General features: G+C 42.6%; 2 protein-coding genes and 1 long non-coding RNA gene across 7 annotated transcripts in view; 2 read left to right on the top strand and 1 right to left on the bottom strand.

Moving 5' to 3' along the window:
- LOC103681073 overlaps positions 1-963 on the top strand; it is an 11,453-nt gene extending 10,490 nt beyond the window's left edge. For both annotated transcript variants that reach the window (XR_005831691.1, XR_005831690.1), the window contains one exon: positions 1-963. This exon is cut by the window's left edge. This is a non-coding gene — a long non-coding RNA (uncharacterized LOC103681073).
- Positions 964-48,258: 47,295 nt separating this feature from the next.
- Positions 48,259-85,843, top strand: LOC103681074 (solute carrier family 5 member 4). The gene is made up of 15 exons (XM_008710581.2): positions 48,259-48,393; positions 49,003-49,074; positions 49,646-49,750; positions 51,810-51,869; positions 53,390-53,494; positions 57,736-57,841; positions 66,160-66,240; positions 68,313-68,533; positions 71,579-71,714; positions 72,956-73,063; positions 75,351-75,501; positions 77,631-77,799; positions 78,944-79,159; positions 82,058-82,160; positions 85,629-85,843. Exons 1-15 carry the CDS (start codon positions 48,259-48,261, stop codon positions 85,841-85,843), a joined length of 1,983 nt encoding a protein of 660 aa, XP_008708803.2.
- A 10,371-nt stretch (positions 85,844-96,214) lies between these two features.
- On the bottom strand, positions 96,215-130,046 carry SLC5A1 (solute carrier family 5 member 1). Of its 4 annotated transcripts, XM_008710584.2 has the most exons (12): positions 129,906-130,046; positions 119,732-119,837; positions 118,525-118,605; positions 117,071-117,291; positions 116,681-116,816; positions 115,177-115,284; positions 109,433-109,583; positions 106,559-106,727; positions 102,937-103,152; positions 100,897-101,002; positions 98,916-98,921; positions 96,215-96,432 (listed from the first exon to the last, which is right to left on the bottom strand). In XM_008710584.2, the coding sequence occupies exons 1-12, from the start codon at positions 130,014-130,016 to the stop codon at positions 96,215-96,217; spliced, it is 1,629 nt and encodes a 542-aa protein (XP_008708806.2). In that variant the 5' UTR covers positions 130,017-130,046. The 4 variants fall into 4 exon arrangements, with proteins under 4 accessions (XP_008708806.2, XP_040475707.1, XP_040475708.1 ...); XM_040619773.1 differs by lacking the exon at positions 98,916-98,921 and having other exon boundaries at positions 129,906-130,010; XM_040619774.1 differs by lacking the exon at positions 98,916-98,921 and having other exon boundaries at positions 96,215-96,429; positions 129,906-130,010.
- Between the last annotated feature and the right edge of the window lie 14,133 nt (positions 130,047-144,179).

Genomic DNA, 144,179 nt, shown 5'->3' with positions numbered 1-144,179 from the left:
GAGAGCACAGGAGACTGTGTCCCGCGTCCCCATGGGCCTTGAGCTCCAGGGGAGCAGCACTGAGCCTGGGGTCCTACATGCTCCATGGGGAAGGATTTATTTAGGCGGTGAGGACGGATTTGAGAGCAGACCTTTTCACAGTTCCCTGAATCAGAAGTCCAGGTCTTGTCGAGTGACAGAAACAAGACGGACAATATGAAGAGTTTCGTGCACCTCTATTTTCTGGTTATCTTCCTCCCCAGAGGCTGGAAACTACAGCGCGATCATTTCCAGTTTTCTCTGAAATCCTACTGCGGAGATGAGTTCAGACCTGAAGAGCCAGAGGGAGAGGCTGAAGCCTGAGGGATGCTGGAGCAGAGTGGAGAAGAGGAGGGTGTCGGGGGGTGTCAGGGAGAGTCTAGGATCTGGTCCAAGTGCATGTGTAGCTGGTTCAGAGAGAGGGGAGTGTGTCTGTGACCAGGGTTATTGTCAATATCGGGCTCCCTGCTCAGCGGGGAGCTGCTTCTCCCTCTGCCTGCTGCTCCCCCGCTTTTGAGCTCGCTCTCTCTATTTACAAATAAGTAAATAAAATCTTTAAAAACAATCAGAAAGGCTTTGGACCCCTCAAGAATAGCACTGGAGGTTAGAAGGCAATGAACCCGAACCAATGAATCTTCCTTCCTTCCTTCCGTCCTTCCGTCCTTCTTCTTTCCTTCCTTCCTTCCCTCCATCCTTTATCTTTCTATCCTATTTCCTTCCTTCCTTCCTCCTTCCTTTTTTCTGTCCTTCTCCTGAGAGAACTGGGCAATGCCTGGCCTCTTGAACATTTCGTTGTTTTTAATGAGAATTTCATTCTCCACTCTCATGGGTAGATCTCTGACCCTAATGTATGGTAATTCCCCCAATGAGTCTTCATGCTTTTTTTTTTTTTTCATTTTTTATTCTTTTATTTTTTTAAATAGTATTTTTTATTGGGGCGCCTGGGTGGCGCAGTCGTTAAGCGTCTGCCTTCAGCTCAGGGTGTGATCCCGGCGTTATGGGATCGAGCCCCACATCAGGCTCCTCTGCTGGGAGCCTGCTCTTCCTCTCCCACTCCCCCTGCTTGTGTTCCCTCTCTCGCTGGCTGTCTCTCTCTCTGTCAAATAAATAAATATTTTAAAAAATAATAATATTTTTTATTATGTCAGTCATACAGTACATCCCTAGTTTTTGATGTAAAGTTCCATGATTCATTAGTTGCGTATAACACCCAGTGCACCGTGCAATACGTGCCCTCCTTACTACCCATCACCAGCCTATCCCATCCCCCCCACCACTGAAGCCCTCAGATTGTTTCCTGGAGTCCATAGTCTCTCTTTTCATTTCCCCTTCTGCTTACCCCCACTTTCTTCTCCTACCGATCTTCCTACTTATGTTCCATACATGAGTGAAACCATGTGATAATTGTCTTTCTCTGCTTATTTCGCTTAGCATAATCTCCTCCAGTCCCATCCATGTTGCAGCAAATATTGAGAAATCGTTCTTTTTGATAGCTGAGTAATATTCCACTGTATATATGGACCACATCTTTTTTTTTTAATGATTTTTTATTATATTAAGTTAGTCACCATACAGTGCATCCCTGGTTTCTGATGTAAAGTTTGATGATTCATTAGTTGCGTATAACACCCAGTGCACCATGCAATACGTGCCCTCCTTACTACCCATCACCGGTCTATCCCATTCCCCCATCCCCCTCCCCTCTGAAGCCCTCAGTTTGTTTCTCAGAGTCCATAGTCTCTCATGCTTCATTCCCCTTCTGATTACCCCCCCTTTCTTTATCCCTTTCTTCCCCTACCGATCACCTAGTTCTTATGTTCCATAGATGAGAGAAACCATATGATAATTGTCTTTCTCTGCTTGACTTATTTCACTTAGCATTATCTCCTCCAGTGCCGTCCATGTTGCAGCAAATGTTGAGAACTCGTTCTTTCTGATAGCTGAGTAATATTCCATTGTATATATGGACCACAACTTCTTAATCCAGTCATCTGTTGAAGGGCATCTCGGCTCCTTCCACGATTTAGCTATTGTGGACAATGCTGCTATGAACATTGGGGTGCATATGGCCCTCCTCTTCACTACGTCTGTATCTTTGGGGTAAACACCCAGTAGTGCAATGGCTGGATCATAGGGTAGCTCAATTTTTAACTTTTTAAGGGACCTCCACACTGTTTTCCAGAGTGGCTGTACCAACTTGCATTCCCACCAACAATGTAGGAGGGATCCCCTTTCTCCACATCCTCTCCAGCAATTGTTGTTTCTTGCCTTGTCCATTTTTGCCATTCTAACTGGCGTAAGGTGGTATCTCAGTGTGGTTTTGATTTGAATTTCCCTGATGGCTAGTGATTTTGAACGTTTTTTCATGTGTTAGCCAACCAAATGCTGCTTCTTGACACCAGTCCACACCAGGTCTCCATGCCCCGCACTCTCGGCTCTGAGCTTCTGGTGACACCAGCACTTGGGGACACACGGCTGCTACTGCTGTGAGCGCGCACGGGGGCCTCTCTGGCGGCTGATGCGCCCCAGACCCAGGATTCTAAGGGGAGAGGAGGGATGAGGCTGTTTGCTGTTCTTGGAACTCAAAGCCTTAACATCGATGGTTGAGGAGAAAAGGAGTCTGGCCATTTCCTGGACAACCCCAGGCCGGTACAGTGTTGTCCCTGCTGGTGGCAGTCAAAGTGGGGGAAATGGCCCCGGGCACCGTGTTAATGACTTGCTTGCAGGAATTGGAAAGTGGCTCCTCCTGACAGCCCGTCTGCTTTGCTCTAGAACCCGCGAGACTTCCATCGAGAGCAAATGCCCTTCCCGTCGCTGCAGGGTAACTCGTGCCCTCCCCGGGGCCAAGTATCCAGTCACCAGAGGGAACGGGGCAGGGGAAGCTCTCCAGTGACTGTCACACGAAATAAAAATGCTGCACTGAACAGGGCCCGACACCCTCTTTGGGCTTCGCCCACTCTCCTTGGGAGGAGGCAGGAGGCAGGAAGGTCTGGGTGCATCTTCTAAACTGTCGCAAAATACTGAGAAAGAGCCTGACGGAAATGCCAGCCCTGGTAACACCACGTGACAGATTGTGAGACGTGGTCTTCCGGTGCCGCCCTGACAGTGGGCGATGTGAGGATTTTCATCTCTGCCAATTAGATGTTTAACGTATGGGTTTTTTTTTTAAGATTTTATTTATTTGACAGAGAGAGACAGCCAGCGAGAGAGGGAACACAGCAGGGGGAGTGGGAGAGGAAGAAGCAGGCTCATAGCAGAGGAGCCTGATGTGGGGCTTGATCCCAGAACGCCGGGATCACGCCCTGAGCCAAAGGCAGACGCTTAACCGCTGCACCATCCAGGCGTCCCAACATATGCTTTTATATTCACTTTCTCTAATCGTCAGTGGCATGTACATCTCTTCATAGTTTGATTAGATTTTTGGATTTTTTAAAACCGTCTCTTCTCGACATTTTACTAGTATGATGTTGATGAATCCCTAACTAGTTACTAACACATCCATCCAAAGATACTACTTTCCATCCTTGAGTGCAAAGATTTGGTCATTTGCCTTTCATCTTTATGTATGGTGTTTAATCATTAAGAAAAGTACCACTGAAATAGTTTCATCATAAAGCATTAATATTGGTCCCTTCCTAAATAAGTGGACAGTTTTCTATGGAAAGGCTGAAAATGTCGGCACAAAGTTTCCCCTGTAGTGCCTTTAGGAACCCGTTGCTTGAGCTCTGGGCAGGTCAATACACGCTGGGATCAACCATCAGAAATTCTTGTGGGTCCTGCTTCTCAGCACCCCAGTGATCCCAGTCCCCAAACTGGAGGCTGCTCACAGCTGAAAGCGGCCCCTGTGCAGGGAGGCAGGCAGAACAGGGGGATCCTGGCAGTCCTGCCACCAGATGACAGAGGGGTGGCTCTCAGCATCCCGCTTGGGTGCACTCAGCTTCAGGGCACAAGAGATTAATAATGCATCAGTCTGCATTTTCCTCAGCAATGAGATTCAAGCTGGAACTAGATTTGCTTCAAGGCCTGTGGCACCCAGTAGGTCAGCAGTTGCTCTCCCTTCTGACCTCGAACAAAGAAATCACAAGGGGATGGGATGCCACAAAGCAGCTGCTATGCTCTGTGCCTTTGGAGTCGCCAAGCCATGTATACAAACATTCCTTTTCTTTTTTCTTTTTTTTTTTAAGATTTTATTTATTTATTTGACAGAGAGAGAGACAGCCAGCGAGAGAGGGAACACAGCAGGGGGAGTGGGAGAGGAAGAAGCAGGCTCCCAGCGGAGGAGCCCGATGTGGGACTTGATCCCGAAACGCCGGGATCACGCCCTGAGCCGAAGGCAGACGCTTAACGACTAAGCCACCCAGGTGCCCCACAAACATTCCTTTTCAACCGCAAAGGACTCACTGCCATTGACAAGAAACCTGGAAAAGTCAAAGCCATTTGTGATATGTGCTCCAACTTCTTAAGGTCTGCAGTGGTGAGATACAAGGGAGCACAAGGAAGCAGAAGACTCCAGTGTTTGCTAACTCCTTCCCATGGCAAGTCTCTCACTCGACATGACCATCTCAGGAGGCGGGGATGTGACAAAGGGAACATGTCATCTGTTCTCGGTGGAGAGCCAGACTGACTGTCCTTTAGCTGAGCCCAGGAACCCTAGTGGCATAGTCCCAGAGGGGGACGGCCTCTCAGGGTTGCAAGCCAAGCCCCGAAGGCAAGGGAGAGGCTTGGTTCCATCATTCACATCATGGACTTATTATGTCAGCAGCTAGACTTCCCCAGCATGGTCTGTACACAGTTTACGATAGACCAGCCAGTGTTTTGGGGCTTGAGTGTGTCCTCCTCAAAGGGCAAATAGAACATCATCTCACAGAATGACTCAACTGCTTCTTCTCCAGTGTGGTCAATACACTTTCCAAGAAGTACAGCAGGAGCTGGGCAAGGGCAGGACCGTGTCTGAGAGGTGGCCGACTCCACATTTTCACGTGGGAGAATGGCATTGTACCAGAGGCTTTGGTACAAAATCCTAATCTCTTCCAGGCAACCGCCCCTACAAAAGCATAGATTGGTAGGGAAGCGAAGAGGCAGGTGGACAGAATGTAAATGATTTGGTAGAGAAAAAAGGAAATGCCGCAGGAAAGTGGTCAGCCAGTTCCAACTATGTTTGCATTTGCCAGGCTCTTCCCTGAATAATTTCACAGCCCTGGCCAAAGGAGCCGCTGTCCCTGTGAACCAGGACAGGCGTGGAAAGCCCTTGGTGGGGCCACCTTGCTGTGAGCTCTTCCCCAAGGCCCAGCAGTGATGAAGCCACTGGATCCTTCTGCCCGTCCCCCCGTGGCTGGCAGGAGGACACCTTGGTAAGATTTGGGTGACAGCTACTTTCCATCCTAGAGGTTCATATTGTGACTGAAGCTCAGGAAGAAATGCTTTCAAGACTTAAAAGCTCGTGTCCTTAATGATGTCATAGGAGGAAGCAGGAGGAGGTCTTTTCAGCACCTCTCAAATCCTTGTGCAAAATAGCCTCCTGTCCAGAGCAAATCCTGGGCGTCTCTATTGTACACAGTGGGGTCCATCCCAGTTGGCCTGGAGGAGAGGGGGCTGGCAGCATCGTCAGCGGAACGTGGCCCTGCGTGGACCCTGTGTGCTCGGACATGAGTAACAGAACATAAAGCAGATAAATGTTCTGAGAGGGAAAATTTTACGGATCAGAAGATAAACTTCATCATCTTTTCAGCAAGATAACTCCTGTTCAACGTGGCAGATAATTGGCGTTCCTATGCTTAGGTAAAGCGTGTTTGATTGTAGAAACTAGCAATTATACTTTACACCCTTAATTCCCACTTTTTAACTACCCTGTGTTATTGTCATCATTCCCCCATTATTTGAAACAATTCGATTAGCATAAATTTAAGTCAAGGACATGTCATAATGTATCTCACCATTTACCCATGGGACACTCAGGTTAACGTCATGTAAATGTCCATGTATGTTTGCGTGTACTTCATGAACACCGACCTGCCTCATGAGATGCTGGGGACAACGGCTCCACGCACACTTCCCCTTGTAGTCCAGAGGGGCGGCGTGGGGAGGAAATTTCAGGTCAGGGACTGAAACATAGAGGCAGGAGGCGGAGGTAGGATTGAGATTGTTCTCATGGCACAGACCTGCTCCCACGGGCACCCACTCTCACCCGAAGAAACACGGGTACGGGTACAGTTGAGAAAGTGGGGAAAGCTCTTGGTTCAGGGTTTCAGCACATTTTCTCAGGGTCATGGGCAGGTCCCAGGTGCTCAGGATCTCTTCCCCTCAGGGAACCAACTACATTCATCTGCCGGATCCGTCACTCACCAGCGTGGCCCCTCTGGACACTCACTTCCAACTCCCTATATTTCAACGCCCTCCACTGTAAATTATGGGTCACAGCCCCTGCTTCCCCTCCCAACAGTGCTGCTGTGGGGATGACAGGAGTAGATGACACATATACTCTGTGAGCTCTAAGGCATCGTTCCCATGTGAAGGATAAAGAGTGAGCTTCCTTCCCCCCATGCAGTGCAGTCATCCCAGTCCCATGTCTGGATTCACCCACTACCGGGTGTCTAGCTCATTCTGGAGGCATTCAGAACCTGAACACCTACAGAGCAATGGTGAAGGATCAGTCCTTTACTACGTCCGAGGCTTTATTTGAGGTCAATCACATTTCCCATCCTCACAGCACGCTAATGAATAGGAGGTATGACTATGTCCACATTTCAGACCAGGAAACTAAGTCACAGAGGGCTCTCAAGAACTCTCTCAGGTATGTGTGGCTGCTAAATGGAATGTGAATCCAGGCCATCAGGTGTGGTCTCTGTGCGTAGCTGCATTTCTCTAATATCTCTGCTAAACAACAGTGGTTGCCCAGAAAACCTGTCAGTTGGGGGATTTCAGTGCACACCACACTGCAACATCGTCCTAGGTCCCACTTTGAGGGAGGACTGTCTGCTAGGCAGCTGGTGAGTAGGGGGAGCCGAAGGTTGAACTGGGAGTAAATTATGACTTGTTTTCCTATGGTCTTCTGACAACAAGATGCCAACACTGCTCTCTCTTTCTATGCATTTCCCAGGACCTCGTGTCGAGGACGAGCCTGAATTGGGAGAGCCCCCCACAGCCACGTCGGCCCCTGTCCAGAGACAGGAAGGAGTCCGCTTCTCTCCGCACAGCCAGCTGTACCCGATCGGGGACACTGAAGAAGACCCTGTGGATATTTACTCATTACTTCGAGAATAATCACTATAGTTTCTTCAGTGTTGTTTACTTAAGAGAAAACGAAAAAGACTCTGCCTCGCGTTTTTCCATTTCGTGCGAGAAAATTTAAATTTATTACGGGCATCCCTAGTATGACTGCAGAAGTCAAGACCCATTTCTAACTCAACATCAGAAGACAACTCACGGAGGAAGCTGTGGGTCGGGGCTCCGGGGACCGTGGGGTGGGCCCTACTGCTCTGGACACCGACACACGTGGATCAGAAATCCCAACGCACGTGGAAATACGTGCAGAACTCGGGTTTTCCCCGTCACGTTACTTAATGCTGTAATATTAAGAGGGGCTGGATTCATGAGCTTTTTGCTGTGTTGAGTCACCTCTTCCTGCTTTCTATTTAAAAATGACCCGTCCCCAGAAACCTGCACTTCCCTCCCTCTGCCACAAATGTCCAAGTTTGCTTTGTTTGGTGGGGACCTCCCTGGAATCATGCAGACGCGGTGGAGTATCTTTCTTGCCATTGACCTACGGTGGACGTGACTTGGGGCCACAACGTCCCTCTCCCGCACATGAGAATCGGGACACAATGTTCTGGTGCGAACCAGGAGGTGGAAGAGAGGTGAACGCTCCCCTTCATAACTTCCAGGACTTTGTACCAAATCGTTATGGTTCTATCCTGTGTGCTGGTCCTTCAAGGTGACTCCCAGAGCTGGAGAAGTTAATGAATTTTGCCTCCGGGGTCACTACATTGCCCCCATGCCCCTTAGCTCATGCCAGCCTCCACACCTAGCCGAGTCTGAGGTGTGAACGTGTTTCCATGGGAGAGAGGCCCCCGTGCAGCTGCCCTGGAGACCCTCCGAGGCCACAGGGGACTTAGAGGTCTGTGTGAAGGCGCTGCTGGACCTGCTTCACACACACACACACACACACACACACACACACACACACATGTGCTCTCAGTACCCCTCCCGCTGTCACCAGGCATCAACTAGGCCTGGGACAGAGCTTCTTGGCAGCAGGGCCTGGGGTCACTGCTCCTCTCAGAAGCCACTTCTCCAGCCTCACCGCCCTCGTCCTGCTCCCCCAACCCTGGTCATGCCTGCCCTGTGACCTTCCTTCCCTCCGACCTGCCCAAGGCCGTCCTTCCAGGTTCTTCCAAGGCTCGGGGCAAACCCTGGCAGACACTGGGTGTTAATGTGGCCACGCGTGCCATAGAACCCGTGTTCCCTCACTTAGCAGCTCGTGCGGATGGAGTGTCTCTAGGTAACTAAGCTGAGTTCAGGCACAGGACACAGGGTGTGTGGAAGGGTCAGAAGGGACAGAGGGTCGCCATTGTCTCCCAGGGGCTCACTGAAACCCAGGGCCTACGACAGGTTCCCCCTGGGCTTGGAAGATAAGTGAATAGACCAAGTGATAGACTAGGGAGGGTGGCGGTACGCCCATGACCCGTCCCCCAGTGCTCCCCTGTGAAAGAACAATATGGCCGGGGGAGGTCCACAAGGAGAAGGGAAATGAACACTGATCAGGAGAGAGATGGGGAAGGGGGTCGTGAGGACCGAGGAAGTCCGGTATCATGCACAGAAGGTCAGGGAGACAGGGACTGCCTTCTTGGCAGGACCCCGTGACACAGGCGGTCACTCCTGCCCACATGTAGGAATCTGAGGGCCGCAAAAATTAGGTTGGAGATGAGATGCATGCACCCCCTCCCTGCAGAGGTGAAAGGTCTGAGGCCCAGGGGAGACTGCAGGGATGAAGAGAATCACCCTGAGGTCAGCCTCTATCCTGCCAGGGGCAGTGAGGCCCCGTTCTGACTGTCCCGTTTGTTTCCCAGACCCACTCGTGCCCCCCGCAATTGTCCATTCATGGGATTACTCTGCAGAGTGTGAAGGCTCAGGCACTGGGAGCAACATTGTGCCTGTCATGCATTTCGTCTCCCCAGCTCTTGCACTTCCTCTCTCTGCTGCCCGTGAACACCTCTTCCTAGTTCTTCCCATCCCCTCCTTTTCGGATGCCCACCCCGAAGGCCCTGGTCTCCTGCAGGCACTGAGGCCTTGTATCTGCAATGTCCGTGAGACTCCTCTGCGGCCCTCCTCAGCCCCTTTCTGGCAGGCCTCGCCCTGCTCCTGGCCCTGGGGCCGCACCACTGAGTCTGGGGAGCAGCCCTGAACAGCCCAGCGGGGAGCCGGGACAGGAGTCAGCAGGGCTGAGCCCACCCTGCTGGAGGAGGGGCTCCGGGAATTGAGGGTCTGCCTGGGTGCCCCTCCTTGGCTGTTTCCTGCCTGGGTGACTCTGGCCATGCTCCAGGCTGCTCTTGCTCTCAGCTCTCAAGAAGCTTCCCTTCCACTGACTTGATAGAAGAAGTAGAGGAAGAAGTCTGGGAGTCAGACCAAAAGGAGGAAATACGCATGTGGTGAGCTTGGCTTGAGAAGGGGAAGACGGCCATGTGCCCGTGCTCTCCATCTCTTCCCTAATGTACCTGTTATCACTTCAGGAAAACTTTCCAAAAATGTGGGGTGGCTGCTATTGTGTGTGACCACAGAGTGGAGACAAGGGGGTGGTCATGAGTAGACTGTCGGGAGCTCAATCCGACATGTAAAGATGCTGGGGAAGAGGGACACAGATTGGCCTCCCTGCCCTTCGAGGCATTTTCTTTCAGGAAAATGTCGTGGCTTTTGATTCAGGCAGGAATTGACACGTAGGGGTAGAGGCTGGATCGGCAAGTGCCCTTTTCTGGGTGGGAAATTTGGGGAAAGAGGGAGGGGATCCCTGAGTTCAGAAGTCAAGCACGTGACCTAGATGACTCAGGGGGTTCAGGGATCTCTGTCCCCAGAAATCCAACTACTTTGCTATCCCCGACCCACCTGTCATTGCACTGTGACTCTGAGCAAACCATTTAACATCTCTACATTTCAGCGCCACGAACCACGAAGCAGGGGTCATCGCACCTGTCCACTGCCTCCCACAGGGAAGATGGTGGATGACGGAGATGATGACAGATAATCTCCATGAGCGGTAAAGCATCATGCCCGTGTGAAGGCTAAAAGGCCACCTTCCACCCCGCCCCTGCCCTGTAGCCGTCCACTTTTCCTCTCTGGGGGCAGTCGCCCCTTTCTTTCTTGCTGCTTCTTGCAGACATGTCCTATTGGAACATTCATGCAGCACTTACGAGGGACTGCTCATTGTCTTCTGGGGCTCTCTGGATTTTCTTATATGAAGCTTCATACCAATACCAGGAAGGAGGCCCCATGCGCAGATCAGGGAACCCAGGACAGAAAGGTCAAGTCACTTTCCCAGTTGTGTGTGGCTTCTGGTGGGATTTGATACCAGCCCCGACCGACCCCAGCCTCTGCTCTCCGCTCCCTGTGGGCGCTGCATTTTGAGATTCTCTCATCTAAATGGTCACATCCCCACCCGTCCATGGGCTGCCAGGGGCACGCCACATCCAACATCCCTCTCTAAGCCCAGCTCAGACGCAGTCGGCTTCCCAGGCCCCCGTGAACATGAATGAGACGGTGCCCAGGGAATGAATGAGGTGTTCCAGGGTCTTCCCCAGCTGCACCTCAACGGTTCTAGTTTGGGTGTATTTTCCAGGTTTGTGGCTCAGGTTAGAAGAAGGAAAAGAAAAAAAGAGGAAAAGATCATAAGGGGCTCAGACACAGGAGTCAGAGCAAAATCAGCTGCAGCCAAGAAATTCTCCCGCGTGTCCCTATCCGTGGTTCAGCAGCACCCACATGAGCATCTGGCCAGACACCCGGGGAGAGTCACGGAAATCACTTCCACCGACGACAACACCGAAGGTACTGTGCGTGTAAGTCAGTACATAGATCTGAGAGAAGGAGCTGCAGTTCGCGCAGCAGAGATGGATGCTGGGAGGAAGGGGAGCGGGCAAGGGGCGCACTCAGAGCCCGTGCAGCGGCTGCGCGCTCTTGAGGCTTCAGGCATTAAGCCACGGAAGGGCCAGCCTGACCTGCCCTTTCCTAGTTCCTTAACTGTTCCACAACCAGGTGTGGTCAGTTGAAGACGAAGCTGTTTCTCTGAGCAACTGTCATGTGTGCAGTTGGTTTGGAATGTTCTGGGTTCTGAGCCAGTTGGGAGTTAAGAAGACTACTGGTCATTCAGGGTGCTCACAGGAACCCTGGGAATTCTCACGGCAAGGGCAGTTGATAGAGTCAAATTTGGGGCATACAAGTGAGGGGGAGATGGAGACATGTTTGGATCCCCCCAATCCATCAGGGGGGTCTTCGTTTGGGACAAAGACATTGTACTTGTGTCAGGGACTGAAATGTAGAGCCAGGAGACTGCTCAGGATTTGAGCCACTCTCTTGGACCAGCACCTCCTTTGGGCACCAGCGGAGTCCTTGTAAGAGTGTTGGGCAGGAGGACGTGGACAAGGTACTGAGGACAGAGCTTGGTTCCGTGTGCAGGGCATGACCTCGTATCTGGGTGACCAGGGAATCATCTGTCCCCTGCCTCAGAACCTTCCCTCATCAGAGCTGAGACCCTGACCAAATCACTTACGCTCTCCAAACTTCCAAGCCCGGCACATAAAGTACGGCCCCAGTCGCTCCCCAGCCCATCCCATGGTGCCAATGTGCCAAGAGATAACAGTCTATGCACGGCTGGAAGTTGAGTATCGAAGCCTCCAACCATTACTGTTGAGGGTCTGTACCTCTCCCCAGTCCTCTCCTTCTGTGTCGTGGATGTCGAAGCCCTCCCGTTAAGTGTGAAGATCACAGTCACCTCCTTGAGGAGTGGCCACTTTTGTTCCCGTCACTTGTCCTTCCTTGTGTAAAAAATGTCATCACCTTTGTCTTAGATTAACACACCTGGCCTGGTGTTTTGTTAGATTCATTTCTGCTCGGTGCCTCTTCTCCCATCATTTAACCCTCAACCTCTCTGTGTCCTGGACGTAAAGGGTGACCCTTGTAGACGGCAGAGAGAGCACAGATTTTTATCCCTTCTGCCAGTCCCTGCCTCTTAATGGAGGGTGTAATCCATGTCAATTTAACTTAATGACTTTTCAGGTGGCATTGCAATCTGTCATTTTTCCACGTGTGTTCTATGTGTTACAGCATTTGTTCTCACCTGCCTCCGTTACTGCTTTCCTTGGTGTTATGTTCCAGAGTATTAACTAAATTCCCACGCTGTTGCTGTTCCCGTGTATGCTGGCCTATATTCTTAGTTGCTTTCCTGGGCATTACCATTAGCATCTTTATAATATTCTAACTGGATTCATATCAGATTAATTTCCAGGGCATACAGAAACTTTAGTGGATCAATGGCCCCTCCTTTGGCTGTTCTTTTTTTTTAAAATGATTTTTTATTATATTATGTTAGTCACCATACAGTACATCCCCGGTTTCCGATGTAAGGCTCGATGATTCATTAGTTGCGTATAACACCCAGTGCACCATGCAATACGTGCCCTCCTTACTACCCATCACCAGCCTATCCCATTCCCCCACCCCCCTCCCCTCTGAGTCCCTCAGCCTGTTGTTTTATTTTTAATACATTTTTAATAATACTAAATTTTTAATACATTAAAAAATATTCAGTTTCTTACTAAAGAAGATATATATTAAACATCTGTGATTTTTTTATGTATCAATTATACTTCAAAGAAGCTAAAAAATGACAACACATTTGTTCATGAAGCTATGTGAATAAATTTCAAAAGTTTAAAACCATACAAAATGTTTTTTGACAAGTGGAATTAAACTAAAAAAATCAATGATGATAGTAGAACCAGAAATTATTCCATGTCTGGAAATTCAGAAATATAAATTCTAGATAACTAATGGTGACGAGACAATATGTTGAACTCACAGATTCAACGCAGCTTATCCAACTTTCTGATATGTAGCTACGTCCATGCTTAAAGGGAATTCTTTTAATTTGTTTGTTTTTTTATTATTTTATTTTTATTCTTTTAGAGAGAGAGAGCAGGGAGGGAAAGGGGGAGAGGGAGAGAGAGAATCTTAAGCAGGTCTATGCTCAGCCTGGAGCCCTATGTAGGACTTGATCCCAAGACCTTGAGATCATGACCTGAACTGAAATCAAGAGTCAAACACTCAACTGACTGAGCCCCCCTGGGCGTCCCTAAGGGGAATTTTTAGACTTAGACGCACATATAAGAAAATAAGGACGGAATATAAATTGCTTAAGCATCTACATTAAGAAGTTAGAAGTATAATGTAATATTATGATTTATAATAAGAAATATATATTTGGACTTTATCCCCATTTCTGGCATGGAGCTCTTAAAACACTCGAGTTTCCTAAGTGTTAAGAGTAATTGTTAGGCTAATGAAGTGACTTTTAGATTGCACCTAAGGATGGGGGCTGGTTGCCAGGAGCCAATCCTATGATTGGAGGGTTGGAACTTTCAGTCCCACTGCCCCAGACCCTAGGAGAGGGGAGAGAGGCTAGAAGTTTAATCAATTGCCAGTGGCCAATGATTTTCCATTTGGAGTTTATTTTTGTGTATGGTGTGAGATAGTGGTCAAGTTTCATTCTTTTGCATGTAGCTGTCCAATTTTCCCAGCACCGTTTATTGAAGAGACTGTCTTTTTCCCACCGGATGTTTTTTCCTGCTTTATCAAAGATTAGTTGCCTAAAGAGCCGAGGGTCCATTTCTGGGTTCTCTATTCTGTTCCACCGGTCTATGTGTCTGTTTTTGTGTCCTTTGGCCATTCTTGTCCTACATAGCACATTTCTACATTTCTACGTTGCGAGCCGATCAACACCAATTCATATTGACTTCACGTAGTGTCTGTAAGTCCGAAGAAGGAATGTATTTTATACGTTCGTCCCCTATTCATTTATGCACTTACACGTTTATACTTGCTTGTGGATTTATCTCTGTGTTTCTCCCTGGAGAAGGGAGTTACTTTGTTGTCTTTTCCTTTCAGTTTCAAGGCCTCCCCCTAATATTTCTTGCAGGGCTGGACAGCAGGGGTTCTCCCAGGTGTTGTCGATCGGGGAAGGTCTCCGTGTGTCCCTCATGACTGACGGACGTCTGTGCGAGATGCACGGTGGTTGCCTGACAGATTCTCTCGCAGCTTCCACGTGTCAGCCTGCTGCCTCTGGCCTCTGTGGTTCCTGAGAAAATGAGCCATGCACTTGACTGAGGAGCCTCTGTGCACGACGAGGCCCCTGCCGCTCCCGTGATTCTGCTTTTGTCTTGGCCTTGAACCGTTTTCCAGTGAGGAGGATTTACCCCCCTCCGTCTTTGTGGAACTTCGTAAATGTTGAGATGAATGTCTTGCATGAAATGCGATGAGACTTGGGCTGCTATTCCTTCCTGTAGCCTCACCATCCCTTTCTGTCTTTTATTTTTCGGGGGACTGTCTGGGTGACTGTGTTGGGCTGCTTGGAGGCAGTACGCAGGTCCCGGGAACTCCGCTCATTTTCCTCCCCTGCTCTTACTTTTTTAAATTTGCTGTTCACAAGACTGCATGTCAAGTGACCTAGCTTCAAATTTGCCAGTTCTGTCTTCCTCCTGCTCAAATCTGCTGTTCAACCCTGTTGTGGATGTAAATGGTCACCCCAAATTATACGTGAGAGCCATAGGCACAGGACTGGTGAACGGGTCCTTATTTGGAAATAAGGTCTTTGCAGATAGGATCTAGTTGAGACACGGTGACACTGGACCAGGGCAGGCCCTAACCGAATCGCTGTTCTCCTTCCAGGAGCAGGTAGGTTTGGACACGCAGACACGGGAGGGAAGGCCACGGAATGGCAGAGCTGCAAGCCGAGGGAAGCCCCGAGTTTCCCGAAAATACCAAAAGCTAGAAAAAGGCAAAGACAGATTATGCCATAGCTCTTTCCTAGGGAGCAGAGCCCTCCTACAGCTGGACTTAGCTGATGGCCAGTCTAGCAGGCGGGCCTGTGTAAGGAAAGCAGTCTCAGTCCTGCTATGCCAGCACTTTCCTGCACAGAGCCCGACTTCCTTTGTCCCTTGTAGATCTCTTATTGTCATTATTGTTCCAGGGGCAGGGGAGGACAGACCGGGCTTAAAATCATAGAAAAGGACGACTCCGGGAATCCGATTCCTATGCTTCCCCAGGATTTGTTGTTTCTGCTGCTTTTGGTCATCGCTCTTTTCTTGCGAGTGACCCTTCTGAACTAATTCTTCAAGCCGGTCATCTTGCTCCCGCGTGACCCCTGTAGGCCCTGCTCGGCTGCTGGGAGGTCCCCGGCGCTGGCTGGAGGATCCATTCGCAGCCTTGCATGGAGGAGCGGCTCAGGCTGGGCGGAGGGCTCTGTGGGCACGCGGAGCCCTGTCTTCCCCGCGGAGCCCAGGACTCTGCTGTAAGCCCCCCTTCCTGCTCGTGCTCAGCGTCCGGGTCGGCCAGAGGGCTGGCTGCGGCCTTGTCAGCTCTCTCCTGAGCGCGCACGCAGCCCTCCACTGGTGCGCATTCTAGATTCCTGAGAAGTCGGAGCTTCTCAAAGCCCCTGCGGAGACCTCTCTCCTCTGCTCCTCTTTTAAGGTTTCTGTTAGGCTGTTGTTTGCTCCCATTGGTATCCCTCACATGAGACAACCACAAGTGGAACAACTGCCTCTATACTTTTTTATTTTATGTCATTTTTGACAATTATGCCAGGGAAAGGCTTTTTATTCTGGGCAAGTTCCAAGTCAGGTTGAATACAGACAGTTGAACAGAGATCCATCAGGTGGGCCCATTAGCGATCCTTCTCTAGGAGGGAGGGGCTGTGGGGGCTCCAGCCCGGCTCTGCTCCCTCCAGTGGCTGCCACATTGTTGACTGTCACTGCGAATGTGGCTCTTAGTTTTCTGAACTGCCGTGGACCCGCAGGGCAGGGAATGGGACCAGGGCAAGTTACAAGAGCAGAAATCTCATGCGTGTGACTGTGATGCAGCTGTTTGTTGGTTTTTGTGTCCTGGAGTCGACATTCCCTCTACTCCTGCAAGTTCTGCTTAATTGCCAGGGTTCTGAAATTATGGATGGGGGCGATTGTTGTCGGTTTCCTCCATTGCTCTTTTGGAAGAGAGAATTTCTGGAGGTCTCTAAATGCCATTGTCACCTTAGTCAATGACCAAATCCTCTTCTTTTGAATATTCTCAGGCTACGACCGTGAACGATGATCCCTCGGGTCAACAGAACTTGAGTCTCGGCTGAAACTCTTCATGCAGTCATGGGACACTGTTGGGTCGCATACATGACATTCAATGTAAAAATGGAGGTGTCTTTTTTAAGTAGGCTCCATGCCCAACATGGGGCTTGAACTCACAACCTTGAGTTCAAGAGTCCCATGCTCTATCGACTGAGCCAGCCAGGGGCCCCAGGAGGTGTCTTTTTTAAAAGAAGCTGTCTTCAAAAATCCTGTACTGACTCTTATGACCGAAGGCCTCTGGCTGATATTGACAACATCGTACCACTGAAAGTACGTTGTTAGACAGAGTTTGTTGTGTTGTTATTCCTCCCCCAACTTAAAAACATTTTTAACTTATTGTAGATAGAGTTTTAGAGGGGTGGAGTTTGAGGTTTTGTTTATGTATGATTTCTTGCATTTAAAGACATTTAATTCATTCTCACAGTCACAGAGCTGTTTTGGAATACATTTGAATAACTATTTTTGGCCATGGATGTTTCATCAAATACTATGTTGATAAGGCTTGCACTTTATGGAAAAGAAACAAGAACACATGCAGGGATTCTAAGATACATGTAAAGCTTCGTGTCATTGTAAATCCACATTGTATCTTTAAAATACACGCAAAATTATCCCCAATCACCCAAAGGCTCTCTCCAGCTGTCAAGAGGATGTGGCTGATGTTTGACCTCCTGTTTTCCTGGAGACCACTGTAAACATCAGCATCATTCAGACGTGTGCGTGGCACGTGGTTGGGGAGGACGTGAATTCTCACTGAACCCCACGTCATGGAAGTCTGAGCCTCAAGACAGCATTCCTGTGGATTTGGACCGACTCCGCGCCCCGGGTTCTGTCCAAGCAGTGTGCACATCCTGCACTTTTCTTGTTTGGTGTTAAGCTGTCAGTTGATGGAGAAAAAGTTCTGGTCTTATCGGCCTCCTCCTCCAACTTTCCTCGTCACCTCCCGATTCCATCCGTACGCTGTTTCCTCTGCAAGAGACGTCCGCTCCTTTACTGACTGCCCCAGTCATGGCCGCAGGCTGTACCCCAGTTCCCCTGAATGTGTTCCCCAGATGCGGGCTCAGTTAGCCCCCTCCTGGACAGCCCCCCAAGACCCCCCTGAGCAGAATTGCGCCCAGGTGATCTGTTTCAGGGACTCCCGGTGCATTAGTTTCTTTATTGTGTGGTTGTGTTATGTGTATCAACCCCAGAATAATTAGGATGAGTCCCTAACACCCCAAATTGAAGTTTCAGATATTTTACAGCTCCTACTTCTTGATTGACAGGAATGATGTCCAAATGCAGAGCCCACCTGCGGCTGTTTCTACATCATCAGGTTACGGCAAATATCAGAGGAAATATTAAAATGCCAAAGTGCACCTCAAGTTATATTCGGATTCCTGACACTGATTTGTTTACATTTATTTTTTTCCATTTTATTTATTTCATTTTTGATTGACTGGCTTTGTCCTTTTGCATGAAAATTGATACGTTCTAAAATTATAGTACAAGCCTTTTGTATTTCTTTAAAAATCGATTCTTCTGTTAGGAGTCTGAGATTGCCAATGGATGTCATTGTCTTTCTACAGTGCTGTAGCATAATTTTTTTTTGCCTTTATTTTTATTTTTTTTTTAAATAATTTTTATTTTGTTATATTGGTCGCCATACAGTACATCCCCAGTTTTTGATGCAATGTTCCGTGATTCATTACTTGCATTTGTTTACATTTAAATCTTTTTGGAAAATTTGTTTCAAAAGAATCAGGTAAGATATAGTAGGTGTGGGGCGCCTGGGTGGCGCAGTCGTTAAGCGTCTGCCTTCGGCTCAGGGTGTGATCCCGGCGTTCTGGGATCCAGCCCCACATCAGGCTCCTCCGCTGGGAGCCTGCTTCTTCCTCTCCCACTCCCCCTGCTTGTGTTCCCTCTCTCGCTGGCTGTCTCTCTCTGTCTAATAAATAAATCTTTAAAAAAATTAAAAAAATAAAAAAATTAAAAAATAAAACAAAAAGATATAGTAGGTGTAGGTGTATAAATAAGATTTTTATTTTGACATCACCCCAGAAATCCATCCAATATCATCCATCACAGCCTATAAGGTACTCTTAATAGCTATATTTGTATTCACATCAACGACAACAACAAAAATCCTCTCAAAGACATAACCTAAGAATTGTTGTTATCTGACATTTGCCAAAATGACAGAGATTACTTGATATTATTCAAAAATTAACTTCTTAAAAGTATCCATTTTATGACACAATAAAGTTTTATAAAACATCACCAGAAAAATGGTTTATTTAGATATCATTTGGGAAAAAATGGTATGCCTGCGTTACCTAAAGAAGCAAAAAAATTGTAATGTGTGAATTTATGCAGTTATTCATATTTTTTCTAATCCTGTTACATTTCATAAGTCATACAATATTTAAAAGAAAAACACTTTTATCTTTCCTGCCCAGAACTGCCTATTACCTCCAGCTTTCTGCCCCCGGGGTTCTGCATTTTCATTTTGCAAGGGACCACACAGAGCATGGTGCTGGTCCGGCAGATGGTTACAATGTATGTGGCCCCCCTGCATGAAAGCTCTAGGAGCAGATGGACAAGGGGTGAGACCAGCAGAGAGGCTTTGAGTCCAAACACTGAGTGTACAGCCTGACCTCAGCAGCCAGAGGGTCCTGCCCAGCTGGGACCTGCCTCATCTCATGAGTCCATGTAAGGACACCCACTGCAAGAGTAACTGGCCCCATGACCTGCACACATGCCACGGGAGGCCCCATCCAGTGGTGGGGAGGACCCGCTGTCCGCACAGAACTACCCTCGTTACAGAATGGAAATTCAGGATGGAGGGCAGGAGAGAGGGAGGTCAATGCACTAAAGACCTTTATAATCTGAAAGGCAGGAGAAATCCAGTGTTTCCAAGAATGTTTTTCTGTCCCTTGCAGAAAAGGAAACTTGGAATCCAGATTAATGAAATTTATCGGGATAGTTTGTCCTGTGTCTACTCTCCTGGGAACCTTGTCCCCGTGTGTCCCCAGCATCCAGCACAGACCTTGCACAGAGTAAGGCCTCAGTATGGAATAAACGAACTGCTCTTGGTTATATAAGCACTTATATCAGAAGACCTTTTGTGGTCCGTCCCAGGGAAAGTGGGGGACAGAGGGTGTCCTGTGGCCTCACGTTTGTCCCATCCGGGCATCTGTTTGGGTCTTCATCTCTGGGTCTGCTGGCTCAAGCACACTGGGCCATCCCAGAGGTCCCCTCCAGCCCCGGAGTCCTGCTGTCTGGAAGACGGTGGTTTAAGATGATCTTTCCCGTGCTACACGCGGCTTCATTTTCTCCATGTTCCTCGGTTTCTTCGGAGCCTTCCACACTGTGGAGAATATGGTGAGTTCTCTAGATGCTTTCCCCTGAAAAACTCATTTAAACCTTATATTTTGCATCCAGTGTCAGAAGCTTCCTAGACCCTAAGTTAAGAGTCTCAGTGGCAGAGGATTCTTAAAAGCCACAGATGTTCCAAACCGACAGAATCACCTCTCAAACGGCGCCAATTATTCAATCAGCAAATTCTTACACATTCGCAGCCTGTGCTATGCATCCTGCCGGCTCCTGGGGACCGAGCCCCGGGCACAGCTGCAGCATTCAGCCGGGTCAGGAAGCAGCTCGCGGGAAGCAGAGGCCCAGTCAGCGGCCTCTGGGCTCTCAGGCCACACTGCAGCGTGGGCTCCGGTGGCTTCTCTAGATTCTCACCTCTCTGGGGTGCCTGGACTTTCCTTGCTCCTGGCCTCTCTCATTAGAGTCTTCTAGAACAGGCTTATCCAAGATAAGCATGGGTGATTCTGAATCTTCTGTGATGGGTAGCCGTGTTCCTTAGTGCTTCTGCTCCAGAGTATAATCCCACAGGTGTGCAAACCCAGCTGCTCTTCGTTACAAGTTCAAAGCCACCCTCGCCCTAACTTCCTCAACAAAATGTCAGAAACCTCTTCCTCTCCTTTTTGCTGCTAGTAGTAATAATGACAACAGCCAATAATAACAAAAGATTTAGCCATCGGGCACATATGTATGGAGCACTTTGGGGGCACCTGGGAATGTGGGGTGAGCTAGATGGCGTCTTTGGCCAGGGCGTGGGGGCGGGGCCAGGATGAGCTGATGCCTGCGAGTGCCAAGCCCTGTTTCACAGGGTCTGAAACTTCCCCGATTTTCTGGACTGCTTTAAGGAAAAAATAAAAACTGCAAAAACAAATTTTGGTTCAAAAGTGACAACCTGCACAGATGCCTGGGTGGCTCAGTCGTTAAGTATCTGCCTCCGGCCCAGGGCGTGATCCCAGGGCCCTGAGATCGAGCCCTGCATCGGGCTCCCTGCTCTGCTGGGAGCCTGCTTCTTCTTCTCTCACTCCCCCTGCCTGTGTTCCCTCTCTCGCTGGCTGTCTCTCTCTCTCTGTCAAATAAATAAATAAAATCTTAAAAACAAAAACAAAAAACAAAAGTGACAACCTGCAGAGTTAAGAAAACTTCAAAATATTGATGGCATCACAAACGCCAGAAAATAATGTTTTCGTGTATTGCCTGCCATCCGTTACTACCTGCTCCTCATTTATTAACTTATTTTGCTGGAACGATCTTTGATCGCTTCTCCATAGGACAATGCTTTTTCTTTTCTTTTCTTTTTTTATTTATTTGAGAGAGAGCGAGCATGCAGGGGGAGGAGAAGAGGGGGAGGGAGAGGGACAAACAGACTCCCTGCTGAATGGGGAGCCTGATGGGGGGTGGGGGAAGCTGGATGGCACAACCCTGAGATCATGAACTGAGCCAAAATCAAGAGTCGGGCGCTTAACCTACTTCACCGCCCAGACACCCCGGGAGAGCGCTGTTTCTAGTATGTTCCGTAGAACAGGTGAAACACATTTCAGCCTTCCCTCTGGCGTGGAAGATAGAAATTTGTCCTTTCTTAGCGATAGTTTAGAAAATGATGTGTCACGTGTCGTCAGGTGTGACACCATCTAAATTTTTGAGATTGCTGTCAAATGTGGGAAAGACTTTACGGAGCTTCTATCAGCATGTGATAATGTCCATAATCTGGGCATTTTGAGTTTTGTTTGTGAACTGATTAAATTTTAATACTCTTTGAAGTAAGGACACTCATGAATTTGTCGCCAATGTTAATTCATAAGGAGTTTTCTATTATCTTGATTTCTTGTGAAACCAGTCAGAAACGTTTTCCACTCTTCAGGATGTTAAGATTTACTCCTCTTTCTTAATTTGGTCATCAGATAATCCGAGAACCCAGTCTTTGATTCTACTGGCAGTTTATCTCTTCCTCTTCAGGAATGATTCCTTCGACACGACACAAGAACTTTGTTATAATTCTCATTGTTTGGTGCCTTTGTGACTCTATGTGTTGCATTCCTGAGCGTAGTCTAGTAGGAATGGATTACCAGTCTAATTCTCTCGGGGCCGCATGAACCTGAATGTCCTAACTGAGCGCTCCAGCTTGTTCATTGCGGGAAATGGTCCTCAATCTTGCCTATTTGGCGCCTGAAAATCTGGGGGGGAGGCATTGGACAGGAAATGTGCTCTTCTGGTGATTAAGGACACCCACACCCCCACAAAAAACTACTACATATCCATTTTCTCCATCATTTCCTAAAAGGAAGACCGTCTTAATTCATATAATTCTCATTGTTTGGTGCCTTTGTGACTCTATGTGTTGCATTCCTGAGCGTAGTCTAGTAGGAATGGATTACCAGTCTAATTCTCTCGGGGCCGCATGAACCTGAATGTCCTAACTGAGCGCTCCAGCTTGTTCATTGCGGGAAATGGTCCTCAATCTTGCCTATTTGGTGCCTGAAAATCTGGGGGGGGGGGCGGCATTGGACAGGAAATGTGCTCTTCTGGTGATTAAGGACACCCACACCCCCACACAAAACCACTACATATCCATTTTCTCCATCATTTCCTAAAAGGAAGACCGTCTTAATTCAGAAAGAGTAGGAGGGATGTAACTTTAGAAAAAAATAATCATAGCCCTTCCCAGGCAGGGACAGTTGGCAACTTTTACCACTGGTTTATGGATTTGAGCCTTAGTCCATTGCCTCTTGACTGTGTGACCTTGGGCTGTGTGACCACCTGGCCTCTCTGCACCTCCCTGCCTCCTTCCAAGGGTGGTTGGGAGGATTGAGCGATCTAACCCACAGACAGTTCTCACTCAGCCTACTCCATGAGTTCCAGCAACTGGCAGTGCTCATCGTCATTATTGACGAGGCAACAGCGCCACCCAGTGGCTTTTCATCCTCACTGCAGACAAGCGGCCTCTGCGCAGCAATAATGAGGCTCAGCTGTGGGCAGTGGGTGGGCACCTTGTGCCAGGGGCCACGGCTGAGGCAGCAGCAGGGAGAAATGCCATAAATATTCATGGCATCATGAATGAAGTTGGGTCCTCACCTGATACTATATGCAAAAGTTAATTCAAAATCGGTCAAATACCAAAACATAAGACAAAACCCATAGAACTCTTAGAAGAAAACAGGGCAAAAGTTTCATGACACTGGATTTGGCAATGATTTCTTGGATAGGACAAGAAAAGCACAGGCAACAGAATAAAAACAGATAAACAGACTCCATCAAAATGTAAAATGTATGTCCATCACAGGACACAATCTACAGAGTGAAAAAGGCAGCCTATAGAATGGGAGAGAATACTTGCAAATCATTGATAAGGGGTTAAGATCCAGGATATGTAAAGAACTCTTACAACTCAAGAACAAAACATAAATGACAAAATTCAAAAATGGGCAAAAGACTTGAATAGACATCCCTCTAAAAAACACACAAATGGCCAACAGACACATGAAAAGATGCTCAACATTATTTTACTATTTTTTTAAAGACATACATCTTTTAAAAGACTTTATTTATTTGAGAGAGTCCAAGAGAGAGCAGGAGTGGCTGGGGGGGGTGGTGGAGAGGGAGAAGCAGGCTCCTGGCTGAGCAGGGAACCCCACACGGGGCTCAATCCCAGGATCCTGGGATCAAGACCTGAGCTGAAGGCAGACGCTTAACCGCTTAACCGACTGAGCCACCGAGGGGCCCCAAAGATGCTCAACATTGTTAATCATTAGAGAAATGCAAATCAAAACACAGTGGATGCCACTTTACATGCATCAGGATGGTTACCATCAAAGAAACAAAAACCAAATATTGGTGAGAACGTGGAGGAAGTAGGGCCTTCCTGCACTGTTGGTGGGAGTGTGAAATGCTGCAGCTTCTATGGAAAACAGCGGGGTGGTTACTAGAATGAAAAATAGAATTGCCACATAATCCAGGAACTCTGCTTCTGGGTATATACCCAAAAGAATTGAAAGAAGGGTCTCAAAGAGATATGTGTACACCCGTATTCATAGCACTATTATTCACTGTTAGCCAATATGTGGAAGCCGTCCAAAAGTCCATCAACAGGTGAATAATGGATAAAGAAAATGTGGTCTGCACGTACAATGGAATAATATTCAGCCATCAAATGGAAAGACGTCCTGTCACATGTTACAACCTGGATAAACCTTGCGGACGTTGTGTGAGTGAAAACAAGCCAGTCACAAAAGGACAAATATTCTATGAGTCCACTTATATGAGGCACCTAGGATAGCCAAATTCACAGGGAGAGAAAATAGAACGACGGTTGCCAGAGGCAGTTTTGCAAGATGAAGGGAGTTTTGGAGACTGGACCCACAATGATGTGAATGTATTTAACACCACTGAACTGTACAGTTAAAAAGGATGAAGATGGTAAATTTTATGTTATGTGTATTTTAGCACAATTTTAAAAAATGAAAGTGTCAGTACCACAAAAGACAAGACAAAGCTAAAAGACACAGCCTTTAAGAAAAAACATTTGCAACTCATATGCAAATAAGCATACAGACGACATAAAGAATATTTTTCTATAAATAGAAAATGGTGGGGCACCTGGGTGACTCACTCAGTGGTTTCAACATCTGACTCTTGATTTTGGCTCAGGTCATGATTTCAGGGTCATGAGATCCAGTGCCATGTCGAACCCCACATTGGGCTCCATGCTCAGCAGGGAGGCTGCCTGGGATTCTCTGGCTCCCTCTTCTTCTACCCCCTCCCCCTCAAATAAATAAATAAGTAAATACGTAAATAAATAAATACATACATACATAAATAGAAAATGGTAAAAGATCGAGAAAGGGACAGAAGAATAAAACAAACGGCTAATAAATCTATGCAAGTATATGTGATCTCACTAATCATTTGAGAAAAAGGAATGAAAAAGAAAAACTATTTCTCAATCACCCATTTGACTAATTATGATTAATAATATTCTCTGTAATTAACGATGCAGGTACATAGGAACCTCATATACTGACAGCGATGATATGAATCAATGACTTCTTTTTTGGAACACGAATCTTTCATTTGTACCAAAATATTAAATATCCGTACTATTCCCCTAGTATTCTGTTTCTAGGACCAATCGTTAAAGAGAGAAATCTAGCTCGTGTAACAACTAATGAATATACAGGCATGTCCGTTTAGTATTATCGATAATAGCAAATAATCGATACCAACGCGAATTCTCCTCAGTGGGTACGGTGAGACGTACCATCCTATGGAATAATGGGACGACTGTTTATAAAAATGACCCATATGTTTTGTGTAAAGTCCACCTATGAGACAATACACAAAACCAGGTTGCGTACGGAAATATATGTGTATGTTCATTTATAATTGGGATTTCTAGTGTGCACATCCTCACCTATTAGAAATATTTTTATTTTCCAAAGCTTTGAAATCAAAGAAGATCACTGTCTTATAGATGAGGTGGTTACTAGGTGAGGCAGAGCTGAGAGAGCCAATTCCTTCGAAATGGAAATCTCTGGAAACTGCGGAAAACAAGTGCAAAGTAGGGAAACCTTCATGGAAAACAGGGAATCAAACAAAGAATTTAGACCAAAGAGCTTTGCACACCGACTTGACTCCATTCCCCTGACTTTCTAAATTGTACACTCTTTCTTTATTGACACAGAGAAACACAGGCAAAAATTCTAGTCTATGGTCACCTCATTAGACAAAATGGACAGCTGCTCATGTCCCTGTTTCAATACGAAAACAAAACAAGCCAACAAACAACAACAATAACAAAAGACCCCAAAACCCAACAACAACAAAAGAAACTATGAAAGCAAAAATCTGTAAAATTCTGTTTCATTCAATAAATATTCTCAGAATCTCAGCTAAGAGATTAGGCCAAACAGACATGGATGAAGGCCGGCACTGCCAGGAGGAAGATGGCCCTGGTGTTCACTGTGGTCCCCACACAAGGGCTTCTCAGACCGTCCATCAGCTTCCTCTTGGGCTGCTTCCTCCTCTTTGCTCAGTGCGGGTCTTTCTTTTGCAAACTGCAGAATAAGTCATAAGCCCCCTTGAGACAATCCAAGCTCCTCAGGCTTATGCAAAGCAAAGGAATATAAATACATTATCCTAAAACATGGGAAAGAGAATTCCTATTTCAACTGACAGCTGGCTGATCCTTGTTGATGCAGGAAAGATCACTATAAAGAGTGACTGTAACCACTTGTAAGTGTCGGAAGAACCCCTGAGAACATACAGATGAATTTGATTATAGAAAAATAGAAAGACTGTGCATGGCATAACTTTCAAAAAGCCAAGTAAAAAAGATAGAGTACAAAAGGGGAAAAATTTGTATCTTATATCACAAGGTTATGTTATAAATAAATTCCTAAATATAAGAAAGAAAAGACCACCAACAGTTCCAGCAGAACATGCTAGAAACAGGAATAAACAGTTCAGAGAAAAAGAAGACAAATGACTCTTAACCTTGTTCAAAAAAGACAAATTCAAATGCAAATTACCCCGAGATACCACTTCTCTTCTAACGCAAGTTGAGAAGTTTCCTAATACACTATGTTAGCGCAGCTGTGCTGAAATAGGGTCTCCCGCATTATTGCTCAGCAAGCGTCATTCAGCCCCAAAGGGAGGGGAATTGGCAATACCTAGTAAGACTGCACAGGATGAACCCTTCGATTCAAGAATCTTCTCAAAGTGTATCCCACAGACACACTGGCAAAAGTACAAACAGCTCTGGAGGCATGATCATCTGTTGCGGTGTGGGGAAATTTAAAACATACTTCTAAACTCCAATGTCTACAAAAACAATAACATCAGACAAAGCTCGGTAACACATATTAAGGAAAATTCCAGAGATTAAAAGCCGTGAGATACACCAAAGGCATTACTTTGAGCCAAATTTACAGCATTAATTATTCGTATTAGAAAATCCAACTTAAGTTAGAAACCGTCATGAGCACGCTATGAATGGGCATCCACGAGTCGTGTCTTTCCCCGATGCCAACCTTCTTCAATTATAAAACAAGCTTACCGTAATTGCAAAGCGGGTTCGGGATTCCAAACTCGAGGACATTTCACTCCACATGTAACTTGGCTTCGTACAGATCACACAAAGCAGAGCACAATACAAAGTCACGACAAACAAGATAGAACAAGGGGTAAGAAGCTGACGAACCAAACACAAAGTTATTCCTGAGCGTGCCGTTGTGATGAGGACTGGGTCTGGTCTGGGTCAGTGCTGGGCGTTTCCTGCTCGTTCTGTTCAAGCCACGGAGGGTCTCTGCTATATTCAGGGATCAATCAGGGAGAGCCCTTGGTGGCATTTGTCTTTCAAATGTAGTCAGACATGGAAGGGTCAGCATCTGGAGGGTCTGACGGTTTGCTGCAAAAGTCTTCCTATTTTAAGGGAGTTTAATCAGGGCTGGGTCTTTGCTGACCACGTCTGGTTCTAGTGATTATCAGCGCTAGGCCCTTCCAGGTCCTCTTGGCTTTGCTACTTATCCGTTCTGAGTGCCGCCAGCCTGCGCTGGTTTCAGTGATGTCTGGTCCTACCTGCAGGGCCTTTGGCGGCTTGCGTAACGGCTTGACATGAATGACTCCATCTTGCTCTCTGCAGAAACAATGACAGAATAAACTCATATAGTGACAGTAGAAGGTACACAAATGAGAACAGAATGTAATGAAATAGAAAATAGGGATGATAGTAGAAATAAAGCTAAAAATTGGCTTTTTGAGGAAAGTAAATATAGATTAAGTCTTTAATGAGATTTACCAAGGAAAAAAGAAAGCATAAAAAGTTATATCAGGAATTAAAAAGAAACATAAGTATGGATACAGCAGGGACAGAGAAGATAACAAATGGATCTTACGAACACATTTATGCCAATACATTTGAAAAATGTGTACTAAATGTACAGAGTCCTAGAAAAACATAACTTTCCAAAGCTGATTTGTGGAGAAATGTGAACTCTAAATAGTTTTATAGCCATTGAATAAATTTAGTCATAGTTTAGAAGCTTCTCTCTCTCTCTGTCCATCTGTCCATCTATCTGTCTCTCTCTCTCTCTCTCACAGACACACACACACACTTTTAAAGATTTTATTTATTTATTTATTTGCAAGAGAGAGAGCACACAGAGGGAGAGTGAGAAGGAGAAGCGGACTCTCCACTGAATGGAGAGCCCGATGTGGGGCTCGATCCCAGGACCCTGAGATCATGACCTGAGCGGAAAGCAGACGCTTAACCGACTGAGCCACCCAGGAGCCCCAGAAATAAGCCTTTAAAAGCAATCTTTTTTTCTGTCCACGAGGAGGTAGAAATATGGTATTGCATATGTGGGGAGCTTGGTATATGTGGGTAAAAGTGAAGAAATCTGCCTGCCTGGAACAGAAGATATATTGGGGGAAAATAGAAATAAGATAGGGGGAGAAGGTAGGATTGCTTAGTCACAATCACTCAAGATTGATTTGTTGAGCACAGTCGTGGCTAAGGAAGGAGCGTTTGGAACTCTCACCTCAGCACTAACACACAGATGCATGGGTGGGTGATGGATGGACAGACAGACAGACACACAGATGAAGGGATGGATTTCATAGGTAACAACTTGCCCAGGCTGTTGGGAAGGTAAAAGTTTATAAAGTTTCAGTTAGCCATAAATCTAACAGATTTGTCAGAACCTAGATTTAATGACATCGAAAGACACAAACCCACGCCAGCCACATGGACTCCCTACATGAAAACCACATGGGAACCAAATATTATTTCCTTCAAGACCATCACCAGCTTCTTCCTGTCTTTTCCCTTCTGCTTCTAAATTGATCTGTTCCTCTGAACTGTCCTAAAGAACCCACCCAGCACAGGCAATACAGCTACCCAGAGACCACATCGAGCCCATGGGTGATGGGCCAATTTTCCCATTTCTACCATGTAACCTTTTAAAAGTCAATCTGAAATTTCCCGATGAGTGCTAGTGAAGTAATATGTGTGATAAAAACCCTCCCATTCCCTTCCCCCCAAAAGAAGTGGTCCTGGCCTGCAATGATCTTTTCTCTTGCCCCACCCTCCTCCTTATTAAAACCTGCCATTTTGTACAACTCCTTGGAACATCTCTCTACTTGCTAGGTAGGCTGCTGCCCGATTTGTGGACCACTTCATATGGCCACTTAGATCTTCAAATTCACTCGATTGAATTTTGCTTTATTAATGTTTGAAATCGAAGTATAGTCAACGTACAATGTTGTATTAGTTTCAGGTGTATAACATAGTAATTCAACGCTTCCCTACATTACACAACGTTCACCGTGAATTTTGTCTTTGGACATCACCAATCAAGTTGCCTGAAGAGCCAGGGTCTGTGGTCACATGACCTCACAGGGAGGAGGCTCAGGAGACATGTCTTCTCCCAGCATGAGACAGAATTGGATTCTGATGCCGTGGGAGGTCAATGCCATGAGGAGGGTGGGCCTAGACAAATACGTTGCAACTTGATTCTGTTCCATGAGCCATGGCGAAACTTCTGCAGCCACATCCTGAAAGCCAGAATTCAAATGCGAAGAATAGAACGCTAGCAAAGCGTCACAGAACTGGAAGAAGAGAAACTGGAATTATGACTTCTCATTCTATCTTCCATTCAATCAACAGATGTTACTGGGTCTCTAGAACATTGTTGGTACGGAGAATGCCCCAACGAGTGAGTCCCGAACATGGGAACTGCATAATGTCATGTTTTGAAGACTGTCGTAAATCCGTTGGGATCAATATTATCTGATTCCCACTGGCCTGAGACTGGTGCCTGGGTCCTTCCCTTTGGGGCCAGCACGCCTATCCTCAGGCTTTTACTTCAAAGAGCAGAAGTCCAGGGGTCATGGAGCCTGAGTCCTGAGAATCACCATGAAGTGCTGTTAAGTTGACTCACTGGTTGTCGAGGCCTCTGACCCAGCCCCACACACAGCCCTGCTGGTAGAGCCAAAGAAGATATACAAACAGTCAGTAGCATATGAAAAGATGCCCAACATCTCCAACAATTAGGGGAAATTGCAAATCAAATCCACATTGAAATACTCACAACCATCAGCCTGGGTACATTGTATGTATATACTCCATTGTTTTATCCATTCATCTGTTGATAGACATGTACTTTGCTTCCAGCTGTTGACTATTGGAATAATAATGCTGCAATGAACATGGGTGTGCAGATACCTCCTCTTTGAGATCCTGGTTTCAATTCTTTTGCATGTATACCCGGAAGGAGGATTGCTGGATCCTATGGTAATTCTATTTTCAAACTCTTGCGCACCCTCCATACTGTTTTCCACAGCTGCTGCACCATCTCAGATCCCCATCAGGAGGGCACAAGGGTTCTCATTTCTCCACATCCTGAGCCAATACTTATGGTTCCAAGGGTAGACCCCTTCCTCCGTAGAGATCTTATGACTTGGACCCCACTCTGCCCGTTCATCTCACTTACCCAAGTGGCCACCTCCAAGGGCTGAGGAAAGGCACACACTTGGGCGTCCCAGCCTTAGGCAGGTAGATCGTTCTGGTGGGCAGTTACGTGGCCCACATTCATTGTGTTTCAGAAGTCTCGTGGGGCTTCCCAATGTAATTCCCAACACTACACCAGCTTGTTTGACCATATGGTATGGTCATTACTTATGAGTGAGGAATCTTTCAATACCCAAATGTTACCCTTTGGGGGAGAACCATGCTCTTCCTGTACTGTCATATGTATTGCTCTTCCCCTATCCCATTGCAAAGACTTATTTCTGGGGCGCCTGGGTGGCACAGCGGTTAAGCGTCTGCCTTCGGCTCAGGGCGTGATCCCGGCGTTATGGGATCGAGCCCCACATCAGGCTCCTCTGCTATGAGCCTGCTTCTTCCTCTCCCACTCCCCCTGCTTGTGTTCCGTTTCTCGCTGGCTGTCTCTATCTCTGTCGAATAAATAAATAAAATCTTAAAAAAAAAAAAAAAGACTTATTTCTGCGTTCATCAACTAGTCCCACCATCCACAGAGCAAACAGCAGTGAACTTTGACACTGATGAGGGAACGGAAGGCAAGCTGAGAACAAAGCAGAAACTGACGCCCTGCAAACCTGCCCCCCCCCCAGGGGATGTATGTGACATCCTCAGGCACGCCTGGCTGCCCAAAAGCTAAGGAAAGGAAAAAACAAATGATTAACTGACAGAGAGCACAATCCTGGGAGGCCTGAGTCTCCCTCAGTTTACACGTCCTAGTGATTTACAAGGAAGAAGCTTTCTTATCAATAGCCTAACTTCCAGAGACCCATTATTCAGTTTCCTGAAGCCCTAACATTTCAATCCCCTCCATAAAATTGAGGGAAACTAAGGCAGAAGGAAATGTAAATAAAACGGAATTTCTTTCTGGACCTGCAGTCCATAGGTAAGGACACGTGATAGGAGGAAAGTAACATTCTCCAGGAAAGCTCCCCACTATTTTACTAGTAACACCTCCTAGAGGGCTCAAGGACCTTAACTTGACAATAGCAAGGCCTCCAGTGTCCTGGGAGTCTTCTTTAACATAGGAAAGTACTTTCTCAACCTCCCTTTTTCCTCACCTCCCCCAAGCCTTGTTCTTCATTCTCAGGAATGTTTTGGCTGTCTGTGTTCCTTGGCGGTGCCATAGATATTTTAGCAGTTTTTCTATTTTTATACCATGACATTGTCATCTTGGTAGCTGCTGCATTGAATCCGTGCATTTATTCCAGGAACTGGGTGTTCCCCTTGGTCTCTTAGTGTCGACAGGCCTCCAGTAGTGCCTGGCAGGTGTGGGTTAGCCCAGGAACTACCTCCATGTAAGTGGTCGAATCAGGCCAGCAATTCATAGGAGAGAAGCAAGCAGGGGAGCGGGGGTTTTATCTAGCTCATCGTTGGATTCTAGTGCTGTGCTATCCCTGAAGGAGTCTGTCTGCAATCCATTTCACACAATTATTCATTAACTCAATGAACTACACTCAAATCATAAAATAAAACCTCCAATTGCTCCCTCACACCAGCCACATGCCAAGCAGCCCATAGCTGTTGGAATTTCAGATTCTGACATTTGGAGGGGAGAGCTAGAAGGGGCGTGTAGACCTGACACTCTGAGGATATTCCTACAGCATCTTGGTCTCACCAGAAGGTTTGCAACTGGGATCCTAGTCTCGTTGAAGGGCTCTGTCTCCAGCAGCCCCGTGAACATCTGACAATGTACGAGAAAGGTCAGGTAGTGCTGCATGACCCGTAGACCTCTCAGCTAAAGTGGGATGAACGGGTGAGCCTTTCTTTCTAATAACAGGATTTCTCCTGTTTCTGTTCCTACAGATTTGGAAGTGGAAAGTGTACACGACTCCAGCAGTGAGGAAGAGGAAGACTTTTCAGGTAGGGAACAGCACTGACGTAGAGAACAGTGGGGGAGAGGGCTCTGGGAACATGGGGTTGCACCTGCCACTCGGGAGAATGAAGAAGGTGGGTAAGAAATCAGAAAGGAAAAGGGAAACATTGGAGACAGGTATGATTTGTTCATTTCATATTTTCTAACTGAAAAGAGCAGAAATTGTGTCCATGGGTCTTTGGTGTGCTCTGCTCTGTCATCAGCACTCCTTGGTTTGCTATTTTCATGATCTTTCCCATAACACCTGCACTTCCTCCCTCTGCCTCTGCCAGATGTCGAAGCCTGGTTTCTCTGGTCAGTGCCTCTCGGGAATTGTGCACGAGACATTCTATGTCGTTCTTGCCATTGACCTACAATGGCATGACTTGTGGGCCACAACAACCCTCTCCCACACACGAGAACCTGGACGCTAAGTTCTGCTGTGAGCCAGGAGGTGGAAGAGAGTAAACCCTCTCCCTCATAACTGCCAGGACTTGGACCAAACCTTTGTGGTTCTGTCCTGTTTGCTGCACCTTCAAGAGGACTCCCAGAGCTGGGGGGGCTAAAGAATATTTCCTCCGGCATCACTACCTAGGCTCCCATGTCCCTTAGCTTATGGCAGCCTTCACACCCCACCCGAGTCTGACCCCTGAATGTGCTTCCAGGGGAGAGAGGCCCCTGTGCAGCTACCACCCCGGAGACCCTCTGGGGCGGGCCGGAGTTCTAGAGGCCTGTGCGAACGTGCAGCTGGGCCTGTTCCACACACTTGCTGTCACAGCCCCACTGACCTGTCACCAGGGGTCGTCTAGGCATAGGACAGAGCCTCTTGGCAGCAGGGCCAGGGAGTCACTACTCATCTCACAACCGCCAGTCCGGGCTCACAGCACTGGCCATGCTCCCCACTCTCCAGTGATGCCCACCCTGGGAACTTTCCTCAGGCCTGCCCAGGGCTCTGCCCGCCCTGCCGAGGTCCTTGCCCTGTAAGGCTCAGCGGAGCACCGGCAGGCACCATGTGTTTCAGTGGACACACTGTAGCCATTTTCCAGTGCGGCACTCAAACATTCAGGGGAAATGGACAAGTTACTGTGCTCTCCTTTGCATTCAACCTCTGTACCACTTGTGCAAACAGGTGACATTGTTTCAGCCTGAAGCATTTCCCTGGGAAGGTCATCTCAGTCACTGAGACACTGGATATGTGGAGGCGGTTGGCACTCTCTCCCTCGAGTTCCCCAGCAATCCCAGACCCAGGACAGCTGCTCCCGACACAGAGGGATCAGGGAATTGATTCTGTGGGAGCCAGCATATCTCCTCTCCTTCCTTGGTTGTCCCCTATTTGAGAACAATATGATTGGTAGAGCTTGGCAGGGGGAAGGGAATGGGGCATCATGAGGAGAGGAGGAGGAAGGGGAGCAGGGAGGAGAGGAGCAAGGCAGGAGGAAGGCAAAGTCCTGCATAGACAGTCATGGGGACAGTGATGGCTTACGGGGGGACAGGATGAAACAGACTTCATTCCTGGTCAAGGAGAGAAGCCGAGGTGGGAAAAGCAAGTGAGAGACCAGAGACCCACTTCCACCCTATGGAGATAAAGGGACCAAGGCCAGGGAGGACTCAGAGCTGAGGACCCATCAAACTGAGGCCAGAGCCCATCATGCTAAGAGCAGGAGCCAGAGGTTCTCACCTCCTGTCCTCTGTCCTCTCCCAAGGACACACAGCATCCTCGATCCACTGTGCACTGACAGATAACTTCAAGGATGAAGAGGATTCCCAGGGAAGGAACAACATTGTGCCTATAATTCAATTCCTCCTCCATCTCTTGCACTTCCTCTCACTGCTGTCTGTCCATAAGCACCTCTTCCTAGCTCTTCCTTGTTCCCTGGTTTCACGAGGGCCCACCCTGGTGGACCTGGTCTCCTGCAGGCACTGAGGCTTTGCGTCTGCATTGTTCATGAAATCACTCTGCAGCCGTCCCCACCCCTTTCTTCGCATCAGCCTGACCCCTCACCACTGAGCCTGGGGAGCAGCCCTGACAGCAGCAGGGCAGAGCTCACCCTGCTGAAGGGCCTCAGGAAGGGAGGGAGTCTGGGAGTGTGTGGACATGCCTGATTCTTTTCTTCCTTTCAGCTCTCGAGAATCTCTCCTTCCACAGACTTGAGAGCTAAAACAAGAGAAGCAGTCTGTCCTTCAGAAGAGAAGGACTTAGGAAAGTGATGATTTGGGCAGGAAAGGGGGAAGGCAAACTTGCACATATGTTCTCCGTCGCTTCCCTGACTTACTTGTTAGCACCTCAGGAAGGCACACAAAACCTGGGGTGCTGCCCCGGTGCCTGAGCACAAACAGGAGACGAGAGGAAGGTCAGACTAGTCCCTGCAGGCACTTGGGTGCCCCGAGCACATCCCACGAGGAACCTCCGCCTGAGCCGTACAACTCCCCGTGGTGGTCGGGCTGTGTCCTCCAGCAGCTGCTGAACTGGGACGGAGGGCAGTGGGTACCTCTAGGGACTGGACCCCAGAAGGTGAGTGCACTGGGCTCTTCTGGAAAAGGGCCCCAGGAGCTGTTGACCCCTCACTTTGCAGGACCCAGTCCTGCCCTCCCAACCTGCAGAAGTCAGCAGAGAGCTTCGTCCAGAACATCGCTAGTAGGCATGAGATATTGATGGAGTGGCCTTATCTCTCCCCTCAGGGAGCTGAGAAAGGAGCGAACAGGACAGTCCCCTGGTCTCGTGCAAGCAACATAGCTCCCCTCGCCCAGCGGTGGACCCCTGTGGACACTAGTAGGTCCAGGTATCAAGCTGAGATATGGATGATTGCCAGTCAGTTGGGAGCTGCCCAACTCCTTGGGTCCCCTGAACCTCCAAAAAGCCTTGTAGGAGGTAGGGGGTCACCTCATGGCCCCATTTCTCCATGTGAGTTTGAGGTTCTATCAATTCTGCTCAGTCTATGGGCAAGAGCAGGGCGGGAAGGCCACCCTGTCTGCTCCCAACTCGCTCATGCCCCACCCACAGTGTGGACTGTGCAAAGTCACTTCCCCTCCTGTCTCCACAGGAACACATAGTCTCTGCCATGCCACCTGCAACACTCACGAGTGCAAAGGCTCCTCCACAGAGAAGGGCATGCTGAGGGCTCTCAGAGAGGCTGGGAATGGGACAGGCAAGCAGGACGGGGACCCAGCAGTCCCAGAGGAGGACAGTCAGGGGAGGGGCTGTCTGACCCTCAGAATGTAGCCTTCACTCTGCCCCAGGGGGTCTGTGGGGAGCTTCACATTCTTCAGGACACACATGGGTCCTGCAGGGAAATCACCTCAAGACCTCAGAAGACACGCCCAACACTAACCTGTAGACCTCTTGTAAGAGCTGCCCCAAACCCCACGCCCCTCGTGAGCTCATTCATCTCCCCCTGCTGTTCCTCAGCCGCACAGCCGGACAGCCTGAGCAGGACCCAGACTCTGCAGATTCTCCAAGGTGCTGAGAAAGTGAGTCAGCAGGACGCTGGGGGTCTTTATGCAGCTTCGATAGTGGCCCTGAGGACGAGCCAGCGTGAAATTAGTGCACATGGAACAATGGAGAAGAATCTCGCCTGGAGGTAATGCTCTCCCCAGCTTCACCTTTGCGGACCCAGAAAGGAAAGACGTTTGTATATCCCGCCAGAAGACGGCACTGGGACCCCTGGGGACGAGCCCGGGGGACCCTCGGAGTCGGCTACCGCCCGCAGAGCCGGGTTACCCGGTCACCGCGGATGACTGGCACTCTGAGGAGGTGGCAACGCTCTGGGCCGTCCACAGGGCACTGTCTGGTCGGACGAGCCCACCTGGGACTGTGGGGCTCAGCAGCCTTCCCGGTCCTTCCCCCTCTCAGCCACAGGGGCTGCTCCTCCGCCCGCTGGCCGTCCAGTCCCCGGCAAGAATGCAGAGCCTGAGGGATGCAGGAAGGAGCGGGACTGCCAGGGCCCCGAGGCCACCCTGGAGTCTGCTGGATGGGCACCGGCCACCCCAGCTGTCTTCCCCCGTGGCGCAGTCCCCGAATTACCCCTGTTGCTTCCATGCACGGGACCGTGACCAACGCTGGGCCCGATGTGGGCAGTGGCACCCCAAAACAGGCCCACCGCAGCCTGTGTGTTTCTGCAGCCACAGCAGGTTTCTGATGGAGAGGCTGCCCCAGATCTGAGCGCTACATTTGGAGCCCTCAGACCCCACAGCAGAGGAAAGTGGGGCCACGATCATCACGCTGCAGCTTGGGGAAAACCGGGCCTGAATATCTGGGATGCTACTCGCCACAGCACCCCCATCGTGACATGGGATCCAGCACTAGAATGACCCTGAGCTGGGAGGCCCAACTGCACTTAAAGTCACGTGCCACCCGAGGCCTGCCCCTTCAGGGCCTCGGGCCTTGCAGCTGAGCACCCAGCAGCACCGCCTGCCAGGCCGACTTGAGGAGCCCGTCGTTCCTACCACTACTCCAAGCAGCTCTGCCTCCGTGGTGGACACAGCGAGCGGCCGACTCGCCGTGAGGACCCAACCAGTGTCCACCTTCCTCACAGACTGGACCACGTGTGGGCCTCGTGTAGTTGGGAAACACACGTCTATGTCATGACCTCTGTGATCTTGGAGCAAGAAGGGGGCCCACACATGCAGCATTTCATTCCCACCCCCTACCCAGCAGTTTACCCCAAAGGTGGGGGGTTGAGACTGTGGTCCCTCCCCATTGTCACAATCATCTGGAAACTCATGCTCCTTGTCCTAATGTCCTGGAACTGGCGGGACTCCTTCAGCTGACACTTGACTCCTCTCCTCTGCTTGTGCTCTTGCCAGAACCCTCGTGTCTTCTCCATAAATTCTCATCAAGCCGGGTCCTTGTTCATCCGCATAAGTCTGTGTCTGTGCTCTGTAGGTCAAGTGTGGCCAAGCGCTGGCTTGGATGAGGGGTGACGTGGGAGCCAAACGTGTTTCCACTGTCCTGTGGCTCAACTAATGGGGCAGAGAAAGTAGGAGGATTTGAGAGGTTGGAGGACGGGCAGCTGAATATTAACGGTGTGTTCTGACCCAAACCGTGCAGCTCGGGGGTAAAGTGCACCCATGACAGGGATAAACAGGGGACTCAACCTCGCCTATGGAAACTGCTGAGTCTCAAACACCCGTCTGACCTGGAGTGGGCTGCTCCCTCCCTGTGAACACCCAGAGCCCACTCCACACGTCTCATCTCATTGATTTAGCAGTTTCTGTTTTTACTTCATTGCTTTAACGTCCAAGGCGAAGAAGGTACATAAAGATCACCCTTGCAAAACATGGGCCTGGTTGTAAGGCTTCCAGGCTATAGAAGTAACAGTAGGATGGCTATTATTCTAGGATGGGACCCAGCCCTGAGCACCCTGTGGCATCCTGCTTTAAATATCAAGGGATTCACCCCATACACCTCCTCCTTCTGCCGACCCTAGGGCTGAAAGGAACCCTCTGCAGAGAAAACAAGATTGAACGATGAAGCTTTACTAGAAAGATGAGAAGACTTCCACCGCGTGGTCTCGTAGTTCTGGAGCTTAGACAGCCTCCCGCCTGTCTTGGCAACAAGAGAAAAGCTGATCAACCTGAAAGGCAGTTCTTTGTCAATCTGCGAGAGAACTGAGCTCACAGGCAATGTGTCCCCACACACACTGGAGAGCCCTGGGAGAGTGAGAAGAGGCCCAGCCGAGGGAGCAGAGGCCTCTGCGGGAGCCAGGCCCTGGGCTGCAGCGCTTCCCCGTGACTGCCGAGGCGCTGGAGGCTCCGGGTGCCCTGGCTGGAAAGGGAAGCTCTCCAGGGGCACCGTGTGTGAGGCCACCACACTTCCGTGCCTCCCCTCCTGGGGCCCCACCACCTTCTAGGGTGAAGGTCAAAGAAAAGTTCCTCCACTTCCAGCAGCGGGAAAAGAGAAGCATCCATTCGGAAACACACCCGGGGCGCCCTGTTCTCCTCATGGGAGACTTCCCTCCAGGAAAAGTGTTTCAGGAGAGCAGCCCCTTGGGTGAGACAGGAACATGAGGGGCCGGGAAAAGGGAATCCCCAAATCTAGTCCCATCCAGCTCTCCATGGGGAGGAGGGGACCCAAACACACCTCCCCCTAACATCTCCTCAAAAGGTGGGGGCAATCAATCTGGGAAAGAAAACTCTGCAATGGAAATCTGACCCTTTAATGGACACACCCCAGGGACACAGGTGCCCTGAAACCCTGAGCTCTGATCACAGGACAGCAGGATAGTTCCCCTTCCCTACAGCATTCCGCCACCTTCCCAGGACTCCTAGATCCACATGCGATACCCTCTCAAGAACGGCGCATCTCACATCTTCTGGAAGAGAAGTCTCAGGGAAACCCAAAACAAACTGGCGAGACAAAACACACAGTCCTGAAAGAAAACACCCATCAATCTAGAATTCTGTGTCCACCCAATTTCTCCTGTAACAGTGCAGGTGAAATAGAGCCTTTTTCAGATAAATAACCACCGAATTTGTCCTCACTGGATCTACCTTGGAAGACATGTTTTCTTCTGTTTAAATGTTTTATGTAGGAAGAAAAAAGATGGCGGAGGAGTAGGGGACCTCTTTTCAGCTGGTCCCCTGAATTGAGCTGGGTATCTACCAGATCATTCTGAGCATCTGATGGGGGAACAGAAGGCTAGCTGAGGACAAAGCAGAAGTTGACACCCTGCAAACCCCCCCCCCATGTATGCAACATTCCTCAGGCACCCCTGGCTGCCCTAAAACTAAGGAAAGGAAAAACAAATGATTAACTGACAGAGAGCACAATCCTGCGAGACCTGAGTCTCCCTCAGTTTACACATGTCCTAGTGATTTACAAGGAAGAAGCTTTCTTATCAATAGCCTAACTTCCAGAGACCCATAATTCAGTTTCCTGGAGCCCTAACATTACCATCCCCTCCATAAAATTGATGAAACTGAGGCAGAAGGAAATGTAAATAAAACGGAACTTCTTTTGGACCTGCAGCTCATTTTTTTTTTATAATTTTTATTTTGTTATGTCAGTCACCACACACTACATCCCTAGTTTTTGATGCAATGTTCCATGATTCATTACTTGCGTATAACACCCAGTGCACCATGCAATATGTGCCCTCCTTAATACCCATCACCGGCCTATCCCAATTCCGCACCCCTCTCCCCTCTGAAGCCCTCAGTTTGTTTCCCAGAGTCCACAGTCTCTCATGGTTCATTCCCCCTTCTGTTTACCCCCCTTCATTCTCCCCTTCCTCTCCTACCGATCTTCCTATTTCTTATGTTCCATAAATAAGTGAAACCATATGATAATTGTCTTTCTCTGTGTGACTTATTTCACTTAGCATAATCTCCTCCAGTGCCGTCCATGTTGCTGCAAATGTTGAGAACTCGTTTTTTCTGATGGCTGAGTAATATTCCATTGTATAAATGGACGACATCTTCTTAATCTAGTCATCTGTTGAAGGGCATCTCGGTTCCTTCCACAATTTAGCTATTGTGGACAATGCTGCTATGAACATTGGGGTGCATATGGCCCTTCTCTTCACTATGTCTGTATCTTTGGGATAAATACCCAGTAGTGCAATTGCTGGATCATAGGGTAGCTCAATTTTTAACTTTTTAAGGGACCTCCACACTGTTTTCCACAGTGGCTGTACCAACTTGCATTCCCACCAACAGTGTAAGAGGGATCCCCTTTCTCCATATCCTCTCCAACATTTGTTGTTTCCTGCCTTTTCAATTTTTGCTATTCTAACTGGCGTAAGGTGGTATCTCAATGTGGTTTTGATTAGAATTTCCCTGATGGCTAATGATTTCTGTTCATATCTTCTGCCCATTTTTTGATTTGATAATTTGTTTCTCGTGTATTGAGTTTGAGAAGTTCTTTGTAGATATTGGATACTAGTCTTTTATCTGTAGTGTTGTTTGCAAATATCTTCTCCCATTCTGTCTGCAGCTCATTGATAAGGACACAGTGATAGTGTAAACAGCCTTGGCTTGACAATAGCAAGGCCTCCAAATTCCTAGAGTCTTCTTTAACATATGAAAGTACTTCTCAACCTCCCTTTGTCCTTACCTCCCCCAACCCCATGGTATACAATAGCCACCCCTCACAACCCGGGGCAGCAGCTCCTTCTGCCCATGGGTCCTGTCCCCGTGCTTTAATAAACCACCAATTTTGCACCAAAGACGCCTCAAAAATTCTTTCTTGGTCAGTTCCGGACTCCACCCCACTGAACCTCACCTATATTCCACAACCTCATCACACACTGCCTGGGTCCTGGCCAATAATTGGGGATCTGTACATCCCCACAACCTCTCCTCATCAGTATGACAAGGAGGAGGAATCCCCCCGAACAAAGAAAAGATACAGAGACTGTGGCCTCTGCCACAGAACTAATGGATATGGACATAACCAAATTGTCAGAAATGGAGTTCAGAGTAACAATGGTCAAGATGATGTGTAGGCTTGAAAAAAATATTAATGAAAATATTAACGAGAATATGGAATCTCTAAGGGCAGAAATGAGAGCGAATCTGGCAGAAAATAAAAATGCTATGAATCAAATGCAGTCTAAACTGGATGCTCTGAGGGCCAGGGTGAATGAGGCAGAAGAACGAATTAGTGAATTGCAAGATGAGATGATAGAAAAGAAGGAAAAAAAAGAAACTTGGCTCAAAAAAATCCAATCTCAAGAATGTAGATTACAGGAGATTACTGACTCAATGAAACGTTCCAATCTCAGAATCATCGGCATACCCGAGGGGGTGGAGAAAGAAAGAGGTCTAAAAGAGATATTTGAACAAATTGTAGCTGAGAACTTCCCTAATCTGGCAAAGGAAACAAGCATTCGTATCCAAGAGGCAGAGAGGACCCCTCCCAAGATCAATAAGAACAGATATACACCACATCACATAATAGTACAACTTGCAAATATTAGATCCAAGGATACAATCTTGAAAGCATCCAGGGGGAAGAGAATCCTCACGAACAGAGGGAGGAACATCAGACTAAGGTCAGACCTGTCTACAGAGACCTCGCAAGCCAGAAAAAGCTGGCAAGACATAGAGCACTAAGTGAGAAGAACATGCAGCCAAGGATCCTTTATCCAGCAAGGCTGTCACTCAGAATGGATGGAGAGACAAGGGGCTTCCAAGACTGGCAGAAACTGAAAGTATATGTGACCACCAAGGCAGCCCTACAAGAAATATTAAGGTGGGTTCTATAAGAGTAAAAAGACCCAAGAGTGATACAGAACAGAAATTTACAATCTATAGAAAAAAGGACTTCACAGGCAACATGACATCATTAAAATCATATCTCTCAATAATTACTCTCAATGTGAATGGCAAAAATGCTCCCATAAAACGCCACAGGGTTGCAGATTGGATAAAAAGACATGACCCATCCATATGCTATCTACAAGAGACTCATTTTGAACCTAAAGATACATCCAGACTGAAAGTGAAGGGATGGAGAACCATTTTTCATGCCAATGGACCTCAAAAGAAAGCTGGGGTAGCAATTCTCATATCAGACAGATTAGATTTTAAACTAAAGACTATAGTTAGAGGTACAGAAGGACACTATATTATCCTCTTTTTTAAATAATAATTTTTATTATGTTATGTTAGTCACCATATGACACTATATTATTCTTAAAGAATGTATCTAACAAGCGGATATGACAATTATAAATATCTATGCCCTCAACAGGGGAGCAGCAAGATACACAAACCAACTCTTAACCAGAATAAAGAGACATATAGATAATAATACGTTAATAGTAGAGGACCTCAACACTCCGCTCTCAGCAATAGACAGATCACCTAAACAGAAAATCAACAAAGAAACAAGAGCTTTGAATGACATACTGGACCAGATGGACCTCATAGATATATACAGAACACTATATCCCAGAACAACAGAATACTCATTCTTTTTGAATGTTCATGGAACTTTCTCCAGAATAGAGCATATACGGGGTCACAAAACAGGTCTCACTGATACCAAAAGACTGAGATTATTCCCTGTATATTCTCAGACCACAATGCTTTGAAATTGGAACTCAATCACAAGGAAAAATTTGGAAGAAACTCAAACACTTGGAAACTAAGAACCATCTTGCTTAAGAATGATTGGGTAAACCAGGGAATAAGGATGAGCTTAAGCAATTTATGGAAACCAATGAGAATGAAAACACATCAGTCCAAAACCTATGGGATACTGCAAAGGCAGTCCTAAGGGGAAAATACATAGCCATCCAAGCTTCACTCAAAAGAATAGAAAAATCTAAAATGCAGTTTTTATATTCTCACCTCAAGAAGCTGGAGCTGGAACAGAAGAACAGGCCTAACCCACACACAAGAAGGCAGTTGATCAAGATTAGAGTGGAGATCAATGAATTAGAAACCAGGAGCACAGTAGAGCAGATCAACAGAACTAGAAGCTGGTTCTTTGAAAGAATAAATAAGTTCGATAAGCAACTGGCCAGAATTATTCAAAAGAATAGAGAAAGGACCCAAATTAATAATATTATGAAGGAACGGGGAGAGATCACGACCAGCACCAATGAAATAGGAAGGATCATTAGAAACTTTTATCAACAACTTTATGCCAATAAACTAAACAACCTGGAAGAAATGGATGCCTTCCTGGAAACCTATAAACTACCAAGACTGAAACAGGAAGAAATTGATTATCTAAACAGACCGATTAATAGTGAAGAGATTGAATTAGTGATCAAAAACCTCCCAAAAAACAAGAGTCCAGGGCCTGATGGATTCCCTGGCCAATTCTACCAAATATTCAAAGAAGAAATAATACCTATTCTCCTGAAGCTGTTTCAAAAAATAGAAACAGAAGGAAAACTACCAAACTCATTCTATGCGGCCAGTATTACCTTGGTCCCCAAACCAGGCAAAGACCCCATCAAAACAGAGAATTACAGACCAATATCCCTGATGAATATGGACGCCAAAATTCTCAACAAGATCCTAGCTAATAGGATCCAACAGCACATTAAAAGGATTATCCATCATGACCAAGTGGGATTCATCCCTGGGATGCAAGGGTGGTTCAACATTCGCAAATCTATCAGTGTGATAGATCATATCAACAAGAAAAGAGTCAAGACCCTTATGGTCCTCTCAATTGATGCAGAAAAAGCATTTGACAAAATACAGCATCCTTTCCTGATTAAAACCCTTCAGAGTGTACGGATAGAGGGTACATTCCTCAATCTCATAAAAATCATCTATGAAAAGCCTACAGCAAATATCATTCTCAATGGGGAAAAGCTGGAAGCCCTTCCCTTAAGATCAGGAACACGACAAGGATGCCCACTCTCGCCATTCTTATTCAACACAGTACTAGAAGTCCTTGCAACAGCAATCAGACAACAAAAAGGGATAAAATGTATCCAAATCAGCAGAGAAGAAGTCAAAATGTCTCTCTTCACAGATGACATGATACTCTATATGGAAAACCCAAAAGACTCCACCCCCAAATTACTAGAACTTATAGAACAATTCAGTAATGTGGCGGGATACAAAATCAATGCTCAGAAGTTGCATCAAAAACTAAGGATGTATTGTATGCTGACTAACATTGCATAATAAAAAAATAATAAGTAAAATAATAAATAAATAAATAAATAAATAAATAAATATTTATGTCTTCATTTATGAGAGAGACACAGAGAGATAACAAGATCAGGAGAGGAATAGAGGGAGAGGGACAAGCAGACTCTCTGCTGTGCTCAGAGCCAGACCTGGAGCCTGATCCCAGGACCCTGAGATTATGACCTGAGCAGATATCAAACTTGGATTCTCAATCCATTTAGCTACTCAGGTGCCCATCGCAAGACATGCTTAAGTGTTTTAGAGAAGGAAAAGGAGGTAGAATAGAAACTTCCCTTTCCCAAAAGGTAGTTAGGGTTACTATTCCTGGGGGAAGAATGAGTAAAGGGCAGGCAGGGTTTGGTGGGGAGAGATAGATAGGGGGCTATGTGCTCAGGCTCACAGAAATCCCCAAAATGTGGAGGTGTGGGGAAACCAGAGATAAGGGAACAAACCAGACCACCCTTCCCTAGGCATGTGGTGTCTTTTTTAGGATAATCACCTCTGACCAACAAAGAATAACCAGACCCTGAAAAGGAAGTAAGCCATTGAAGGTATTATCACTGGTCCTTCTCAATGGTGATAATAATAGAGATGTTAAAAGGACTTAAATTCCCTGGTTAGCTTTCTACAACAGACCAACCCTAAAGGCCCTCAGTGGCAACCCTGTCAGGACCCCTTTCACTCTTGAGAGCTTTTTCTGTATCTTCACTTAATAAACTTCTGTCTCTTTACTCACTCAAAACACACAAAGAAACAACAAGCACCTGTATGTATTCCACAAGAAAACCACTCTGATCATAAGGACACAGATGCAGTTAAAAGGAAAGGTAAAGAAAATGTGAAGTCATGCTAACACAGATCCAAAGGAGTCTAGAGTAGCTAAATTCATTTCACACAAAGCCGATTCCCAGATCAAGGGAAACCAGCAGGGATTAAAAGAATCATTCCATAATGCTCTGGGGTCATTTTTCAAAACAGACAGAACAATCCTTCACAGACATGCCTCTAACAACACAACATCAAAATGTGCGATGCAAAAACTCATTCAACGGAAAGATCAACGGACAAATCCACTCTCTTAGTGGACCTACATTTAAATAGACAAATGCACGCTTCTGGCACTAAACACCACTCTTTCAGAGATCGTTACATGCGTCCAGCATAAAATCAGTAAGCATGAACTGAACAGGACCACCCCTCAACTGGATCGACATGACACTGATGAGATAGTGCACCCACCATCAGCAGAACACAGTTCATTCAAGCTCACATGGAACATCATCAGACTGATCACGTTTGGTGTGAAAAAACCCACACCTCAACCACCTTAATACAGTAGATATCCTAGAAAGAATGTCCCCGCACCAGAAGAACTTTAAAAACTCAAACAAGGGTCCTGTGACAGATCAGATGGCTTATGTATTGTAATGAACCTTTTTCTTTTGAAATAGATGGTTTGAGATATTTTGTAGACCCATGCAGTTGTAAGAATTAATACAAAGAGATCCCATGGACCTTAACCAACTTGCCCCCAATGAAACATCCTGCAAAACTCTAGTTTTGCAATATCCCAACTTAGATAGTGGCATGGACTCAGTCAAGATGGAGAACACATCCATGACCCCTGGGACCCTGCGTGTTATCCCATTCCTTGCCACCCCTTTCCCTTCTCCACGCAGCCCCTCCTTACACCCTGGAATCCACTGCTTTCTCCAACTCTAGAGCTCGTCATTTCAAGAGGTCATATTCATGGACTCCTGCGAGCCTTCTGAGGTTGCCTCTGTTCACTCACAGAATTCACTGAAGATTCATCTGGGAAGCTGGGAATGTCAACAGTTTGTGCCTTTCTGATTACTATTCCATAGGATGGACGTGCTACGGTGACGTAACTGCTCACCTGCTGAAGGGCTGCTGACTGGTTTCCCAGCCTGTAGTTATTAGGAATAACACTGCTGCAGACATTCACGGACCAGGGTTCAGTGGGATCACGTCTTCACGTGTGTGGGGAAAATGGACCGATGTGCAACAGCTGGGGCAGACTGTGGTGGCACGTTTCCTGTGCCAGTGACAAACTGCCAAAGTGTTTCCAGGGTTGCTGTACCAGTTAACATTCCACCAGCAGTCCGTTCTGAAGTATCCACCTCCTCCCCACCCCCACCGATGTCTGCAGGTGTCAGGAGGGTTTATTTTAACCATTCTGTCCCAGGTAGTGTGGTATCTCATTGAGGTCCAGTTACTGGGGATGTTTTGACAATAAAGTTCAATCCACTACAAAAACAAATGATGCAGGATACAAAATCAATGCACACAAATCAGCTGCTTTCCTACACACTAACAATGTCACTGTAGAAAGAGAAATTAGGGAATCAATTCCATTTACGATACCACCAAAAACCATAACATATCTTGGAATAAACCTAACCAAAGAGGTTAAGGATCTATACTCTAGAAACTACAGAACGCTGATGAAATACAATGAAGAAGACACAAAAAGATGGAAAAACATTCCATGCTCAAGGATTGGAAAAATAAACAGTGTTAAAATGTCTATGCTACCCAGAGCAATCTATACTTTCAATGCTATCCCAATCAAAATACAAATGACATTTTTCAAAGTGCTGGAACAAACAATCCTAAAATTCATGTGGAACCAGAAAAGACCCCGAAACCCCAAGGAAATGTTGAAAAAGAAACAAAGCTGGGGGCATCACGTTGCCTGATTTCAAGGTATACTACAAAGCTGTGATCACCAAGACAACATGGTAATGGCACAAACACAGGTACATAGATCAGTGGAATAGAATAGAGACTCCAGAAATGGACCCTTGGCTCTATGGTCAACTAATCTTCGACGAAGCAGGAAAAAACATCCAATGGGGAAAAAAAAAGTCTCTTCAATAAATGGTGCTGGGAAAATTGGACAGCTATACACTGAAGAAAAAACCCGACCATTCTCTCACACCATACACAAAGGCAAAGTCTAAGTGGATGAAAGACCTTGATGTGAGATGGGAATCCATCAAAATCCTAGAGGAGAACATAGGCAGTAACCTCTATGACATCGGCCACAGCAACTTCTTTCAGGATACGTCTCCAAAGGCAAGGGAAACTAAAGCAATAATGAACTTTGGGGACTTCCTCTTCCTTCCTTCCTTCCTTCCTTCCTTCCTTCCTTCCTTCCTTCCTTCCTTCCAAGGAGTTATCGTTTATTGGGTAGAGAACTTCTGTTAGGGATGATAACAAAGTTCTGAAAATAGATCATGGTAACAGTTGCACAATATTGAAAATGTACTTAAGCCCACTGAATTATACACTTTAAAAATGACAACAGTGAGGGTGCCTAGTGGCTCAGTCAGTGGAGCATGTGATCTTGATCTTGGGGTTGTAAGTTCGAGCCCACGTTGGGTGTAGAGCTTACTTTAAAAAATGCCAACCTAGAGGTGCCTGGGTGGCTCAGGTGTTAAGCGTCTGCCTTTGGCTCAGGGCGTGATCCCGGAGTCCCGGGATCGAGCCCCGCATCGGGCTTCCTGCTCTGCTGGGAGCCTGCTTCTTCCTCTCCCACTCCCCCTGCTTGTGTTCCCTCTCTCACTGGCTGTCTCTCTCTCTCTCTCTGTCAAATAAATAAATAAAATCTTTTTTAAAAAATGCCAACAATGGTGAATTTAATGTTTTGTATATTTTACCACATTATTTTAACAAAAAATATGGAGGGAAGAAAAACATTGAGGCCTTACTTTTAACTTTAGTCAGTTGATAAGGTACTGGGCCCCCAGATAAACAAAATGTGTTCTATACATGCAATGATATATTATTATTCAGCTTTGAAAAGGAATGCATTAGAAGTATAAATAAAAAAATCACTATTACGTGTTCTTTAGCTGATTCACTCATTGTCAAAACCTCTGGTTCGGCCCCACAACAACCCTGCTTGTAGAGCCACTTCTCTTTCCTGTATGGGCCACCATGGTCCTAATGTGTCATATAAAGCCCACTTAGATTACCTATTCCAGAGACATATGAGACTTTGGAACCCGTGAAATGCACAATTAACTTCACTTTCAAGGGATATAATTCCTTGGTGAAGAATCTTATCTGTTCCATGAAGGACCCTCACCCACTGTCCCTCTTGGCTCTTTTCTTGCCCCTTCACTCTGTCTTCCTTCCTCCCTTCCTTCCTTCCTTCCTCCCTCCCTCCCTTCCTTCCTTCCTTCCTTCCTTCCTTGTTCCCTTCGTTTCTTCCTAATCTTCATTCAACCTGGTCAAATCTTAAAAACCCATCTTTCCACTTAGTGAACCCCCACTCTTTACCTGCAATTCTTATTCCGTTTCTTATTTTCACTGCTCATTCCCACCATCCACTTAAGTCAACATTGACTGCTGAAGAACCAGGGTCTCAGAGCTTCAGAGAGGTTTAAAGGTCCCCATATTCAGGAGCTGGCTGTGATAGCATGCCCTACCTACTCAAGGCTGATTATTAACCCTGAGCTTATATAAGGAAAGGCCCTTCCTGGGAAGAAAAAGCACCACCTGCAGCCATGGCCAGCACGTTAAACCCCGGCACCGTGACTGGGACCCTGGGTCCTCCTGAGATGTCAGAGCGCATCCAAAATGCTGCTGACATCTCTGTCATTGTCATCTATTTCATGGTGGTGATGGCTGTCGGGCTGTGGGTACGTAGGAATCCAAAGGGGTACTCATGGTGGGCACAAACTTAGGGTTAAAATGTCTGAGGGAGGGAGGGTTGTGGTGTGACAAGGTGACAAAGCTAAGAGAACATTAACAGCTGTCTGATTTCATTATGCTTCTCTCAGAATCATTGTCTGTGTATGATGCAAATAATGCTTATTCAGTTCATTTATTCTCCTACCAACCCCATCATTGGAACAGAGCCAGCAGTGAGAACTTCAGAGTTAGTCTGTTCAGCATTGCCAACCCCTAGCATAACGAATAAAGATGCTACTATATGATTTCTTAAAGTCCTCCCATTTTTATGAAATTATGATTTTGAAAACTTTTATTTATTTTTTATAATAATTTTTATTGTGTTGTGTTAGTCACCATACAGTACATCCCTAGTTTTTGATGTAGCGTTCCATGATTCATTACTTGCGTGTAACACCCAGTGCACCATGCAATAGGTGCATGGTAAATTTGATGCTATATCACGGTTTCTAGGAAAATGTTTCTGTTTAAGAGTGTTGAGAGCGTGACTACTATGAACGCTCTGGCTGGGTTCTCCTGTGGTGGTTCGACCCTCACATGTCTTCCCTTCTGCTTAGGCGATGCTGAAGACCAACCGGGGCACCATTGGAGGTTTCTTCTTGGCTGGTCGAGATATAGCCTGGTGGCCGGTGAGTGGGCAGAATTTCCCACAGATAAATTTCCTGTGTGCGTGTTTTAGAGTGAGTAAAGAAAACACGGGAATGCTTAGTTTCTGATGTGCATTGGTTGCCTACTTGCTGGTGTGTTTTCCTAAATCCCTGACCCCAAGGTTCTGCCCTGTCATTCCAGTAAATGACAGTGTGTCACCCATTATGAGAGCAAGTGTAATGTGGCATTTGAGAAGATTCAGTTCGGCTCTGTGTCATATTTTTCCCCTCGTCCTCAACAAAAATCTTCTGCCTTGACTCCTTACCATCACCAGCACATTCCTTCTTCGATCCCAATCCTTTTTTTTTTTTTTAAGATTTTATTTATTTATTTGACAGAGAGAGAGAGACAGCCAGTGAGAGAGGGAACACAGGCAGGGGGAGTGGGAGAGGAAGAAGCAGGCTCCCAGGGGATGAGCCCGACGTGGGGCTCGATCCCCGAACACGGGAATCACGCCCTGAGCCAAAGGCAGACGCTCAATGACTGAGCCACCCAGGCGCCCCTGATTTGGGTCTCTTAACTCTGATACTAGTCTGTTCTCTCGGATTCCAGATGGGCGCCTCTCTCTTCGCTAGTAACATCGGCAGTGGCCACTTTGTGGGGCTGGCTGGGACAGGAGCGGCTTCAGGAATTGCCACTGCAGCATTTGAATGGAATGTAAGTGACATCATAGGCTTTTTCCTTTTTTTTTTTTTTTTTTTGGAGATAATGGTTATGTTTATTACCTTAATTATGGTAATGGTTTCATGGATGTACACATATGTCCAAGCTCATCAAATTGTATACATTAAATAAGCACAATTTTTTGTATATCAGCCATACCTCGATAAAGGTTTAAGAAAATTAAAACAAATAAACTGGACCTCCCATTTGGCCTCAGCTCAGATGGTCCACTCTCTTGGCTTTTTCCTTTAAATCCAAACTCTCTCCAGGTATGTTTTTCTGGGAGTCTGTATAGGATAAACTCCTCTTTGATTTGATTTCTATTTTTCATTATAACCTACTCATTGTTTGAAACTCAGGGCCTTCCCTGCGTGGCCCCATTCTGCCTGCCTGAGCCAGTCCAGTCCCATTATTCCCCACCTCTGAGATTTCGCTCAAGCAGTATTCCCACCAGGAATGTCATTTCTAAATGGTTCATTCCCCACTTTCACTTGACCTCCTTGATCTTTTTAGCTCCCTTTTTTTTCTCTCCTCCCCGAGCTATTACACTATGTGTCCAGCTCTGAACTAGATGCAGAGAATAGAAAAATATAAAAAGCAATAGTCCCTTCTTTTGAGAAGCTTACATCACAGCGGGAGAGACAAATGCATGTTCACTCTGGAGTAGAAAGCACAAGCTGAGAAGCAGCATGGAGTGTTGAGAGAGCTCACACAGGAGGGGCATCCATCCCAGATGATGGGTCAGACTTGACACATGTCAAAGAAGCTTTGTGGAGCTGGTACCAGATAGATGAACAGAAACTGACCAAGCGGGACCTGGATAAGGAAGTGACAGCAGAGTAAGGAGTGAATAATTTAGAGATAGTAGATAGAATCTACAAGGCTTTTTTTTTTTTTAAGACTTTGTGATTGAGTTCCTAATTGCTCTATTGCCATTTCACCAGTAGAAGCTGTGCCCTCTTAATTAGACACTAAGTCCTTTAAGGAAGGGACCATCTCCTCTTGTGTCATTCATATCACCCCACCATCTAGCACTTGGCTGGCCACGTGCATTAGTATTTCTTGAGTTGCTTGAGCTTTTTCTGTTCTTGTATCCTTTCTGGTGTTTGCATGTACATGTGCATGCATTTCGGTCAGAAGGAGATGCTTATGTGGAAAAAAGTCAGATCACAGTGAAAGTGTAAACAGATCGTGCATGGATGAACTTAGGAAATGAACTTGAGTTATCAAAAATGCCTGTACCCCTCCCTTGCTGAAGATTTTGCCCCTAGCTTTGCTTTAGTAGTATCAGGGACTCCAGAATGGACCAAGTCTCCAGACATGACCTACGGTCCAAGTTTGGTTTTGATAGTGCCATAAACTCCAGGATGGAGCCAGCTTCCAGGGATGTGAACAACATGCCCTATGGCCCCAGTGTGTGTGATTATCAGGTTGCCAAGAGCATGGCTCTTTTAGCCTGTGACCTTGAACTTCCTTAATCTCTGTGAGGTTCAGGTTCCCCTTCCATAAAACAGGAATAACTGCTTATCGTATCTGTCCCACCTGATTGTTGTGAAGGCAGCATGAGTGATATATGTGAAGGTTCTTTGTAAATAGTTGTTAATATAAGATCATCCTATTATCATTATTCTATATGGCAAGACTTGAGGGACAGTGGGAATATTCTTCTATCACCAAATTGTTTTCTCATTGCTTTGTCACTGTGTATATAATTCCTTCCATTCAAGAATTATTCCCTTTAGCAAAAATTGTATGACCTTCCAGGGGTCCAGCTGGGCTTGGATCTTTTATCTTCTATCCATTTTATATCACACATCTTTTGTCCCACCTTAAGCCCCAGGAAAGTGTGGTGTCTGAGTCATGGAAACAGAGGAAAGGAATCCACAGCTGTCTTGGGTTCATAATTGGTTGAGTGGGACAGGATCCATGCAAACTTATCTTATTTTCAGACTCAGAGGTAATGAAGTGATAAATCGCACAAGCCAAGCCTCTCGAACTTCATACTCTTTTCTGTTTTTGTTTGTTTGTTTGTTTGTTTTGTTTTGTTTTGCAGGCTTCGCTGCTGTTGCTGGTTCTAGCTTGGGTCTTTGTCCCCATATACATCAAGGCAGACGTGAGTATCTCCAAATGTTCTCATGCATCTGTCAGGCATTCATTTAATCGCTCATTCTTCCTGCTCAGTCATGAAACCTGGGTAATATCACTTGTCCCAGGACCTCTGGGCTTACACTTACATAAATCCACTAAATGCTATCAAATTGCTCTTGAAATTGGCTACAGTCCGCTGTCTTCTTGCTGATCACTATTGTGAGGGTTCCCGTTTCCCCACATCCTCACCAACACATGGTATTTTTCTTCATTCCAATTTTTGCCATTCTGAGATTTGTAAAGTAATTTCTTTTTTTAATTAAGGGTGATATACCACAGCTACACCAGCTCCCCTTCAACCCAGGTGTTTTCAACCACTTCTGTGCCTCTGAGCCTAGCTCCCACATTTATTCTTCTGCTGCTGGTGCTAAGGCCATGAGGTGTTATATCCTGGAATAATTCTCGGGATGAGGGTGCTCAGCGGATGAGCCTTCTGGCTTGTACCTCTGCAGGTCACCATACATTCTCTCTTTGCTCATCTTGGGTCCTTTCTAGTACCAGGCTTGAACAACTTCTGTTGAAGGATGCTTTTGTTGGGACAAAGACCAATGCCACAGTATTCACGCATGTATTTTTAGTTGTGGTTTGCCATGTTTGAGGGGGTTCCACACAGTTTCTGAGCCACCAAGTGTTCCTTTTTTTGCTTTTGATATTATATAAATATGTATTCTTTTATACTGGGGGAGATTAACTCATGAGCTTAATCTGCTATGAAGAAACCGGAAAGCTGCTCCTTGTACTACTTATATATCACATAGTTAATCTCATATTTCACTAAGGATAACCTCAGACTTTTCTCTCAGTAGGGATTTAATGTAATTCTCTTCTTTTCAATAAAAATAATCACATAGGTGGGTATTAAGGAGGGCACATGTTGTGATGAGCACTCGTGTTATGCGCAACTGATGAATCATTGAACACTACATCAGAAACCAATGATGTACTGTATGTTGGCTAACTGAACATATTAATAATTTTAAAAAGATAATCACAGAAATATAGACCCAAGTATATATTAGCAATTTGTTTAATTATTCATTTATTATGCAACCGTTCATTGTGGTTATTTATAAATAACATTGTTTTTACTAGACAGCCACATTATTGGTGAAAATAATAAAAATTATTTGTTAAGCATCTACCATGCATTTGGTATTGCTGTGGGTCTTTTATAACTAATTTCATATTAAACTCCCACTTTACAGATGAGAAAATGGAGGTTCAGAGAGGTTGTCGATTGCCAAAGGTCACACTTCTAGTAAATGTCCTAAGATCTGGATCTGGATCATAAGATATCTGATTCCAATGCCTGTGTTTATTCCAGGCTCACTGCTGTCCCAAGGGACTGTGTGTTTCTCAACTTTGTATTCCTAAGGTACCACGCAGAGTTACACATGGACAGGTGCACAGGAGCTTAGTAATTGTTGAATCATCTGGAGGTGCTGGGCTCTGAAGGTGAATCCCTGTTGATGTCTGTTTCTGCAGGTGATGACTATGCCAGAATATCTGAGGAAGAGGTTTGGTGGAAAGCGACTCCAGATCTACCTCTCTGTCCTCTCCCTCTTCATCTGTGTGGCTTTGAGAATCTCCGTGAGTTCAATGCTCCTGGCATTTTCGATTCTTAAGATTACTTTGGGGGAGCTATAATCAGAGAAATGGGTGTGTAGACTATCGACAGCCTTTACGTGTCTGGCCATAGGGATGTCTTAAACTACCTAGGATCTTTCGACTGAGTTTTTATGAAAAAAGAAAAGGAGCTTTAGAAATCCTGCATTCATAGAGTAAAATAACTACAAGTCATGAGAAGCTCCAGAGTGTAAACCCACTTATTCATTAAGTATATGAAAAAACCCCAGATGTACAGGAGGAAGAAAATATCTCATTCAGGTAACACAGTTACTTAGTAGTAGAAAGGAGGAGGATTCTCTAGTCCCCTGCCTTTCCACTGCAAAATAGCCTCTTTATTCTCTTTGTCAGAACCAGTGTGGGTTTATATTTTCATCTTCAGCTTGCTTATCTGGCACATGAACCAGAAGGAAAATGCTTCATATTATTAAACTGACTTCTTAAATTTATTATATTTTATCCTCTAAGACTGCCCCTATTGTACAGATGTCACAAATAAGTCTTAGAAGAATTCTAAGGTTTTCCGAAAGCTAAATTCCCTGGAGATAATCATTGAGGAGAAAGAAAGGAATTTGAAGATTCGGCAACACGTGTAGAAAACAGAGAGTAGCATTTGCTCCTCATGTCTGGTGACTAATGAAATAATTTCCTCCAAATTTCTGGTCTTGGAAGTTCATGAGAGAAGCTGACCTCATATTTGCTCTTCTGTTGAACCATAAGTAAACCAGCTGCTCAGATTAGATGGTATGAGCTTCCTAATGCAATGTGAGCATTTTCTAGCACTCACTATACTGCTGAGTATCTGTGCTAGAGATAATAAAGATTCCTGTGCACTAGAGTTCACTGTATGATTAAGGATATAAGAATTATACACATGAAATCGTTAGCACTTTATGACAATATATGAAAATATATCAAGATGTGAGCAGGAATAGATTTTGTGGACAAGTATAGGAGACATGCTACAGACACCCAGGAAAAGGGGTGGTCCCAGGTGGGTAGAATTGGATGTCATCCTCTCATGGTGGAGGCAGGGGGTGCTTAAACAAGTCCTCAGGATGGGAAATTTAGGAGCGGCTAAGAGAAGCAGAGGAGCCTGTATGTTTCACAAGTAGGTGGGATTCAATGATTTCCCACTTCTCCTCTGGCTCTAACATCTAGATTTCATGGTCTTAAAGAACATGAACAAGGTGCTGGAGCAAAATGACAGTGACCAAATGTGCCTCTGAAAGTGCAAGGTTCCTGGTGGTGGAGAGGGCATGGATTCTTAGGGAGCTAGATGGAGGAGCAGGAAAGGCCAAGAGCATGGGTATAACTGTGCAAGGTCTGCGGTTGGCTGGAAAGACACAGTGGGCAAGGGTCCATTCTTACCCACAAGGTTATGTTTAAAATGATATTAATAGTGATTAATCTCACACACGACCTTTTGTGTATTATTACACTCTGATAACAGAGTCTATTCTAGTTATTCATTAAACAGATCACTATGAAGAGTTAGGACAGGGCAGCTTTCAGTCACCCTGTCCCAGGTTTGAAAGACATCATCTTATTCACTGGTTCTCAACCTCCAATAATACCTATATTGAGGGTCAGTGCAGACGGGATGCACCTTGAGTCCTAAATATTTCAGCTGGGTGATGGGTATTAAGGAGGGCACATGTTGTGATGAGCACTGGGTGTTATACAAAACTAATGAAGCATTGAACACTACATCAAAAACTGATGATGTACTATACAGTGACTAACTGAACATAATAAAAATGAATAAAAAATAAATAAGTAAGTAAATAAATAAATAAATAAATTTTCAGCCTGTATGCCTTAAACACACTGATATTCTTTTTAGAAAACGTGCTGCAAATTTTAAAATCAGAAACTTAATCTTTTTTTCTAATAATTTTTTATTATGTTATGTCAGTCACCATACAGTACATCATTAATTTTTGATGTAGTGTTCCATGATTCATTATTTGTGTGTAACACCCAGTGCTCCATGCAATATGCGCCCTCCTGAGTACCCATCACCGGCCTATCAAAATTTAATCTTGATAGGGGCACCTGGGTGGCACAGCGGTTAAGCGTCTGCCTTCGGCTCAGGGCGTGATCCCCGCGATCTGGGATCGAGCCCCACATCAGGCTCTTCTGCTGTGAGCCTGCTTCTTCCTCTCCCACTCCCCCTGCTTGTGTTCCCTCTCTCGCTGGCTGTCTCTATCCTGTCGAATAAATAAAAAATCTTAAAAAAAAAACTTAATCTTGATAAACTAATACATAACCTACAGACCTCATTCAGCTATGACAGTTGTCCTAATAATATCTTTTAACAGCAAAAGAAAATCCTGTATCATGAGCTGTTCCTTTTTTCATAAGAAATACTTTAAAATCATTGTAAATTTAATTAATCCCATTGAATTGTACATGCTAAAATGACAAGTTTTATGTTATCTATTTTACCACAATAAAAAAAAATCACTGGTAATAGAGGCTTATATATAATTTCAAAACTATCAACTTAATGGTTTAATTATAATATGTAAGAGAAATTAAAGTCAAGAAATTCATAATATGATAATGTGTGTTTTAATACATAAGTTATTCAGCATGAATATACAAGGCCTAATGCTGTGGTTAAATAACTACCCCCACTATGTGAATCAGTATGAATGTGACAGCTATAAATGCACACAGATGCGGGTATGTTTTATGGCAGCTCAAATACAATGGGTGGCATCTCAGTAGGTGATATATTTTTTGAAATGGTAAATAATTTTTTTGCAAACATCCTATTTTGCAAAAAGTTAAATCTTGCCTCAATTTACACAGCAGTTGAATTCCTTGAAAACCCAGTGATAAAGTTGCAGAAAGTAATTTGTGTTTGTAACTCAGAGTCAGGTTCTAGGCTCAAATAATCAAGAACAGACTTTTCACCCACAGAAATGTCTAGTGGGATGATAAAACATCGGGTTTTATTTCAAATATTAGGGGGGAAAGTTAACCATATCCGGTGACACCCCTTCCAAATTCAAGTTCTACAAAGAAACCTACCTCCAATTCTTCCAATTCTGAATCCTGACATCTTATCCTTTCCCTCGCCTCACTCATGCTTTCCTTTTTCTTAGATTCCATGATCCATCCTTATAATCACTCTTCTGCACATAGCCTCAATTTCTTTGTCAATATCTTTCCTTTCATTGAACTCCCCAAGAAAAACTCCAAACCTGGTTGAATCCAGCTTCCTGGTTACTCTGTGGATGCACTCAGGGATTTTACTTCTGTGCTTCTAACTAACATGCTTATGTGATGTGTCTAGGGTTTTGGTTTGGTTTTGGGTTTTGATATGGAACCTGGGAGGATCAGAGTTGATGGGGTGGATCCAAGTGGGGCCAGCACAAGTTTGTGTTGAAGAAAGATCCAAGAGGCTGGGGAGCACACTTAGCAGGCACAGGCATATAGGTAGTACAGGGTGGACACGATCTCTGCGGGACCCCCTCCTGGCCTCTAAACCTCAACTGATAATCCTTTTATCTGTGTTTCTTTATGATTTTTCTCTGGTCCTCTCAATAACTATTCTAAATGATCCACAACTTTTTTTTTTTTATCTGCTAGACCTCTGCCTCTTATCAGAAAGGCTCATCTCCCACTTTATCTAGAAAATTTAAGAATGAACCACTCATCTCCCACTTAAACAATCTACATTTGCCTCATTCTTTCCTTCTTTCCACCAGTCTGAAGATGAAGTCTTCTTTTTTCAAAGGCCAACCCCTCAACCTGTGCCTACTCTTCATCCCAACTCTTCTCAATGTTTCTAGAATTTGCTTCATAATTACCCTTCTATAATATTTTCTTCTTATTTTCTACTACCCCAAATGTGCTCAAGTATCCTCCTCCTTAACAAAAACCATTGCTTTACTGTGTCTTTTATATCTACTATTGTAGTTTTTATCATTGTTTCTCTGCAGACAACCATGAAACAGTGGTCCATGCAAGCTATAGTGTAGACGTTTCTCACTTTCTGTTCACTCACTCATTGTTCCTCTTTATGGTCAGTCCAATAATTAATCCTCTGAGGATGAGATCTGGCTTCCAAGGATTCCTAATTGAATTACAGAGATGCCATGTATAGATACAGCAAATATTAGTGGGAAGTCATCAAAGAGCTAAGTGATGCAGTGCATGTTTCTTTCCCATCCTGACTGTTCCCTTTTTAGTCCGATATATTTTCTGGAGCCATATTCATCAAGCTGGCCTTGGGATTGGACCTTTACTTGGCGATCTTCATCCTCTTGGCTGTTACTGCTATTTATACAATCACTGGTGAGTTTGTTGCCTGTTTAGCTCAGTTATGCTAACTTCTGCTGACCTCACACCAATCTGCAATTAGCAACTTCAGTATTAGCTTTGACCACTAAGCTTATGGCTATCCTTTTATTCCCACTATGAGAGTCAGGCACAGGCCTAGGAACACAACTAGAGCAAAACAAACAGAATCCTCAGTATTATAGGATGACAGAGTGACTAAAAAACCAAGACTCATCTATATGCTGCCTGCAAGAGACTCATTTCAGACCTTAAGTCACTTGCAGGTTGAAAGTGAGGAGATGAAGAAACATTTATCACGCAAATGTTTTCAAATGAAACCCAGAGTAGCAATACTTATATTGGACAAAATAAACTTTAAAACAGACTGTAAAAAGAAACAAAAAAGGACATTATATAATAATAAAGGGCACAATCCAACAAGAAGATATAATAATTGTAAATATTTATGCACCCAACATGGAAGCACCAAACACCAGAACAGTTGATAACAAACATAAAGGAACTAACTAATCAATTGTAATAGTAGGGGACTTTAACACCCCACTTACATTGGTGGACAGATCATTCAAACAGAAAAACAACAAAGAAACAGTGGACCAGATGGACTTAATAGATATATTCAGAACTAAAACATCCTAAAACAGCAGAATACACATTCTTTTCAAGTGCAAATGGAACATTCCACAGAGCAGATCACATATTGGGCTACAAAATAAGCCTCGATGAATTAAAAAAGATCAAAGTCATACCATGCATCTTTTCTGACCACAATGCTAAGAAACTAGAAATCAACCATAAGAAAAAACCTGGAAAGACCACAAATACATGGAGGTTAAATAACATGCTACTAAACAATAAATGGGGCAACCAAGAAATCAAAGAAGAAACCGAAAAGTACATGGAAAGAAACAAAATGAGAACACAATGATCTAAAACCTTTGGGAGGCAGCAAAAGTTGTTCTAAGAGGAAAATTTATAGCAATATAGGCCTATCTCAAGAAGCAAGAAAAATCTCAGATAAACAACTTAACCTTATATCTACATGAGCTAGAAAAATAACAACAAGCAAAACCCAAAACCAACAGAAGGAAGGAAATATTAAAGATTACAGCAGAAATAAATGATATAAAATCTAAAAAAACAAACAAAACAATAGAATACATCAATGAAACTAAGACCTGGTTCTTTGAAAAGATCAACAAAATTGATAAACGTCTAGCTAGACTCATCAAAAGAGAGAGAGAGCACGCATTCGAATGAACAAAGTCACAAAAAAAAGAGGAGAAATAACAACCAACACTACAGAAATACAAACATTGTAGGAGAACATTATGAAGTACTATATGCTGACAAATTAAGTAACCTAGAAGAAATGGATAAATTCCTGGAAACACATAAACTACCAAAACTGAAGCAGGAAGAATTGGAACAGACTGATTACCAGAAATGAAATGGAATCAGTAATCAAAAAACTTCCAATAAATAAAAGTCTGGGACCAGTGCCTTCACAAGCAAATTCTACCAAACATTTAAAGAAAAGGTAATAACTGATCTTTTCAAACTATTCCAAAAAAAGAAAAAAAAGAGAAGGAAAACTTTCAAATTCACACTGAGACAAGTATCACCTTGATACCAAAACCAGATAAAGATACTACCAAAAAGAAAGAAAGAAAGAAGAAAGAAAGAAAGAAAGAGTTATAAGTCAATATCTCTGATGAACACAAATGCAAAAATCCTTAACAAAATACGAGCAAACTGATTCCAATAATACATTAAAAAAAAAATCATTCACAAAGGTCAAGCGGGATTTATTGCTGGGTTGCAAGTATGGCTCAATATTCACAGATCAATCAACATGATACATCACATCATTAAGACAAAGGATAAAAATCATATGATGATTTCAGTAGAAGCAGAAAAAGTATTTGATAAAGTACAACATCCATTCATGATAAAAACCCTCAACAAAGTACATTTAGAGGGAACATACCTCAACATAATAAAGGCCATATATGGAAAAAACCCACAGAAGGCATCACACTCAATGAAAAAAACTGAGAGCTTTCCCCCTAAGAACAGGAACAAGACAAGATGTCCACTCTTATCATTTGTATTCAACATAATACTGGAAGTCCTAGCCATAGCAATCAGACAGTGAAAAGATATAAAAGGCATCTAAATTAGTAAGGAAGAAGTAAAACTTTCACTATTTGCAGATGACATGATACTATACATAGAAAACCCTAAAGACTCCATCAAAATACTACTAGAACTGATAAGTAAATTCAGTAAAGTCACAGGATACAAAATCAATGTGCAGAAATCTGTTGTATTTCTATACACTAATAATGAAGCAGCAGAAAGAGAAATTAAGGAAGGAATCACATTTACATTGCACCAAAAATAATAAGATACCTAGGAATCAATCTAGTTAAAAAGGTGAAAGACTTATATTCTGAAAACTATAAAACATTGATGAAAGGAATGGAAGGCAACACAAAGAAATGGAAAGACATCCATATATCCATGTTCGTGGACTGGAAGAATGAATATTATTAAGAATGAAGGGAGGGTAAACAGAAGGGGGAATGAACCATGAGAGACTGTGGACTCTGGGAAACAAACTGAGGGCTTCAGAGGGGAGGGAGGTGGGGGATTGGGATAGGCTGGTGATGGGTATTAAGGAGGGCACATATTGCATGGTGCACTGGGTGTTATATGCAAATAATGAATCATGGAACATTGCATCAAAAACTGGGGATATACTGTATGGTGACTAATATAACAAAATAAAAATTATAAAATAAAAAAAAAGAAAAAAATTTTGTATTACTCAAAGCAATCTACACATTTAATGTAATTTTTATCAAAATACCAAAAGCATTTTTCACAGAACTAGAATGAACAATCCTAAAACTTATGTGGAATCAAAAAAGACCCTGAATAGACAAAGCAATTTTTAAAAAGAAAAGCAAAGCTGGATGCATCATTATTCCAGACTTCAAGTTATATTACAAAGCTGTATTATCAAAACAGTATGATACTTGTACAAAAATAGGCACATAGATCAATAGAACAGAATAGAAAACCCTGAAATAAACCCACAATTATATGGTCAATTAATGTTTGCCAAAGCAGGAAAGAATATCCAATGGGAAAAAGACAGTCACTTCAAATGGTGTTGGTAAAACTGGTCAGATACATGCAAAAGAATGAGACTGAACCACTTTCACACACCATATACAAAAATACTCTCAAAATGAATTAAAGACCAGCAAGGCTGTCATTCAGAATAGAAGGAGAAATAAAGAGTTTCCCAAACAAAAACTAAAGGAGTTTGTGACCACTAAACCAGTCCTGCAGGAAATTTTAAGGGGACTCTTTGAGTGGAGGAAAAAAGACCAAAAGCAACAGAGAATAGAAAGGACTAGAGAACATGACCAGAAGCACCAACTCTACAGGTAACACAATGGCACTAAATTAATATGTTTCAATAATCACTCTGAATGTAAGTGGACTAAATGCTGCAATAAAAAAACATAGGGTATCACAATGGATTAAAAAGAAACAAGATCCATCTATACGCTGCCTACAAGACACTTAATTTAAAGGAGGACATATCATAATTAAGAGGTCTATCCATCAAGAAGATCTAACAATTTAAAATATTTATGCCAACTTAGGAGCACACAAATATATAAATCGATTAATAATAAACATAAAGAAACTCATCAATAATAATACGATAATAGTAGGGGACTTTAACACCCCACTGACAGCAATGGACAGATCATCTATGTAGAAAATCAACAAGGAAAATGGCTTTGAATGACACACTGGACCAGATGGACTTAACAGATATATTCAGAACATGTCATCCTAAAGCAGCAGAATACACATTCTTTTCGAGTACATATGGGACATTCTCCACAATAGATCACATAATGGGTCAAAATCAGCCCTCAACAAGTACAAAAAGATTGAGATTATACCATGCATATTTTCAGACCACAGTGCTATGAAATGAAGTAATCATAAGAAAAAATTTGGAAAGACCTCAAGTACATGGAGGTTAAAGAACATCGCTAAAGAATGAATGCATTAACCAGTAAATTAAAGAAGAAATTTTAAAAATACATGAAGGGAAACGAAAATGAAAACATGACTTTCCAAAACCTTTGGAAGGCAGCAAAAGCAGTCCTAACTCGGAAACATATTGCAATACAGGCCTACATCAAGAAGCAAGAAAAGTCTCACATATACAACCTAACCTTAATCCTAAAGGAGCTAGAAAAGGAACAGCAAATAAAGCCTAAAGCCAGCAGAAGGGAACGAATAAACAAACAAACAAGAAAAACCCAAAACAAAACAAAACAGTAGAACAGATAGATGAAACTAAGAGCTGGTTCTTCAAAAGAATTAATAAAATTGATAAACCCCTAACCAGACTTATCAAAAAGAAAAGAGAAAGGACCCAAACAGATAAAATCATGAATGAAAGAGGAGAGCTCACAACCAGCACCAAGGAAATACAAGCAATTAAAAAGAATACTATGAAAATTTTTTTGCCAACACACTGGGCAACCAGGAAGAAATGGACAAATTCCTAGAAACATACAAACTATCCAAACTGAAAGAGGAAGAAATAGAAAATTTGAACAGACCCATAACCAGCAAAGAAACTGAATCAGTAATCAAAAATCTCCTAATAAACAAAAGTCCAGGGCCAGATGGCTTCCCAGGGGAATTCTACCAGACATTTAAAGAGGAGTTAATACCTATTCTTCTCAAATTGTTCCCAAAAAATAGAAATGGAAGGAAAAGTTCCAAACTCATTCTACAAGGCCAGCATTACCTTGATTCCAAAACCAGACACAGACCCCACTAAAAGGGAGAATTACAGGCCAATATCCCTGGTGAACATGGACACAAAAATTCTCAACAAGATACTAGCAAATCAAATTCAACAGCACACTAAAAGAATTATTCACCATGATCAAGTGGGATTTATTCCTGGGCTGCAGAAGTGGTTCAATATTTGCAAATCAATCAACCTGATCGACCACGTTAATAAAGGAAAGGCTTAAAAACATATGACCCTCTCAATAGATGCAGAAAAAGCATTTGACAAAATACAGCATCCTTTCTTGATAAAAACCCTCCACAATGTAGGGATAGAGGGAACATACCTCGACATCATAAAGGCCATATATGAAAGACCCACAGCGAATATCATCCTCAATGGGGAAAAACTGAAATCTTTTCCCCTCAGGTCAGGAACACCACAGGGTTGTCCACTTTCACCACTGTTGTTCAACATAGTACTGGGAGTCTTAGCCTCAGCAATAAGACAACAAACAAAATAAAAGGCATCCAAACTGGCAAATGAGAAGTCAAACGTGAGCTCTTTGCAGGTGACATGATACTCTATGTAGAAAACCCAAATGTCTCCAACAAAAATTGCTAGCACTGATGCAGGAATTCAGCCAAGTCTCAGGATATAAAAATCAATACACAGAAGTTGTATAGAACACACAGAACACTTAGGAAAGAAATTGAGGAAGACACAAAGAAATGGAAAACTTTCATGCTGATGGATTAGGAGAACAAATATTGTTAAAATGTCTATGCTAGCCAAAGCACTCTACATATTCAATGCAATCCCTATCAAAATACCACCAGCATTTTTCACAGAACTGGAACAAACAATTCCAAAATTTGTATGAAACCATAAAAAAAAAAACCCAATAGGCAAAATGATGTTGAAAAAGAAAACCAAAGTTGGAGGCATCACAATTCCAGGTTTCAAGCTGTATTACAAAGCTGTAATCATCAAGACAGCATGGTACTAGCACAAAAACAGACACATAGATCAATGGAACAGAATAGAGAACCCAGAAATAGACCCTCAATTCTATGGTCAACTAATCTTCGACAAAGCAGGAAAGAATATCCAATGGAAAAAAGACAGTATTTTCAACAAATGGTGTTGGGAAAACTGAACAGCCACATGCAGAAGAATAAAACTGGACCACTTTCTTACACCATACACAAAAATAAATTCAAAATGAATGAAAGACCTAAATGTGAGACAGGAAACCATCAAAATCCTAGAGGAGAACACAGGCAGCAACCTCTTTGTCCTAGGCCACAGCAACCTCATGCTAGACACATTTCCAGAAGAAAGGGAAACAACAAGTCCCGATGTTGGGACTTCATCAGGATAAAATCTTTTTCACAGCAAAGGAAACAGTATGGAGGTTCCTCAAAAAGTTAAAAATAGAACTACCCTATGATCCAGTAATCATTCTACTGGGTATTTACCCAAAAAATACAAAACACAAATTCAGAGGGCTATATGAACCCCTATGTTTATAGCACCTCTATTTACAATAGCCGAATATTTTAAGTAGCCCGAGTGTCCATCAATAGATGAATGGATAAATATATGATATATATCTATATATCGACATATACATTTATAGATATATAAAACACATTCCATTATATATACATATATATAATGGGATATTATTCAGCCATAAAACAGAATGAAATCTTGCCATTTGCAGCAAGGTGAATGGAGCTGTGGAGTGTAATGCTAAGCAAAATAAGTCAGCCAGAGAAAGACAAATACCATATTATTTCACTCGTGTGGCATTTAAGAAACAAAACAGAGCAGAGGAAAAGAAGAGAGAGAGAAACCAAGAAACAGCCTCTTAACTGTAGAGAACAAATTGATGGTTACCAGAGGGGAGGTAGAAATAGGGGGAATGGTGAAATAGGTGAGGAGGCTTAAGGCACTTGCTGTGATGAGCACTGGGTGATGTATGGAACTACAGAATCAGTATGTTGTACAACTGAAACTGATAGAACTCTCTATGTTAACTATATTGGAATTAAAATTTTTATTTTTAAATTGTTATATTTTATAATAATTTTTATTATGTCACCATACCGTATAAAATGTTTAATTAATTATTAAATTGAGGAAGGATGCGTTTGACTGCACATTCAGAACATTCCCCCCCCCCTAAAAAATCTACAGTATTAGGTGTGAGTACCTTGACTGAAGATATTCATGTAGTAGGTAAAGTAGGGAAACGGTGATTTCACTCCGCTATGTGTTCAGTACCTAGACCGGCGTTTGGAATGCAGCATATCATACCCATGGAAAGTCAAAATGGAATAGCAGCTCAGACATGAGATTGGCAAATCCAAGGTGGGGGGCAAATGAGTACAGGATACCTGGGTTCTGAACGGCAGAATCAGGAGAGGAGAACTGGAGCAGTGGGTTCATTGGAGGGAAAAAAGTAGGTGGCAACAGTCCAAGCAGGCCCCCACAGGCCACATCCATTCCCCTAGAGTCCGACCCCTACTAACTGATGAAAATGAAACTATACCAGCTCAGTCGTAGAAAAAAAAAAATAGAGAAAAATAGCAGCTGGATCAGTCAAGTTATCTCCAGAGCCATTTTCATATATTTAGCATTTGTTTCAGAAATAAGTGAAAGGTGAAGACTTGAGTCTTCTCTTTACAGGTTCAGTCTTGTTTTCCCGTAACACTCTCATAAGGAAATAGCTTGTTCACTAAGAGTCTAGCAAGTCTAGAGTCGAAAAAGAAGTTGTTGTTTGTACAACACTGAAGCAAAACACAAGTCAGTGACTGTATCTGGCATTCAACTTGTGAACCAATGATATGTTCCAACCCTAGAGCAAAAATGGCTGTGCCCAAATTTTGAGAACCGGTACACTAAGCTAAATGGAGTGAATTAAAGGATTGTTAAGGGAAACTTTCATGAAAATAAAAGTTTTGCTTTTTCTACTCTTTAACATTCAGAAACTCACATGAGGGTGGAATTCCATTATAATTCATAGAAACTTTGAGTTGAGGCCAGGTAAGGGAGACAGAAGGGTCAAGGAGACACATAAGTACTAAGTAGATGATGATACCAAGAGAAGCTTGTGGCCCAGTCAAGAGCTTTTCATATGTTCTCTGCTGAGTTTCTAGGGTTTGGTTTGAGGAGAACACAAGGTGAATGCAGAGAGATGAGGGTACAAGGATAAAATGTCCTGATTCTTGGGGCGCCTGGGTGGCACAGAGGTTAAGCGCCTGCCTTCGGCTCAGGGCGTGATCCCGGCGTTATGGGATCGAGCCCCACATCAGGCTCCTCTGCTATGAGCCTGCTTCTTCCTCTCCCACTCCCCCCTGCTTGTGTTCCCTCTCTCGCTGGCTGTCTCTATCTCTGTCAAATAAATAAATAAAATCTTTAAAAAAAAAAAATGTCCTGATTCTTTCCCTTCTCTCCACAGGGGGCTTGGCCTCAGTTATCTACACAGACACCCTCCAGACCATCATCATGCTGATAGGTTCTTTTATTCTCATGGGGTATGGTAAGTGATGACAGCTAGTGCAGTGCCCTAGGACTAGAAATCATGAGACTGCTCTTTACTGCTGCCTCCCCATTCTACGTGGTCACACTTTTCAACCATTTATATAATTGACATCATTGAAACATCTGCCTAACTTCTTTCTTGCTGTGCTGTATCAGCATGAGGAAATTAGAGGGAAAAACTTCACTTTCTTTAAAAAATTATTGCTCGGGTTTAATCTTAGTATGTTTGTGTTTGAAATCGACAAAATCAGTGTCACTGAGTTGATAGCTTTGCAAAAATGTTGATGCATTGGATTCAACGCACAGAAAACATTTATATAGAACCTTCATAAAATGAAGGATTAAATATTAAGAATGGTTTAAGATAACGATAACTATTAGCTTCATTAGGACTGTTTCAGATGGAAATTATTAAGGTGTGTGACTCCCTCTGTTGTTGGAATACACAAGCACAGGTTGGATTTTCCTTTATGGCTCTCACTTATTTAGTGTCAGTTCATTCTCAAGTCATGCAACAAGCACTATTAATGAATTTAATTTACAGCTTGACTATCTTTGTTTTCTTTCATTATGGTATCTGTTTATCTTTGCACAGTAAATCCATGCACATAGTTAAAAGGATATAAGATGAAAATGTCTTCTCATCCCTCCCATCCTACAGCCTCCATGTTCAACTCACTCAAACCACACTAAATACAATTCTGAATATGCATGCACCTAATTACAGAGCTTGAAGATAATGTGAAGCAAAAACTGATAAAACTGCAAAGACAACAAATCCACAAACGAGTTGGTGATTTTGACACAGCATGGATGCTGTTAGTCACGTGTGGCTATTTAAATTTGAATTAATCAAAATTTAGAATTCATTTTCTCATTTGCCTCGCCATATTTCAAGTGCTCAATATATGGCTAGTAGTTTTCGTATTGGACAGCACAGATATAGAATAGTTCTATCATTGCAGAAAGTTTTGTACAGAACAGCTCCAGAGACAACTGCTACTACCCAATTGCTTGTAAACTTTCTATTTAGCAAACTTCTATGCTAATCTTACTTACGGTTCTTTGGTGTCTAGCTTTGGTGATGTACCCCTGGAATCACCTTCTCCCACCCTCAGGATGAAGAGCGGGGACTCTCTCATCTCCTAACATCTTTCATGTATTGCTGTTACAAACCATATTCCCCTTAGCAGAACAGTTTCCTTTTATGGTCTGTATCCTCCATTGGATTGAGTTCCTGTCTTGCACATTCATTTTGCACATAATCTTGCAGCACGATGTTTGGCACCTACAAACATTTTGATGCTAAATGAAATAAGTAATGAAGAAGTAAATTAATATCAACCTCAACTCTAAGGACATATGATGCTCTGATGAATTTCGCACTGTTTGAACTTATACTAAGTGGGCCCAGATGCCTGGGCTCATCCTTCTTTTTTCTAGGGTTTCTACCCATTATGGTTCTTTTCTACACTTCTCTTGCCTTTCCAGACCCCCAGTGGACTGAGTCTCACCATTTCACCTCACCACACATAATCTGCTGCCTCCAATTTCTGTTCCTTATCTTCTCATTTTTTTTATTCTAGCATGAGTAGAATACAGTATTGCATCAGATATCCAGACTGTGCATAAGGTCAGAATAGCCAGGCTTTGCATCAGGAAGAGAGACCATTGCTTCTGGTCCTTTCAGAGGAGTTGGGGCTTTCTCATGGCTTATTCTGTTAGTCTCACTCTGTTACCTCACCTTAAGGTTTATTTCTGTGAGGCATCAATATCAGTCTGTTGGATAACCGTTTTATTTTTACCATAAACCTAGACATTAAATAAAAATTTTCAAGAGCAACATAAGAAGAAAGGTTAAAGGGTGATTGGTTTGTCTACATCGTGAAAGCATGATAACATCGCCAATGCCAGTGAAGGTACTAGAAAGACATGGATCCTCTGAGAACACTGAGGATTTGACCAGGCTGAGTGGAGATGCTTGGATACCTCCACCACGAAGAAGTAATTACGAACACCAGGTGTCTTAGGTTTCCGTGAAACATTTCATGTTATCCAATACCTTTGCAGCGTTCACTGAAGTGGGAGGCTATGAGAGCTTTACGGAAAAGTACATGAGTGCCATCCCAGCCATAGTTGAGGGGGACAACCTGACAATCAGCTCCAAGTGCTACACTCCTCAGGCTGACTCCTTCCACATTTTCCGAGATGCTGTCACCGGGGATCTTCCGTGGCCAGGAACAATATTGGGAATGACCATAGTAGCGCTGTGGTACTGGTGCACAGATCAGGTAAAGTATGTGTGTGGTGTATAAATACGTTTATGTTGCTCTTTCTTTTCTCATAGAAAAGCATCTAGTTTCTATTTTGTACACACATACACACACATGCACGTGTACACACACGTCATTTCAACAAACACTTCTACAAGGCTTGTTATGAAAAATAGATGTCTGTCTTCCTGCTCTCTATTCTATTTCTTGTCTTTCAAAAGGAAACATTTTTGGCTCCTTCAGTTAAGTATTTTGGTTTGTATTTCTCTTCTCTAAATCCTTGTACTCTGGGGAGCCTGGGTGGCTCAGTCGTTAAGCGTCTGCCTTTGGCTGAGGGCGTGATCCCACGGTGCTGGGATCGAGCCCCACATTGGGCTCCATGCTCCGCTGGGAGCCTGCTTCTTCCTCTCCCACTCCCCCTGCTTGTGTCCCCTCTCTCGCTAGCTGTCTCTCTCTCTGTCAAATAGATAAATAAAATCTTCTAAAAAAATCAAAAAATAAATCCTTGTACTCAGTGCATGGTTGGTAAACCGTTGGAGTGGATGTCACCACCTTGGAGCTCATTAGAAATAAATGCTCTCGAATGCTACCCAGACCCATTGAATCAGAATTTGCTGGTAAATTTGATCCCCAGATGATTTAAATAAATGCTTGTATTGCTCCCTTTTGGTTTTCCAGTTTTAGGGTTTTTATATTATTTTCCAATAATTGAATTCTCCAGGAGGTTCCTGAGAAAAACAGGAGATAAATTTATCGTGGATTTGTCTTCATGTTTGAAAATGTCTTCACTTTGGCTTTTCCTAAATTGATCCTCTGGCATGTACACATTTCTAAGTTGGAAATAATTTTCCCCAAAACATAAATTCATTGCCTTCTGACTTCCGCCATTACTGGTGAGAGGCCTGAAGTTATTCTTGATTCTTTGGATGTAACCTGTCTTTTCTATGGAAGTTTGTCTTTTCTTTGTCCTCAGTGTTCTGAAATTTCACAATGTACTATTATGTGCAGATCTATTTTTGTCCATTGTGATGGGCCATAGTGAGCCACTTTAATCTGGTAATGGATGTCTTGAATGAACTGGAGGGATTCTTTCTTTGATTGCTTGCATTTTGTTTTCCTTTAGAGACCTTCCCTTTTTTGGTGTAGGTCTTCCTCAACTGGTTTTCTAGTGTTCTTATCTTTCATCCCTCTTCTTTCATCTCGGTCTTTTTGCTCTGCTTTCTAGATTTCCTCAATATCATCCTCTGGTTTTCTGCCTTTGTATTTATAACTCTCAAGATCTTATTTTTTTGTTTTCTGGATGTTCCTTTTTGTAGCATTCGAGTTTGTTTTTGTTTTTTTGTTTTGAAGTTTTCTTCACCCTCCATAGTCTCTGTCAACTCAAACATATAATTTCACAATTTTAACCCATCTTGGACCAGTGGTCACTTGCCGTGTCAGTGAGGGATCAGTTTTCTTTTTCTCTACATAATAAACTGATTTTCTCAACATATCTACCGAAGAGTGCATCCTTTCACTGATTTCTGCAACCATCTTTATTATTTACATTTGCCTCTGACCACCTGACCTATATCCTGTAAGTGGCCTCACATTCACCTTTAGATTTGATACCTGACCCTGCTTATCTGCTGACAGGCCTCCCCTCCTCACCTGTAATTTGTGTTGTCCCTCAACTTTCTGTTTCAAGCCCTCTAAATATGGCACCTGCTCCCCCAGCACTGAGAGACATTGTTGCTATCCCTAATAGATTTGTTTCTCCAAAGAAAATGAAGCATAAAAAGCCATCTCTATTTCTGACATTCCTTGAGAAGAAAAATGTCAAGAAGTTATGGCATTATGGGTAGAAATCCTGCTTTACTAGAATGAAGTGGGGGTAAACAGAAGGGGGAATGAACCACGAGAGACTATGGACTCTGGGAAACAAACTGAGGGCTTCAGAGGGAGGGGGGTGGGGATTGGGATAGGCCAGTGATGGGTATTAATGAGGGCACATATTGCATGGTGCACTGGGTGTTATATGCAAATAATGAATCATGGAACACTACATCAAAAACTAAGGATGTACTGTATGGTGACTAACATAATAAAAAATTATTATAAAAAAAGAAAATTCTTAGTTAAGAGATTACACAACTTAAGTGGAAATTGTGAAATTATATGCATTGAATTTCCCAGGACCACTATCTTTGGTTCATAAGTAAATGAGGTCCTCAGAATATTCTGAAGAAATGTAAAGATGAATGTCTCAGGGTTCTCTTCTGATGGCTGCTGACTCTGATGTTTCTATGGCAATGAGTTTGACTTCCCAAGGGGGCAATTCCTCCCTAATGGTCGAGAGATACTGATGATTACGTGGCTTATTTGGTGCCTAAAACACAAAAGGCACAACTGAAACACACAACTTGTGGCGAAGTTCAGTAGTGATAGCTTTGTACTTGGAAGAGCACATGGCCATTGTTGCAATGCAGCCTGGGAGCTGTAAACATTTTAATAGTAGTGATGTGTATTGACTTTTATGTACCAGGAGTCTTAGAAACATTATACCAAATATTCAGAATGTCCTGCAAGAGATAACCCTTTTATTTATTTTTTATTACAAGTTTTTTATTATGTTCAATTACCAACACATAGTACATCATTAGTTTTTGATGTAGCGTTCAACGATTCATTAACTGCATATAAAATGTGAAAGTGTGATGTAATCACAAGTTTACAAATACTTCTAGAAGTTAGTAATTATTGACATTTCGACTGACCAGTTCATAGCCTTCTCAAAAGTTAAAGTTACCATTAATTCTTTTTTCCATTTTTTCCCTTTGTATTTATTTTTTTATTATGTTCAACTGAAGATAACCCTTTTAGAGATGAGAAACCTGCATCTCACAGAGCCAAATACTCATATAAGAAGAGCAGAGATTTGAGTTCTGATTTTACTCTGGAGCCCATTATTTTCCACTATTAATGATCCCATCTCTTATTGTAACATTAATCCCTGAAAAGAAGCACTTACTTTCTTTGAAGCCATCCTCTGATTTTGATGACTATGTCACGTTTTCCTGGCAGGTCATTGTGCAACGCTGCCTCTCAGGTAAGAACATGTCTCATGTGAAGGCCGCCTGTATCCTGTGTGGGTACCTGAAGCTGCTGCCCATGTTCCTCATGGTGATGCCAGGAATGATCAGCCGCATCCTGTACACGGGCAAGTCACTGGTTCACAAATCCTCTTTCTTTTATGCTTGAATTCTGAGTAGTGGTTTTAAGATGTATTAAAACCTTGATAAGATAGAAAATCCATTACGAATGGAAGTAAAAAACACAATTCCAGGTAGAGAGAACAGTTTTTGCAGGGGCTCAGAAACAGGAAAATTTGGCATATTTGACTCCTATATATCTAACTAGTAGGGAATGGACAAAGAAATTATTGTATACACCCTTTATGGAAAATTACACACAAGAGACCAAAGACTTTCTCAAAACTTTGTAAAATGCTGAAGTTATTATGTTTAAGTATAAAAAGCAAACTACAAAATATGATCTCAACAATTACCATAGTTTTGCAAAAGAAGACATTTCTCTGTGGAAAAAGATTAGGAAAGAATTTAAAAAACACAACAACTAAGGGGTGCCTGGGTGGCTCAGTCAGTTAAGCATCTGCCTTTAGCTTAGGTTACAATCCCAGAGCCCCAGGATTGAGACCCACATCAGACTCCCTGCTCAGCGGAGAGTCTGCTTCTCCCTCTGACCCTCCCCGCTCTCATGTCCTCTCTCTCTTTCACTCTCTTTCTCTCTCAAATAAATAAATAAAATCTTTTTTAAAAAGAATTAAAAAACTAAAAGAAACGTATGTGTTATAGTGTTAGTATTCTGGGAGATTTTTTAAAATCCATTTTTGCTATCTGTTGTCATATATTGTTTAAGCAAAAAAAATTGCCAAGGTACCACGGTGAAGGGAGACCTCATCCCACATGAGCAATCACCCCTGATAACAACCACAAGTGACATGTCTTCTTAGATTCAGGTGGAAAACACTGGGCTAAATGACTGGACATAGACCTAACTTCCTGGGTATTGTGGGTTTTTTTTTTTTTTTATCACTGGAGTTCTGTGCCTCTGGGAGGATTTATGCTCTTGCAGCTTTTCTGAAGGATGGAATCAGCTCCCCTTGTTTATTCTAATGCTCTAGCTGGGTCACATCCCAAAGAGGAGCGCTGCCCCTTAGGTCAGTGCAAGGGGAGCTCAGGTATGAGACACTTGGGAAGTCATGTTCTGGGCAAAGAGGGACCAGGTCTATGGTACGGAGTTCAAAGTTGAATCTCCAATTTCCCAGCAAATGTTTTTCCTCTCACCCATGATGTACAACTTGTCTCTAAGTTCAATGGTTATAGGTCTTACCTGTTTGGGCCCCACTCACTGAATCTACTTATCTGAATCCCTCCTCAGAGAAGGTGGCCTGTGTCGTACCTTCTGAATGTGTGAAACACTGTGGCATTGAAGTTGGCTGCACTAACTATGCCTACCCAACGATGGTGCTGGAACTGATGCCTCAGGGTAAGAAAATGTCCATGCTCAAATGAATGGGGAAAATGTATGACAGATGATAGATAGATAGAAAGATGATAGATAGATAGATAGATAGATAATAGATTAGATAGATGATAGATGATAGATAGATGATAGATAAATGACAGATAGATAATTATAAGTATAGATAATAGAATATTACTCAGCCTTTAAAAAATGAAAACCTGCCATTTGCAACAACATGGATGGACCTAGAAGACATTATGCTAAGTGAGATAAGCCAGATACAGAAAGACAAATTACCGCATAATGTCACTTGTATGTAGAATCAAAAAAATTGGAACTCATACAATAGAGCAGAATGGTGATTGCCAGGGCTGAGGGGTGGGGGAAATGGTGTACAAACTTTTAGTTATAAGATGAATAAGTTCTGAATAACTAATGTAGAGCAGGGAGATTATAGTTAACAATAATGTATGCTTCAAATTTGCTTAGAGAATAGATCTCAAGGATTCTCACCATAAAACAAGAAAACCATAACTATGTGAGAGGATGGATATGTTAATTAACTTGATCTTGGTAATCATATCACAGTGTACAGGTATATAAACAACACATTGTACACCTTAACTATATACAATTATTTGTCGATCATACCTCAATAAAGCTAAAAAAAAAAAAAAGAAAAATGTTAATGCTGGGACTGCCTCAGAGACCTGGTCTATAGATCAGCCATGAGGAATGATTATGGTATAATTCTTAATAATCCTAACTTTCATTAATTCAATTGTCTTCATCAAACAAACTGAGGGCTTCAGAGGGGAGGGAGGTGGGGGAATGGGATAGGCTGGTGATGGGTATTAAGGAGGGCACGTATTGCATGGTGCACTGGGTGTTATACACAAATAATGAATCATGGAACATTACATCAAAAACTAAGGATATACTGTATGGTGACTAACATAACATAATAAAAAATTATTATAAAAAAATTCAATTGTCTTCATCAGACATTTCTCGAGCACTTTCCGTAGACTACCAGCCCTGTGCTGAGCCTGGGGAATACAGAGATCAATCAGATATAATTCCTATTAGAAGAATCCTTACTCCTTTGGATTCAAGATTGTCTTCCAAGGCAATATATCTTGCAGTCCAATGATCAGCAGGGAGTCTGCTCTCTCTCTCACTCACTCTCTCTCTCTCTTTCAAATAAATAAATAAAATCTTTTTTATTAAATTAAAAAATATATTTAAAAAATTTTTAAATAAAATAAAACCTTTTTTAAAAGAGTTGCATAGAAATAAACATAACCATATAGTGCATCCCCGGTTTCCGATGTAAAGTTCGATGATTCGTTAGTTGCGTATAACACCCAGTGTACTGTATGGTGACTAACATAATATAATAAAAAAACATTAAAAAAAAGAAATAAACATAACCTCAGAAAACTAGAAGTTAACTATTTATGCTGCTTTCTTTAGACCAGTTATACCCAGATAACAGACCTCAATCTATTTAATTTGTAACTATTTATTGAGTGCCTACTATGTGCCAGACACTGCGCTCGTGCTTAGAAAACATCGCTGAAATAGGCACAAAATCCCCTATATCTTGGAACTCACATTCTAGTTTCATGAGATAGAAAATAAATTACACATGTGAAAAAAGTAAATTACTAGGATACTAAAAGGTGATCTATGTTGGTCAGAAACAGAACAGAATATGGGGCTCAGCAACAACCAGGTGCTCTTGTACCAAGTCAGCTAACACTTCTGTGATTTTTCTCCTTCCTGACATACAGGAGCATTGTCAGGAGGAAGGGAGCGTGATCCACAAATGACATCACCCATCCACCTCATTCCAACTTGTCCTAGGAGTTTTAGGGGCATTACTAATAAGAAGAGAGAACTGGAGGATGAAGTGACCATAATACCTCAAAACTACTTGCTTTGCCCACCAAAAAGTTCAACAGAACTACCTACTACACTTTTCCCTCTCCAGTTCCCTAAGTCTTCAGGAAACCAAGAGGTTCTCCCCCAAACAAAGATGGCACAATACTGTTGTTTCCTCTCTCCCAAATTTAAGTTCCAGCAAATTATCTCTAAGTGTATATTTATAACTGAAATTCTGTACTGGGTTATTCTCAAATCACCAGGAAATATGCAGGAAATGCCACATGATGATAGATGTTGACAGGCGCATCAGTTAGTAAATGTTCCAGGTGACACTTTCGAACAACTCTGGTTTGGCAAGGTGCTCATAAATCATGGAGTCCAATTCCTAACTAAGGTTTGCACTCTTGTTTGGCCCTAGGACTGCGAGGTCTGATGCTGTCAGTCATGTTGGCCTCTCTCATGAGCTCCCTGACCTCCATCTTCAACAGTGCCAGCACCCTCTTTACCATGGATCTCTACACCAAGATTAGGAAACAGGCATCAGAGAAAGAGCTTCTTATAGCAGGACGGTGAGAGCATCCTGATTTCTGCCTAAAATTTCCCTGGAAAAGTGCAGAAATAAAAGTCAACTAGAGCCTTCTCATCTTTGGGTTCAGTGAAATTAATCATAGAATTCTAGAGTGGGGAAGGGACATTAAGAGGATGTTTAATCCAACTTTATCTCTTGCCAGATACAAACCATGGGTCCATACTTTCAAATGAAATGGTTGCTTTTTTAGACTTTCGAATGCCTTTCTGATTGTCTCTTATTTCTTCCTCTCATCACACTCTCTTCCAACTACATCTTCATGAAACTCTAGTGTTTTTCATGGGGTATAAATTTCCCACCTACTGTGATAGGCTAATACGTTGTCTCTAGAAGTTTCCATGTACATCTCATGAAGCAAGTCACAAATTAAGTCATCCACACACTACTACAGGGTAGTTTATCAACTGCATTCATTAAGAAATGGGGTGTCAGGAGAAACTGACCACTTATGTAAAAGATCGTGGTTTGCTGAGTACAGTAACAATTGCTTAGGAAATTAAGCCCTTGCAGGAAAATTCCAAGGGCTCACTTGATCCAGATCTTGACTCTGGAAAAAGGCTATAGAAGAAGAATAACAGTAAGACATCTATGTTTCTGTGGTAGATAAAGTGTTAGACCTGAATTCAGTAAGCCCAAGAAGCAGAAGTCCACTAATAGGCATATGATCTTGGGTATGAACACCTTTTAAGTCTCCATAATTAATTAATGAAATTTTCTTTCTCGCTCTCTCTTTTATTAAATGCCTACTAGGTCCCAGAATACAAATATGAAAAAGGACATATATGTGAAAAATAATTTCCTGCTTTGTAGAATTTATGCCTTTGTTGGGAAGATGGACAATGAATATATTCTATATCTAATGACAAGAAGTACTAGGAAGAAAATTAAAGCAGGATTAAAGATGGGGGCTCCTCAAGACAGTTGTTCAGGGAGTCCTCCCTGTGGAGGTGGCATTTGAGGACAGCCCTGAGGGAAGTGTGGGAGTGAACCCAGTGGCTCTGTGGGGATGGGACAGTAAGTGCTGAATTCTTACAGCAGTCACGTAGATGGTTTAGTTAAGGGCAGCAGGGGTGAGGTTGGCACATGATGAGCAAGTGGAAGCATGATAAGAACCATGGTCTATAAGGTAGCTAGAGGTGAAATTATGTAGGGCCATGTAAGCCATAAAAAAACTTTCCACGTGTGGTGGAAAACAACTGAAGATAAGAGAGTAAGGAAGGCACGCGATTTGCTTCCCGATGATGATAACAAGGAGAACAAAGATAGTGGGTATTATTTGCTTATTAAACTTTATTATCTAGGAATCACGCTCAGACTTTCCATGGTTTATCACATTTAATTATTGCAAGGCTGCAGAAGTTTTGCGAAGCTTCAGTGAGACACTTGTGCCTCAGTCTCCTGCCCAAATGCTTGTTCCCCACTTTCCCCCCACCTCTCTGTTTCAGGTGAGCACAGAGAAGTAATGACGGTCCAGTAAATTATGTTTGTTTATTTATACAAGAAGCACAGAATACTGTGGAGTTTAGGATTAGTCATTCTCCCTGGACCCCAGGAACCTCTAAAAAGTTTTTAGCAATATTTTAACCAATTTTCTCTACCTGACAAAGTACTCAAGTAGTAAAATACACAAATTAACATTTCTGGACAACTCACTGAGCATTCTGGAATAAAGGATATTTTAATTCTAACCTGTGCAAACTGACTTAGTTTTCCTCAAGCCAGGAAAAAAGATCAAAATACGAATCACTTTCTTTATAATACAAATAATTACTTACTCATAGAAATAGTGTGGTGGTTTTTTCTAATTGATAGATTACATAAATTGCATTAGAGAATTATTAACTTGTTCGTGACATTTGAACTGTTATGAATAGATGTTTAATCTCATAGCTGAAGCTAATGTTACTAATTATAGATAAGAAATTGCTTTATTGGCATTTTGTTAACCAATGGTCATTAAACATGGCATGGCTTCATGTGAGGTCAAGGAGTTTGATTTTATTTGGAAAATCAATGAACGTTCACAAGAGTGAATTCAAGAACTAAAGCACAATAAAAATACTAATAATGCTTTTGTTTAATATTTAAATCATTTTGTTTTCTCCCCAGACTATTTATCATTCTATTAACTGTCATCAGCATCTTATGGGTCCCATTAATTCAAGTATCTCAAAATGGACAACTGTTCCATTATATAGAAGCAGTTTCTAGCTACCTTGGGCCTCCTATTGCGGCTGTCTTCCTGCTTGCCATCTTCTGTAAAAGAGTCAATGAACAGGTAAGTAAAAATCAGAAAACTTCTTCCCTGCTAGAGTGAGAAAGTTATTTCTTTCCCTGGTAGAAAAATGCGTTCTTTCCACCTTGTTTATACAACTCAAAGCCCATCTCAATCTTAACTGTATTCAGCTACAATTCCTGATTCTCACTGAAGTGTGTCCATGTATAGGGCACACTTATAGGACAGTCTTTACATTTCTTACAAAATATTATACACCTTCATGACATGATGCTGAGGAACACAAGTTTTGGAGTAAGACTGACAGGACCCAATCCTGGCTCTACCATTTTATATCATTGTGATCTTAAGCAACCCATTTTATTCTGTGTAGAATAAAGATAATCATAGTGCCTACCTTATAGGATTGATGTGAGGATTAAAAGAGATTTTTTTTAAAAATGTGGAGTGCTTAGAAGAGAACCTACTGCATTAGTAACAATTCAAAATATGTTAACTTTTATTATGATATATGTAACTGATTATTATGGATCATATACGTTTAATCCCTTCATTGTTGCCAGCTTTATTATAATTTTGAAATGAAGAACAGGTGCAGAAAATCTAGTATAGTCTGTGCTTTTCAAATGTGACTTAATATTAGTAAGTAGGATCTTGAGATTCAGACTCAGGTCTTCCTCCAACCAAAGCCTGTACTCTTAATCTCTACGCAATACCGTTTCCCTAAACATAGCATCTTGATCAGGGAAATAAGGGACACATATTTCCAACCCCACTAACTTCTCAGAGAAAATAAATGCTCTTAGTTGTCAAAAGCTTAACAGACCTATCAAAACTACTTAATATCAACTCTGCAAATTGTTTAACATTAGCCATAGTTCTGTTTATTCTATAAAATAAGTCACAATTTTTGAAATTTATATATAAAATAAAATTTACGGTAAACTTAAACTTGGGTCAGAGTAGACAGTAGTGTCCTGGTGAAATGAAATTTCAGGATCACAGAAAGCAGCAGCCCGCTAATAAACATGTGCATTTGCACCTTTTCCTTGCTCTAGTGAGTTTGTGCTCAAGGTGAGCCATTCTTGATTCTCAGTGGAGAAAGCAGGTAGGATAATTATGATCTACTCAAATGAGCTTCTCATCTTTTCTAAATACTCCGATTTTATTCTTATTCCCTTTGCAGGGAGCCTTCTGGGGTCTAGTCACTGGACTTGTGATTGGCCTCATTCGCATGATTGCAGAGTTTGTCTATGGAACAAATAGTTGTTTGGATACCAGTGACTGTCCCAAGATCATCTGTGAAGTGCACTATCTGTACTTTGCCATCATTCTCTTTTTTGTTTCCATACTGGTCACCCTGGGAATTTCCCTGCTAACAAAACCCATTCCTGATGTACATGTGAGTAAGAGTAGTAGATACGGGCTCATTTTAAAGTAAGAGTTCTTTGCCTTCCAGGGAATTGGGAAATGGCTTCAACTTCAAAAAACTTCATGATGCATTCGGGAAGTAAATCTTCATCTCTGTTCTAGGATACCAGGAAGAGAGTAATTAGTGTTGCCTGAGAGATTGGGAAAGACTTCATGACAGAGCTCTCATCTGGGCTGGTACTGTTTAGTGGCAAGTAGAATTGAATATACCGCACAAACACTGACACAGATTAAAACAAAACAAAACAAAACAAAACAAAACCCCACAGGGTCCCAGGCGGCAAGAAAAAGAAAAATAGAACAATGAGATGCCTTTCTAATTGGCAAAAAGGTTTAATATTAGTATGTCCAGGGTTGGTAAGGATGTTGGGAAATGTCCACTCTCTAAAACTGTTGGTGAATGTATGAATTTTATAATTTGTAGGAAGATAATTGGGCAGTATTTATCAATTAAAATTCTCATACCTTGTGAGCCAACAGCCACATTTCTAGGAGCTTATTGTGTAGACATACTTGCACGAGCAGGAAAAATATATGTATAATGATTTTCTCTGTCAAAGGTTTCTGCTAGGAAAAAAAATGAAGACAACCTAAATTTCTCTTGCTAGTGGAATGGATGCACAATAGTACACTGCGTATTATGCAGCTGTTCAAGAACTTGAAGAGCTCTATTACTTGCTTTTTTAAATGTCCATCATATGATTAAGGGGGGAAAATGCTTGCAGAAATACATTGTATTATGTAATACCACTTTTTGAAAATAAAATACACATGCATATGTTCCTCTAAACATAGGCAAACTATCTTAAAGCACATACACCAGAAACTCTCAGTAAGAGGTATCTCTGGGGGAGGCACTATAGAGGACTAGCAAATATTAGCCATTTTTTAAGCATACGTTGCTTACATACTAATATTGCATGAATGTATTACTAGCACATATAACTTTTATTTATTTTGCATTAATCACTCAATCTTCAAAGCAATATTTATTTGTATATTTCTTTGGAAAGTAGTGAATATTATTTATGGACGGGGAAATCTGAAATACAGAATGGTTCAAATTACTTTACTAAAGACATGTCACCAGAAGTCATAGCTAAATATTCATGTTGAATATTGGGAGTTGAGTGAAGAAGACACTAAAAACCATATCAGTTTTCAAAGAAATATAAATATTAAGCTCTTTTACGGCAATAAAAATAACCACAACTTATTATTAATTTTTAGGAAAAAATGTGTCTGAAGGATCAATGAGACCATTTACCTAATTTACGTTTATGTTTCATAAATATACTCCGCGGTTTGAATTTTCAAAATCAACTGATAAAAATCAATAGTCATTCCAGAGAAAGTCATGAGTAGTGTTGTGGACCTAACCTAACAGAAAGAGAAATCTCAGAATGGTAATTTTTTTGGCTTGGCAAGACTGCAAATTACCTTGTCCAAGTTAAAAATTCAAGGAGCCCCAGTAAAAGAGTTTCAGCAAAGAAAGTAGATATTGTATAAGAAATGCTAAGATTAAGAATCTTATGAAGCTATATTTAGGAATCTCAGTGGTAAGGTGGAGGCATATGCTTGCGCTGTGTCAACAACAAACGAAAACCCAACTACAAATTCTGGTGAATCTGTACAAGAAAGTCATGAACCAAATATGAAGCCAATTAAAATGAGGCATGATTTCGAACATACGATAGGTTGTAATTTTGAAACCCATATGACACTTGGAACAACATCCTTGGAATGACCTAGAGCTGGTATTTATTCATTGTGTCCAATCACATGTCTTGGATCTATGGCCCTGAAAAAAGTTACATAATAACATAAATAGCTATTTATTTTCAAATTTTAATCAACATACAAAGCATGGAAATATTAATCATATTTACAGAAAACAATTAAAATTCTGTAAATCTTATAACAGTTTTAAAATAATGGTACAGTTGATAAAAGTTCGGAGGTTGGTTGGGAAATGGATATGCGAGGACATAAATTGTTATCAGAACTTAATAGCAGTATGTAGGGGGCGCCTGGGCGGCACAGCGGTTAAGCGTCTGCCTTCGGCTCAGGGCGTGATCCTGGCGTTATGGGATCGAGCCCCACATCAGGCTCCTCCGCTATGAGCCTGCTTCTTCCTCTCCCAATCCCCCTGCTTGTGTTCCCTCTCTCGCTGGCTGTCTCTATCTCTGTCGAATAAATAAATAAAATCTTAAAAAAAAAAAAAAAAGAACTTAATAGCAGTATGTAAATACTATCTAAACATGATGGATCCAGAAACGAAGCTTAAGAAGATATTTTAGGGGCGCCTGGGTGGCTCAATCAGTTAAGCATCTGACTTCAGCTCAGGTCATGATCTCAGGGTCCTGGAATCGAGCCCCACATCGGCTCTGTGCTGGCCAGGGAGTCTGCGTCTTCTGCCCCTCCCTCTGCCCATGCTCTCTCTCTCTTCAAATAAATAAAATCTTTTTTTTAAAAAAAGAAGATATTTTAAAAGTTACAAAAGTAACCACTAGACAAACTGAAAGTAATAATGTTGCAGCTAATAACAGCTGAATGATAAGGACAATGAGTGAAGCAGGGGTATATGTAAGTTAGATAAATCTTTGACTTTTATGAAATTATAAATCCAGAAGTAAGTGTTTTAGGCATATTACATAAAAGTGTTTAATAACTACTGGAAGAGTTAAAAACAGAAATAATTTTAAATGGTTAGTGTGTTTTTGTGAATTAGTGTGGTAGAAGACGTTTTTGTTACCTACACTGTTCAATGCCATTTGATTTTTTTGCACTATACAATAAACAAATGTACCATCATATTATTGTAAAGATTTTCCCTTCACTAATGTGCTTGTCTATGGTCTCTGTGCAGCTGTATCGCCTGTGCTGGGCTCTTCGGAACAGTACAGAGGAACGAATTGATTTAGAGGGCGAAGAGAAAACATATGAAGAAGCTGGTGATGACGTTGATGAAGGTAATACTTGGTTTACACCTGGTTTTCATATAGGAGCGCTATGTATCTGAATTATTATGTTTGCTTTATTTTTTTAATGCCACTAAATTCAGTTTCTGAAAAAGCTGTTAGATTTATGGCAGACTGAAACTTTAAAATCTTACCTTCCCAAAAAACCAAGACAATTCATTACAAATAAAATATCCCCGTTCATCTGCCTATCCATCAGTCTGTCTGTCCATTCATCCATCATCCATCCATGGACCTGTGTACCAGCTGTGAGATGAAAATCAATTCCAGTCTCTTCTGTTTCCAGGCACATATTAAGTGTTCAACAATTCAATCTTGATTGATAGTGATTAGGCGCACTTAGCATCTAGTCCCTCCTTTTCCTCCAAACTTGTTTCTCACTATTTTCTCCAATATACTCTCCTTTCCAGCTAGGCAGATTTCCTCACTTTCCCCCCACATATACCAAGATTTTTAGGATGTTTTACCTCTCCTCTCCAAGAGGAAAAAAAAACGCTTATTCTTTGAGACTAGATTCTAATCTCGTTTCCTTCAAGGAAACTTCAGCATCCATCCCCATGGATCTTCGTTTACCCGGTGTTTTTAAAACCATTGACAAAGTTAAGCACTTCAGGAAATGTTGTCTTGAACTATACACTAATTGTTTCATTTGGTGTGGCTTAGATTCTTCAACTTGAGGGAAGGATAAATGCCTTCTACTCCTTTTGGATTTTTATATCAGTGCTCCTGAGTAAGATTGGTTTATATAGTTTTCCTTTATTTTACTTTGTCTGGTTTTGGTATTAAAATAGTGTTCTCATAGAATGAATTAGAAATATTTCAATAAGATTGGAATGATTTCTGCATCGAAATTTTGGTAATTTGCTAATAATACCATTAGGCATTAGGGCCTAATGAATGTGAGAGAGAGAGAGAGAGAGAGAGAGAGAGAGAGAGAAGCTTTTAACCTGATTAAATTTATACAGCATTTTTGCTGTATAAATTAAATTCAATGCCTATAGAGGTATTTAGAGGTTCCATTTCTTGGTTAGTCAGTTTTGGAAAATTATATTTTCTAGGATTGTGCCCATTTAGTACACATTTTAAATATATTGACATAAAGTTACTCATACTACTTATTGGCTTTTCCATCTCTACTACCTCTGTAGTTATGCCTTCCTTTTAATTCCTAATACAATTTTTTGTGATTTCTCTTTTTTCTTGATAAATCTCACTAAAGACTTGTCTATTTTACTTTTCTTTTTAAAAAAAAAATTACATAAGAGAGAGAGTGTGAGCAGGGGCAAAGGAAGAGGGAGACAAGCAGACTCCCCGCTGAGCAGGAAGCCCTATGCGGGGCTTGATCTCATGACCCTGAGATCATGACCTGAGCCAAAATCAAGAGTTGGACACCTAACTGATTAAGCCACTCAGTTCCCCTATTTTACTTTTCTTAAAGAACCAACTTTAGGTTTTGTTATTTTGCTCTCTTGTTATCCTTCTTTTCTATTTTATTACTCTCTGTTCTCATTTGTATACCCTTCCATTTACATTATTTGGGTTTATTCTATTGTTATTTTCTTCTAATTTATTTACTTTTAAAAAAGATTTTATTAATTTATTTGAGAGAGAGAGAGAGCACAAGTGGGGAGAGGGGCAACGGGGGAAGGAGAAGCAGATTCCCCACTGAGCAGAGAGCCTGACACAGATGCAGGGCTTGATCCCAGCACCCTGAGATCATGACCTGAGTGGAAGTCAGACACTTAACCAACTGAGACACCCAGGTGCCCCTATTTTTTCTAATTTAGATTGAATATTACTTCATTAATTTTCAGCCTCCCTTCTTTTATAATATAAATAAGTAAAGCTAGGCATTTTCCTCAAAGTAATGCTTTCACTGCATCTCACAGCTTTTAATTTGTAGAATTTTCTTTTTAAATTTTTTATTATGTTATGTTATTCACCATTAGTGAATGGTGAACTACATCATTAGTTTTTGATGTAGTGTCCCATGATTCATTGTTTGTGTATAACACCCAGTGCACCATGCAATACGTGCCCTCCTTAATACCCATCACTGGCCTATCCCAATCCCCCACCCCCCCTCCCCTCTGAAGCCCTCAGTTTGTTTCCCAGAGTCCATAGTCTCTCGTGGTTCATTCCCCCTTCTGTTTACCCCCGCTTCTAATCTGTAAAAATTTTTTATAATAATTTTTTATTATGTTAGTCACCATACAGTACATCCCTAGTTTTTGATGTAAAGTTCCATGATTCATTGCTTGCGTATAACACCCAGTGCACCATGCAATTTTCTTTACCATTTGTTGAGAAGAATAGTCTTACATTCATTATGGTTTTTCATAGACATTTGAATTTAGAATTATGTTTTATATTTTCTAATGCAGCAACAAATAGCCTTGTACTTAGAGCTTTTTGTATTTTTACCAGTTTACTTTCGGGATAGATTTTGAGAAGTTTGAGTTTTGGGTCAAAGGGTTAATGCCTAAGCAATTTTGCTGTATAATGCCAAAGTCCCATCCATGAGAGTTGAATCATGCTTTTCTAGCAACAGTGTGTGAGAGTGCCTGCTTCCACACAAACAATATTGTGAAACTTTTTAATTTTTGTCACTGACAGATGAGTAGTGGTATCTCAGTGTCATTTTATTTCAAATTGCTCTTTTTTGTTGTTGTTGTTTCAAGTTTTATTTAAATTCTAGTTAGTCAGGGTGCCTGGGTGGTGCGGTCATTTAAGTGTTCAACTCTTGATTTTGACTCAGGTCATGATCTCAGTGTTGGGAGATCAAGCCCCATGTGGGGTTCTGTGCCCAGTGCATCATCTGCTTGAAATTCTCTCTCCCTCTCCCTTTGCCCCTTCCACTTGTGCTCTCTCTCTCTTTAAAATAATTAAATAAAAATCTTTTTAAAAAAATTAATGAATTCTAGGGCACCTGGGTGGCTCAGTCAGTTAAGTGTCTGTCTTGGGCTCCAGGCACGATCCCAGGGTCCTGGGATCGAGCCCCGCATCAGGCTCCCTGCTCAGCAGGGGGCCCTTCTTCTCCCTCTCCCTCTGCTGTTCCCCCTGCCTGTGCTCTCCTGCTCTCTTTCTGTCAAATAAATAAATAAAATCTTTTTTTAAAAAAAAAGAACTGTTTATGTGTGTATATGTGTCTACATGGGGTTGTTGGAAGTCTTTTCTTCTCTATTTTTAAAAGTCCATTGTATATTAAGGATATTAAACCCTTTGTGATATAAGATGCAAATGTTTTTCCCCAGTTTGTCCCTTGTTTTTATCTTATCTATTGAACTTCATGCAATGCAAAAGTTTTCTATTTTTATATAATTGAAGTTATCTATATTTTCCTCATGGATTCATCTAACACTCAAAAGTGGTTGTAATCATTCTTTACAGTCATCTGTACTACGTTTACAGGCGTTGTATTTCTCATGTTTTGTGGTCATTTGTCTTTTTTTGTTTCAGATAATCCTGAGGAACCCCGTGGATGCCTCAGGAAAGCTTATGACTTATTCTGTGGTTTGCAGAAGACAGGTCCCAAACTGAGCAAAGAGGAGGAAGAAGCCCAGAAAAAGAAGCTGAGAGACACATCTGAGATGCCTTTATGGAGAACTGTAGTGAATATCAATGCCATTCTCCTCCTGGCAGTGGTCATCTTTCTCCATGGCTATTTTGCCTGAACTCTATCTGAGCCACTAAATATTTATTAAGCAAAGGATAATTTTACTGATTTTTTTTCACTTTTAGAGTTTATTATGTTTCAAAAGGGAGGTAATTTCCTTCAAAAGGAAGAAAGAGATTGGTAATTTTATCCTATGAGATGACTAAAGACCTGACTTTTAGCTTTTGTTATTCCTTTGTGTCAATAGAGTCGATAATTTACAAAGCCAGGGAGCTGACTCTATATGTGTGTGTAAACTAGGGGCATTTGGTCTAATTTTTTTTTTATAGTTCACCAGGTAGCTTGCCCTACCTTATTCTTGCTTTTTATTTCCAGAGATTTCCACTTAGAAGGAATGCCTCTTCCAACTCTACCTCATGTAGTAACCTCCTCATCTATAAAACAAAAGTGAAAATAAACTTTTGGGACTTCATCAAGATAAAAAGCTTCTGCACAGCGAAGGAACCAGTCAACAAAACTAAGAGGCAACCCACAGAATGGGAGAAAATATTTGCAAATGACACTACAGATAAAGGGCTGGTATCCTAGATCTATAAAGAATTTCTCAAACTCAACACCCAAAAAAACAAATCATCAAGTCAAAAAATGGGCAGAAGACATGAACAGACACCTTTCCAAAGAAGACATTACAAATGGCTAACAGACACATGAAAAAATGTTCAACATCATTAACCATCAGGGAAAGTCAAATCAAAACCACATTGAGATACCACCTTACACCAGTTAGAATGGCAAAAAATGACAAGGCAGGAAACAATAGATGTTGGAGAGGATGTGGAGAAAGGGGAACCCTCTTACACTGTTGGTGGGAATGCAAGCTGGTACAGCCACTTTGGAAAACAGTGTGGAGGTCCCTCAAAAAGTTAAAAATAGAGCTCCCCTATGACTCAGCAATTGCACTATTGGGTATTTACCCCAAAGATAGCGAAGTAGTGAAAAGAAGGACCACATGCACCCCAACATTCATAGTAGCAATGTCCACAATAGCCAAACTGTGGAAGGAGCCGAGATACCTTTCAACAGATGAGTGGATAAAGAGGATGTGGTCCATGTATACAGTGGAATATTACTCAGCCATCAGAAAGGATGATTACCCAACATTTGCATCAACATCAATGGAACTGGAGGGGATTATGCTAAGTGAAATAAGCCAAGCAGAGAAAAACAATTATCATATGGTTTTACTCATATGCGGAACATAAGGAATAACATGGAGGACATTAGGAGAAGGAAGGGAAAAATGAAGGTTGGGAAATCAGAGGGTGAGACAAATCATAAGAAACTATGGACTCTGGGAAACAAACTGAGGGTTTTAGAGGGGAGGGAGGGTGGGGGGATGGGTTAGCCTGGTGATGGATATTAAGGGGGCACGAATTTCATGGAGCACTGGGTGTTATACTCAAACAATGAATCATAGAACACTATATGAAAAACTAATGCTGTACTGTATGATGACTAACATAACAATAAAAAATTAAAAATAAAAAAGTACTGAGACCCTGCAGAATTCTCTGGTCAGGAAACATGGTGTGGGGAAGCATTTGTGCTGGCCTTCTGAGAGAGGGACCTGCCACACTGAGACTAAGGCAAGCTTAAATGAGGAGGGCAGTCAGGCACAGCAGGGTGGGGTTTGGTGTAAGCAAGTTAGGCAGCCTGTGTGAATGTTGTGCTGTTTCCCACAGGTGGCTCTGTGTTTATGCTAAGGGCAGGGGAGAGAAATTGTGCTGGCCAGCTCCTTTGTTCCCAGAGAGGTGAGAGATGTCTCTTCCTGAACTGCCCTCATGGAAGCACTGTGAGAAGAGTGAATAATCTCCCCATGGTGTGCCCCATGGCATTCTTCAAATCTCTGTTTCCATCTGCCCCAGGGTTGTTTTCCTGCCTTCTCTCCAGGAGGAGGTTAGTCCCCTCCGGGCTCTATCCAGGCCAAGCTCACTGACCTTTGAAACTCCAGACTTTAAGCTCCACTGGTTGCAAGAACTCATCAGCCCCTCTCATTTTCCAAGCCAATGGCTTTGGGGAAATGTTCTCCTTGTGCGTTCCGCTGCATGTCCTACTCTCTCGCACCCTTCTCTGTGACCATGGTTCCCTCTCCTCTGCAGCACCCATGATCCATTTCTCCCCTAAACCACATCTCTGCAGTTCCTACCTTCTTCAGTGTGACCCTTTCTCTCCCTTTAGTTGAGGAGTTTGTTCTATTAGTCTCCAGGTTGGTTTCTGGGGTATTCAGGGTGATTTGATAACTATCTAGTTGTGTTTGTGGGTCAAGATGAGCCTAGGGTCCTCCTACTCCACCATCATATTCCCTGTAGGTCTACAATTGTTATAGTCTCTTGATGAACTGACTTGTTTATCATTATATAATGACTTTTTTGTCTCTTATTACAGTGTTTGACTTAAAGTCTATTTGATGTAAGTATAGCTATCCCCGCTCTCTTTTGGTTTCCACTTGTATGGAATATCTTTTTCCATCCCTTCACTTTAAGCCTATGTGTGTCCTTCAGGCTGAAGTGAGTATCTTCTAGACAGCATATAGTTTGATTTTTTTATCCAAACATTCTCTGTTTTTTGATTTGAGAATTTAATACATTTATATTAAAAGTAAAAACCATAGACTGGCAGCTATGGGAGCCTTGGCTGCTCACCTACTCTACTGTGACTGCTGAGTATTGTCACAGTTACATGGAATTGGAATCTGGTGTTGAGTCAGGCTGAGGGTAGGCAGGTCCACAGCTGGAGGGGTTAGCTGCAGGTGAACCCACTGCTACAGGCCAGTGACAGAAAACAGGGCCAGATCCAGGCTTACAATCAGCCGAGGGAGCCCTGGCTATCAGCAAGCCATGGTGTGGCTGCAGGATCTTCCCACAGGTGTGCACACAGCAATGGAGGCAGGTGATGGGTGTTGGGCCAGTAGCATGTAGGTGCACTGCTGGAAAGGCTAGCCCCAAGTGCATACGTGGTAGTAAGGATCATCTGCAGGGATCTAGGCTGACATCTTGCAGTTGTGTGGAGCCACAGAGGCCTGGGCTGGATGCCAGGATGAGTCCTGAGCTCCAGCAGGGGTGAGGTGGGTGGGTGAAGGGAGCCAGGAGGAACTCAGATGGCTGGGAAAAGCTGTTGGAGTTCTATGCAGAGTAGGTGACTGGGTATCATAGTTGCTACCACAGCATGACTGACAGCAGTAGCCTTTGTTTTTCTTCCTTGTTCCTAGCTGTCTCTATACTTCTCAGCTTTGTGGGTCTCTAGGTGGGATGAAACCAAAGCAGGTCCTTCATGCAGTCCCCAAAGACTGGGAAAGATGGTTGCTCACCCCACTCTCCCTTTCCTGGGCAGGAGAATTCTGTGTAGCTTGTAAGTCTTTTCACTGAGCAATGCTGGCTTTAGGGGATGGGACGATGCAGGCAAAATGAAACTGCTCTCCTGTCCCTTTCTGCACAGTTATTCTCCAGTGTTATGTTTCACTGTGTTGTTGAATTTTCTTAAGTAGACCAGCGCTTTCCCAGAGGTGTTTTTTTCATGGATAACTAATTGTTGATCTTTGTAAGGAGACTTGAGGCTGGGGTCTCCTACACCACCCCTTGATGATATCACTATTTCCCCCACTCCTGTTCATTTTTCTTCATTTTCTTTTCTTTCTGTTCCTCGAACTTGACAATTTCAATTGTCCTTTATTCAAGTTCACTGATTCTATCTTCCGCCCACTTAAATTTGATGTTGAACCTCTCTAGTGAACTTTTCAGTTTGGCTATTCTGCTTTTCAGAATTTCTGTTTGGTTTCATTTTGTAATTCCTATTCCTTAATTGCTATTCTCATTTTGTTCATATACTGGTTTCCTGATTTCCTATAGGTTTTTTTTGGGGGGGGGTGGTCCATGTTTTTCTTTAGTTCTTTGAGTGTACTTAAGGCAGTTGTTTTAAAGCTTATAAATGATATAATTCTGACATGTGGACTTCCTCAGGGAAAGCATTTATTTTTCTTCCTTTGAATGGGTCATATTTTCCTGGTACTTTGTATGTCCTGTGAATTTTTTTTGTGTGTGTGAAAACTGGACATTTGACTACTATAATGTGGTAACTCTAGAAATCAGATTCTTCCCTTTCCCTGGTTTTGCTCTTTTGTTGGTTGTTAAAGGTTGTTATAGTCCATTTGTTTAGTGACTTTTCTGAACTATTATTGGAAAGACCGTATTCCTTGTCAATGTAGTCACAGGAGTCTCTATTCCTTAAGTTTTGTCCAGCTACTGTTCGTGTTTTTTTAAGATTTTTTATTTATTTATTCGACAGAGACAGAGACAGCCAGCGAAGAGAGGGAACACAAGCAGGGGGAGTGGGAGAGGAAGAAGCAGGCTCATAGCGGAGGAGCCTGATGTGGGGCTCGATCCCACAACGCCGGGATCATGCCCTGAGCCGAAGGCAGACGCTTAACCACTGTGCCACCCAGGAGCCCCGTTCAGCTACTGTTTTAATAGAGGTTTCCTTGAGGAACCTTCCCAGTCTCTGCAAACTCACTCTCTTCTGGGGCCCTCCTTCAACACCTAGCCAGGTTCACAGTGAGCCTAGTGGTCAGACCAAGATGAAAGGTTAGGGTCTTCTCTGGTCTTTTTTGATCATGTGTCTTGCCCTGGTCATGCACATGGTTTTCTAAATTCCCCAGTATATATGGTTGCTTTAAGATGTCCTAATTTCCCAAGGACACTTACTGTAGATTTTGCCTTAGGCAGTCTACTGTAGGGTTTTTTTTTTTTTTTCTGTTGTAGGTTTTGACTATAATCTTAGGTGTCTGAAGCTTGTTAATTTGGCTTTCAGTGTTTCAAGCTTTTCCAGTCTGAGTTCAGAGTTAAGTGAAATAGAGAGGAGCACCTTGTGTCAGTCCCTCCGGTATCCCCCAGACAGGTTAGAATAGGCATACACAATAATTTGTGAATGTGGTCTGCTCTGCTCCCCTGGAATGAGGAAAATGGTTTCACACTGGGGACACAAGCTGCCCCCACTTTTAGACAACTGACATTTTATGACTGCTGCTGCTTTAAGATTGCCACCACACAAGAGAGAGAGTGACAGTCAACATTTTATGGTATCTTTTTCTTGATTCAGTGCTTGTTTGGCTGCTATAAACTTTTGACTGTTTTTCTGAGTTCTCCCAAAATTGGTTCTGACAGCTTCTGCCCATTGTTCCAGGTTTCTGTCAGGAGATAAGAGGTTGGAGTGGCCCACTCCACAATTTTGTTGATGTTACCATTTTTATGATGCCATCCTGAATTACTTCTCTTTGAAGACTTTTTATATTCTTTGTGCATCTTTTTCCTAATGGTTTCCTCTTATCTTTTTTTGTGATTCACAGGAATCCCTCGAATAGTCTATCAGTTGCTGGCTTTCTTTGTATCACTTCCTCTCTTCATGTTCTGCCCATTCTTTTTCTGGCCCTCTGGTGAGATGGATGTTGGACTTCCCATGTCATATCTTTTGAGTTTTATTTCACAGTTTCCATCACTTTATCTCTTTTTGGTACATTGTGGGATAATTCCTGGGCTTCATATTTCTATCCACTAAGTTCAGTGCTGTCCATTCTGCGATTTAGCCCATCCTCCAAGCATTCTATTTCAACAAGTTAAATTTTCCTTTTCGACACTTTGGGTAGACAGTATAATGTGGTATTAAGAACTAGAACTCTGGAGCCAGGACCCTGGCCCCGGAGTGGTCAGAGCTGGCATATGAAAATAAGAGACAAGGAGTGTGAGCCTCTAAAAATATCTTCTGTTAACTCACATCAAGGACATGGTGCCGAAAATGCATTCTTTAAAATTATAAGCTGAGAAACTTGGCTATTTGAAATTTTATCCGTGAGAATAAAATAGCTCACTTGTACCTGAAGTCTTTGAGCCATATGGTTCACTGACAGAGAAGCACCTTCAATTTCCAACCCAGGTGCAGAGCTTTGGATAAGGCGTTTTCAGACATAGCATTGCATATTTATCTTAACTTTGAATTTTCAAGATAACAGGAACTCTGAGTCTGCTTCTTAGATCAGCCTCGATATTAACCCCTTTACACACAACCTCTGCTTTCATTGGAGCCTAACAACTAGAAAACATCCTTATCCATGTTCTGAGAGTCTTGAAAGAGCCCTCATGGAAGAACTACTTTGACAAAAGAAGCTACTTTGATAAAAAAGATATATTTCTCTCACTATTTGGCAAGGAGGAGATATTCACCTAAACCAAAACTATGAGCACAGGCTCTAGAGACAGACCCACCATGAGCAAAACAATCAACTTCCCTGAACCTTCCCTGTTTATCTGAAAACAGAAATAGAAATGCTTAACTCATTGATTTAAATGTTACAAATTTTTAACATTTGTAATATAAATAAATAGGACTCAATAGATGTTGATCTCCTGACTTGTCCACATCCCACCCCATTCTAGGATATTCAGAATTACATTGTGTTGCTATTGGAAGGCTGCCTTGGGAAATTCTGTAACAGGGAGAGGGGATTGTCAGCCTCTAGGCCATGACCACCAAAGTCCATCCAAAGGTCCTTGGGTAAGTCCCTAAATCTCAGTTTCCTCCAAATAACTTCATGGAACCGTTGTAAAGATTAGGTGGGATCATTTGATACTGCCCACAAGGTCTGGGTCACAGAAGACGCCCAATAAGTGTTAGTGCTTTTTCCCCGTATGCCCCCCCCATCTATAAAAAATTCCACCTGTAAAACTGACTTTGAGGGCCAGCATGTATATGGTATATGATGAGTATGAAATATAGAATAAAAGTCAAGCTGTTGAAGTGTCAAGCCTTGGCATCTAGTGGGGAGGTCATAATTAAGCAGGTAGGCCCTAAAGGTCAGGGGGGTAGATTTTTCTATACCTTCACATGATAATGTGCCTTAACCATACCCACACAACTTTGGTTTCAGAAAAGAGTTTGGGTCCTGATAGATTAATAAAAATCTTAAAACGGGGCCTGAGAAAGAGGTTCCTCTAGTTCTGCCCGTCTTGGTGATGAAATGAAATCTTTTTGGAAATTAACTCTAAGTAGTTGTTGTCTTTTTAAATTTCATTTCATTTTATTTTATTTATTTGAGAGTACGCACGGCCCTGTGCATGAGGGAGAGAGAGAGCACCAGTGGGGTGAGGGGCAGAGGGAGAAGTGGACCCCCCCACCGAGCAAGGAGCCCTATGTGGGACTTGATCCCGGGACTTCTGTATCATGGCCTGAGCAGAAGGCAGACGCTTAACTGACTGAGCCACCCAGGCAACCTATGTAGTTGTTTTCAAATTGTGGTCCCCAGACCAACGGCAACAAAATCATCTGGGAACTTAGAAATGCAAATTCCCAGGCCCCATTTCAGACCTATTGAATCAGAAACTCTGGGAGTGGCCCCAATAATCTGTGTTTTAACAAGCCCTCCAGGGGATTCCGATAAAGGCTATCATTTGAGAACTGCTGCTCTAAGCCTTTTATCTGATTCCCAAATGCACGTGTACATGCTGCCAGCACTCATGTGTGAAGAAGGTCTCTTTTATCGGGTGGACATTTGCTACATTGTCTTGGGGCTAGATTAGGAAGGAAGTTAAGAAACTACTCTCCACCAACTAAGTGCACGTATGTTTTTCTCCCAAGGTTTGCTTTTGTAAAGCAGGACAAGCTGTAATGCATCTTTTAGGAGATGGTGATTTCCACACCAGGAAAGAGTAGGTTCCAGGGAGTTCCAAATGTAGAAATCCTCTAAGTGAACACCAGTGCCTGACTCAGTTACATAAAATTAAGCAATGCTCCCAGGTAAACCAAAAGCCCACAGGCTAACTTCATTCTGCAGGGAAGGAGATTTCATTTTGGGAGATTCTTTTTAAAATAGTCATCTACGGGAGGATGGGGTAATTGAGTGATGGGCATTAAGGAGGGCACATGATATGATGAGCACTGGGTGTTATACGCAACTGATGAACTATTGAACACTACATCTGAAACTAATGATGTCCTATATGTTGGCTAATTGAATTTAAATTTTAAAAATAAAAATAAATATAAATAGTTTTAAAAATAAATTAAATAAATTTTTCAGTTCTATAAATGGACCATAATAAGAAGCCACTCTGTTCCCAAATACCCATCTTCCATTTGAGGAAAAAAATAGCTCTTCTTTGTACTCTTTAAATTACTCTAGTACAATGTATCACTTACTGGCCCCTGGTCACTCAAGTGGCTTAGTCTGTCCTAAAAAGACATTATGCGTTGAAAGTAGAGTTACCTCATGTTTATTAGAGATTTTGAAGTTGAAATCCTCTCCTTTTCTACCTTTTATTCGGGTTGCCAGACCCTATTCTCACCTGTCTTGGCTCCTGTTTCCTAATCCACATCTTGTGCCAACTAACGCTCACCACAGGCATGGTCAGTATCTGTTTAGAATATCTAGAAAACAGGAAACACAGATGTTACATTTTTTAATGTTTTTATTAGTATCAAAGTAATACATTTTAATTTATGGGACTAAATGCAGCTTAATATTACATGTGTTTCGCATCTTTCATGTATGTATCTGTCATCCCCTTTACAAAGTGACCTAGTCACACCCAGAGGAGGTAGGTAGATGCTATAAGCACCAAGGTCCCCATTTTTCAAAGAGAAAAATACACAGTTGAAACAAAATAATTTACCACAATATACACATGAATCATTGGCAATGCCAGAAACTGAATCCAGGACAATCTAGATACTTCATGCCCATTTCATCCACCAGCTTTCAATACTTCCCCTTTATCTTCTCAAATCTCAAAAGTACCACAAACTGCACATGAAACTGAGTCAGCCACATGAAATTCTCCACGTTCCCCTCTTCTCTGCCTCACGTAAGGGCAATATGGAGGGTGTATCAATTAATGTCCTTCCTTCCACAAGAACAAGCCATCCCTTTGCCTTTGAACCATTTGTATGCCTAGAAACCACTCTCAGCTCCATAGCACCTCAGATCCCAGCTCTTTCCTAAACTAGCTTGAAATCAGTCAATACTAACATCATGACTTTTTCTTAACTTCAAAGTTTATGTTACAACATAATTGAGATTTCAAAGGTGGGACTGAAAGAATTTAATTAATTAATTAATTAACTAATTTAAATTATATTTTAAAACTTCTCCCTAGGTTCAACAAGAAATACACTCCTGTCAACTAAATGCATTGAACGCTACCACTCAGAACAGAGACCCCCACCTACCCTAAATTTGGTCAACTTTTGATCACCACTCAAGACACCCCAGAAAGGAAGAGCTGTGGTCACATGAACTCATGGAGAGGAAAATCTTGGGATAATTTTTCCATGTTACAGGAGAGTGTGGCTGCTTTGAGATGGCAGATGCCCCAAGAGGTACATTTGCTTTGTCATGTGACATAGATCAGCCTCTAAGCTCATATGTCAACATCCACACCATGAGGAAGAGTGGCTTCTGGGAAATGCATTCCAATTGATGAGAGTCACCTGAGTGTGTACTGTGTACTTTGTGCAGACACACACACACACACACAAAATTAACCAAGGGCCAGACTTACATAAAAATAAAGCAAGTATTTATAAATAATTGCCCAAATCATCCATTTGGTCCATAAGCGTTGCTGAGTGCCTAGGATATTCCAGACACAGCAAATGACAAAATAAGTGAAATTTCAAACATGAGGACCTCACAATAGACATGTTAAAGAAAACCAGAAAATTCTCTTGACTCAAGATTATCCACTTTCCCCACTGGCCTGGGGCTGGTGCCTGGGACCCTCCCTTTGGGGTAAGGCCTGCCATCCGCAAGCTTTCCTATCAAAGAGCAAAACACCAGGGCAGGGATCCTATCAAGTTCCCATCTTCAGCCGCAACGCATTCATCAGTTTATCAGATTGATTTTTTGTGGGTGCCAGGAAAAACTTGACAGGGATATGAGAAGAGGGGAAATATTTCTCTTAAAAAAAGATGGGGAGAAGATCATGAAGGAAAAGTGGCATGAACCAGGGAGACCACAACTCTTAAAATAATATTCAAGGATCACAAACTACACTGACACACTGAATCTACCTGAGAAAAACTTGCATCACACGTGGCAGGGCTTCTTTCTTAGTGCACCTTTTCCTGGACATGACTGAGTTGGACTTTCCTTCTGCAGCTCTACTATGTACAGCTGATGATATCACACTGGCCTCCAATACATAAGTTAACAGCAAATTAATGATTTTTCTTCAGTTAGCCTGCAATTACTCCTGTGCACATTTATCAACTGGGCAAAATTTACAACTGGCTGGTTTACCACCAGCTTAACAACACAGAATACAACTAAAGGAGGCAGAGTAAGAAGTCTTGCCTTCCTGAACGCAGCCCACCACAAAAGCAAGGCTCAGGCAAAAAATGCATGGCAGAAAACAGCCACGGACAACAGGATGATGCCATTGATGTTCACCACTGTTCGCCATAAAGGCTTCTCGGAGGTGTCTGTCATCTTCAGCTTCATAGCTTCCTCTTCTTCCTTTGTCATCTTGGGGCCCTGCGGCTGGTCCAAGCCACAAAATATGTCATAGGCCCGCCTTAAGCATCCTTTTTTCTCCTGAGGAACTTCTGTGTCAGGGGAAATGTAAAAAAAGGATGGTTAGATACAGAAGAAGGAGGCACAAGGAAAGGTTTCAGGGAAGACACCATGAAAAGGAAACATCTGCATTCTGCAGACATTTCCCAATTTTCTTGTTTGCAGGAATGGAAACGGTACAAAATGTTTGAGTGAACTTAATTAATTATAAGACGATGGTAATAGATGGATTCTACATCTTTATGATCAACTAAATTAAGCTTTATCTCTACCAGGCCAATGCAATACATTTTGATTTAGAAAAGTCAGAATCAAACAGAAAATACTAGTCTATGAGAAGAAATGTAAACGATGGGCTGGGAAACTATGACATATGAACGACATGGAAAATCCACCTCCAAAACACATAAACTCATATCTGTTTACCACATCACTGGAAAGCAATGAGACTTGCCTGACTCAGGAGCATATTAGCTGCACCTGAAAGTTCCAAAGCTTTACAATATCCAGCCATGTGGCAATAATTGGTCTGAATACTCCCTGACACAGGGCAGCAACAATGAACATTTCCAGAGCTTAAGATCTGATGTTGCATATCAATATTGCTAAATCAAACCACCCAACTGGCCCTGCCACTCAAAGTGGATGCCCACCGAGGGAACTGATGCTCTCCTCTGAGCCCAGGTGTGGCATTAAAGGTAGACAGACCTGGGTTAGAATCCCAGGTCTATGGCTCACTAGATATGAAATCAAGCCCACTGTGTTTTCAACACCATAGTCAGAGACTACTGCTCTCCACTCCCCCATTTTTAAGAGTCACATTTTATTTTAGAATTGCAAATAGCCTTAAGTAATTAAGCACATACATGTGTCAGAACTGAAACCAAAACTCAGCTTTATGGCTTTGCTAATTCACCTGTCTTATCTTCAAGTGCAGGTAAAATTGGATAATTTTAGGGGGGATTATAAGATTTTATGAGAGAGTGCCCAGTGTGTAATAGATGTCAAGAAGTAATAGTCTCCTTCTATTCGCTTTTCTCTCATGCACATAAGAAAGAGAGGCAAGTCTCCTTGTATCCCTTCACTTCGGCCACTCCACCAAAACAGAATAATGGAGAAGGAGTAACAAAAGGTTGGGCTCACTGACCAGCCCAAGGGAGAAACACATGGTTACTGGGAGGCCTTGAGAAAGTCTCTATATCCCATTTTCCCCATCTGTAAAGTTGGAAGAATTATATTTATATTGTCTACCTTAAGTAAGATATGGCACTAAAATGAATCACTACAGTAAGGTATGAACATAGATGAAAAAAATCTTCAACAAAATATTAGTAAACCAAATCCAGTAATACATGAAAAAAATCATTTACCATGATCAAGTGGGATTTATTCCTGGGATGCAAGGGTGGTTCATTTTTCACAAATCAATCAACATAATACAGCACATCAATAAGAGAAAGAATAAAAACCATATGATCATTTCAATAGATACAGATAAAGCATTTGACAAAGTGCAACATCCATGCATGATAAAACCCTCAACAAGGAAGGTTTAGAGGGAACATATCTCAACATAATAAAGGCCGTATATGAAAAACCCACAGCAAGCATTACAGTCCCCATTACAATGGGGAAAAACTGAGAGCCTTTCTCCTAAGGTCAGGAACAAGACAAGGATGTCCACTCACACCACTTTTACTCAACATAGTATTGACAATTGAAAGATATAAAAAGCATCCAATTGGTAAGGAAGAATTAAAACTTTCACTATTTACAGATGACATGGTACTATACATAGAAAATCCTAAAGACTACACCAAAAAAACTACTAGAACTGATAATGACTTCAGTAAAGTTGTAGAATGCAAAATCAATATACAGAAATCTATTGCATTTCTATACACTAATAATGAAGTAGCAAAAAGAGAAATCAAGAAAACATTTCAATTTCACCAAAAATGATAAAATACCTAGGAATAAAATTAACCAAGGAGGTAAAAGTCCTGTACTGTCAAAACTAGAGCATTGATGAAAGAAATTGAAGACAACACAAAGAAATGGAAAGATATTCCATGCTCATGGATTGGGAGAATAAATACTGTTAAAATGTCCATATTACTCAAAGCAATCCACAGATTTAATGCAATTTCTATCAAAATACCAACAGCATTTTTTTGCAGAACTAGAATAAATAATCTTAAAATTTCTATGGAACAACAAATGACCTCAAATAGTTAAAGCAATCTTGAAAAAGAAGAAAAAAACTGAAGGTATCACAATTCTATATTTTAAGATATACTACAAAGTTGTAGTAATCAAAACATTATGGTATTGGCACAAAAATAGACATATAGATCAATGGAATGGAATAGAAAGCCCAGAAATAAACCCACAATTATATGGACAATTAACCTTCAACAAAGGAGGCATAAATATGGAGTGGGAAAAAAACAGTCTCTTCAACAAATGGTATTGAGAAAACTGGACAGCTACACTCAAAAGAATGAAACTAGACCACTTTCTTAGACCATACACAAAAATAAACTCAAATGAATTAAGGACCTAACTGTGAGAGAAACCTTAAAAATCCTTGAAGAGAGCACAGGCAGTAATTTCTCTGATATCAGCCATAGCAATATTTTTCTAGATATGTCTCCTGAGACAGGGGAAACAAAAGCAAAAATAAACTATTGAGAATACATCAAAATAAAAAGATTCTGCACCACAATCAACAAAACTAAAAGACAGCCTACTGAACGTGAGGAGATATTTGTAAATGACATATCTGATAAAGGGTTAGTATCCAAAACATATGAAGAACTTATACTATTCAACATATAAAAACAAATAATGCAATTTAAAAATGGGCAAAAATATAAACACTTCTCCAAAGAAGAATACAGATGGACAACTGACACATGAAAAGATGCTCGACATCACTCATCATCAGGGAAATGCAAATCAAAAGTATAATAAGATATCACCTCACACCTATCACGATGGCTAAAATCAAAAACACAAGAAACAACAAGTGCTGGTGAGGATGTGGACAAAAAAGAGCTCTCATGCACTACTGGTGGGAATGCAAACTGGTACAGCCACTGTGGAAAAGAGTACAGAGGTTCCTCAAAAAATTAAAAATAGAATTACCATATGATCCAGTAATCACACTACTGGGTATTTACCCAAAGAATATGAAAATATATATCATAAAGCTATATGACCCTTATATTTGTTGAAGCATTATTTACAATAGCTAATTTATGGAAGCAGCCCAAGTCCATTGATAGATGAATGAATAAAGAAGATGTGATCTATATAGATGATATAGATATAGATAGATATAGATATGCCTTGGAATATTACTCAGCCATAAAAAAAGAATAAAATTTTGCCATTTGCAACAACATGGATGGCGCTAGGGAGTATAATGCTAAGTGAAATAAGTCAGTCTTTTAAATCTATGATACTCTCACTCAATGTGGAGACACTTTTGGAAGTTGGAGAAGCAGGCAGCATGTTCATGCCTCCTTGCTCCAAGGAAGCAAAAAAGGTCTTTTTCAATACCATGGCCAACTGCCTATGGCTCCGGGTTCCTTCCAGTCTTGAATAAGACCTGCAGAGCCACAGGTTTCAGAACTAAAATGTCTTTAGAGACCAAGAGCAGACTGTATCAGAGCTGGGATAATAGGCAAAGCCTCTCCCTTCCTGGACCTCAATTTACACATCTGTAAAACAAGACCATAAGACCAAATGATCTCTAGGGCCCTTTCCAGAGCTAGGATTCTATGATATTTCTAATGGCCATATTCAGAACATATTCTGCTGTATCTGTACTCCCCTTCAGAAGGAGTGATGAGACCTCTAGCCCAGCACTAGAAAGTACCTATGACCTTGTGCTCCCACACCTTGGCACACCACACATCTCCACAACCATCCTCCATGCGTGCTCCAGTCCCATGTGAGGAGAAAAAGTTCCAACACACAAGCTGAGGAAAGCTTTTCTCCATGATGAGGATAAATCTCACTGACTAAGCATTATCTCATTGGACTTCAGAGAAATTTGATTTTCTAAATCTTATGTGGCTATAAGACCCCCAAGAGCCTCTCACCTATCTCCCTAATGTCACTAGACTGACCATAGCTTAGGTTCCATCTGCTTTCAGTTCACAGGCTCCGACTCTTTCCTTCTCCCTGGCCATGCCCCAGATCAAGTCAGGGTGGCAAATATGCCACTCATACTTACTGAGCACTGTGCGTTATGAGGTATAAGGAGGCTGGGGTGATGCTGCACTTATCTCTTCCTCTTGACCAGGCGTCAGAGTGAACTTCCCAAAACCCATTTATCCATCTCATCCCCCACCTCACTCATTACTCCCTTCTAAAGAGAGATCTGAGCTTTGAGGTAGGCATTTTGTAAAGACTTCAGTAAGGTGGCCTTTCTGTTGGAGGAGTAACTTTTTAGGGCTTGGGATAGGCTCTGAATCACAAATCACCTATTTCAATGGTCTCCTCTGGGGTTTCTTGAATGTCCTCCTCTTCTGCATCCAAGTCAATACGCTCCTCTTTGCTGTTGCGCAGGCTCCAACACAGGCGGTAGAGCTGTGGAGAAAGCAAAACAGGTTGGCAGAAAGTTCCAAATAGCGTCTTATGCCAAAAAGTTGAGAGAAAAAAAGAGATGTGCATCAAGAAAGGAAAAGGTGCATAACTTCCCGAAAGGTGTCAGTGGATGGCTAGTTATTGTTCTAGCACACAGTGGACATCGGAGGCACCCCTTTTAAGACATTCATTTGGCCAGGGTTTGCTGAATGAAACTCATTAAAAAATGAAAACAACAACAACAAAAAAGAAGTACTGTGATCTCTCAGTACCAACCAAAATATAGATAAGTTTCCATCCACGTTATGTCTAATAAGTTGGGCACTTCAGTGTAAGTTAACACGTGAATATACAAGCCCTTATAATATTCAAAGACTAAGAGACCACCTTGAATAAAGAAATGTCTGTCTTGAATGAATGAACTCTTCTTGCATATGATAACTAAATTTATTCCTCTTAGCACTGGTGCTAAGAAAAAAGACTAAATGCCTATTTCTCCAGACCAGCAGTATAAGAACAGAGTTTTGCACTATGTGTTTGTCACATTATAAGAAGATAACCTGTAGAATCATGAACCATATTAGAATAGAGTAGTGCTGGAAACAGTTTCTATGGACATGAAACCAGAAACTTGAAGAAGTCTGAAAGTCAATGAAATGTATTCATTCCAACTATGCCCTCTTTGGTGACTATCTTGTCTTCTCTACTTCAAGAGGAATCATGGGTGGGGTGCCTCAGTGGCTCAGTCGTTAAGCGTCTGCCTTCGACTCAGGTCATGATCCTAGGGTCCTGGGATCAAGCCCCGTGTCCGGCTCCCTGCTCAGCGAGGAGCCTGCTTCTCCCTCTCCCACTCCCCCTGCTTGTGTTCCCTCTCTCCCTCTCTCTCTCTCTGTCTCTGTCAAACAAATAAATAAAATCTTCTAAAAAAATAAAAGGAAGAATCATGGAGCTACATGTGTTTAGGGCTGCAAACACTGAGACATCAGGAAGCATTTAATACAACACACAGAAAGCTTATTGACGGATTCAGCCAAGAAACATAATGGTGGTTCTTCTGCTATAAAAGCAGTCTTTGTTTGACATTAAGATTAGTCACAGCTTTGACAATTTGACAATGAGGTTGAAGGTCTTTTAGGGATTCCCTAAGTCCCTGTATTTGTGTATGCATGAGTAAAAAGTTAAAAAAAAACCTTTCTCTTTCTCTATAGACAAATATGATCTTGGGTTAACTCTAGCTCTGTTCCTTGGAAACCTGAAAAAGGTAAAGTATTAGCTGTGTTGAATTACCTGATTATACTGCTCAGGGCAAAAATGACCTGTAATTGCAAATCTTCATCTGCATTGGGAGAGCTATGGGTGACATCTAGAGTTAAAGAAGAGTATTCGCCATTTTTGGAGTCTTGACTCAACTGGATTTTGATATTGTTTGAAATTTCTCAAATTATATGGGTAATTGTTTGGAGGGTTAATTGGGGAAAAAATTAAGGGTATATCATGCTCCAGATTTCCCTGAGTGTGTTTTTTTGTAACTAAGTATGTCCCTTGCTGGGACCCCTGGAAGTTATGCTGTGGGACTACTAGAAGAAATCTAAGTTTCTATTTGAGACATGAGCATCTAAACCAGGCTAGCCCCTAGGCTTACCCTTGTGATCTCATTCCCTTGCACCTGTGCTGTCACTTGGGGAGCAGGATCCAGAGACTAGCCCCTGGACTGAAATATGAACTACTGTGAGGACTCCTGCTGAAGNACACTCGATACCACTTTGCTGGCACACCGTGTTTTCTGGCCTGTGTCTTTCTATGTAAAACCAATGGCAAGCGTGGACTGTTTTAGTCACGTGAGTGTGAGATGTCTAATTGAGCAAAGGGCAACAAGGTGGGTGTTGCACCATGAGCATGAAACAAGGGCAGGATACATTCCCCAAATGGATACTCACATGCACATCTGGAACTGGCTTGGTGAAGAGAGAGACAACCACAATGATGATGACAGAAATGACAAAGAGGATGATGGCAAAGTACAGGTAGTGCACACCACAGATAATCGTGGGACAGTTGCTGGGCTGCATGCAGCTCCCAGTTCCATAGGCAAATTCAGTCACCATACGGGACACCCCAATCAGAAATCCGATGATCAGTCCCCAAAAGGCTCCCTGTGAAAGAAAACCCTGGGTTAATTAACACCAAACACACAAAACAGCAGGGCATTCCTGGGAGACAGAGGCAAAGGAATAAAAACGAGACAACTGATAGCTTCGGGCTTTTGAAGCCAGGACACTGGCGTTCAGAATATGGCTAGGAGTGCGATGTCAGGCCCAAGCCTTCAAAGGGTGTGTTTATCATGTTTCAGTGACATGATTTTACCTGGGTCATAAAACAAGATTCATAGTATAATAGGGTACAGTGCCTAATAACTGGAGTCGAGTGTCAACCCAAAGTCTTAATTCCAAAAATTCATTTCTAATTTTAAAAATAATTTGAATCTCCTCCTGTAGCTACTATCACCATCAGCCTCCAGACTGAGGCACATTCAGAGGTAATGTAATTACTTGTGAAGTAAGTTGTCTCCTGGAAGACATTGGAAAACAAACGGGGACTTTTGGAGATGGAAGAGAAAGGATTGTTTCCATCAAAATATAAATACTACTTTCATCATTAGCCCCTTTTATAGATCCAAAGTCCCTGTTTTTAATTTGAGAACATAAAATTATACTACCCTTCCCTTCCCTTCCCTTCCCTTCCCTTCCCTTCCCTTCCCTTCCTTCCTTCCTTCTTGCTTCCTTTTTGGTCAGTCCTCACCTAGAGAACCAGGTCTGACCACATTTTAAAAGGACCAGTGACAAAGTACAGTGAGCTCATAGAAGGGTGGGAAAAAAGAGCCTTCACGTCAAATGTTGATCCTTGAACTTTCCTAGCCTTGGGTACTCCTGCACTTTAAATCCCAGGTGTACTCCATTATTGTCATGTGTATTTATGTCCTAGGTCTTTGCACAGGTCACTGTCTATCCAGGAGAGCACAATCTCTTCCCTTCCAGGTAACCTTGTTCTAACTTCAATGTCCCATCATCCTCCCAAGACAGAATTGGGTGGGACAATCCTCTTTGCTGTGACTGCACTGTAGACACACCTCCATGCCAGCACCAATCCACTGCTATGGAATCACTCAGTCACTTCTCAGTCTCTCCACGTAAACTGGGAATTTGCTCAGGGAAGGAACTGGATTTATTCCCTTTGTGTTGCCAGTACCTAGCCCTATGTCTGGCATACGGAAGTATCTGATAGATAAAAAGATTGATAGATAGGTAGATAGATGATAGATAGATAGATAGATAGATAGATAGATAGATAATATATAGATAAGGAAAAAATGTTCCCCATTCATTCCCCATACACTTATTCATTCAAAAAATTATTTTTTTTACTTTAGTTTGTATGAATAGTATTGATAAAATCTGCTATAAAACTTTCCTTCTCTTTTGGTTTTTTGTTTTGTTTTTTCTTTCTTCTTCCTCTTCTTCCTCTTCTTCTTCTTCTTCTTCTTCTTCTTCTTCTTCTTCTTTTCTTTATTTAAATTCAATTAGCAGGATGCCTGGGTGGCTCAGTTGGTTAAGCATCTGCCTTTGGCTCAGGTCATGATCCCAGGGTCCTGGGATTGAGTCCTGCATGGGGCTCCTCGCTCAGCGGGGAGCCTGCTTCTCTGCCTGCCTGTCCTGCCTGCTCTGCCTGCCACTCCCCTTGCTTGTGCTCTCTCTCTCTCTCTGACAAATAAATAAATAAAAATCTTTAAAATAAATAAATAAATTCAATTAGCCAACACATAGTCCTTCTCTTTTGGCAATTAGCCTCTTCCTGTTCCTTTAATCTTTTTCTCAAGAGGCTCTTGAAAAATCTGGGAAATTTTGACATTTTCCTCAACCCTTAGAGTCATCCCATACCAAACACAATCCCTGACCAGTCCGGAGAATCACTTTACAGTCTCCACGTGCTACTCTCCAGAGACTCTAGCAATGGCTTCGCACTCTCAGCCCTGTGACATTCGGGCTGGATAATTCTTTTGGGGGTGGCGGTGAACGTGGGGGAAGCTGTCTTGTGCATTGTAGAATATTTAACAGCATCCCTGGCCTCCACCCACTAGATACTAATAGAATTTTCTGAATCATAGCAATCAAAAATGTTGCCAGACATCGCCAAAAGTACCCCGGGGGGAGGGCAAAATCAGCCCCAGTTGAGAACCACTACACTCTATCCCAATTCATAGCCTTATTTTTTTGAATGCCACAGTTCTTTGTTGAATTGAATCTGTTTTTAGTCCACAGCAATACCCAGCTGGGCTTTTAGCCACACTTTACTAACTTGTATTTTAGAAATCTCTCAGCTTCTGCCAATCCCTATTGAAATATATCTTAAGAGTCTACCCATTTCTCTAACCTGTCATGATCACGTGCAGGTTTAATTCTGATCTCTCAAGGGTATTTATCTGTGCGTGCAATTTTGTGTTACCAGCAAATCTGGACTATGTTCCTGACGGCAAATGTTGAATGAAGAAAAGTACATGTAATTTTGCATTTCAAAGCTGGATCACTCCAGTGAGGTGTTTCCGGAGCATATATTTATTTCTGTCCTATTGGGAGAAAGGGGTTGTCTCTAACCAAAAATATGTCACCATTTATACTGCTTCGGACAATAAGCTACATGGTCAGCACCCCCACTCCACCCCAGTCTTCCCTGGTATATAGATGGTTTGATAGAGACAGGGAACACCCTACTCAGAAGGCATATCCAAAGGCATCCTTTTCATGGTGCTTCAAAACCTATAACAGCACCCCAATGAAAACCCAAACTCTTTAGCCTGGCTTTCAAAGGAGCCATTCCTAATTTAACTTTAACCTGCCTTTCTAGCGTGTCTTCCATTATCCATACACACAAACTCCCTCTGGAGCCGGGTGAGATGCCTCTCAAGCCCCGCACCCTTATCCTTGCACTTCTGCCTCCAAGTTCTGGTGCTGTTCTCTGCTTTGACTGCCCTCTCTTCCCTCTCAGCTTCAGCCTGTGAATCCTTTCTGTGAATCCTCCTCATGTTCTGTGCCACGTTTTATCCCTCAATTATTATCTACCTTATGTTGTTTTGCATATAAATTGCTTGAGCACTAGGGCATCATCCTTCACTGGGCCTTGAGAGGTACTGGCTGGAAAGCCAAGCTCACTGCAGAACCACTGGAGGGAGCCTGTGTTAGGACTCGCTCTGGAGCTGCTCACCCAGGGGTTACAAACTTCCTGGCTTGTGCCATGTTATCAGGTCAAAACCACCCAGATTGGATGGAAAATGTACATCATTAGTTGGGAATGAGTTCGGAACCTGCAGCAAGGAGGAGAGGGGAATCCAAAAGAATGTGAACCCAGGAGAGGCCCTGAAGGCTTTCCCATACAAACCTTCAGCGGCACATCTATTCCTGCTCGAGATCTCTGAGAAACAGAATCCCTCCCGTACAGAATACGCAGCTCCAGGTGGGAATTTCTGTGTCAGAGTGGCTTTTCAGGACATGCATAAATGATACCTACCGGCTCAGTGACTCTCTTCCAGAAAACAGCAAGCAGGAAGACAGCTGCAATGGGTGGTCCCAAGTAACTGGTAATAGACTGGATGTAATCGAAGAGCTGCCCACTTTGTGCTGACTGCACAATGGGCACCCAGGCAATGCTGATGCCTATCAGCACGAGGATGAACAACCTGAAATCGAAGCCCCCAATACAGTGTCAATAAATGGCTCTATATGAATAAATATATATTACTATGTGTCAGATGTGTGTGTGTGTATAATATATATATGTGTGTGTGTGTATATAACTAGCAAATATATACAAATAAATGTATATATTTATATGTGTGTATATAATTTCATTTATTATATGTTATATATACATGGTGTGTGTGTGTGTGTGTGTGTAATATTACCACAGCAAGGAAAAATAATTAGCAAATTTATTCTTGAGGCTTTTGTTCCCTCTGTATTCTGCCTCTTTGAGAAAGTCATCTGTGCCTGTGAATAAGTGAAATGCACTTGACTAACCTAAACCAGTCACTGCCATAATAGAGTCACACTTTGACAAGTAGTAGAGTGTAGGAACAAGGGTGTGGATTTGGGAGCCAAAGAGTCCTGGATTCAAATGTTTCTTTTCTCTGTGCGACATAGGACACCTTGCTTAACCTCTCTGAGTCTCAATTTCTCCATCTGTAAAGTGGGAATAATATGACTGACCTTACAATTTTGGAATAAGGATCAGCTATAGTAAAACACTTAGCAACCAGTAGGTACTCAATAGATAGTAAAAGCCATAATTTATTTTATTTTCTTCTCCTCCTCCTTCTCCTTCTCCTCCTCTTCTTCATAATAAAGTGAAAACCACAATCAAAAACAGTTTGTAAAGGAACAGTCTAGAAAGAAAGGGATACTACCAAGTATTTCCAGCTTTCCTCTTAAATTTCACTTCAAGTCTTGAAAAGATTGGAGGGTTCCCTTAAAAGCTCCTCTTACTTGTGCTCTTGATTTAATTAGAAAGAAGGCTATGATTCCCTTACCTCACTTACATGAATTTAAGGCAAAAGAGTCTTAAACTAATCTTTGCAAAGCAGTGTTTTCACTCATATATTTCTCCCTCTGGAATGCCCTTCCCACTGCCCCCATTTACCCAAATCCTACCCACCAATTTGGCCTCAGCTCGGGCCTCCCGCTTCGAGGAGCTTTCCCCAACTACTGCATGCCATGCTCACCTCTCCCTTCTCTGAGCCCTTGTTTGCTCTTATAGTCCCCCTAGCAAAGTCTGGGATTGCTTCCTGTAAGCTCATCTAGGGAAGGGATAAGATCCGAGGGCAGCAGTCATGGGATGTACAAAAGTGTGAGTCCCAACAATCTCAGAGCCAAGGGGACCAGACCTGAGCAAAGCAACAAAATGGTTCTCTTCTCACGTTGCATCTCGAGCCTTATAGATAAAAGGGGAAAAACAGTAAAGTCCTTTCTAAGGGAAAAACCAGTCAGGGTGATGGTGCTGCTTTCTCTGAAGCAAAGTAGTAGACTCAGGCCTGGTCAGATCTCCCCTGGGTTCCAGGTGTCTCATCACCTGACAGTGGCCTGTCATTTTCCTTTCCCTTCCTTTGCCCTAATCTTATTGATGAGACCTATGACGTGGCAGCCCATACGCCTCCCTCACTCACTGTGAAACTTTCCCTTGACTGACATCACAGGGACTTGGTCTCCCTGCTCTGAGGAAGTTGACCTGCCATAGCCTCACAAAGAGACATAGCAGAGGTTTAGTTAGTCCTCTATCCAAAGCATCTGCTCTATGGATAGTCAAGATTATGAGCACCTCTGGCCCATGTATCAACCCTTCTGGCTTTCAGTATTCTGTTGTGTCCATTATCCCATTTGGCAATAACAAATGCACATATAACATGGTGTTTTAGACTTTACAGAGCACGTTCTCAAGCACAGTATCACTTGATCCTCACAATGGTCATGCAAAATGTTGCAGCAAAGGGTCAAGGCATCAGGGGCATTGGGCCTTGAAGATGACCCATGTGAAGAGCTACAGTGTAGAGGGCTGAGAAGGGCCTCATGGGGCAGTATAAAGGACCTTGGACAAAGACTCACTTGGCCTGAGTTCCAGTCCTGGCTCTGCCACTGTCCAGACTACCTTGATTTAGGGAAGACGAGGCTCCTTTTGGGTGCCTGGGTGGCTCAGTTGGTTAAGTGTCTGCCTTCAGCTCAGGTCATGATCCCAGAGTCCTGGGATCGAGCCCCACATCAGGCTCCCTGCTCCGTGAGGAGTCTGCTTCTCCCTCTGCCTCCCTCTCTCCCTCATGAATAAATAAAGAAAATATTAAAAAAAAAAAAAAAGATGAGCCTCCTTTCATCTGTTAATAAACTGAGGGAAGATCGGTAGGAGAAGGAAGGGAAGAATGAAGGGGGGTGGTAAACAGAAGCGGGAATGAACCACGAGAGACTATGGACTCTGGGAAACAAACTGAGGGCCTCAGAGGGGAGTGGGGTTGGGGATTGGGATAGGCCGGTGATGGGTATTAAGGAGGGAACATATTGCATGGAGCACTGGGTGTTATACACAAACAATGAATCATGGAACACTACATCAAAAACTAAGGATGTACTGTATGGTGACTAACATAACATAATAAAAAATTATTATTAAAAAAAAATAAAATAAACTGAGGGTTAGATTATTTCTGATGTCATATCTTAGCCCAGACAGGCATTGTTTGATGATCTTCAATTTAAAGTTAAATGCCACTGAAGTGCAAATATAACTAGCCACAGAGGTTACTCCCATTCTACCCAGGCATCTACCAGTCTTCTCTACCTTGAGGGGTAGCACAGATCATTCAAGGTTTCGTGGTGGGTGGCAAGGAGAAGCTGCACTTACCTTCCTGCAATCATGAGCTCTTTCTCAGATGCTCCCTTCCGGATCTTGGTGTAGATGTCCATGGTGAAGAGGGTGCTGGCACTATTGAAGATGGAGGTTAAGGAACTCATGAGAGAGGCCAACATGACTGACAGCATCAGGCCTCGCAGTCCTGAAAGAGAAGGAGGTTCTGAGTGGCACACACAGTGAGTCAGCTCTTTTGTACTTGGAAATTGTGAGTACTCAAGGTTTGTTTGCCTTCTGAAACCATGCCACGTTCTCCAACTTCTCTCTCCAGAAAGACTAGATATTTCAAGGAACGGACTGTGGCTTTAAATTATATTGTAAGCCCAAAACAGTCAACAAAGAGATAAGGACAAAATATATATGAGGTAAATACTTTGCAAACGAATGATGATGATGATGGTGGTGGTGGTGGTGATGGGGGTGATGGTGGTTAATGGTGATGGTGGTGATGATGATGTGTGTGATTCCATCTAAGAGGAGTTTTATAACATCTTCTACTTAAAAAATTCATGGTATAGCAGAAAGATTCAAACTAGGATTCAAAAGATGAGATTTTCAAAAAAGTGAAAAGTCCATAGAATGGAAGGAAATACTTGCAGTTCATATATCTAATAAGGGTCTAGTATGCAGAATATATAAAGAACATATATAACTGAATAATAAAAAAGATAAATAATCCAATTAAAAAGAGGCAAAGAACTTGAATTGAAACTTCTCCAAAGAAGATAAACAAGTGGCTAAATCACATGAAAAGATGCTCAACATCAGGCAGATTCAAACCAAAACCACAATAAAATACTACTGTGGCTATAATGAAAGAAAGAAGAAAGAAAGAAAGAAAGAAAGAAAGAAAGAAAGAAAGAAAGAAAGAAAGAAAGAAAGAGAGAGAGAGAGAGAGAGAGAGAGAAAGAAAGAAAGAAAGAAAGAAAGAAAGAAAGAAAGAAAGAAAGAAAGAAAGAAAAACAGATAACAACAAGAGTGGGTGAAGATGTGGAGAAATAGAAACTCTCATACATTGTCGGCAGTAATGCAAAAAGGCACTACCACTGTGGCAAATAGTCTAGCAGTTTCTCAAATTAAACACGCAGTTACCATGTGACCCATTAATTTCACTCCTAGGTACCTGCTCAAAAGAAATAAAAACATGTGTTCACATAAAAACTTGAACATGAGGGGCGCCTGGATGGCTCAGTTGGTTGAGCATCTGACTCTTGATTTTGGCTCAGATCATGATCCCAGAGTCATGAGATTGAGCCCGTCATTGGGCTCTGTGCTCAGTGGGGAGTTGGCTTAGGATTTTCTCTCGCCTTCTTCCTCTGCCCCTCCTTCACTCTATCTCCCTCTAAAATAAATAAATAAATCTTTTTAAAAAAATCTCAAACATGAATGTTCATAGTAGTATTATTTATAATAGCCAAAAAGTAGAAACAACACAATGTCCATCAACTGATAAATGGATAAACAAAGTGTGATATATCCATGCAATGGAATATTATTTATCAATAAAATAGGATGAAGTACTAATGCATGCTACAATGTGGATAAACCTTGAAAACATTCTGATAAGTGAAATAAGCCAGACACAAAGGACCACTATTGTATAATCCCATTTATGTTAAATGCTCAGAGTAAGCAAATCCATAGAGACAGGGAGTAGATCAAGGGTTGCCTAGGGCTAAGGGGGATGGGGTAAAAAATGGGATGATTGTTAACGGGCACAGGATTTCTTTTGGAGATGATAAAAGTTTTCTAAAATTATGGTGATGGTTGCACACTTCTGAATATACTAACAAATAATTGAATTGTATGTATGAATCCTATGCATGTGAATTATAGCTCAATAAAGTTGTCAGTAGAAAAAAACTCTGACCCTAAGCAAGTTAGGCCAACCCCTAGGCCTCATCTCTTGGTGTGTTGAATGGGGATAATACTACACCTGCCCAAATCAGAATAAGGGATTGTTCTTTTAAAATTTCTCCCAATCATGGCCAGCATGGTTGACTATAACCTCTATTACTTCTTCCATACCAAGGAGAGCATAAAGTTGTCCCTGCTAGGCTGGAAGGCCAGGTCATGCTGAGGGCCCATCATGGAGAGTAGTCTTAGAAGTAAAAGTAACCTTAGGGGTCATGTAGGCTTACCATCCATAGAATCCCTTCTTTTGCCCAAATACTCCAGCAACAGGAAATCCACAACCAGGCAGGGAGTCTGCTCCCTCATGGACAGTCCTAACTAGGCTGATATCTGCCTCTTAATAGCCTCAGACACAGTCCTTATGTTACCCAACAGAAGAGGTCTCACTGTTCACCCACTTTACCATTTTTCATATATTCAAAGATAATTCATGTCCTCTTGAATTCTCTCTTCTCCACACTAAAGACCCTAGTTTCTTACAATATTCTTTATAATTGGGTTTGGGAGACCCAAATGTACAGAAGTCTACATATTACCTCTATTAAACTTTAGCTTATTAGATTTGAGTCAACATTCCCACCTGTTGAGATCTTTTTGGAACATGATTCTATCATTCCTCTAGGTTTTGTATCTGTAAATAATTTTATAGTTTTGTTTTCATCTACAGCCTTGCAAGAAGAAAAATAAAGGCTGCCTGCTTCAATTATTTTGTCATTTGTTGGGAGTTTTTTAATGGTTCCTCCTGAGTTTGTACCGCATAGACCATAGACTATTGGAGCTATAGAAGGACTTATAAAGATCCTCTAGTCCAGGGGCACCTGGGTGGCTCAGTTGGTTGGGTGTCTGCCTTCAGCTCAGGTCATGATCCCAGGGTCCTGGGATCAAGGCCACATAGGGCTCTCTGCTCAGCAGGGAGCCTGCTTCTCCCTCTCCCTCTGCCTGCCTCTCTGCCTACTTGTGATCTCTCTCTCTCTCTGTCAAATAAATAAATAAATCTTAAAAAAAAAAAAAGATCCTCTAGTCCAATTCCCTCACTTTTCAGTTGGCAAAACAGAGGTCCATTTCAAGGAGTTAGTAGGTAAGGCTTCGAGCCTAGCTCTGACATTTGTTCAGGGTACTTCAGTTAATTGTAAAGCTGGGATAAACTCTCCCCTTTGTACTACACTCCTATCAAACTCTCTTATTCACTCGATAAGTATTTGTTCAACATAATTTTACAGTGGCTCTGGCAAGAAATAATGGTATATCAGTGTAGGGTGATAGAGGTAAAAATAGAAAGAGATAGAGGAATATAAGAGATATTTAGGAGGCAAAAGGGACAGAATTTAGGGATAGATTGGTGGGGCAACATTTACTAACCAAGTGGAAGAGGCTGAATCTTCAAATGAGACAAAAAGCAGCCTAAAGGATGGAGATAAAAAAAGACAAATAGGAGAGTATAGTATTATGGAATCCAAGAGAAGAGATAACTAAAGAAAGATGAGTGATCAGTAATGATGAATGCTACTGAGGGGTCAAGTAAGATGAGGAAGGGAAAATATTAATTTAATCTAGCACGGAGAGTCATCAGAAAATTGAGTGTTTACAGAAGTCAGACTCCACCTGAAGGTGAGGGAATGGCAATGATACATGTAAACATAGCATTTTGTTGTCTTGCATGTCATGTTCTGTCATGGACAGTTCACTCTAGTACAGTGTTCAGAGCTACAATTCTCACCCACGGTCGGTCCATCTAAAGAAATATGAACAGGGACAACTGGCTGGTTCTGGGTGGAGCATGCAACTCTTGATCTCAGGGTTGTGAATTCAAGCCCCACGATGGGTGCAGAAATTACTTTTTAAAAAAATTTTTAGGGGAACCTGGGTGTCTCAGTTGATTCCTTGGTTTTCTTTCTTTCTTTTTATTTTGTATTTATTTATTTATTTATTATAATTTTTATTTTGTTATATTAGTGACCATACAGTACATCCCCAGTTTTTGATGCAATGTTCCATGATTCATTATTTGCATATAACACCCAGTGCACCATGCAATATGCGCCCTCCTTAATACCCATCACCAGCCTGTTTACCCCCCCTTCATTCTTCCCTTCCTTCTCCTACCGATCTTCCTGTATGATTTTTTTATAATAATATTTTTTTAATATGTTAGTCACCATACAGTACATCCCCGGTTTCCGACGTAAGGCTCGATGATTCATTAGTTGTGTATAACACCCAGTGCACCATGCAATACGTGCCCTCCTTACTACCCATCACCAGCCTATCCCATTCCCCCACCCCCCTCCCCTCTGAAGCTCTCAGTTTGTTTCTCAGAGTCCATAGTCTCTCATGCTTCATTCCCCCTTCTGATTACCCACTCTTTCTTTATCCCTTTCTTGATTTCTTGGTTTTGCCTCAGGTCATGATCTCAGGGTCCTGGGATGAAGCCCAGCGTCGTCCTATGCACTCAGCAGGGAGTCTGCTTCAAGATTGTCTCTCTCTCTGCCCCTCCCCACTCACTCATGCTCTCTCTCTCTCTCTCTCTCTCTGAAATAAATAAGTAGGGATGCCTGGGTGGCTCATTCCATTGAGCACCTGCCTTCAACTCAGGTCGTGATCCCAGGGTCCTGGGATTGAGTCCCACATCAGGCTCCTTGCTCAGCAGAGAGCCTGCTTCGCCCTCTGCCTGCTGTTCCCCCTGCTTGTGCTCTTTCTCTCTCTGACAAGTAAATAAATAAAATCTTTTTAAAAAAATAAATAAATAAAAATAAAATAAATAAGTAAATCATTAAAAAAATTTTTTAGTCTTAAAAAAAAGAGAAAGAGAAATAACATAAACACCCCCACATAGTTCAGTGTAATCTAAACCAGAACTCCAAAGAACCATCCATGTGACTGTTCTAATTGCAATCTTAATTAATAAGCAGCCCAGCTCAGTGGAATAGCTAATGATTACCCCCATTTTTATAGAATTTGAATGCAAATGGTTTGCCCAAGGTCACACATCCAGTTTGTGGTTTAAAAAAAAAAAATCTTCGATTCCAGCCTTGAGCACAGTTAAACAAGCCAGACACAGAAAAAATCATTTTCCTTCTGTAGGTCTCAGTTTCCCTAACTATAAAATGAAGAGGTTTGACTAGATGGTCTCTAGGTTTCCTCTCAATGATAAAATTTTATAAGTTTATTGTAAATTTTCCTGATCAATACCTTTGAAATTTTAGTCTCCTGAGACCCCCTAACCTAATGAAGTTTGCATTCCTTGATCCAGAATTAGATTTTTCCTCAACATGAAACATAAATGGTAGCCCTACAGGCCCACCCCAAAACTCTATTCTGGACTCCAAGTATTCAATCGCCCAGTATAACACATTCTCTGTAGTGAGAAGCTCCCTTGTCACCCATGCATTTATTGCCTCAAACTTCCTCATTCTACAGCTAAAACTGTTCTGCCCTTCCCTCCAGGTTTTTCCTTGGAATATCAATTCATTCTCAAGGAAAAACTCCACATAGTTCAAGCTTTCATGTTAATGTCTGTTGGAGAGTTCCAGATCTTCTAGATGAGCATGGAAAAGTTGTGTTTTTCACTAGCACATTTTCAGATCACCTCTTTTCCACACCTGACTGATGAACACATGCTAGGCCTCATAGAGTTCAACCAAATCATACGTCTCCTTTCCACTGAGGGAAGACATGTTCAAAACCTGAGAACACCAGAGGGAAGCCTTCCCTCCTGGGCCCCCAGGCTCAGAAATGGCTTTTCCCCAGAGGGCCACAGAAATCTACATAAAGTGGAAGCCAAATCAGCCTCCAAAGAAAGACTTTGCCAGCAAGATGACTCTCACCGTTGGGCATGAGCTCCACCACCAAGGTTGGGTAAGCGATGTTGGTACAGCCAACCTCAGTCCCACAATATTTCTTACATTCCGAGGGGACGGTGCAGGCAACTTTGTCTGGGGAAAGATGAAGAGCCATGTCAGCAAGAAGACATCAGGGAAATATTTCCAAGATTCACTTTCTTAAAATAAGGCTTCATACAGGACATTCCTTCCCAAGACCCTGAATTGGTTCCACAGAAAGTGCAGCTCCAAGCTGAGCCCTACCATGCCATGCCCCTACCCTGCTGGTATGACCGTCTCCAAGATCTGACTGGGGAGAAAAGTGTTCTAGTCAGAGGAGGGGGGAAGTAAAGCAATGCTCAGGGTGGGAAGAGAGGGGGCACCGTCTTTAGACTTTAGCTAGGCCTCCCTTCAGCATAGCAGTGACTATTGTATTGTTTCTCCTGAAGATCATGGTGACCTGTGGCTCCTAATTTTGAGCTTTATTTGCAGCAGCAGTTCTGTAAATAGGATTGAACACCCAGATGACTGAGGGACTTCGCCAGTGGGAGGGCTATTGGGTAGTACTTCCAAAGTGTGAAAAATCTGGGGTAGAGAAAGACAAGAAATAGCCTGAGAGGGGAAGGGGAAATGATCTAGTGACTTGGAGAAAATTCCAGTAACTTCTTTAGAATTAAGACAACAAACATTTATTAGGTACCTACTAGAGATATATCATTTAGTGCTGTTCCATAGAGCGCTGATTCATTATAGCACTATCTCAAGTAATTTTATGTGTGTTGTACCCATTACAACATAAATTATTCAGTTAGGAATATTTTTCTCAAGACAGATGAGCCAGTATGGGAGTGTAAGAGACCTATTAGGAACACTGTTAACAGCCAATGGCAGCAAGTGCCCCCAGACTACCTTGTCTTCATTTTGGGAGCTCACCAAAATTTCACTCCCTGGTGCTCTTTTTTGCCATTATTTCATATTCCAGGAAACAGTTTTGACCTATGATGGCTGACCCAAAAAATGCAGCTGGCAATGCTGGAGAAGCCACAAAAGGGTCAAAAATACCCTATTACCCTAGATAGTAAAGTACAAGGCTCAGGGCTCTTCAAAGAAATGGCCCAAGAAACAGGGCTCTGAGCATCAAGCAATTAGAGACTGGCCAGTGTCCTTTGACATTAAAGACGTCATACACACTACCACAACCTGAGGAAGCCTGAGCAAAAAGTTAGCAAATATTAGTTGGAAGAAGCTACAGGTGGAGGTGTATCATGACTTCAGAGAATTTGCAAAAGGGGAGAAAGTAATTGTCAATGTAAGGAACCAGGGAAGACAACCCCACAGATTCTGTGACTTCAAGTTTTTCGCTACATAAGGGGGGAACAATAATGCTTGGTAATTGTGGCAAGAAAAAAGAGGGCAGAAGAGGAAGAGGAGGGAGCTACAGGGCTTTGGAAGTGACACAGAGCCAGGAAAGTGGGAGCGAGTGGCTGCCGAGTCCAGCAAAAGGCATCACCTGTGTATAGGATGCGGCTGGTCATTCCTGTCATCACCATGAGGAACATGGGCAGCAGCTTCATGTACCCACACAGGATACAGCCGGCCTTCACATGAGACATGTTTTTGGCTGAGAGGCAGCGTTGCACAATGACCTGACAGGAAAAGCCAATAAGAGAGGGGTGCAGGCCAGAGACCTCTGAATGCCCTCTGGCTCCCCTCAGCTCCCCTCCCACATGTCCTTGGTTCTTGGCCTGGCCTTAGTGACCCCCTTGTCACTAAGGCTCAGTGACCCCAGACCATATGAGCCCTGCCCTACCATACCCAACACCACAGGCCATAGACAGACAGAAGTCCCTATAGAGACCTGGGGAACACCCCATCCACCCCACACATCCAGCGTGGGTACCTGATCTGTGCACCAGTACCAAAGGGCAAGGATGGACAACCCAAAGATGAGTCCAGGCCATGGCAGGTCCCCTTTGATGGGATCTCGGAAGATGTGGAAGGAGTCAGCTCTTGGTGTATAGCACTTTTGATCAACGGTGCTGTTTCCATCAGTAATCACACTTGGAATGGCGTTCATGTACTTTGTCATGAAGGCTTCATACCCTCCCACTTCATGAAAAGCTGGAAAACATCAGCAACAAACATCCTAAAGCTCTCAACTCTTCATTCTGGTTTCTTCCTGTGGTTGCCTGAGAAACCACCCTCACTGTGTGGCTTGAGGCAAGTCACTTTCCTATTCTGGGCCTCAGCTTTCTCATCCATAGAATGGGATTATTAACCCTGCCCAGCCTCCTGGGGGGGGGGCGGTGACTGTGAGGGTCTAAAGCAATAACCAGTGAAAGTATTTCAACCATAACCTTTTTAAAAAGGGAAAGTATTTGAATTACTAATAGAAAGACCTTGGTTTTGAAGATTCAGAGATGTTTTCCCCCTCACCCTTCACTGTCAGCAGCAGCCTTTAAAATCCTGCACAGAGACCTAGAGACCCACAGACTCAGCCATACCATCCCTGGTCACAGCAGTGTGGTAGTATGGATGGAGGAAGGGTCAGGAGTCTGGAGCCCAACCACCTCTTTGCTGCGTGTCCTTGAATAAGGCATTCCAGCCTCTGTCCTGCAGACCCCACCACCACCATCACCACTGGGGAAAACCAAATGGAAGCTCTTGGAAACAGAGAATAGAGAGTAGGTAAGAGGCTTCACAGGACCCACAGAGAGTATGGGCCTCCTTAAAAAACAAAATGCAATTTATATTCTCCCATAACAAGTACCTCTAGATCTAGGGTCTCCAGTCTTGTCTTTAGGATCTTACAGACAAATAAAATTTCAAAATTGGGGTCAGGGGCCCATATAGACTGGCTAATTTTTAAAATTTTGTCAAATAAGGACATAAACAAGAAAACGATCATTTACTATCATCAATTCATAAAATAAAGGACATTTAGCATCAAATATAGAAAAAATGTAATCTGAGGTTTAAGACACAACATTGAATATATTTAACCTGATGGATATTTAGATGTATCCCTTTTTTTGTCCAGTTTCTCTGTGGAGAGCAGACCACGTCATCAGATGTGCACATTGAGGACTACTGGCTCAGTCCATCTAGAGAGGGCATCAGGGACTAGGTATTGCCTGGTCCAGGCCCAGCCTGAGATCTCCAGAGCTGAAGAAGGTTCCCCTGTACACCCACTATGGTTGCAAATCCAGGCTGGACCACTCCCCTGGGGAGGGCAGAGGATACCCAGCTCACTGCCTGGGCCAGCAACAGGCAGGGAGGCTATATTTGCTTTTTTTCTCCCTAGACCTCTTGCTCTGCCTCCCTGTCTCCTCAGCCCGCCCCAGCCCCACTTACCAAACCCCGTCAGGATAGAAGACCCCACCAGCATGATCGCTGTCTGCAAAGTGTCCGTGTAAATCACAGCTGCCAGGCCCCCTAAACAGACAAAGGAAATAACATGTGACCTCAGGTAAGAGGACCACCTGTCTGTGTGGTCCAGCCTACCTCTTTTGCCCACCCTCAGCCCCTCTCCCTCTGTACATCCCCTGAGTACATCCTTCAGTCACCTGCCTGCCTCTCCTTCCTTCCCTCCGTTGTCTTGTTACAGCAATCTACTACCCAACATGTTCCCACACCACAGAAATGCTTGGAAGACCTTGGAAAAGGAGAATGTTTCTCCCTATTTGAGGAGGAAGAGTTTGATGTGACTGAAGGCAGAAGATGGTGCAAAGGAGACGCTATGGTAAGAACTTTCTCCCACAAACAAAGGCATGGAAAAACAAAGAGTTGACACCTCTACAAGGTGTTTGGGTGTTACCGAATCCACACATTTTGAAGGGTTACTTCCATGCATGTCTGCTCTCTCTTTACTTAGACCATCTAAGTAACTTCTTGTCCCCGAAGCTGTGGGGCTACAGCTGGGCAGCAAATTCCATTGCTGACCCTGGTCCCCCTATCAGGAACAGAGTAACACCTCTGCAAAGGTGCCCCCAACTGCTATTCCTGTCACCAGCTTCTTCAGTCACGTCTTGAGTCTTCCTCTAAAATCTCTTTTTTGTGTCACTCCCTCCCCACGTACAGTGCCTCCTAGTGCCTATCACATCAAATCCAAGGCCTCCTTCCGGCTTCTAAGTCCCCTGCACTGTGACCTCTTTTGATCTATCAGGACTTATCACTCCACACACACCTCAACTACCTCCCATTGACCACAATTCTCCAGCCAAACGCACCTGCTTGCTCACCCTGCCCCAGCCCCATGTCATGCCCATTCCTGCACCTGGCATTCCCTCTTTGGTTCTCCCAGCTCAGCCAACTTCTATCCACAACCTGGAAGGCCAGTCCCTGCCCCACTTCCTAGAAGAAGCTACACTGACTATCCCAGCCAACATCGGAATTTCTGTGGCCCACACCTAACTTGTTAGGGTCTGAGCATTGGGACTAAGCAAACACTGCATCCTAAAACTGTTTCCTGGGTGTATCTCTCCTCCTCAAGAGGAGAAGCTATGTCTCCTACTTTCTCCTCCTTTCCTGGGCTTTGGCTGAGTCTTTTGCATGGACTCACCTGTGATGGTGTAAAGACCAGTGATTGCCAGTAAAAGAAAGATGGCCAGGTACAGATCCAGGCCCAAGGCCATGTTGATAAATATGGCCCCAGAGAAGATGTCTGCCTGGAAGAAGAGAAGAGGCAGAGTTAGGGGTGAAGGAGGCCAGCTGGCTGCAGGCTGCACCCAGGGCCTGGCTGAGGCACTTTAGCTGCAGAGACAAGGAGGCAACCTTGGAGGGGGTAGCAGAAGTTGTCTCCTGAGTAGTGTCAATGCCTGTGATTTCTGGGCCCAGTGATGGCCCCCAACCTGCTTGCCCTTTGGCTAAAATTCCCCAATTAAAGACAAGTACTGCACAATTGCACATATATGAGGTATCTAAAACACTCAAATTTGTATAATCAAAGACTATAATGGCGATTATCAGGGACTGAGGGAAGAAGGAAATGGGAAATTATTAATCAACAGGTATAAAGTTTCAGTTAAGTAAGATGAGTAACCTCTAGAGATCTGCCACACAACATTGTGCCTGTAGTCAACAAGAATGTATTTCACACTTAAAATTTGTCAAAAAGATAGATGGTATGTTAAGTGTTCTTACCACAACAAAATAAAACAAAAATTAAGAATTAAAAAAAAAATGAACACCTCAGAGTCATGCTCTATTGCTAAGTTTCTCAACAAGCTTTATTCAAGATGATGATAGATATCCCATGGCGATGGGGGGTGGGGGGGCGTAAGGATTCCTTTGTCAGAGATCTGTGAAATGCTGGGTTAAATGAAGTTAAGACAGTTTCCTCATCACGCAACTTCCCTGAGCCTTTAATATGCAGTATGTACTGTGAATCCGCAGGAGGGGAACATGGTAAATGATCCTTCACAAACTTATTTAACTACAGAACTTCGTTTGCCAAGGAATAACTATTAACACCTTGAGGCTCCTCCCAACTCACCGTAGACCGCTGACCTGAGCTGTTCTCCATCATGTACACCTCAGTGTGCAAAGGTTTATCAGATCTAGTCACAAAAGCAAGTACTAAAGAGTCCATGAGAGGGAAACCCCACCTATACTCTAGAGTGGAGAGAAACTTTAGCAACCTCATAGTTTCATCTTCTCAGCCCGGATGGAGCCCACCTTGACTCAAACACAACCAAAAGATCACCAATTATCTCTCACATGGCAGGCGTGCTTCTAGGTGGTTTTATCTAGATTATCTCATGAAACTTTACGGAGAAGTGTTCCCTCTTCACCCCCAAATTCACCAGTTATGTTCTTGATGCAGTTCTCTTTCTCCTGCCTGCCTCATTTAGCCTCATAAAAAACCTTCCACCTGGCAGGAAAGTGCAGTTGCTAATTTAAACCAGACAGAGAGTACCAGAGTCACCCAAAATGAATTTTCATGACCGCTCCAAAATACTATCAGGATGGGTAGTATTAAGGGATGATCATAGTAAATCTTTTATTTTCAGATTGCTAGGTGTGAAAGAAAATAGACCCCCCCTCCCCAGATGCAATGCACGAGCTGTTTCGTTGCATAAAACCTAATATATTTCAGGGCGTGTAAAGGGCCACCGAGTCAGAACCCTGGGAATGGTGCCCTTTCATCTCCTCTCCAATCTTGGCTTCCCTACCTCCTTATAGCTCCTTGGGGCCCTCCAGTGGCTCAGCTCCCCACCAATCAAATCTCCTATTCCCTGCCTCTATTAGTTGGCAGACAGATAGTCTCACACCAACTCCAAGCTTATGTGCTAATGCACAACGCCGTCTCTCAAGATGGGTCTCCTGAGGACTGCTGTCTTAGCCCCCTGCAGATTCTGTAGCCCCACGGGACCTAATGTCATTGTCCTTCCTGGTGGAGGAGGAGATGCAGAGTCAGACGGTAAGGAGAGAATGGAGACTTAGACCACACACACACACACATACACACACACACACACACACAAGGGCTAGTGGTCAGAGGACCTGGGTTTTAACACCAGTGCTGCCATTGTAGGCCTGAGTGACCTTGGATCAAACATGTCACCTCTCCATGTCTCTGTGTTCTCATCTTTAAAGTAAGAAGCTGACTCTGAGGGCTTATGATGCTCAATGGCTGGAAGTGGGAAAGTCTTGCAGCCAAAGAAAGCATTCCCCTCCCAGGTCGTGGACCTGTTCCATCCTATCCTCTAAAGCCAGAGAGGAAGAAAGAGCCCTTAGCTGCACATCAGCCTTGCTAAGGGTGAAATGGCCACTCCTTCCTGACTCTGCATTAGGATCGTGATGAGTATTCATAATGTTGAACCCTCCTGTCCCATGCCTCTTTATCATCACATAAAGTTATTTCAGTTGACGGGACCCCAATGATTGATTACACTTCTAACTTCAGGAGTAAATTCTGCCTGTAGAACTCTGAAAGCCAGCAGGAGTGCCTCGGGATACTTGCCATACCTAAGCTCGCATTAGCCCAGGTGCTCTGACATTAGTCTTTGAGTCCTAGGTGCCCAAACTTTATCTGCTTCACTAGGGTTTTTTTTCCTCCATATCCAGAGAATTTTATAGTTTACCAAATGTTTTCAGGTGCATTCATTGTTTTGAGACCCAAAACAAGGTAATAGGACAAATATACTGGCTCCGCTCTACAGATGAGAGAGACAAAGTTAATGACGAGAGCAAGAGCTAAAATCTAGTTCTTTGTCTCCCAGTCCAGTGACTTTCCCACAACAGTAGAGGTAAGAGTTCTCTTTTCTGGAATATTTTCTGCAGACAGCAAGATATTTTACCATTAAAAAAACACATTTTTTACTTACTTTTAAAATAAAATACCTTATGGGTGTATTTGGGGAAAAAACAGCACAGAAAGTTATACATTGAAAAGTAAAATTGTCCCTACTTCTGTCACTCGGACCAAAGGTGACCATTGTTGAGAACTTTTGGTCCACCAAAGGATTTCTAAATGTCTTACTGAAAAATACATGTCAACCATTAAGTTCCACATCCCCCCAAAATAATACTTATGAAGATGAAAACATGGAATAATGTATACAGTTTGATGCTACAATGGGGAAGAAAGATGACAAAACGGTATGCACATTCTGATTGCAATTCTGTAAAAGAAAGCACACATACGGGCAAAGCCACAATATGAAATATCTGTATTAGAGTCATGGGATTATGGGTGCTTTTCCACTCCAGATTTCTTAAATACCATTGTTCCATTTTTCTTATAGTTTCAAAAGTGGGGGTAACGGAAATTTTAAAACACAGTATATTCTTTAAGGCTATATAAATATACATATATATGTAGTAAAAATATAAAAACAGACCAGAAGAAAACATACCAAGTTTAAGACATGTATAACTTTTAAGAGGGAAGGAAATAGGGTCAAGAAAGGTAAACATAGGGGCGCCTGGGTGGCTAAGTCAGTTAAGCTTCTGCCTTCAGCTCAGGTCGTGATTCCAGGATGCTGGGATCCAGCTCGCATTGGGCTCCCTGCTTAGCAGGGAGTCTGCTTCTCCCTCTCCCTCTGCCCCTCCCCTCTGCTTGTGCTCTCTCTCTCTCAAACAAACAAATACAATCTGAAGAAGAAGAAGAAGAAGAAGAAGAAGAAGAAGAAGAAGAAGAAGAAGAGGAGGAGGAGGAGGAGGAGGAGGAGGAGGAGGAGGAGGAGGAGGAGGAGGAGGAGGAGGAGGGGAGGAGGAGGAGGAGGAGGAGAAGGAGGAGGAGGAGGAGGAGAGATAAGCCTTCCATCATATCTGTAATGTTTTATTTCTTTTCTTTAAAAAAATGACAGATTTTTTAAGATCTATAGAATCTGGGATGGTATTTGCTATATTAGTCTTTGTACGTTTCTGTATGTTTGAAGCATCTTGTTATTTTTTTATTTATAAAAGTAGGGGAACCAGCATGGATAGAAAAGAACTCTCCTATAATCCTATGAGACCATTTGTTTCACAGCTCTTCCCAGATTGCTCCTTCTCTAAACATCTCTTAGCCCTTAATAAAGAAAAAAAAAAGGGAATGGAAGGAAACGAGCAAACTTCCAATGATGCTAAGCAAAACCAACTTGAAATGAAATAAAAAATTATCATATTCTAGACCAAGGGTCAGCAAAGCTTTTCTATAAAGTTTCAGGTAATAAATGTTTTAGATTTTACACTCCATATAGTCTCTGTCCAACCTGCTCAATTCTGCAGTTGAAGCATGAAAGCAGCATAGACAATACATCAAGTGGGTGTGACCATGTTCCAATAAAACTATATCTACAGGGGCGCCTGGGTGGCTCGGTCAGTTAAGCATCTACCTTTGGCTCAGGTTGTGATCCCAGGGTCCTGGAATCAAGCCCCACATAGGGCTCCCTGCTCACTGGGGAACCTGCTTGTCCTTTTCCCTCTGCCTCTCCCTGCCACTTATGCACTTGCTCTCTCTCTCTCAAATAAATAAAATGTTTTTTTTTAAAAACCTATATCTACAAAAACAGGCAGTTGGATTCAGCTCAAAAGCTTTGTTCCCACCACTTTGAAAATCTGGCTGAACAATGTGCACGAGACTCATGGGGAGTAATAAAATTAAAGATTCAGTTGGGAAACCTCTTTGAGTAACTGAGTCTCTGACCATGAGACTTGCATAGATTACTTGTCCCAGCTCTGACGCTTTGAGATCCTATGATTTTATATATGTGCTTTGTGGCCCATTCTGGTCTGAGTTATATGTGAGCGCCCAATAAATCCTGCCTGGCAACGGCATTTGAGTTGGAGAGCCCCATTGCTCAAATTTCTCTTTTCATTTGTGAAAGTGAATGGCTCAGGTAATGAGTATTCAAACCTCAAGTAAAAGCCAAAGCTCTTATTTTCACTCAAGGATCCAAAATGGACAGTGGAGTTGCTGTAAAAGTTTATTGCAGTCACGTTAATAGCCCCAGGAAATATAAACAGGGACATTCGGTCATCACATGTAATTCATAAAATCTGAGGCTTATCTCAAATGATTGTGCACACTTAAATAAGACACATGATACTGGGAAAGTTTACAGAGCAGAATGCTTCTCAGAATTTGATAAGACAGGGTGCCAGGAAGGGGACAGCAGGGAGACAATAAAATTCAGAGGAATACTTGGAGGACTAATCAAATCTGGGTCTCAGAGCCCAAAACCTGGCCACAAGTTGGTAGCCATGGCCAAGATTCTACACCACTGCTGCTCAATGGCCTGGGTTATATCTGGGCCCTGCACCTGAAATGCATTTTCTCTCCTATCAATTACACACACACTGGGTCCCTACATCCTCCCTCAAGCCTTCCTGGCAGGTCCCTAGTGGTTTCCTGTGTGGACTTGGATCTCATAAGGCCACCCTTGTTCTCTTCTTGCTCATCACAAACTATCCAAGCCTCTACATACAAACAACAAAATTGATTATTAATCTTCGTGTGCAATGTAAACAAATACCTATCTTACTTTGTTAACTAACAATTCTTTTCTTTTGTCCATGAACTTTGAACTCATGTGTATCTTAATGTGAGCTCCTAGAAGTACATTCAACATCAGTGTAATTATTTTAATGATTTCATGCTTTATGGCTCATGATGAACTGAAGTCAGCCAAACTTATAAAGACAAAGTCTCACGTGTCAACCCTTCCCTGCCCCTCCCCTCTGCCTAAATGTCCCTCCTTCAGATCCTTCATACGCCAGTGTGCAGTCAATGCTCTCTCCTCACAATCCTCTCAAATCCTATTCATGCAAACTTGTTCATATTGCAAGGTCATTTAACTGACTATCTTAATTTTTCCCAAGGTCTTGAATTTTAACTGACTCTGTACTAAAGGAATGAAAGATTTAGAAGTCAGGGGCCACATAATGCCAAAGGTTTTGAGTCAATAACAGGGACCCTGCTGTTCATCCTAGTTCTGCTACTGTTTAACCCCACAGAGTCCCTTCCCTTCTTGGGACCTACATTTCTCCAGCTATAAAATGAGAGCGTAGGACATAGGACTAGATGCTCTATCCCATTCCATCATGCTATGCCTTTATTTCATCCAAACATAGAGCAGAACTGTGAGAAGAACACAGACTCTGGGACTAGAGAAATGGGATTCCAATCCTGGTTTTGCCATACACTTGCTGTGTGACTTGGGACAAACTACCTAACCTCTCTGAGACTCCGTTATCTCATCCATGAAGTGGGAAATAAAATAGAAATCCTCACCATGCAGTACTCATGTGAACTGGAGATGAAATAAGTAAAGCCCCTCTTGGAATCTAAGCAAAGAGACTGACATTAAATAAAAGGCAGCTATCATCCCTCTTACACATTATTCAAGAGATTGCTGGGGCGCCTGGGTGGCACAGCGGTTAGGCGTCTGCCTTCGGCTCAGGGCGTGATCCCGGCGTTATGGGATCGAGCCCCACATCGGGCTCCTATGCTGGGAGCCTGCTTCTTCCTCTCCCACTCCCCCTGCTTGTGTTCCCTCTCTCCCTGGCTGTCTCTATCTCTGTCAAATAAATAAAATCTTTAAAAAAAAAAAAAGAGATTGCTGCCTCTGGGCAGTAGCTGGAGCAGGTAGGATGTCAGGCTAGGCCTCTAGCAAGAAGCCCCAGAAATCATGCAGAGAGGGAGAAACCTATAGCAAGTACTTTTCAAAAGCAAAATTCAGAAAAACCTGATAGCTGGGGGAAGGGCTCCATCAGGGCTTGAGCTGAGCGAGACTGCCTCTCAGTTATCTGGGGGCTCCCAAGTCAAGGGAGGTTTAATCAGTAACCTGAACAATAGGTGAGGTGATTGGAAGGCAGGGAGAGAGGCTGGGCATTTAGTTTATTTATATGACTACCCCACACCAGCTCCAAGGACAAAGAGTACCCTTTCCATGGCAACTATAGTGAATAGACTTTTACTCGCTTGAACTGTGGACTTGGAGAAGGCTTGATTCTAAGAAGGGGAATCCCAGTAGCCTCCTCTACATGCTTATTAGACAGGTACCACCTCACAAGCTGAACCAAGGAGCAGTTCCCTTGCCAACCTCACCTAGCTCCAGGGTGACCTCCTCTCCCTCCTTGCTTACATTCTTTTTTCTCCTCTCACATTTGCTCTTCTTTCCTTCAGGAAGCCTGATTTCTCCATCCCTCCCAGCATTTCCCAGTCTACACATTGATATCTAATGACATAGCACTGAAAAGCCCAGGGTCATCATCTTATAACTAAAACTGACCCTGAAAGAGGGGAGGTAAAATCATCACACTGCTAGCAAAACACAAAGACACCAGTCAAGGGCAGTAGCAGTTTGAGTTAGGAAGCTGGGCAGGGAGGGAGCAGTACTCTGGGAATCAGTCTCAACTCCAAGACAAAGTTCTATCAGCCCTATAGGCAACAGCATGTTTACATTGAGTTGTACAAAAATGTATGTGCAAGACCATTCAATGAGGAAATAATAGTCTCCTCAACAAATGGTGCTGAAAAAGTTGGTACAGCCATTCTGGAAAACAGTGTGGAGGTCCCTTAAAAAGTTAAAAATTGAGCTACCCTATGATCCAGCAATTGCACTACTGGGTATTTACTCCAAAGATACAGACATAGTTAAGAGAAGGGCCATATGCACTCCAATGTTCATAGCAGCATTGTCCACAATAGCTAAATCATGGAAGAAGCCGAGATGCCCTTCAACAGATGACTGGATTAAGAAGATGTGGTCCATATATACAATGGAATATTACTCAGCCACCAAAAAGAACAATTTCTTAACATTTGCTGCAACATGGACAGCACTGGAGGAGATAATGCTAAGTGAAATAAGTCAAACAGAGAAAGACAATTATCATATGGTTTCACTCATTTATGGAACATAAGAAGTAGGAAGATCGGTAGGAGAAGAAAGAGAAGAAAGAGGGGTAAACAGAAGGGGGAATGAACCATGAGAGACTGTGGACTCTGGGAAACAAACTGAGGGCGTCAGAGGGGAGGGGGGTGGGGGAATGGGATAGGCTGGTGGTGGGTAGTAAGGAGGGCACGTATTGCATGGTGCACTGGGTGTTATACGCAACTAATGAATCATGGAACTTTACATCAAAAACTAGGGGTGTACTGTATGGTGACTAACATAATATAATTTTTAAAATATTATTAAAAAAAACAAATGGTGCTGAAAGAACTGGATATACATACGCAAAAAGAGTGAAGTTGAACCCCTGCTTCACATCATATACAAAAATTAACTCAAAATGGATCAATGACTTAAATGTAAGAGCTAAAAGTGTAAAACTCTTCAGAGAAGACATAGGGGTCAATCTTCATGATCTTGGATTTGGCAAAGGATTCTTAGAAATGACAGTAAAAGCATAAGCAAAAAAATAAAAGTAGATAAATGAACTTCATCAAGATTTAAAACTTCTGCACCTCAAAGGACATTATCAAGAAAATGAAAAGAAAACCTACAGAATGGGGGGGGGGAATATTTGCAAACTTACCTGATAAGGGCCCAGTACCCAGAACATACAAAGAATTCTTTCAACTGAACAACAACAACACAATAAATAAAAATTAAAAATAAAAAAATTTTAAAAAATATGTGCATGTAGCCCAGGACTAGGGCTGGGAGGTAATGGTACAAAAGAGAAAAATAATTATGGTAAGCTGAAGATATGGATATTTCCTTTAAAGAAGGTATAGTCAAATACAATGTGTAGACTTCATTTAGATTCTGATTCAAACAAATCAACTATAAGAAGACATTTCTTATATAATCAGGAAAATCTGAATATGGACCAAGTATTAAACCACCTAAATTAAGAAATGCCTATAGATTTTGTTATGTGATAATAGCACAACGGTTATGTGTTTTAAAAGTCAAAGGTGTATTCTGAAGAATTCACAGTGAAATGACATAAGGTCTGGAATTTGACTTAGAATACTGCTGGGGGAAAAAAGTAGAAGAAATAGATGAATAAGAATGATAAAATGAGGGGCGCCTGGGTGGCTCAGTCGTTAGGCATCTGCCTTCGGCTCAGGGCGTGATCCCGGTGTTCTAGGATCAAGCCCCACATCAGGCTCCTCCACTGGGAGCCTGCTTCTTCCTCTCCCACTCCCCCTGCCTGTGTTCCCTCTCTCGCTGGCTGTCTCTCTCTCTGTCAAATAAATAAATAAAATCTTTAAAAAAAAAAAAAGAATGACAAAATGATAATATCATTGTTAAAGCTGAGTGATAAGTACTAGGTCCACAAGTGTTCATTATACTATTCTATCTCTGGGTGTATATGTTTGAAATTTTCCAAAATAAAAAACAATTGCAAATGTTGTTTAATATTGTTGTTGTCTTGGCTTTAAGTGATCAGGAAAATAAAAGCACTAGCAGCTGCTTTTTCAGCACACCACCTAGCTAGAGCAGAAGGCTCATTTCTGATCCAACCTGACTCAAATTTCATCTAGGACAGATCTTTTGCAAGATGTTGAGATTGATCCAGTCTTACCTTTGGTGATGGATAGGGAAGGACAAGAAAATGGAGGAAAACTGATCATACTCAATGAGAAAAGTGATAGAGCAGTTAGCACTTTGTAACTCCCTAGGTGGTGTCAAAAAATGCCACTTTTTTCTCAACCCTTGGTTTTGGCAATGGATTCTTAGAAATGACACCAAAAAAGCATGAGCAACATCAGAAAAAAAAAGATTAAAAAAATGATAACAGACAAGAAGCCTCGTGCAATGAAAAGGACAGTGAGTTGGAGACAGAAGTCTGGGTTCTACTCCTGATTCAGGATCCTGAGCAAATATTTGCAATACACAGTTTTCATTCCCCTGTCCATAAAAGAAGAGGGAAAATTTCGGAGGTCCCTTCAAGAGTTGTCACTGACTGCCCATGTTTAAGTGTATTTACCACATCACCTAGAGCCAGATTCTGATCCCTTCAGGCACAAAGGCTCACAGCTAACTCTAAGGTTGGAACCAGCCCTTAGATATTGCTAATTCCCTTTCATCTTCTATTGAGAACAGTTTTCACTGAAACTCCTTGAGCCTGTTTATGTTTTTAACCTTCTACATGGCGGAGGGTAAGGAGTTCTGTGTGTTGACTCCTTGATGCATGAAATAGGAATTCACCCTAAGAAGCAAGAAGATCTAGGGATCAAGTTAATAGAAACAAATACTGCTGCCCCTTGGTGGGTCAGTATGTGCTGAGGAGCAGGAGTGGGCAGGTTCTGAGACGGCTAATGCCAGCCCCCAGGGCTGTGGACTCACCGAGACCTTGGTGAAAATGTAGAGTAACAGGGACAGAACAGAGAGGTAGATCTGGATCCGCTTGCCTCCAAATCGCTTCCTCAGGTACTCTGGCATTGTCACCACCTGCATGGGTTGTAAGAGAGGTCATTGCTAGCCAAAGTGACCAGAAGACTCAGAGCAAGCAGCACAGTGGCATCCACCATGGCATCAGAAGTATGATCAAGGGTTAATCCTCATGGGTCAGAGAAGTCTGTAAGGTAGCCAGATGGCCCCCATTCTACAATCCCTTCTCTATCCCATATGCCCTACCACTGCAAGGGTAGGGTATTTTCCCAGAACATTGAAGGTGCCCAATAAACACGTTTTTAAATGAACACATGACTATACATAACCAAGAAAGTAGATCTTTGCCCTGAAGGAGGGGGTGATAGATATACATTCTTATACAGAGTGCCTACTGTGAACAAGACATCATAACAATGGTAGCATCTTTTTAGTGCACCAAACAAAGTGGCCAGGCTGGGTGTGTGCTTCCCCTGCTCCGCACGCAGGCTTTGCCAAGGACTGTGGCTGCAGGCCTCCTCAACTGTTCTCCCAGTTCCTTTCTGCAAATTCTGATGTACTTCTGTCTCACTCTGTAGCCCTGAGCTTGCTGTCTTCTGGGATCACATACATATCACCAATAGTCTATGAGCCTCCAGAAGATGTAGTCTGCCCTGTGTTTTTTCTGTCTTGCTTTCAGCTCCTAATGTAGGTTTTCATTATATCTCACTAAACAGGTGCCACCAAAGCTGTCTTATGTAAAATGTCAGAGAGATTTAGTCAAGAGATAGAGCATGCATTTGATAGTTGAGTACTAGCTGCGAGAGCTACTAACATACGTAAAGGAAGGGGAAATAGAGTTATTTTTCTCATGCTGCTTCCCTTCCAGGAGCAGAGGCACACAGCCATATACCATGAGCAAATGCACGGCAGTGCCTTGCAAGTGCACACCCAATGTGAGGGGACATGATGCTTAAGGGGGCTGTGAATAGAATGAGGTTGTTTAGAGGGCTTTTTTAGACAGTCAACTCAGGGCTGAGTGGATCTGTTGAATGCCCCTAAAAGTAGTAAAAAAATGTTTAACCTGGAAAAGAAAACCAAGACACAGGTGTTCTCTGCCATGTATGTTATAAAGTATCCTCTGCCTTTCAGGAGGAAGGAGCACATATTATATATGTGCGTGTATAATATATATACGCACATACTCAGCAGGAAATGGAATAACAGCAGATACTTACCCCGGCCTTAATGTAAATGGGGACAAACACCCAGCCCAAGACAACCACCCAAATCAGGGCCTGAAACAAACAAAAAAAATAAGCAGAGTCAACCCAGGAGGAACCTTAGCCCATTCTGCTGTCTGCCCTCAACTACTATAGGAAAATCACCAAGTAATTTCCCTTGGGCCTCTGGGGACAACTCTCTAAGTAGCCATCAGAAACTGAAAGAGGACTTTGCTGCCTGATTGGCTCATAGGAATGGTAGCTGGACAATAGTGGAGGGGACCCCAGGGGGCTTCCCACTGACATCATAGCTCTTTTTGCCTTTTCTCTGGTTTACAAGGAGTAAAATACCACTTAGAGAACTTTTAGATAATAATAAAGATAATGGAAATCTGGTGGTAAGAGTTTCCAAACCTCCAATGTGGCCAGAGGGTACAGGAGGACTTGGATTTTTAAGAGAAGAAAAAAATAGTATTGCCATCATATCAGTGGTTTTCTCATGCTACTCTGGTAGAAGGGGAGCAGTACCATGGAGCTCCTGATGCTGTGCCCCTTCTCCATCTGCATCAGAGGGTGGCTCTGGTTGGTTCCCTAGTACTTAAAGCATCTCTAAGCATAGATTGAACTGGCTGACAGCTAAATCTCCTTCCAGCACCAGGACACAGTATCTCTGATGTTACTCACATTCCATTCAAAGCCTCCCATGGCGATGCCTGATGCAGCTCCTGTCCCTGCCAGCCCCACAAAGTGGCCACTTCCAATGTTACTGGCAAAGAGAGATGCTCCAATCTGGAAACACAAAGAGAAAGTCTGGTAAGGACTCTATGCTCCACCAGCACACTCAGAGGTAGACCAAGCAGAAAAGAGACATGTCACCCACAAGAAGGACAAGAAAGAGCAGAGGCAAGTTGGGAACTTGACTGTATCTCTGTAGGGACCATTGATTCACAAGGTGGATGTGGGGTCTGGGGTAATAGTGAAGATGAAAAGGAGAGGATTGGGGAAGAGGCAGTGTGCATCCCCAAAGCAGATCATCTGTAGGTCCTTTGTCAGCCCAATGGCCAATAACAAAGAAGACATGGGAAACCCCACAGCCCACAGAGCCTTCCTTATCAGTCTTCCAAGAGGCTGTCTGCTCAGAAGCAGGCCCTGTCATTCATCTCTGTGTCCTCCATCTCTGCGTCCTCCAATACTTCTGACATAGGACCTTGACCAATACTGACTTTCAGTAAATGTGGACAGTTTTAATAAAAGGACTCATTTAAAGGAAGTCTCTGGGCCTTAGTCCTCTCACTTATCAGAGAAGGCAGGGGGTAGAGCCTATAATTTACAAATGATTCCTAACTATTAAATTCTATGATCCCCACTGGATATTATATAAGACTGATGAATCACTGACCTCTACCTCTGAAACCAATAATACATTATATGTTAATTGAATTTAAATAAAATTTTTTTAAAATTCTATGATCCCATGTGCCCTCAAGTAACATGAGATGTTACTAATAATAACTCTAAATCAATATAGTATTTTTTTTATTTTTTACAAAGGTCTTCTAGACACCATGGACACATGCACAAAACACTGCATTTTTCAAGGATATACGTATATCTAAATATATAGGTTAGAAGACAGATTGGAAGGATATATATTTAAAAAAACTGAGAGTGGAAGCCTAGAAGGAAAAAGGTAGATGAAGGAGAAAACATCAGGTACAACGAGAGGAATCTTGCACTAACCAATCATGATACTGTGCCATCAACTCAACTGCATCTGAAGTCCAAGAGAACTCTAGAAAGTTCTAGAGTCCTTCTGTACCCAGAAGGAGAGGGATAGCACCATTTGATAAGTACCAAACTAGTATCATTATCCCCATTCATGCTGAGCAATGGGGGAAGGTTGGTAGTTATTTGTCTAATATCCCTAAGGTGGAACAAATCTGGAACAAAACATAGAACACTATTTCCCTAAAGACAGATTACTCCAAGAAACTGTATTAACTATATCAGCCCCTATCCCCAATATAAGACAATGGTTGCTTAGTCTTAACCAAATAGTTAAGTCAAAGAAGGGGTTCCCTAAAGGCCAGGCCGAATATCTCTGGAATGGTAAGATAATGGTATAAAAGTGCATTCATTAATTCACTCGATGAATATTAATTTAGTATCGACTTAATGTATCAACCACTATTCTAGACCCTGGAGATTCCACTGTGATTTCTACAGACAAAATCCATACTCTCCAGAAGCTTATATTCTAACAGAGGGAACATAAATAAATTTTTTAAAAAGAGAGACCAGAGAATGGCGAGTAGAGAGGATGTGACAGAGTAACTAATTCCACCTGGAGTTCAGAAGAAAAGTAGTCATAGTTGAGAAACAAAAAGAAGGCCAGAGTGGCTGGAGTGTGGTAGGCAAGGAGGAGGGTGTTGTGAGATGAGGCTGGGAAGTTGGGCAGGCATACATCATGTAGGTCCTCAGCAGGCAAGGACAGGAGGTTTGGGATTTTATTCAAAGTGTGGGAAGCCACTGGAGGTTTTTTTGGGGAGGTGGGGTTGGCAGAGGGAGAGGAAGAGAGAGAATCTTAAGCAGACTCCACGCCCAGCATGTGAGCCCAACACGGGGCTCGATTTCACAATCTTGAGATCATGACCTGAGCCAAAATCAAGAGTCAGATGCTCAACCAACTGAGTCACTGAGGCGCCCCACCACTGGAGGGTTTCAATCAGTGGAGGGACAGGACTTAATTTGCTTTTAAAGATTGTTCTCAAGCACGTGGAGAATGTAGTGCTGGGGGTAGGGGGGAAAACAGAGAAATTGTATGGAGGCTAATGCTGTATCTACATGAGAGGACAGTGGCTTGGTCTCTAGTTGTAGCAGTCAAGACAAAGGCAAGTGTAGAAATTGGAGTGTGTTTTAGAAATAAAGTCCGGAATCTAGGAATTACCCTTGACAGACCAGATGTGGGAAATGAGGGAGAGGGTAATCAAGGGTAACTCCTAGATTCAGGACTTAAGTAGGTAGATGCCACTTATTAAGAGGAAAATGGATCCACAGATGAGTGGATAAAGAAGATATGGTAATCTATATATATACAATGGAATATTACTCAGCCATAAAAAAGAATGAAATCTTGCCGTTCGCAACAGCTTGAATGGACCTAGAGAGTATAATACCAAGTAAAAAAAAAGTCAGTCAGAGAAAGACAAATATAATATGATTTCATTCATATGTGGAATTCAAAAAACAAAACAAAACAATCAGAAAAAAGAGACAAACAAACAAAAAAAAACAGACTCTTAAATACAGAGAACAAATTGGTGATTGCCAGAGGGGAGGTTGCAGGGGATGGGCGAAATGGATAAAAGGGATTAAGAGTACACTTATCTTGATGAGCACTGAGAATTGTATAGAATTGCTTTGAATCATTATATTGTACACCTAAAATTAATAAAATGCTGTATGTTAATTATACTTAAACTTTTGAAAAGAAGAAGAAGGGGACATTGGGAGGAAAGCAGTCTGTTAGAGACATTCACCTCTTTCTCCTCAAAGCTTGGTGGCAATAAGAGTGTACTTTTAGTCAGAATTCCCTTCTGCATGTAGCCTGCCTGTCCTGGCCCATTATCTTTTCATTTATCATCTCTCACTTGATAAATTATTAAACCTAATGTTATACTATTAAGAGCATAATTATCAGTAATGATTAACTGCATTAGATTAACCTTAAGTTCAAGAAGTCCTCTCCAACATTCCCCCAAAGGGGAACATCGGACTTTAAGCAGTTGCAGGGTTTCCTGACGTACCCCTTCACCATCTGATGGAATGGGGGCCAGGAGAGCTTTGGGAGGTAGCACATGTCCTGCCCAGATTCAGTTAATTTCTGTCATGGTCACTACTATTCTCCCAGTCACTTGCTTTGGCTTCATTCTGGACGTCCTCCCTTCACCCCATGGCCTTCACACAATCATTTACCAAAACCCTGATTCTGCCTTCACAATGTTAAAGGCACCTAGCACTTGTTTTACCGCCCTTGTACAGGAGGTGATTATCTCTCAACAGGCTTCTAGATGCTCTTGTCTCCCCCTACCTACATGGCCAGTTCCACAAAACACAACTCTTATCAAGCCACATTTCCGTATTCAGAAACCCTCCCCATCCCGCAAATGGGCCTGCCAAGCAGTCTTCCTGGAATTTCCAGGTTTAAAGATGTAGTCCTCTGGGCACCTGGGTGGCTCAGTCAGTTAAGCATCTGCCTTTGGCCCAGGTCATGATCCCCGGGTCCTGGGATCGAGCCCTACGTGTCTGGCTCCCTGCTCAGTGGGAGCCTGCTTCTCCTCCCCTCGCCCACCCCCCTCGTGTTCTCTATCTCTTAAATAAATAAATAAAATCTTTTAAAAATCTATTTAAAAAAAAAGATGTAGTCCTGGGAATTCAACAAGATTTCAAGTTCAAGTCCCCTCCAGTGAGAAGTATGAGACTAAAAATTAGAGTTTGAATACTTTCTTGACCTCTTACTATCTGTGTGATCATAATATCTGTGACCTTCAATCTTCTCTCACGACAAGTTTATTCGGGAGTCAAATGAGATTATGAATCAGTAATGACTGACATTTAGCTGGCCCTCAATCAGAGTCCTTTCTCTCCTCCAAGAGGACAAAGACAATTCACAAGAGCTACAACGGACACTGTTATAGACTGAATTGTGTTCTGCAAAAATCTATGTATTGTAGTCCTAACCTTCTAATGTGACTTTATTTGGAGATGGGTTATTTAGGGAGGTAATTAAGGTTATATTAAGTCATAAGGGTGGGGCCCTAATCTCATAGGACTGATCCTTATAAGAGGAAGAGACATCATCTCTCTCTCTCTCTCCCTTTCTCTCTCCCTCCCTCCCTCTCTCTCATTCTCTACTCAGGAAAGAGGCCATGTGAATGCAAGGACAGAAGGTAGTCGTCTACAAGCCAGAAAAAGAGGCCTCACCAGAAACCAACCCTGACGTCACCTTGATCTTGAGCTTCCAGCCTCCAGAAATGTGGAAAAATAAATTTCTCTTGTTTAAACCTCTCAGTCTACGGTATTTTGTTATGGCAGTCCAAGGAGGCTAGTAGTAACAGACATCACTGCTTTATCACTTCCACTCCACGGCCAGGTTTTCACTCTACCCTTCCTCTCACTAAAGCTCATTAACAATGTTTTCATCACTCTGATTTCCCAAACACTCTCTGTCCACTCCGCACCCACATTCATGACCATTTGGGAGTCATGCCGCATCCAGCAGGTGACCCAGTAACATGAATAATCATGTCCTTCTCTGTAATTTCCTCCCACATTCCCTCTGAGTTCAGGACTTTAAACTTCATCTAAAATTTCCCCAGGTTGACCTTGGTTCTGACTTCTTTCCAAGCCTTCCTCATCCCCTGATGGGTTCAGGAAGCTATTACAAGTATTTAGATGGCTTTGCTGTAACCCTGCAAGTTGAGCTGGGTCTGACCACACCCAACACGTTTGATAGCATGGTAATTGGGGAAATAACATAATGTGACATCAAAAAATGGCAAAAAGACTATGTGTTCCTTTGAATTTTGGGAAATTCGTAATCACATTTTACTGCCTAAACTTCCTACCCTAGAAAGTTGGCAGGAGCGGAAATATATGGAGAAATTATAGTATCGTAAGTCTTCCAAAGTTGTATGGACCCACAAATGTCACAGTTTGAATCCCCTCTGCAACACCTTTCAAGTGATGGTCAGTTTTGCATGCATACTTTTAGTGACAGAGAACTCCCCACTTTACAAGGCAGATGAAACCATAGGGGAACAATTCTAATGGTAAAAAAGTTCTTTTTTACCTTGAGCTGACAGCTACCTATCTGACTACTTCTGCCAAGTCAAATCTCTCTCCCACAAGCTAGCTCTTCCAGTGTCTAAGGAAAAGGGTTGTGCCTACCCTCAAATCTTCTCTAGGCTAAGCTTCCTCTTCTCATATGTCTACTCCTCACTGGCCATGGACTTGAATCTCATCAGAAATTACACACCTTCAAGGCTGTCTGCAATCCAGCCCCCTCCTCCTTCTCCATCCCCAGCAGCCTCTCCATACCGTTTCATATCCCCTACACTCCAGCTAAATTACACCGATTCAGTTTCCTAGATATGCTCTGGGCTTTCCTACCTTCTGTTTTTATTTATGCCATTTCCCTCTGCTTGAACCTCCTCTCCATCAAACTCTGATGTCCCCAAATCACTGAACCGGTCTTCAAAAGGAATCCCAGTCCCATCTCTCCAAGGACACTCTTCAGAGCTGATCTCTTCCTCCTCTAATCTCTTACTCCCACTCCTCTGTCTGTTGCACTCTCCTGGGGCATGACACTGCTTCTGCACAAGTGTTGCCCCCCACATATCTTAAAGTCCTCAAAGAGCATTTCTGCTTCTACTTAACATAGAACCTTTCTTGCACATGACAAGCATGCCATTAAAGTCTGCTGAGTGAGTGAGTGGGCTGGTGTATCAACTCCTAGGATGGTGGCAACCAAGTGCCTTAGAGTTGTACTTATTCCCACTGGCTGTATAGAGTTGGGATTCTTCATAGGGACGTGTCAAGGACGGCTCTCTCCCGAGGAAGAGGCAATAAACTTGGCATGCCAGGACCAGATGGGGCCCAGCAGAGAGCAATGGGGGCATGCTACGACTATGCACTACTCTGAGGTCATCATATGGTGACCTGTAAGATCAGTGTTAGTAAGAACAAGACCTCAAGTGGAATCTGACCCTCCGGGTTAGTCCATCAAACAGGCAAGTAAATAGGTTCTCCCATATATTTCTGACATAAATGTAATTCTGGAAAGTAGTTTGTTGGTACATATCAAAATCTCATCTCCTTCCACCATATGATCCTACCTTTAGTACTTTACCTCAAGCAAATTATCAGAAATACAAAGATTTATATATAAGAATTTCATTAGTATGTTCATTGCCATGTTATTTACAATACAGGAAAGTTGGAAACAACATAAATGCCCAACAATAGGAAGACAACTAGATAAATTAAGGTATGTACCTGTGATGGAATATTTCATAGCCATTAAAATCAGTGCTTTGAAGAATTTGTTATGATGGGATGATAAAAGTGATAAAATGTCAAATAAAAAATAATAAAGTTTTATAGAGATAGTGAAAGAGATAGATCTCCAAATTTAACAGTGGTTATCTTTGACAGAGGAAACAATAGATGTGTTTTTGTACTTTTTTTGTACTTTTCCAATCTTTCCACAATGAGTTTGTGTAATTTTATAAGCAGAACACAATTCTTTAAAACCCTTAACAATAAAGGGAAATCATTCCAGAGCTGTCTCAGATTCACTTGCAGAGCCTGAAGAACAAAGAATGCAGGAAAGTTGTGTGTTTGTTGGGGGCAATATAAGAAAAGACATGAAAATGTCATTGAATGCTACCTAAAAATTATGTTTTGTGTGACAGGAAAAAGAAAACAGGAAATATATGGGACGGCCTATTTACTTGCCAACATCCAGTCATCTGATGTTAGAGCTGGAATTACCTTGGAAATAATGAAGGTCAACCTTGTTATTTTCAAATGAAAACAAAATTATAGCCCAGCGGAAGAAAGTGATTCAAGTTTACACATTAATGTTATCTTTATTTCCACGCCTTTAGGAAAGAAAGATAGCATGACACTCCAAACCACTAACCCAAGAGTCAAAAATTGCTTAAGGCAATGGACAACGTCTGTGTGCGTCCCTTGTTTCACCATCAGAGGCCGCCAGTGGATTTGCAAAAAGTATCCTGTATCTCTACTCACGCTTGAAAGCATAATTAAGTGGTATGGACCCCACTTTCTTCCCTTCCTTCCAAGCACAATGGGAGACTTCCAGCCTGGTTCTAATTTTGGCTCTGTCAAAACAAATTATATGACCGTGAGCCAGTCACTTCCTTGACTTGAGCCTCAGTTTCTTCCACTATAAACTGAGGATAAGAATCCTTATCTTACCTCACAAGGGGGTTCTCAGGCTTAAATGAGGTGACAAATATGAGACACCTTTAGGAAAGTTTTGCCCCTGTACGAGGGAAGTGGCAGGCAGGGACAAAATAGAAAAGAAAGAAAGTTAAGGGGGCACGGGATGTGGTGAGCTCCTGGGTATTATACACAACTAATGAATGATTGAACATTACATCAAAAACTAATGATGTATTATATGTTGGCTAATTGAAATTAAATTAAAAAAAGAAAAAATTTGTTCCACAAAAGCATGCAATTCTGAAGAAATACTGATGATGCTTTTGTACAGCCCATGTTTTTATGGAGTGCCCTGAATTTCCTGAAAGAGACAGAGTGGTCGTTTTCTCTTAGAGGGAGCAAGATCTTCACAACTCAAATGGAAAATAAACTCAGCTGATTTCAGGAAACTGTTTTCATTGTTAATGGACCGTATAATACCCAGAATGTCCAGAGCCCTGGAGATGGCTTTTTGCTCCCAACTTCTACCTTCCTTCCCTTTAAGGAATGATACAAGAATATCCCAGAGCCTCCTCTCCACCCTTTCTCTGGGCTGTGCTAGATGCTTGCCTTGAAATATCCTCAGACAATGGTTCTCAAACCGTAGCATGCGTCAGAATCTAAAGTAAAAATACAGAACATCCGGTTATATCTGAATTTTAGATAAACAAATTCAGTTTTAATAAAATTATGTTCAAATATTACATGAGATATATTACACTAAAAAAGTATTCATTGTTTCTCTGAAATTCAGATTTAATTAGCCATCCTATATTTTTATTTGCTAAATCCAGCAACTCTAATCACAATCACCTGGAAATTTTGTTAAACCACAGATGGTTCAATCCCATCCTTTCAACTTTCTGATATAGTGGATCTGGATTAAAGCTGGAAATTTTGCCTTTCTAACTAGAGCCCATGCAGCTGGTGTGGGTACCACACTTTGAGAGGCCTGTCCTGAGAGAATGAGAAAGGGGGAGGGATGACTAACTTTTACAGGGCCTCCTCTAGGCCAAGTGTGGGGCCAGGCACCTATTCACTTTAACTTACATAATACTCACTATAGTCTGTAAGATAAGGATTATTCTCATCTTCATTTTACAGGTGAGAAGACTGAAGACCAGAACAGTGATTTGCCCAAGGTCCCATTGCCAAACATGACCAACATTCAAGGGATAGAAGGGGAGGCCGGAGCACCACTCTTTCTCCTTCTTCCCCAGACATTCCCTTCCAAACATCCCTGAAGGGGCACAGTCGGGTCAGACACCCCTACCCATCTCACTGTAAATTTAGGAACAGCATGTGTACATCTGCATCATGCTTGTACTTCAGATTCTTCCCTCATCCTCTGGGAAGCTGGTCTTTAATCTGAATCAGTATTTTGATTCCATTATAAGATATCTTTTCATAGGAGAGATTTGGAAAGATTTAACCTTTGACTCTTGCCATCTCTTAAGGATCACAATTCCTGGACTGGGACAGAAAAGAAGGTGGGGCTCATATATTCAGACCATTTTATTTCTGAGATTCTGGTAAATATTTAGACACACACCTTGCTCCAGAGCCATCATAATCTGTGTTTACTTTACGTCAGCTTATGTCCTTCATGAACAATGGTGGCCATTCACTCATTATCTTCACAAATCTCTCCCTTGCCCTAAGAACCAAAAGGGCAGGAAATCAGGAAACTACTGCCAAGGCTGGCATATTCCCACAGGCTGTTGGCACAAAAGGCAGGTGAGGTCTTCTGTTGGCATTTATAGGTCAAGGAAGCTAGAGACCAACCCTCTCACCAATTCAGATGGGCTCATTCTTGGGATCATCAACAATTTGGGGTCCCTCACTCAAAGGGCCTGACTGATATGCATTGTCTCCCCTACACTGGCCTCCTTTCAGTTCCTCAACTATCCCAAGATCCTTCCCACCTCAGGCCTTTGACCATTCTGTTCCTTCTGCTTGGATTACCCTTTCCCCAATCTTTATATGGTTGCCTCATGATCCTTCATGTCTCAGCCTAAATGCTCAATCCTCAGAAAGGCCTTTCCTGATCCTCTTATGTAGGTTAAGAAAGACTCCTTTCCTTCCCTCTCACCCTTGATTCAAATACACTTCCTTCTTCACACTTACCATTCTTTCTAATTTTGGATATATTTTGTAAGAATGTGTGTCACACAGGGGCGCCTGGGTGGCACAGCGGTTAAGCGTCTGCCTTCGGCTCAGGGCGTGATCCCAGCGTTCTGGGATCGAGCCCCACATCAGGCTCCTCCGCTATGAGCCTGCTTCTTCCTCTCCCACTCCCCCTGCTTGTGTTCCCTCTCTCACTGGCTGTCTCTATCTCTGTCAAATAAATAAATAAAATCTTAAAAAAAAATGAATGTGTGTCACACACACACTAATATATGCCAGCACCTAACACAGAATGTGGCACAACTTGTAGGTAATCAACTTGTAAATATAGAATGAAATAATAGCAATGCATAAATGGATAAATGATTGAATTCACAGTTTAAGAAGGGAGGCCTGGAGATGAGATGCAATAATAATGATGATGATGGGGGCACCTGTCTGGCTCAGTCCGTAGAGTATATGACTCTTGATCTCAGGGTCATGAGTTTGAGTCCCACATTGGGTGTAGAGATTACTTAAAAAAATAATGATGATGATGATGATGTTAAGAATAGCCAACTTGGGCCCTACTAATTATACACTGTTGTAAAAGATTTACATATTTTAACTAACTGAATCCTCAAAACAACTCTATAGGATAGGTGCTATGTTCTCTATTTTTCAGTTGAGGAAACTGAAGCACAGAGAGGTTAAGTAACTCACCCAAGGCTACAAAGCTAGGAATGGGGGAACTGGGTTCAAAACAAAGCAGCCTGGCTCCAGGGGCCCTGGTCTTCGTCCCAACTCTAAATCACCTCCCTACTATAAAATTTACCCAAAGAGAAACATATAGCTCTTGGTGACCTAAAATGTGCCATGCCAATGGTAGAAAGGGAAAGCCCAGATACATTTCTAACATGAATAATCCAAAGTCTTCATCTTAGGCAATAGTTTCAGCACTCTTCTGACTTCAAACAACTAGAAATGTTGATTATAAGTTACTTTTTCCTTTCTTTCTGGGAAAGTATTAATGTGTTAGAAAATGCTGGGAAGGTATCCAGAGAGAAAGGAGAAACCAGGAGTTTATGCACCAACTAGATGACAGGAAATTGGCTACACACCCATCAACTGATGCTTATGAACACAAAGAATACCCGGGGTGGCGAGTGGCTCTGCGTTAATCAGAGAAACTCCTCTGAGGAGATTAAGCCATGAAGAGTGACAGGGAAACGGCCCCATCAACAAGAAAGACAGGAAGGACAGGGAGAGAAGTTGAGGAAAGGAAGAGAAGAAAGAGGGGAAGAACGAGGTGGTGGTAGAGGAAGAGGAAAAGGAGAAGAAGAGAGAGAACAGGCTATTCAAGAGCAAGGCAACAACTGTCACATTAAGCAAAAAACCTTCATCACAAAAGAGATACATATCTATGGGAACAGCGAAGTTTTGCAAAATCTTGACTCAATCGGAGAAAAACCAAATGTTTGAGATAGTAATAAGGAAGCATAGTATACCAGACTTTTCCAAGGGGTCCAATGAGGGCTGAAATCAGGCACTCTGATCGGGGCCAGTTTGCTTTTCCAATTTTACTACCATGAGCCTTAAAAAAAACAAAACCTGAAGAAAAAAAAATGTTCTCTGTACACAAAAACAGAAACGTGGAGCACTGCTGGAGGAAGGCTTTGACTTGGACCCAGCATCCTCCTAACCTCCTAAATTCTTACCACTGCCTACACCCTGTGGCCAGTGCTCCAGAGAGCAGAAGGCAGACTAAGGTCTTAGGTGATATCCACAAAGATATCCAGCAAGAGTGTCTAAGAACATGTCCCTCTCCTCCCTCTTATTTAATTCAGCACATATTTCTCAAATGCCCACTAGATGCAAGGTCCTGGACTAGGTATTAGAAGAAGAAAAAAAAGATTAAGAAAAACAGCCTCATCCCTGGGATAAACAAAAGCACACATAGCTACATGCAAGTAGAAAATAATCAGAGCAGGAAGAAAGGATCAACTGGACTTAGTGGCCACGTCTACCCAAGCTTATGAAAGTCAGGTACTTGTCTGTCTTTGGTCTCACATCTTCCTGAGCTTTGCTCCCTTGGTGAGCTCTCTGCCTCTTCTGTGTCCATTCGCCTAGTTCATGCTTTCTCTCTTATTCATGAGTTACCACCTAGGTCTTAGGCCTGCTGGACTCTTTCAAGACCACTCCAGTAGCATCCTAAGTAGATGAACTTTGATTTGATCATTAGGATTTAAAGACTTACATATCAAATCAGATATATTTTATTCAAGAAAATTTAGTAAATATAAAAAACTGTCTTTGGTTTCAGAGGGGAGGGGGGCAGGCGATGTGTTGGCCTGGTGCTGGGTATTAAGGAGGACACGTATGGCATGGAGCACTGGGTGTTATACGCAAACAATGAATTATGAAACACTACATCAAAAACTAAAGATGTACTATATCCTGACTAACATAACATAATAAAAAAATATTTTTTTAAAAAGAAAAGAAAAAATAATGTTAGATCTGATCTCCATATTCCCTAATAAATTTCTTTAAAAAAAAAAAAAAAAGCTGTCTTCTTTCCTCCAGGAAAATTTTCATCAGGGTCTCTGTTCAACCCTAAAGGAAAGAATTCTTGGTTTTCAGATAGACTATACCCATTGATCTCACAAATTTCCATCCCAAAGGATAGGAAGAAAGGGACCTGAATAACCAGAAAAAGAGAAAGAGTCCTAGCCCCATAACTATCTGTATGAACTTGGGCAACCCATAGGGTTAATTTTCATTCTTGCTGGACCACTCAGATATGGGATATGATAGTCTTAAAAAGTTTTCAGCTGAAAAAAGAAAAACAAGAGCTAAACCTGAGAGTTTACTGTGCATATGTCCTCACAACAATCTCAAGTAAGTCCAA

This window comes from Ursus maritimus, unplaced genomic scaffold (genome assembly GCF_017311325.1).
Source record: "Ursus maritimus isolate PB19 unplaced genomic scaffold, ASM1731132v1 scaffold_33, whole genome shotgun sequence".
NCBI classification, from domain to species: domain Eukaryota; kingdom Metazoa; phylum Chordata; class Mammalia; order Carnivora; family Ursidae; genus Ursus; species Ursus maritimus.
The sequence above is the reverse complement of the archived record's forward strand: the minus strand, read 5'-3'. Positions and strand labels throughout refer to the sequence as shown.

What these genes read in the sequence shown, in the direction of transcription:
- LOC103681074 (XM_008710581.2), top strand. Translation starts at nt 48,259, where the DNA reads ATGGCCAGCACGTTAAACCCCGGCACCGTGACTGGGACCCTGGGTCCT. An exon ending in CAGCCGCATCCTGTACACGG is followed by an intron (nt 71,715 to 72,955) that starts GCAAGTCACTGG and finishes ATCCCTCCTCAG; the next exon opens with AGAAGGTGGCCTGTGTCGTA. An exon ending in AACCCATTCCTGATGTACAT is followed by an intron (nt 79,160 to 82,057) that starts GTGAGTAAGAGT and finishes GTCTCTGTGCAG; the next exon opens with CTGTATCGCCTGTGCTGGGC.
- SLC5A1 (XM_008710584.2), bottom strand. Translation starts at nt 130,016, where the DNA reads ATGCAGGTGGTGACAATGCCAGAGTACCTGAGGAAGCGATTTGGAGGC. An exon ending in ACATTTTCACCAAGGTCTCG is followed by an intron (nt 119,838 to 129,905) that starts GTGAGTCCACAG and finishes CTCTTCTTCCAG; the next exon opens with GCAGACATCTTCTCTGGGGC. An exon ending in GGTGGAGCTCATGCCCAACG is followed by an intron (nt 109,584 to 115,176) that starts GTGAGAGTCATC and finishes CTTCTCTTTCAG; the next exon opens with GACTGCGAGGCCTGATGCTG.